General features: G+C 43.2%; 1 pseudogene; it reads left to right on the top strand.

The window, feature by feature from the left end:
- The first annotated feature begins 35,403 nt into the window (after positions 1–35,403).
- Positions 35,404–137,861, top strand: LOC134564980 (rapamycin-insensitive companion of mTOR-like; annotated as a pseudogene).
- Positions 137,862–144,179: the final 6,318 nt, after the last annotated feature.

The raw sequence follows: 144,179 nt of genomic DNA, 5'->3' as shown, positions 1-144,179 counted from the left end.
GGAATAACAACATGACTCTCGATATGATGGTGAAACTGAGAACAAATTTATTCTTCTAAATTCTACTTTTATAGAGTAGTTCGGTACAAAGAACATGATTGGTTATTCAGCGTCTACACCCTTTAGTAAACATTTCTTTCCAGTAAACATGTTGGAAAAACACCACCTGCGTATGGTTTCTCACTTCCCAAGGTTTGTCTGAATTCCTCCTTTAGATTTCTCAGGCTAACATGAGAAAGTTGCTCGCTTGCCTTTCACACAGACACTGGCAGAGCCTGAAGCCTAAATTCAGACCAATGTCAGGGCCACATCTTCCTTCTTTTGTTGTTCAGCAAATGCCTTATGGGCATTCTGAGTTCATGAAGCAGCTTCTCTAATCCCCTTGACAATTAATGTTCTATAATCTTCTATGTTTTGCTTTCCCCCAGGGTTATTATGACCTCAATTAGGGCATTACAAGGGCATTCTCTGATCCCCAGGGATCTGTGTGCACGTTCCCTCTCTTATAATCACATACCTGCTGCTCTGACCATTTGTTTTTCTTTGGGTGTAAACAAAATGCTTATTATAGATTGTATTTTGTCCCAAGTATAAACGTTGGGTCCTAAAAACTGATCTACTTGTTCTGCTAATCCAATAGTGTCTTCTAGTAGACCTTTTAATTCCTATTTAAATGTTCTCACTTAGGAGGGATTAAGTGGGACAGTTACAAACCCGATTCCCCTATGTGCCCCTCCCAATGGTACTTCTCAAAGGGGATATAGTCCCACTGCTTGATTTCCATTTTTCAATTCATCTCACACGACTGCTTTTCCCCTGGTATTCTGACTAGATCCATCAGGGGGTAAAGAGGGTACATTAGGTGGCAGCGGATATGGAGGGGGCAGATAATCTAAGGGATCCCAGTTTTTAGTTTCTTTTAATTTAAACATGTTCGCCTTAAACAGAGAAGCCTGCCCCAGAGAAGCCTCACCTTTCTAACAGGCAGCATAATTACTTTCTTCCTGGCTAAATGGTTCTTTAGCATTCACATGAATATTCAAAGCTTGGCACATCCACACCTTAAAGGGCTTGTACTTTGGTCAGTAGACATGATCAGATCTTATCTCTTTTATAGTCCATTCTATCATAGGATAATGTATCATTTTAATTTTATTTTTATTCTTTGTGTTAGGCTTATGTTCCCACTGTGCCAATTTTATCCCTAGGGGGCTATCTGGAGGTATATCTATTGATGTTTTCCTGCTCCCATTTCCATTTGGGGTTTTCTCCTAGCTTGCTTTGTGTTCCATTTTCCCAGCTTGATTCCTGCTAGATTAGTTTACCCCTGCACTGCCCGCACACCCCTTTTTCCCCCTTCTTTTTAACTTCCAAGCAAATGTGACTCCACCATTTACACGTATCTTCCCAGTCCTTCTCAGGTATAGTCTAGGCTCTGGGAACTAAATGCTGTTTCCCACACACTATTTTAATTATCCCTGCCTGTTGTGAATCAATTACTTCCTTTTGCCATGCACTTTCTATCCTTGGACTGTCTACTTCTTCGTGTCCTACAGAGATTAAGAAATTTAATGCTTGATTTCTGGCTCTTATTTCTTCTTTTTCACTCTCAGTACCAGGCACTCTTTTGCGTGGATGTGCAATACCACCTCTTATGACAGATTTTACATTCACACAATACCCAAGGCTGACATTCAAGTCCACAACTTAAACACAAAATTCCATTCATACAGACATGTCTTGGGTTGAAAAATGTAACCAAAAATGTGTATTCCATTTTCATCTGTTGAAGTCGGTTGGGAGATAGTTCTTTATCTCTTGTAACTCTAGGGGTGGAAAGAGGGCAGATGCCTTCTGTTAATGGGACATCTGATAACACCAGATAAGGCACTGCCTTCTAATTTTTTTCTCCACCCATCCTCCTCCGAAGGATATGACCTGTGAATGGGCCATTTAAGGCCTCTCACATGACTGATAACATTACTTCATTCCACTGTGAGATGCTCCACCCAGTGGGAGGAGCCAAAGCCTTTCCACCGGGATAAAACCAGCAATCCCAAACACCAAGGGAGCCTGTTTCCACTGGATTCCCAGAGGATGACTGGACCCTTTCTTGAAGATCATTTCTACTTCAACGGAGCCACATCTGTCACTCCGGGAGGACTTATTTTGGGCTGGTTCCAACACCCTGACCAACAGGGTGTCAGGTTTGCATTCTGACTCTGTCAATGGTCCTTTATACTATTGCATTTATCTTATTTTATTTTTACCCTTTTTTGTTGTTTGTTTCTTCTCTATTAAATTGTATTTCTGACTTGGAGTCTCACTGGTTTTGCTTTCAAACCAGTACAAGACAACATAAAGTCTTTATTAAAAATTGTATTCATATAGACAACAAATGCTTCGTATGGTAGTATGTCTCACAGCATTTACACTTATCAATCACACAAGATGAGGGACATACTCTCATACTTTATACTTTATTTCTCATTCACACATTCACACAATACTAAGGTACTTCTGTTATTTAATTAGGTGTTAATATCTTTCTGTGGGTACTATTCATCAAATAAAATTCTTTAAATTTCCTCAGAATCCCCTCTTTTTTTGTAATTCCCCTCCAAGTGGAATAACTTCTACTCAGTTCTCTATTTGAGTCTCCCTGGATAAAGGATCAGAATCTCTTCCCCCTTTGCAGTTCGCTGTTACAACTATTGTCTTACACACAAACATTCTTAATCAATCTGGTGACTCACTCGGCCGTGTACTTAAGGATGGATTTACAGTATCAGGCTTAAGCTCCAATGTACATCAGGTTTCGGGCCCAGTGCTGTACTAACTGCAGTCATTTTCCTAGATGCGGAATTGAGCTATAGTCATTCCCCACAATTATTCCGGGACTCCCTCAGTCTTCCCCTTTTGCTTCGTCCCTTCACCAGCCGATCCCCTAGTGGGGAGATGGAAACGTGGGTAGAAGGACTCCACTCTTGCTCTTGCAGATCCGGACTGTCTAGTCTGTCTCACACACACACCCCATTTATTCTCCCAGCATCCACATCTCCCCCCACACAATACTTACCCATGTAGGTTTTCGTGCACAATTTAGTTACCGCGGTTTCTTGGGGGAACCTTTTCTTTCCCTTTTCTTTCCCTTTTCTTTCCCTTTTCTTTCCCTTTTCTTTCCCTTTTCTTTCCCTTTTCTTTCTACTTTTTAAGTCCCCTGATAACACCAGGAAAAGATGGTCAAGCCACCGAACAGCGGGGTGCATCCCTCGCTCAGGATCTCCTGGAGTCACGGAGATGTTATCTCGGTGGAACCTCCAATTCTGAGAAACAAGGCTCACTCTTTAAATTTTTTAAAAGTTTAATAAGGGTCTAGAGGGACAGTAAACAGTGCTGGGTGCTTGGCAAACTGCCAGAGGCATACCAGAGAACTTAAAACAATTTTCTTATATACTTTTTCATTACATTGGTCACATGCATATTCATGAAGATTATAGATATTCAAACATTCTTTTGAGTTTACATATTCTGGGAATTCTTTTGCTTGGTTCAACCCTTGACTTGTCTTCTTAAAGTCTCTGCCATACTGCAGATGAAATTTATATATTTTGTTTCCTAACGAGGCCCCCTGTTCTGTGGTTTTACAGTTCTTGATAAATGAAGAGTCAGTGGTAAATTCCTCCTTGCATTCTTTCTTTTGATGTTTATTTACCTAGTTCTTTTTAATGTTATCATACAGATAAAATACTCTACAAGTACATTAAATAAACATTAGCTATTTCCTAACATTATTGGAGTTATTCTCACCTTTGTCAGTTAGTTGCACAAATAAAGGAATTAGCTACTTTTGCAAAAGTTAACATTACAATGCACAACACATAGTCTCTATTTTAATATTTTGTGAAAGCCTAAACTGTAATATGTTTATCACACTAATACATAAGCTACACAGGACAGGGCATTAGCCACCAAAACTGACAAATTATGCTGTATTAAAGCTGTATTAAAGTGATTACAAACCATACTATATCAAAATCGTTGTGATTAATAATAATTTGCTAATGTCAATACATAATAGTGAAAGCCAACAATTACATAGTTATTTATAACACCCAAATTTTCTAAAATTTTCATTTCTTACTGGTCTCTATATAACAACATTAGGACTATGCTGGGTTAAAAAGCCACAGAATAAAAAGTCCTTAATCCAAGTCTTGTAATGCCCTATTAATCCTAAAAATTGTTATAGCTCCCCTTCAGTGCTGGGCAACAGCATCTCCAAGACTGCCTGGACCCCCTCTGGGCAAACACACCCCAAGTGTTATGTCAAAATATGCCCCAAACATTCAACCTTTCTGTTATAAGTACATATTATGTTATTGGCTTTTTGCAAATATTAAAATGAATGCTATATGTATAATGCTGGAAAAATTTGCTGTATGAATATAACTTTTTATTTCAGCTATTAACAAAACTTAGAACTAGTAGTATGATAAATATATATATTTCTTGGGCTATAGCATGGTATTAAAATGGAGACTATGTGATGTAGAATGCTTTTGTTCATATAGCTAACTCAGAGAATGGTAAATATAATCAGGAATTTCCTCACATTCTTGGATTATTCTATCTGGATGAATATGGCTGTGACAGACATCAGAGCCCCAGGGGAGAAATTTATTGATCCTCTGTTATCAAGGGAGTGTGGGGACAGCAGGATGGAGCCACAAGGAGAAATAAAATGTTGATTTGATCTGCAGGATGGAATGGGAGAAAGTCAGGGGTTGAAACCAAGCAAAAGAACATCTAAACTCAAAGGAATGTTTGAATAATGCATGGCGGTCTATGAATATGCAACAGGCTGATACATTTTACTAGTGTGTCCTAGTTAGTAGGTGTGCTCTTGGCTGAATGGCAAGCACCCGGCCATAATTTTTATTTTTTACTTTTGTGTCTCTTATTGTTTTTTTATTAAACCTTTTAAATTTTACCAGAAAAATGAATCTCGTTTTTCTCACTTTCTATCACCTGTGCTTTCCCTTCAGGCACTCCAAGCCTCCCCTCCAGCCAGAAAACCAAGCAATTTCACAGTGTCTTCCCTTACCACCTCCTCCCATTCTCTCGATAGGAGCAAGTCTTTCACATGTTGCAATAATCTAATTCCTAGGGATGGAGTAAATTAACCTCTTCTCCCTCTTGTTCTCACTCAAAGGCAAAATACTGTAGGAGAGCATCCCCATAAAGCATTATTTAGCACTAGTGTGAGGAGGGAATCCGGCTCAAGACAGTACAAGGATCTAAGACCATGGGCTGCCTGGGTTTAATAGTTTCACCTACTATTCTCAGGTCCTGCACTATAACTGGCAAGATAGGAGTGTTATAGGGAGACACATGGTCCAAAAGCCCTGCCTTTAACGGAGACTCAACAACAGGCTGTAACCCCTTCCTTCCCTCCCTTGAAATAGGATATTGCTTTTTAGACACCAGTTGCCCAGGTCACCTCAGAGTAATGTGGAGAGGCTCCATATCCAGTTTTACGTATTTCCCTGGGACTGCCCACAACTCTGGGTTCAGTTCAGCATTCACAACAATGTTAGCCTCCCCATTATCCCCCATAACACCAACTCGCATTCCCAACTCCAGTTATCAAATCTCCTCCCAGCAAACTACAATGACAACTGGGAATAATCAGAAACTCATGCTTTTCAAACCCAGCTCACACATTCAGCAAACTCTCACAGGCGTCCCTGTGTTATTTTTATTTGCTGTCAAAACAGATTAACACACACATCTTTCTCACTTATGAAAAGAATATTTGAACAGTTGTTCCCCCTTTGGCAGAGATAGAGAAGTTCCCCTCTCTACTAGGAAACACATTTTTCAGTTGACCCCCTGGTACGATAGCAGATCCCGACACCCTGAACAACCCATTTCAAATGTTTCATTGCTTCTCAATCGCTGTCCTGGTGGCCGCCCCCTTCCCTTTGGTCCTTGGGGCTTCCTGCACTTTTTCCCGTTGTGGGTTGTAAAAACTCTGCCATCACCTTTGCCTTTGCTTTTGCCTTCTCTTCATCCCTTCCTACATATGCTTCCTAACCAGTTCATCTAGGGGCATATTTTGTCCTTCCTCTAGTCCCCCTGTGTTGGAATGCTGGAAACTTGGATTTTAGGATTTTATTATATAGTAATGTGTGTGAGTTAAGATGGATTTTGGGTGTTGCCTTTGTTCTTCTTCACCTTCTTGATGGGTCTGGGTGGTTTTCTGTAATTGGGTGAGAAATGTCTGCATTGCAGGCCTTGGATGGTCATTATTGGGTCAAAAAACCATAAATAATATAGGTGTCACCTTGGTATTGGGTACTTATCACTGAAATAACCTTGGAAAGAGTTAGAAGCGCGCCATTTTACCTCGTTTCTCTAACATGCAAGTTGAAGCTCATGCCTCGTGAGACTGTAAATACTGTAAATAGATAAGATATAATAAACAACCAAATCCAAACTCGAAATTGGGTTTCCCACTGAATCATGATTTTAAAGAGTTAAGATTTTAGCTTAGGGTTAGAAGCAATTTATATTGATCAAGATGTAAGTTAGATAAGCAAATGGTAGGTTAATGATTATTAGACGCTTAAGCCAGAGCTAATTGTTATATTGCTTGCTATTATGAGCTTGTTTATAGAAGAAAGTGGAGTAAGTGAACTGTTATAAGAACAGATTGAAACCAGTGAGAACAGTGGCCAGCACCCGGACTTTATATCAATCAATCACGAAGCAGGGGGCCTTGGATTGTGCTAGAGGGTCACAGAGACCTGATGAAGACTCTCCTGACTTCATCCTTTGAGACCACTGACCCAATTTGAGACCACCGACCCAATTCAAGAGAAGAATTGTGCATGTGTGAAGGACTAATAGCCTCATTTTAATACTGAATGGGGATGGGAGGTGCTGGGGTTATGCATATGTATTGTATGTAAGATCTTGGGAAATAAATAGATGGAAAAGAACCTTGTTCTGGGTGGTCATGCCTTTTGAAGATGACTCCTGTGCCGCCCACTGGTGAATAAACATCCCACTTTCTAATTTTAATTAGTTAGAAGGTCTTTGTCCATGATCATATAAGTTTTTAACAATTCGCAGTGTCTTTCATCCTGACCTTGGCAGAGGAAAAAACAAACCAGAACTGTTACACCCCTGGTACTGCCTGTGGGTACTCATTCTCCTACAGCTCAAAATCACTTGTTTCTCCAGTGACCCAAACAAAATCTCTCGGAGTATCAGGCCAGGCTTTGGTAACACATTGTCTCTTATACCGTATACCAAAGTCGACCCTGTATCTTACACTGCACAACAAAGCCGCTCCCCATCCAGCACCACAAGCTCTGTAAAGCACCAGGTCCCAACGGGTGGGCACAGCCAATGGTGCCACAGGTACAGACTGGTAGATGGAAAGTGCCTCAGCCTCATGGGGCTGAGGAGCAACTGCAGCCCCTCTTCGCAGGATGTCGGGGTCAGGCACCACCTGGCATCTACCCCACAGGTCCCCAGCATGTGCTGCCCATCCTACACTTTCTCACCTGGCCTCAGCACTTGTCTCCATAGAGGAACTCCCTTAGAAAACCCAAATCCTCCACCCTGATTCCATAATGACACAGGGAGGGGAGGGGATGTAGGAACAATACCTCCCCGCTTTTCCTTTCCTGGAAGCCAGGAATACTAAAGACTTGCAACTGGCCATGTATTACACTGCAGACTTTGAAGATAAGGCAGAGAACTTCCCAGTCCTTCTTTATCACATAGCCTCCTGCTGCTATTTCCTTTAACCATATTTCTCCACACTCCCCTTTGACCAGTCCTTTCCCAAACCAACACCATATTGCCCCCTCTAGGCTAGGATGACGAGACCCTTTCTCGGTGCCTCTTATTGCCACCTTTGAGTGTCCACATTCCCTATACTGCCCTCTCTGGGCATATACCATAATGCCTGCTCTGGGCCCCATGTCCTTTAACTACCTCTAGGAGAATGTGCAAACTATCTCAACATTTTCCTAAAGGACCCTTTGGAGGTATTGTGGGATCGTCACCCCTACAGTTGAGATCCTTTTTTCAACTTTCCCTTGTTGCCCACCCTGGGTGTCCTACCATGTTTTACTCCCCAAAGTTGTACTCACCAGTGAGATTTGCAGAGACCTTTCCCTTAGTGCCCCCTCTAGACATCCATGTCCAGTGGTCCTTTTCTATGGACCTTCACGGACCTTTTCTTCACTGAACCCCCTGGTCTGCCTGTCCCTGCAGACTCCTTCATGGACCCCCAGGTCTGCCTCTTGTCTGTCTCCTGGACAGTCTCAGGTACCCCATCAATTGCCTGGTGCAGGCCAGAGCAGAAGGGAGTTGGTCTCAGAAACAGGGTGAGGCACGCCTCCAGCTCCTCTTGTCGTGTGCTGTCCCTGGATGGTGGAAGGATTCTAGAGCAAGTTCCCAATTATCAGGAAAATCTTCAAATGCCAGAGGTTTATGTCCAAAAAGGAGACAGAGGAGTCCTTTAACTTTATTTGAATAAAGGGAGAGAGTCCACTGGGGCACACACCCATGGGGTTTTATCTCTCAAGGTTTCGGGGGGGAGAGGGAAGCAGTCTCCCTTTTATCCTAACTCCCAGCCACATGTTGCCCTCTTCTTTTCCCCATTGGCTGAGGTACTAGGAAGGTACAGCCTCCCTGAACCTCCTACCACATATCCGCCCTTGAACATGTCATTTTACCCCAAAGTTCAGAAGTTCAAGCTTGTGCAGATCCTTATCTGTTTCAGGAGTCAAGCTGTCTGGGCTCTGCAACTGAACCTGTTGCCCTAAGTCAGTAGAACCATTAAGACCCATTTCAAAGACGTTAACACCCACACCTTCACCCATCAAATTATTTGTAAAGGCATTAGCACATATCTTTCCTCTCACCTACCAAAAGGTTGCATGTTGCTATAAAAGTTAGCAGACTGCCACCATCAAACACTTCCCATTCGGTCTCCAGGTATATAAAAAAAGCAACCAAAACCAATATTCAATAGTAGCTCATTGGAGAATTTCTCAGACAGCAAGACAAGCAAGATCTCCCTCCAGCTGTTTTTCAAGTTGCACCTCTATGTCTCAGAGGAACTGAAAAAAAGTTGCTAAATACTGCCTTGTTCCTATTAGGGCTTCTATTACGGATTCACAAACAAGGAAGCAAAAAAAAGTGTCATTTGCTCTAATGTAAGCATCCTGCCATAGTTACCCACCACAATGATGGCACACCAGAAAGCAAAGGTTAAAGGTGCCCACACATTTTGTTCATTTAGGTATTTTTTAAATAGTGTTTTTAAGGTGCAGTGGAGCCCTACTTCTCCATATGCATGGTCACCAAATCTCAAGTGGAATTTGGAAACAAAATTCATCCAGTCTTCTTTAACTATCTCACAAGAAACCTTTAAAAACATATGCTGTTTTTGAGGGCTATAAACTGCAAATAGCATTCAGACATTTGCCCTGCATGCAATACGTGATCACTTGCAAGTGGGCCCATGGAATCAAATAAAACATAGTTTAAAGTGCACAGTAAGAAAAGGAACACAATTAAGATCTTGTGAAGTTAAATGGAATTCTTGTATTTATTTTTACATATATGATATGAGGAAATGATGGAGAAGAGAGAAAAAAAGGCAAAAGGTGTTTTTTTCAGATTACATTAAGCCAATTTTGTGAAACTCTTGGGGAGAAAAAAAGCCAGTTCTCAGCCACCTTATTCAGATGTCTCATGTTACAGCTAGAAGATTCAAAATTTACAACATTAGTCATACAAGAAAAGCTGCTAAATCAAAGTTGCATCTCATAATGCATATTTATTTATAATAAAGTTAGCAGTGTTGAAGATAATTTAAAAGTATAATATTCAAGAGTGAATACTGAAATGTACCTATTACCCCAAAAATGGAGGAAATTAAGACATATAGATATGAACAACACTTGACCATCAGCCGTTGGTACCCTTGTCTCTCTCCAAAGCTTCAGTAAATGAACAAACTGATAAGTTTCTAACAGTCATTGCAGATTCAGAGCTATAAGAATCCAAGCAAACAGGGAAGTACATTTGAAAGGAGCCTGACTACAGATAAGCACTGTAAGACACTGCTTTCAACTAGGGAAGTTGCCAGCTATTTAGGTCTTCAGAGACCAAAGACAACAGTTGAAAGTCCAACAAGGAAGGGGTTTTGGTGGTCACCCAAAAGGATCAGGCAATAGTGAAATAAATTTTCAAAATCAGGTTGTAAATAGATCCAGTTACAGACATGATCAGAGAACTTAACGGCTAATGAAGCATGGATTGCACAAGCCTTTAAAGTGTCCAGAGCTTTGGGAGGTATATAAGCTTCTGTAATTAATTTTGGAAACCAAATAAAACAATCAGGTGATGATGAGTTATGCTAAAAGAATATGATACTTGTAGCAGGGTGTCACCATGAGATTTCCTATTTTCTGAGCATTCATATTAAAGTAGAAGTCTTTCACCTTCTCACACTCTGTCAAGTAAACAGGAGATCGTGTTCTGTAAATATTACCATTGTTTTCACATTCTTCTCCAAGGAGAGGAGAGGTTGTGTGACAGTCCCTTTGACCAATGTGGTTGAGAGGTGGGAATACCACCCTCCAGTCCATGGTCACCTTTCAAATAGTATTTAAGAGCATGTAATAAACAAAGGTCGGACTGGCTCTGCCCTGCTTTCTCACATAACTTCCAAGTCTGCGTGTGGTCATTTGAGCGTGGCTAACAGCGACATCTGGTGCCCACATGGTATATTGCAAGCTGTGGGATGAGAAAAAAAGAAGAAAAAAAGCTTTTCCACTGATGCAATCATGAAACCCAAGATCTCTTCAGAGGACAGACTTCTGGTGGAACTCCTCTGATCATTTTTGATGTCCCGTGAAGCCAAGCTACCCAGTGGACACTTGAGAGAACTGTATTCCTGGGCGAAAACACGGGGAATTTTTTACAGTGCTGAAAAAGCACTGTCACTTGCCCTGTGAGAGACTGTGGGAAAAAGCCTCTTTGCATCCATCCTTGATGGAGATCCCAATGCGGGCATGCTCTTGGGGTCTTGGGGGACAGTCTTTCTACTTAGAGAGATTGGCCAAGATTCCGATTCTGGAGTTGGGATCGAGACAGACAGCAAAGTGGGATCCCTTGCCAGCTCCATCCTGCTGGACAATGACCTGCCTGAAGTGGGGTTCAAGCCATTGTGGAAATATTACCATTGTTTTCACATTCTTCTCCAAGGAGAGGAGAGGTTGTGTGACAGTCCCTTTGACCAATGTGGTTGAGAGGTGGGAATACTACCCTCCAATCCATGGTCACCCTTCAAAAAGTGTATAATAGGAAGTAATAAACAAAGGGCAGAGATTTTTCTCTGCTGCTGCTGCTCTCCCAAATTCCGACTCGGTGTGTTATTTGAGCATGGCGAACAGCGACAGCAGGGTTATATACACAACCATGACAAGACTTGACACAAAATTTCCTACCAAATTCAATAACCAGGTCAATAATGTTAATTGTCCTTTATGACCTTAAGACATTACAAATTTGATTTCAGTAGGCTAATTAAACCCATCTGCCTTGTCCCACTGCCAATTCCTTCCAGATTACTGCAATGGAAATAGCACTGGTGGATAGTCTGTCCTCTTCTTCCTTTTCTGTCCTTGATGCTAATGCCAGAGTCTTCTAGCTAGCTCAGCCACCGCGGCACAGCACCCTGAGTGGGACACGTTTCCCAAGTGGGTGACGGGACATGCAGCTTAGAGTACTTGCTCTACAGCATGGAGGTCTTTATATCAGCACAGGTTGGGGGCAGAGAATGAGAAGGAGGTCCTCTGTTTGTGATCCAGAAGGGTTTATTCTCCTGAATGGCCAGTGACAGACTGGACACCAAGCATAGTGCGCAGCAGTTTATAAACAGGGGAGGTCCAAGGGGCAGGTAACAAATTTTGACCAATAGGGAGAGAATGTGGGAGGAGAACAAGGAGGAGTTTCATAATTTAGGAACCAATAATAAAACAGTGGGAAGGAAACAAATCACATGGACCAATGGGGCGTCATGAATTAGGGGAATCCCCAGGACAGGTTTCCACAGGCACTGGTCCAGGGAAAAATTGACTTAGAACATTCAGGAAAAAGGAGTTGGGTTAGGTACAACTGACAACTTGGGGGGTGGAAACAACTTCCGGGACAAAATCATTAACTCAGAGAAACAGGGGGATATAGAACAGTCCATTAACAATAAAACTCAAACAAACTACAATATGTTCTATCCTGAGGAGGTAATAAAGCACAAGGTCAAAATCTAAGTACTCTGAATCCTAATTATTAATTGCAATTTCATAATCAACAGAAAATACCATACACATGACCTTAAGTAGACAAAAACAACCAGTCTAACCTGTATCGACACAGGGGTTTTTTTCTTGCTATACCTACATTATGCCAAACCATAGTGATGCAAAGGACAATTTTTCCAGAGTTAATCAGCCTTTCATCAAACTGAATTTCTAGGAAAAAACTAGGAAAGTCATCATCCCAAAATGAAATTTATCAGAATAAGACATGGGATACAGCTGGGTATGTGGCCCAGAAGTTAAAAAAAACCCCAACAACAAAGAACAGAAACAGCCAGCCACAGATTTTATATTAGCATCTTTTACCATACTAATCTCTAACAAAGAACATTCATGCACACATAACTCACCATCATACAAAATGTCTTTCATAAACACTATTATATATAATGTTTAAAAATGCAGATCTCCAAAAAACTCCAGAGTAAAACCTACTATACCAGCCATGGTAAAGATACATAAGAGAACAACGTAATGTGTTCTGAGAAAAGATGGGCACCCCTTGAACTACATCAGCAGAGAAAAGAGCAAACAAACCACATAGAGAAAGTTAGATCAGCTCTACATGCAGCAAAGCATTCCCTGAGCCTTACTGCACAAAAAGCCAGGAAGAAGTAAAGCCCAAAGCAGCACAAACAAGGCTAAAACCCTCCCTGCGTCTATTATTAGTTCTGAAATACTTAACATCATTGGCTTCTTGCATGGAAAGAATGGTATTAGTATATAGTCCACAACTATGGATTAGCAAAGGTCTGACTTGTATGCTAACTCATGTTCAGCAAGCCATCACTAAATAGGAACCACTCTATCATTTAATTTTTGTGTATTCTTTCACATCCAAACAATTCAGTATGTTACATAACATAAAAGTTACAAAACCCGTTCATTAAAATCTCAGTTCTGTGAACTTCATAAGCAAATAACATTGCGTACAGTAGTAGTTGTGTCATGTTTAAACTATTAAGGCCTTTGTATGGCATTTTGTTGACACAAGTTCACCTCGTTTAAATTCTAAAGATGGTATCCCACTAAAGCAATCATGTCCATCTGGAAATAGGGTGGGAGAAGACATATGAGCATGTTGCTTTAAACCAACAAAAACCTCACAGCTTTTCCTAGGACAGATAACTATATACAAGAAGGGATTGAGAGAGGACCAGCCACTATTGCCAAGGTGCTCCCCAGAGGTTCACAGTCCTGACTCACTGGGTGGAGCCACAGCGACCCCTGTAGGTGAGGTTGACAGTCACAGTGCAGGTGTCCCCACTGCTGGCTAGACAGTGTTGGAAACCCCTCCTACAAACAACGACCCCCTTAGAAAACAACCCTAGAAGCAGCCAAGGAGCCTCTACCTACACATAGGGTCTCCCCTCACTTATGGGATGCCAACTCCGTGGCCCCAGCACTGTCATGCCATGCCCAATGGGCGTCTGTGCTGCCCCACAGGCAATGGGGGCTGGGGAGAAGTTTCCACCTACGGGCAGCTCTGCTCACTACAGAACACTGGAGCAGGCATCAGCACCTGACGACTCCTACTTGTGAGAAACAACAGTTCATTTTAAAATTTTAAGGGTTTATTAATTCTCAAAAAACACAACAAAGTACTGAATAAGGAAAAAGGGCAGTGCTGAGAGCATGGCCGACTGCCACAAGCTCATCCACAAAATGGCTGCTGCACCTTTTATACCCCTGGTGTTGCATCAGCCAACCCTGACCCCTCCCAAAGTGAAGGAGTATCTCCGTGACGGTAGAGTCGGCGACAGAGTATCTCTATAAGCAAAGTAGCAAGGGTAGCAGGTGGTTTATTGCGAGGGCCTTGCTTGTAGCTGCTAGGCACAGCTAAAGCAGGCCAGGAGAGCAGGAACAGAGAGAGAGGTCCCGAATACAGTACATTAAATATCTTTCCAAGTTGAATAGTCTGTGTTGGACCAACCAATCTAATACAAGATAACATTTACATACAGCCAATAGAACTGTCCCATCACCTAAGGCAAGCAGAAAGGTATTGTTTAATCAAGGGAGTTGGCCCTCAGCTTAGCACATCGTTGTTCACAAGCTGATGGCTCTGTACCCTACACCCTAAATTTCAAAGCATGCTTTCATTTCTATCTCGCTTGTTGAACTCAAGACTCCCAGAATCTAAACCACCATATTTGCAAGGTCTTTCTACTTCGTCTTTCCCAACATCTCCCCCGTTCTGATGAACAATTAAAATACTAGAAACTGCTTTACTCATAATTTTCTGCACACACTGAAGTATGCAGGGAACTGCTACTAAAACTACAACTATTACTATTAAAATGAACAGGCCTGTTTTACAAAGTTCCTTTAGCCAAGGTGCAAAGCTCCAACCGTCAAACAAACTGTCTAGCCAAGATGGATTATCTACTGTAATTTGGTCAGCTAAATCTCTTAAATTTTGTAACTGTTTATGAATAGAAATAGAATGATCAGATAAGTTCATACAACATAATCCTTCAAAATCTTCACAACCGTGTCCATGTGCTAATAAAAGAAATTCCAGGGCAGCTCTGTTTTGCAAAGTGGCATGTCTGACTGCTTCTCCATCTGTCAGCAAATCACTGATCATAGCAGAGGTGGCATTTACTTCTTTACTGAGCCAACACCCTAGCTTGTTTAACTGTTCTAGAGCTATTGAAGAACCTAACTGAGGTAGAAAAATACTTGCAACAATTGATGTTCCAGAGTTCTACAGGTGAAAATCACTATCACAGTTGTCTTCATAGTGATGTCCCCAGGTGGATCTTATTTTTCTGTTTTTCTTTTTGATTACTTTTTTGACACTGGGAGCAATTATTGTAAGTTGTCCCAGGGCACAAGGACCTCCATCTATATTTGAAGGTATACCTTGCCAGGCCCTGTCTCTGCAGATAAGCCAAATTCCTTTTGGAAGTTGGATGGGCAGTTTGTTAAAACAGTCTGTGTGAGGTTCATCATATACAATAAGCTTAGTTTGATTACACCAAGAGGTCATATTGCTAAAAACTGGGTGATATGGGGTAACATTTAAAAGAGGGCCATTTTCTCTTAGGAAATGAAAGAAGTAACAGGTATCCATATTCAATGAACCTAGGATTTCTAACTCTTGAAGGTCAGATTTATCAACTTTAGAATTATCAATGTAAGTTTGGTGACTCTCGCTGGGAGTCGGAGCTATGTAATGATCATCATATGGTCAATATTTTTCAAAGGTAGCATTATCAAAACCTTTTGGAAGAGGTACTCCAACTAAACAGGTTGAAAAAGGTTTGTCAGGGCTTGTATTGGATAAACAGATGGTATCGGAGCCTGCAGACTTAGCTAAAGCAACCCAGACATTCATCTTTGGTTGACTTACAGGTAAAGCTTCACTACAAAAACTAAAACAAAAAGGTAAAAACAACATGCACTCAAGCAAAAAATAAAAAACTCCATTCTTTTCTTCAGTTGTTTCTGGCAGATCAATTTTCTCTCGATGATTCTGCACAGATCAGGTCTGGGTGCTTGCTTCCTGCCTTCCACTCGCAGGGTCACGGGCTGATGCAGGGGCGTTGATGGGCTTCGATGCGTGGTACGGCTTCACGTTTTTTGCTGGAACCCACTTGAGTCCTTCGCCTGTGGAAACACACGCAAACCCCTTGCCCCATGTTACAAGATTGTATGGTCCTTCTATTTGTCCTGATTCTAAATTCTTGACTAAAACTGGAGGGTGTTGTTTCAGTTTTGCTTTTTTGTTGTTCAAGAAGTGTCTGTAAATTGGGGGATCAGGCTCTTCTTTTGAGCTATTTAAGAAATTATATACATACAGAGCTTTGTTCAATCTGCTCTGAGGTGTGGCCTGGGCTTCTCCCCCTTTTTGTTGATCTAGAATGCATTTTAGAGTTTGGTGTGTTCTTTCTATTATGCCTTGACCTGTAGGAGAATAGGGAATGTCAAATGTGTGGTGAACACCCCAGTTATTTAAAAATGCAGCTAATTCTTGTGAAACATATGAGGGACCATTATCGGTTTTAATTTCTTGGGGGATGCCTAAATAGGAAAATGCTTGTGAGAAGTGTTGGCAGACATGCTTAGCTGTTTCTCCTGTATGTACAGAAGCAAACACTGCATTTGAAAATGTATAGATAGAGACATGGATATTTTTAAGTTTCCCAAATGAAGGGTACTTAGTGACATCTGTTTGCCATTTCTGCAAGCTTTCCAGACCTCATGGGTTGGTGGCTCCTGAATAAGGGAGGGGTTGGCTGATCTGGCAATCTGGGCAAGCTCGTACAATATTTTGTGCTTGCTCCAAGGTAATGTGAAAATCTCATTTGATTGCTTGGGCATTTTGGTGGAAAAATGCATGACTCAATTTGGCTTGTTCAATAGTGTTAGGTAAGGTAGTTGCAGCAAGCACTGAAATAGAATTTTCAATGCCTGATGCAACTTTATCATCAGATGCTGCTGATGCCAATGCATCAGCTCGTGCGTTTCCTTCTGCCATGAATCCTGGGAGACCAGAGTGAGCTCTAATGTGAGAAACAAAATAAGGATTAGTCCCGTGTGATAGAATTTGGTAAAGACAGGCAAGCCAAAGACACAATTTGTCATTGTTCACATCCTTTAGAACAGATCCTTCAATTCTTTTCATAATATTAGCGACGTATGCCAAATCAGTGATTAGGTTGAAAGGTTCTTGAAAGAGCTGAAAAGCTCTTACAACTGCTGCCAATTCAACAATCTGAGGAGAACCTTCAACTTTTTGGACATCTTGTTCCCAAAATTTAGTATCTTTATCTTGCCATGTGACTACTGAGTTGTGCGTCAGCCCTGACCCATCAGTGAAGATAGTGACTGCATTTAAAGGCTCTTCACTGATCAGTGGTTTTTCTTTGTAGCATAAATTAGCTTTGATTATTTTGTGGGCTGGATAAGGAATAGAGCAGATGCCTGGAAAATCGAGCAAGGCATACAGCAAGTCTTCTGATTTTTGCATTGCCCAATCACAATAGGTTTTAATCATGGGCAAGTAGATAATTGCGAATTCACGGCCTGCTATTGAAAGAAGCCTTGCTCTGCCTTTGATGATAATTTGAGACATCATTTCTAAAGGTGTGAGGATTGTCTTTGGTGACCTGTAGGAAAGAAAAACCCATTCAATTATTAACAATGGATCTTTCTGAGAGGAATCCCATTGAAAAATGAGGCTGCACAGTCTCAGCTTCTCCCCTAAGACTGCAAGGAAAAAGGGTTTATCGGTATTACAACGGTGAGCTTGTCTGCTCTGCAGGGCCTCAGTAAGTTTTTCTAAGGCCTTGTGAGCTTCAGGGGCGAGGGATCTAGGAGATTTAATGTCATTGTCTCCTCTCAACAAATCAAAAAGTGGAGCAAGTTCATCAGCAGTGATTCCCAGCACAGGCCTAACCCAATTAATTTCTCCTTAAAAGCTGCTGTAGGTCATGCAGAGTACGAACATCAGTTCGGATTTGTATCTTCTGAGGCACAATAGACTGTTCTGTTAGTTTCCAACCTAAATATTTCCAGGGGGCAGTTTCTTGTATTTTTGATTCAGAGATTACTAGTCCGGCTTTTTTTATTTCAGTAATAACACTGTTGCGAGTCTTTTCTATTTGTTCCTGTGTTGGTGCCGCAATGAGCAAATCATCCATGTAATGAAGAATAACTGATTGTGGGAATTGCTCACGGATTGGAGACAAAGCCCAGGCTACAAAATATTGGCAAATAGTTGGTGAGTTTTTCATGCCTTGCGGCAAAACGAGCCAATGATACCTTTGAAGTGGTTCTTGTAAGTTTGTACTTGGAACGGAGAAGGCAAAACGAGGTGCATCATCTGGATGCAGTGGAATGTTGAAAAAACAGTCTTTTAGATCGATGATTACAAGCGGCCAACTTCTTGGGATCATGGAGAGGTTAGGCAGGCCAGGTTGGAGAGGGCCCATGTCTTCAATTACTACATTGATCTCTCTGAGATCATGTAGCAATCGCCAGGTGTCAGAAGTTCTCTTATGAATTACAAACACAGGTGAGTTCCACGGACTGTTAGTGGGTTTGATGTGGCCTTTTTGTAGTTGTTCAGCTACTAGTTCTTTGAGGGCACTCAGCTTATTGTTTGGCAGGGGCCACTGGTCGACCCAGACAGGGGTGTCAGTTTTCCAGGTCAGTTTTAAGGTGCTGAGTGCTTCAGTGGCCCCTACGAAAAACCCAGTTCGATTTTGGCTCCCCATTCTGAGAGCACATCTCTTCCCCACACTGTGATGGGTTTCTGCACTACATAGGGGCGGATCAATGCTTTTTTTCCTTGTGGTCCTGTAATGCTGATCATCGGTTCGCTTCGCAAGCATGGAGTGACACCTCCAATGCCTGTGAGAGTGCCTGTGGGAGTTACCAACTTCCACTCTGTTGGCCAGCTATAATAAGAGACAACAGAAACATCTGAGCCGGTATTGATCATTCCTTTGATATGAACTCTAATTCCACCATATGATAATTCACAAGTTATCATAGGTCGTTGTTTGCTTATATGTTGGATCCATAGGACTTCAGGATTCTCAGAAGTAACTGAGAAGCAGCTTGGCGGCATGTGATCTTTAGTCCCTGTTGGCAGTGCTATAGCAATAGCTATAGGTGTTCTGGGTGGAATATGCAGTGGGGGATAACAAGCATTGGCTAGTACTAGCAATTCTTCACTGCAGTTAACAGACATTACACAGGGCAAAACAAGCAGCCCTAGGATGCTATTCCTTTCTTTACCAACAACTAAAAAGTCTTGTCTCTTTTGTGAAGTCCCAGTAATGCCTGTTGAAATATGCTCATAGCCATTGTCCTTCAAAAATGTTGTTGGCTTGGAGGCTGCCAATGTGCGCCAGGATCCTGGGGGTAGTAGTTCTGGGTCATTACCTGGGATCCGACTGGTAACGTAGCAGAGGGTTGTGGAGTTGAGGCATTCATAAATTTTGCCTCGGGTGCTTGGGATGCCACTATTTGTTTCGTCACGTGACGGCATTGCGCACTCGCTTTGGAGTTTTTTGGAAAGTGGGTTTGCCTTGTGTCATGCTTAGCTCGACATTGCCAGGCATGATGTTTCCCTTTCTTGCAGGCATGGCAGCGATGTGGTGCTTGTGCACCCCTTTTAATTTCTGGGCAATTTCTCACAATATGACCAGGTTTTTTACAAAAGTAGCAAGGTGCTGAGGTTACAGCAGTTTGCATAACAGCCATGGTGTTGTTTTGTTGCTGGGAGTTCAGGTGCAAAGCAGCTAGGATTTCAGTCAGTTTTTGGTCTCGTGCCTCTGCCTGTGTTGCTTGAGCTGTAAGAGCTCGCTCAATTTTTTCTCTTAAAGTCTTTCCAAGTTCATTTGCTTGGATAGCTGCCACTTGCTGTGGACTTCCAAATTTGTTACAGGCTTCAATCATTTCAGGTACTGTGGGTCTTTGTTTTCCTAGGGCTTTGATTACTCTATTACATTCAGCATTGGCGTTATTTTCAATAATGTCCCTTATCATAATTGGGCGAGCTATATCATCGCTGCATTGCCTTTCCGCTGCTTGTATCACTCGGTCTGCAAATGCAGTAAATGGTTCAGACAGCTCTTGACTGATCAGATTGTAGGCTTTTTCAAAACTTCCTGCAGGCTGAATCTGCAAAAAGGCTCTACGAGCCATTTTTTTAATGTCATCAAACACTGTTCTGGGTAGGTTCACTTGATCTTCATTCTGATCATCAGGATATTCACCAGTCAACTTAGATATGGTAAGGGTGTGAAGGGTTGCATCAGTACTTTGCTTGTAAGTAGTCAAAACCCCTGTAAGCATTCTTTTCCATATGTGTTCCCACAGCATATATTGTGAATCTGTGAGAATTATGCTGGCAAGATTTTTACAGTCGTTTGGTGTCAGCATGTGTCCTTCTAGGGTACTTTTCAGCAGTTGTTTAAAGTATGGCGAGCAAATGCCACTGTCTTTCACTGCTTTTCGCAGTTCTTTTATCTCATGAGGTGGGATAACTCTCCATGTTCTTGGACCCTCGGCTTCCTGGCTGAATAGCACAGGCATAGCTAGAGGATTTAGACTTTCTTCTTTGCAAATCTGGCATCTGACTTCATGCCAGTCGGTGAACTGGGAATTGTTGAAGCACTTCTGGGGATTTTGTACTTTTGAGATTGATGTTAATGCATACTCAGGGTTTAATGTCTCATTTTGGGTTGAGAAGTCTGTCCCAAACACAGGGGGGCCTGTAGAGCTGTTTGGGAACAGACTTATTTGTTTTTCAGGGTTCTCTTGTATTTGAATCAAAGGGTTGTTATTTGCAGGGACAAAATGGTTCTCTGTCTGTCCTGTATTCATTGAAGCAGCTGTCGTATTCCACTCTCTCCCTCCTCTTTGCACGGTTTGTGTGTTTGGCTGGGATTGTATGGACCACTTGTGATACAATGAAGTCTCATTCGGTACTAGAGGTGCGGAGGGCGGGAACGCAGCTGGGTGACCGAGGAGATTCGATAGCTGGGGTAGAGCAGCAGGCATCGGAGGCAAAGGAGCTGACAGCGAAGACACATCAGCTGTTAGCTGGGCAGGGTTGTGCGCTGGTGATGGGTGTCTGAAAGATGTGGTTGTGCCCGAGACAGCGGCATATGGCAGAGAGGGTGGCGCAGAAGGATGCATCCAAGGTGGTGCAGGAATCGGCTGTAGCGGTGTTGTGTGTAGACTCGGCGGGGGCAGGGGTGGGATGTCGGGGGGCTGCAGATGCATGAGAACTGTGGGCTGGTGCCGTGGTGGTGGCGTGGTGGGATTATTTGCGGAGAGGCTGCAGCTGGGGCTGTAGGAGCAGGAACTGGCCGGGCTAGCGGCACGGATGAATACACTTCTGGAATTGTGAATATTGGTTCTGGCGGCGGCGGCGGCCTCATCGGCGGTCGTGCAATGTGACATGGGGGCGGCGGGAGCAGCGCAGCAAGGCACAGGGATGCCGGCTGGGGCTGCACCGTGGCAGGCGGCGGGTCAGGATCGGGAGGCTGTGTCAGAGCTGCGGCCAAGGCTGTGGGGGGCGGAGGCGGAGCTTGCTGGTTTAGGGGAAGCAGCAACTGCTCATGCGCGGGCCACCCCAGCGGTTCTGCGTGGTGCGGCATCATGGCGCATGTGCTAGGCACGGGTTGCCTGTCTGTGTTCATCAGCGCCGCAGCAGGGACTGGGGGCGCGGGGGGCAGTGCGGCCGCGGCTGTGGGCTGGAACGGGGCATTCGTGGTGGCAAGAAGCGGCGGGCCACCCCACGCAGCAGTTCGGACGCGGGGGCCTGCGGTGGAGCCGGCAAGGCCCTGCCCAGGGCGGCGAGTGGCGGCAGCGCTGCAAACAACAGAGGAGCTCCGGGGGGGCTGGGGGCGGGAGGCTGGGCTGTTGCTGCGGGCGCGGAGGGAAGCACGACTCTGGGCTTGGCGGCCGCAAACATGGGGGGCTGTGTGGGCATGAGCGGAGCCGCCGGGGCGGCGGGACCGGGGGGTCTGGCCGGAGCAGCAGCGGCAAGCGAAGAGGGCACCGTTTCTAACACGGGGACAACCGCGGCCAGCACCGGGGCGGGCGGAGGGCGGAGCACGGCGGCACTGGCCGGGGCTGCGGCTGCAGCATCTATGAGGTCCCGTGCCATGGCGCCGGGACCAGGGAACGTTGTCAGAATGCTGGGGCTGGGGAATCTCTGCGAAACGCTGGGACAGGGGAACCGTGCAGGAATGCCTGGACTGGGGAATAGTGCTGGAGCCCCAGGGGGCACAAAGGGAACCCTGGGCACGTGCACACCGGAGGAGAAACTGGGGGTGGGGAGCCGCGGTGCCACAGCCGCCAGCTCGGGGACTGGCGCAGGCGGGCAGGGCAGCTGGGCTCCTGTCACAGCGCGCATGGGGGGGGTCGGAGGAGGGGAAGCGGCGTGGCGCTGAGGGGGACCCGCGGTGGCGCTGGTGGAACTGGGAGCAGATACCGCGGAAGCCGGGACAGCAGGGAGAAGCGGGATGGCGTGGATCAGGGTGGAGGGGGGGTATTGGGGGCAGGTGGAGTGCCAGGGGCAGCGGGGAAAGGGGACGGGGCAGCAGGGGCTAGCGGGACGGTGGGTACCAGAGCCACGAGGTTCGGCTGGAAGATGGTAGGCGTGTCCTGCTGCAAATTCGCGGCGGGAACAGCGTTCTTCAAAGCAGCTGCCACGGGTTGCTCTTTCGCAGCAAGCACCTCTACAAGCGCCCTGCAGGCTGGGACGAGCTCCCCCGCCACGAAATCACGGCGGGAAATGTTATTAAAGAGCTTAATCCCAATTGTGTCCCAAAATTCTTTGGTGAATACAGCTGACTGGTCAACATTTGGGAAATTATTCAAAGTCCATTCTAAGAGGTTTTTTAGCTCTTCTTTTGGTAACTTACTTTGACTGGAGTTCAATAAATGCTTTAGTTGCTTATAAAGATATTTATCGCTGGTAGAGTGTGCTTGCCCCATTATTGGACTGATTTTTTTTTCTCACCTGTGTGTCGCCAAAGCAGGGTCTTTAGCTCGAACGGCGTGGAGTGCTGGCCAGGCACTCCCGTAGGCGTGGACGCTGCTTCACGTCCCTCCTCGGAGCACAGGCTTCGGCTTGCCATGCTCGGGATGTCCCACTCAGAGCTGTAGTGCGGGCGGTGCTTTCAGCAACACTCGCGTGTGCTCTGACACGCTGCAGATTTCCTCAGGAGAGCTCCAGGCATGCCACTGCCAGCAGCAGCTAGCCCGTGCTCGAGAGTTCCTACACCAGTCCTCAGGAGAGCTCCAAGGAGCTGCTGCTCAGCGGAGACCCCATGCTCGAGAATACCAGGTAGTGACCTCTCAGAGCTTGAGGAGACTGCTACTGCAGTAACAGCTTCCTGTGCTCCAGGTGTACCTCAGCAGATTTTAAGAGCTCCAGCCATGGCACTGCGCTGCAGCGGTAAGCTGTGCTCGCGACACTTTTCAGGTGGCTAAAACTGGTTATTTAGTTACCGTCCATGGAGAAGTCTCCCACGGGTGGAAAAGCTGGATCCGTCTTTCAGCCACGTCTGGGCGCCAACTGAAGGAGTATCTCCGAGACCGTAGAGTCGGCGACAAAGTATCTCTATAAGCAAAGTAGCAAGGGTAGCAGGTGGTTTATTGTGAGGGCCTTGCTTGTAGCTGCTAGGCACAGCTAAAGCAGGCCAGGAGAGCAGGAACAGAGAGAGAGGTCCCGAATACCGTACATTAAATATCTTTCCAAGTTGAATAGTCTGTGTTGGACCAACCAATCTAATACAAGATAACATTTACATACAGCCAATAGAACTGTCCTATCACCTAAGGCAAGCAGAAGGGTATTGTTTAATCAAGGGAGCTGGCCCTCAGCTTAGCAGGAGTATATTGTTTAATCAAGGGAGCTGGCCCTCAGCTTAGCACATCGTTGTTCACATGCTGATGGCCCTGTACTCTACACCCTAAATCTCAAAGCATGCTTTCATTTCTATCTCGCTTGCTGAACTCAGACTCCCAGAATCTAAACCACCATATTTGCAAGGTCTTTCTACTTCATCCTTCCCAACAACAGATATTTTTAGGGTAACATCATCCTCTTCCAACAACATAGATTGGTATTTAAGCATTCTGCTACAGGATAGCCAGTGTCCCCCCTTCTATTCCAGTTCAGTTATCACTGTTTGGGGCACATACACCACGATGTGCTACCCAAGGGTGAATTTACAGGCCTCTTGTATCAGGATGACAGTAGCTGCCACAGCTTTCAAGCACCCAGGCCACCCTTGGCTAACATTTTCTAGTTGTTTTGAAAAGTAGGCCATAGCCGTTTGCTGGTCTCCAAGGTGCTGTGCCAGTACTCCCAGAGCAACACTCAATTGCTCATATGTAATGAGTTCAAAAGGCCCCAGAGCTGGGGCTGACATCAGGGAATGTTTCAGCACTTGAAGTGCAGCTCTTGTGCTCTCTGTCCAAATGATAGTTCCCTTTTTGGCTGCTTTAAGGGCTTCATACAGAGGTTTTACCAGTAGTCCATAATTTGGTAACCATAAGTTAAACCAACCTATCATTCCCAGGAAGGCTTGCATCTCTCTCATGGTGTGGGGCTCTGGAAGGCAACAGAAAGCTTCTTCCCATTCTCTGCTGAGTTGTTTATGTCCACAGAAGATTTCTAGCCCCAAGTAAACTACTGTTTCCCTGGCAACCTGTGCCTTTTCTTTCAAGACTATACCCACTTAGTCCCAAAAAGTTCAACAGACTTACAGTGAGTTGGATGCAATCATCTCACGTTTTAGCTGCAATTAAGCTATCATCAACATATTGAAGAATAATCTCTCCTGGTTCTTGTCTTCTCCAGTCTTCCAGTTCCTTTGCTAGCTGGTTTCCGAATATTGTTGGGCTGTTTTTCAATTTCTGGAGTAGAACTGTCCAAGTGAGCTGGGTTTTCCTCCCTGTCTCAGGATTATCCCACTCAAAAGCAAAGAATTCTTGGCTATTCTTATGCACAGGAATACAAAAAAAAGGTATCCTTGAGATTTAAAACAGTGAACCACCCTAATTCATCTGTCAGTATGGTCAAAAGAGTGTAGGGGGTTGCTACAACTGGTGTCGTGGTTGAGGGGGAGGTGAATTTTCCAGGAAGTTGTGGGCAAACCAATCAGTGGTCATGTTTTATGCTGGCACTTGGAGTAGCCACTGGGAGGTTTGGACACGCCTCTGAGAACACAAGGGGTTAAAAGCAAGGACTCCCAGAAGGTCTGCCTCTTTTGGGTTCCGGTTTCAGCAGAGAAACATCTTCGCCTCCTCCCCTGCTCAGATTTAGGCTGAGCGGGGGAGGAGAACCATGCGGTCGGGCTGAGGGGAACCATGTGGCCGGGCTGAAGTAAGCTGGGGCTCCGCAGGGGGGAGAAGAGAGAGAACGGGACTGGAGCTGAGCCAGCCCCATCCAGGATGGAGCGGTGGAAAACTTTGGAGGTGCCTTCCGTCCCTGTCCCCCGTCCCTCCCCCCCGTCCTGTCCCCCCTCCCCCCCCAAAGGAGAGAGACTGCTGCTTCAGAGTTTTGAACATTGGCAGCAGCCAGCAGTAAAGAAAGAGCGGGGGGAGGGGAGAGGAGAAGTTCCCGGATGTGTAAAGAAGTGCAGAGTTTGGGACCCTGCCGGGAGGCAGGAACTTTTAACCCTTTCTTGGCAGAAGGAAACTTTTTTCCAGACATTGATTCTCATGGCTAGTAGTTTCAGAAGAGAAAGATAAAACAGCTTGGGACCGAGATGATAAAGCACGATTGAAAAGAACCCTAGATAGGCAGAGATTGAAGAGGAGCGGCTTTTAAGCTGGACTTTTCTTGCATAATGTTAGCCATAGACTGAACTCGAGTCTCTTTTGAACATAAACTGCATTTGGGTGGATACAGCTGCCTCTGCTTTTGCTACGGTGACTGGCACTTTAAGAGTAAAGCGAACAGAGAAGAGAGGGGGAGGGTGTGGTAGCGCCCTCTGCCCTCAGGGAAGACTTGGTCTTGGAACCCTCGGCCCCAGGGGAAAGATGGGGAGAGCTCAGCATGCAAGCATCCTTAAAAGAGCCCTATATGCAGCTTTAGCCCATGGACAGTGGTGAGAGCACTGGACATAGAAAAGAGAGTGTCACCATGGCAGACTTCTCCAGGCAGTGCCACGGGTGACATGGAAACACATAAAGGGTGGACCTGTGTTTTCTGAGGAGCAGTCTGTGGTGCGAGAGAGGCTCCTCTCTCCCTTGCTGAGTTGAAGATTAGTTTTTTTGAGTGGTGATTGTTTGATTTAAAACCCAAGGTTTTGGTCTATGGAGGGTAACATGTAGGGGGTGGAAATTGGGGGAGGAAAAGAAATGTTCTGAGAAGGTTTCATTTCTGTTTTTGTGTGTGTTTAGAGTTTTCCTTTCTATTTCTGTTCTTATGTAATGTAATAAAGTTTTGTTTTCTGTTTTCAAGTTTTGGGCCTGCTCTGCTCTGTTCTTGACCACATCTCACAGTAGCTCATTAAGAAAAACATACACTCATGGGTGCATTAACATCTGGCCAGTGCTAACCCATGACAACTGGGTATATATTCTCTGTTATTTTGTTAATTTCCCTTAAATCCTGCACTAATCAGTAACTTTTACCATCAGCCTTCTTTACTGGCAGGATGGGTGTGTTGCATCTAGATTCACATTCCACTAATAACCCAAATTTAGGGAACTTTTCAATTATAGGTGTCAATCCCCTACAGCCTTCTAACTTCAAAGGATATTCTTTCTGCCATAGCAGTGTCGCCCCTAATTTGAGTGTAATACTCACAGCCTCAGCTCTTTTAGATCTCCCAGGAAAATCATTGGCCCACACTATTGGAATGACAGCATCTTCAACTTCTTTGGGAATTTCTCCACAATTCTCCTGTATAAAAATGGCAGCTGCTTCAACAAATTTAATTTCAGGAATTATAACTTTCCCTCCCCCTTCTTTGGAAAATTTGATTTCTGCTTCTAATTTCCCCAGTTGTGGATACTGGCAATGGTCTGAATTGTAGGCATCAGGCAGCCGCAGTGTCTGTGTGAAATCATTTACATAATACCTTCACACAGGCCTGAGAAAGTGGCCTGGGAAAAATAAAGGAGGAACTATAACAATCCTTGGGAAGTGAAAAACCATCAGCAGGTGTTGTTTTTCCAACGTGTTTACTGGCAAGGATGTTTACAAACGGGTGTAGACTCTAACGACCAATCATAGGAACTGTACCCAAGTACTGTATAAAAGGAGAACTTGGAAAATAAAAATTGCTCTCATTTTTGCTCTACACTGCAAGTCATGTCATTACTCCCATGCTGTCTATACTCAGTAGCAACATCCAATAAATCCCTACCCAATAATGACTAAGGGGAGTTTGGCATTTAAGCAATTGGTGAGTCACCCAGTATTTTCCCAACTTAAATTTTAAAGGTTGGAAGAAAGGTCTTGTTTCACTTACCCCTGTGGTACTGATCCCATTTACAGTATCTTGACTCAGTTTCCCTTTTAAAGTATTTAACACAAAATATGTTGCCCCCATATCCATCAGAAATTCAATATCATCTTTCCCCAGCTTAGCTACAACTGAAGATTCTGCTGGGGGTTTTGCCTTTGGTCCCTCTCAGTTCCTATTCACAGCTAATTCAGGAGCTGGAGGTGTCCCTTTTGCCCCAGTCAGACACTCAGTCTTCCAGTGTCTCTTTTTCTTGCAAAAGGTACACTGATCTTTGTCTAGAGGAGTACTCCTTTTTGACGTGTTAGATTACATTCCCTGATCACCCTTTCTATTCTGCTGGCATCTATCCCTATCTGTTGAATCTCTATTTTGATATACTTTCCAGGCTGTATTCAACAATGTACTTATGTCTTGCGTCTTATTCATATTTTGCAGCTTTTTCTTTGTCATCTGCAGTTTGGCCTATAAACAAATAAGCCACATGAGTCTCCTCTGCAGGTGCCTCAAGGTCCAGATTTGTGTATTTTAATCCAACCTCTTTAAGCCTTTTCAAGAAGTCTTTAGGGGTTTAATTTCTGTCTTCTCTGACTTCATATAATTTGAACCAATTCACTGCTTTAGGGATGGCACATTTTGGCTAAGTACTACCCAATTCTGATAACCTTTTAACTTTGCCATTTGTTCTGCCACATTAGGGTCCCGTCCTGGGTCAGTTAAAGGGAAAACCTCTTTAACTGGCCCTTGAATATTTCCAGCTGTAATTAGAGTCCCTATAGAAGATATAGCAACCTTATTAACCACCTTGTGGGAACTGACAGTGGTCAGTTTTTAGGCTTCAAGCACTAGCTAGAGCCTGTGGGAAAGACAAGTGAGCTACTCTCTCATTCTGGCCTGGGAAAATCCTAAGGAGGGATCCAAACAATCCTTGGGAAATGAAAAATTGTTAGCAGGTAGTGTTTTTCTAACTTGTTTACTGGCAAAGATGTTTACAAAGAGGTGTAGGGTCTAAATGACCAATCATATTCATTGTACTGAAGTAGAGTATAAAAAGAGTGTGTTTCTAATAAACCTTTGCTGTAATGCCCTCCGATGAAGACTCAGAGTCTTGTATCGTTATTTCGCCATCCCAAATCATAATGATACCATCTCTCTGTTTCATCTAATAATGTGTCTAGCACTATATTCAGATCACCCCAGTCTTGGTTTTGTTTCTTAATAGCCCTATCTACAAGATTAGCTACCTTGTCCGGATTGTCTCTATACCTTCCAGCTGAGGCTTTCCACTGCTGCAGTTCTACAAGGTAAAATGGTGTTTGTATGTAAATCACACCTTGATTCTCAAGAGGTTGCCTTAAAGGGTCTTGTATGGCAGGTTCCTCCCTTTCTTATTCCTCTTTTTTAGATTTGATATGCTTTGCTACTGGACTGAGGGCTTCTATGGCCTTTTAGGCTGCTTTTCCCTTTTTCCTATTGAATACAGTGGCTGCAGCAGCTTTGTCCGCAGTTTCATCTTCTAAAGCAGCTATCTGTATCGGAACCACCCTGATTGATTTTAATCAGGGCTGTTCTGCTGGTACTGGGTGTTATATCAGCTAAGTGCCAGTCTGGGGCTGCTCCCTTAGCTCTCATGCTAACTGTGCCTCAGGGTGGCGGCAGCAACTGGGCCCTGTGGCAAGCTCGTCTCTGTCTCTGCCCCCGTCACTGCTGCCGAGAAGGGCAGAGATGGTGGTGGTGGGTCCCACCCTCACCCCCACCAGTGGGGGGGTCAGTGGGGGCTGCAAGGGAGGTGGTACCCCCCTACAAAAGAGACGCCACCATATCTACATCAGCTATGTCTGACTTATCAAGACAGACAGGGCTAGCAAAAGGGTCCTCCTTATCCTTTCTCTTCCTTCTTAAAACCATGGCAAAACCGTCTTTCTCAGGTTCATATGCCTCTGATCTGTTTAAAAATATTGCAAATAACTCTGCATATCTTAATTCTTGCCATCGTCTCTGAGACCAAAGTTCTAATAATAATTCTGGTTTTAATTCACTTTCTAGACTGCCAAAGTGAGGCCAAGTGTGGCAGTGTGCAAATTAAGTTTATTAAGTTTATTGTAATAGTTAGTTTTATATACCCTGTTCAGCCTCATGGGCATTCCTTTGTCTCCCTCAGTTGTGTTAATGCATGCACCTGCTGCTGTTATGTAGCAGTCCATTATTTGTCCATCATTTTTCCCGCCGTTGTGAAACTCATCCCAGTTGTCCCTAGTTGGTCCAATTTGATTTTCCCACCTGTGTAACTGCCCCGAATACACTTTCCATTGGTTGCTGTACTTCACCACTCCCTTTCTCCTGTCCGGATAAAATCCCGGGTCGCTGAGTTCTCCCACCGGATTTGGGAGTCAGTGAACAGGTGCAATAAACCCTGTCACTACCTCAACGGTCTCCTTCCTCCCTGCCTCTACCTGCGTCACGTTATCCATCGCTGCTGAGAAGATTCTCTCGGAAACCAAGAACCCCCTACAAGAATCAGCCCAGCCTGTGCTGCTTGCTGGCTGATCTTCCGTCATTGTACACTGTGTCTGGGCTAGCCTGAGGTGCAGAGACGCAGAGGTCTCGAGCGGCATAGTGACAGTTGTGGCGCCCATCGGTGGGGTGCTGACGAGTGTCTTCGTAAGTCCTGAACAGGGCTTCAGAGGTCTCCAAGGACCCCAGGGAAAGGACTGACAGACTGCCGCAATTAGAAGCGGAGTCTGGGAAACAAAGTTCTGTGGACGCTACGCAGCCTCTGGTCCGAGCAGCCTCGTCCATTCGAGGGGCACTCCCGGGGCACGGGAAGGCAGCGTCTCTCTCAGCACTCAGAGGGGCGTCTTCCCCAGACAGGGGCTTCCCTGAGATCGGTTCCTGCACCCATCGCCAGGGTTGGTAAGTATCCCCGCTCTTCTGTGGAGCGGGTCGAGTTTTGGGATCAGGCTTTCCCTTTTCCCATTGGTGAGCTTTCCGCATGGACGCAGTCCCCGGAGAGTGGGTTACGCGGCCCCGGGGATTGAGTTTTCTGGCTCCTTGCCCCGGTTTCGGTTTCTCTGGTGTTTTTCAGTTTTCCTCGGTTTGTTTTCGTGATTTTAAGTTGTGCACGAGTGTGAGTGGTGCCTCGACTTGTGTGGCTGTCGGTCAGGGGATTTGAGCTCAGGCAAGCAAGTTGCTGGCAGTCAGTTTGTTTTCAGCGCTGCGCCCCAGGTGCGATCCGCAGACTGTAGAGAGTGCCTGTCTTACCGGAGTTGAAAGCTTGCGGCACTTTTTTTTTCTGTTAAGGATTTTTAGTTTTCCGATCTTGGCACGTGAAAGTGCTGAATTAATATCTAAAAGGAGAATGGGTGCTTCTCTGTCGTCAGCACAGGAGGAAGTGTTTTATATTATAGTTGAACTGTTGGAGTTTAAGAAAGTTACGTTTTCAAAAGGTTGTTTAAAAAGGCTGGTCCGGTGGGTTTTTCTAAACTTCCCGCACGTGTCCCAAGCAGGGGTCCACAGCACCCAGTTTTGGAGTGCCGCGCAAAGAAAATTACTGGAATTAGTGAAAGCTAGGGACAAAGACACGCAAAAATTCTCCTTTCTGATTATGCAGCTTAAAGCTGCCACAGCACAAATAAGGGAAGTAGAGAAAGATTCACAGTTAGGACAGTCTGTCCCGGTTTCCCCTCTCCCCAGTCCCAAACCCTCTTCCCAGAAAAAAGGGATTTTGAAGGGAGCGACAGAAAAAAGATCTGTCAGCCCAGGCTCTCTACAAAATTCCTGATCCCCCCACCTGAGCAGTCGAGGCCAGACTGCCTGGGATTCCTCTGAAAGCCCTGGCCAGGTAGTCAGAGGACTTTACCTCCCCCCACATTCTCCCGGTTCTAAGCCCGAAGTTAGTTTTAAATTAAGTGCATCGCAGGAGCCTCAAAATGGTGCCTGTGGCACTCAAAATGGAGGGGACCGCATGGTCTGGTCACCATCCCCTTCTTCTTCTTCCCACAATCCCTTTCGTCCCTCCAGCCCCTCCTCCTCCTCACCCAACCCCTTCCGGTCCCCAACCCCTCCCACCTCCCCAAAGTTCCCACCCACCTGCCCTGCCCACGGACCCACCTACCAGGCGGAGTCACAGGCATCTCCCCACCCCAGAAGTCGGCCATCTTGGATGTCTGGTTCCCACGCTCCCACTTCCAGTTCTCACTGTTGGAACCCAGAAGTAGACAGCCGGGAACCAGGAAGTCACCATGCCTGTTTCACTGCTGCTCCAGTGACTTACAGAAAATCCCGGAGAGACAACAATAATAATCCTAATTGGCATCCTTTCTCCCAATCAATCATTTGGGATTTATGTAAAGCACATAAAGACTATGGCAAGGAAAGTCCATACTTCCGTGGCCTCTTCACAGCCGATCTCTTTGGTGTGGTGGCTGTTCCTGCTGATCTTAAACAGCTGTTCTCATGCTTGATGAATGTCACAGAGTTCAGACTCTGGGAGGCAGCATGGAAGCAGCTGCTGCGAGAAGCACTACCACACCTTTTGCAAAAAGCAGAGACGGCTGTTGATGAGCAAGGGAATGCTTTTTCCCTTGAACTCCTTTGTGGTGATGGCCAGTGGAATTCCCCATCCACTCAAGCCTCCCTAATTCCTTCTGCAGCCCTCACAGTAACTAAAGATCTTGAATGCAAAGCGGTTTTCAGCCTCCAAACTCATGCTCCCATGCCACCTTATACCATGCTTAAACAAGGTCCAGCGGAACCTTTTGTTGAATTCGTAGAGAAATTAACCGGCGCTATAGAAGTGCAGGTTAAAAATGAGAGTGCCAAGGATCAAATATTAGAAGAAATAGCATTCATTAATGCTAATGATTTATGTTGCTCAGCTATTTTGAGTCTTCCCTTAGATCCTCCTCGCACCCTCCATTCTATGCTTCAAGTGTGTCAGGTCAAAGTTCCCTTCCTCAGTCATGGAACTCAGCCTCGACCACCTCAAACATCCTCCCTTCCGCGACCTCCACGTGTGGCTCGAGCAACCCATACAGGCCCGACACAGCACAAGCCTCTGCAACGCTGCACACCCTTCCATGGCAATTGACAGCAGCAATGCTTCTTCTGCAGAGAAGAAGGACACTGGGCTGCCACCTGTCCTCATAAACATCAAGGACAGAAGACAACACACCAAACACCCGGGACTCCTCAACCTTCTCATCAAACTCCAAAAAACTAAAGGGGGAGCACGAGTCCACCCAGCTCGATGACCCCAATCAGGTGGACCAAATAGGGGGAGTTAAAGGGGGTCAACCATTTTATGACAATACATTGGAGGGGACATTTTTCTCACCTGAATTTGATATTGCAAAACCCATTTTAACAACCACTTCTCTGTATGAACCTTACAGATTGCGGCTCACGGAATCACTGATTCTGAGTGACCACGACTGGCATTTTGCTACCATTGATCGGTGCAGCGTCAACGATTGGCCATTGGTAGAGGAAGGTAAGTACATCATTGTCAGGGATTGCAAACACTCCGCAGGAAGTTGAGGTTCTTCCTGGGACACTAGTCAACAATCCCAGGCGCCTCATCCTCTGGCTGCGTTGTATTCACCCACCCACATTCTTGCCGAAAGGGCAGATAATTGCACAGGCCATCCCATACGGGGGCCCTGGCTTCCAGAACAGCACAATCACAGTCAACACAGTACACAAGGTATCAACACAAAAGCCCAGGGTGAAGTGTACATTTACGGTGGGCAGAGAATACTTTGATAAGGATCTTCTTTTCGACACGGGGGCTGATGTGACATTAATCCCAACCAAGGATTGGCTGTCACATTGGGCCTTGGAGGATGTGGCAGGTCACATCCAGGGTGTAGGAGGGCTTCAAGTGGCATGACAATCCAAGAGCGTGGTGAAAATTATGGGACCACAAGGACAATTGGCATCCCTTCGTCCTTTTGTTTTGGATTACGAGGAGCCACTGCTTGGCAGAGACCTCATGGCCCAGTGGGGAGTCACAATTGACATCCCTGAACCCCCACAAAATTTTTGGGCTGTGGCTGCTGAAAAGCGCCCCATCCAAAGACTGAATTGGAAGACCGATGATCCAGTCTGGGTGGAACAGTGGCCACTTTCTAAAGAGAAATTACAGGCGCTTCAGGAACTCGTGGAGGAGCAATTAAAAAAGGGTCACATAGAGGAGACTAACTCTCCTTGGAATTCACCAGTCTTTGTCATCCGCAAGGCTGACAAAACTCGGTGGCGGCTCCTTCAAGACCTCTGCCAAATTAATAATGTCATTGAAGATATGGGGTCTCTCCAACCAGGAATGCCCTCCCCAACCATGCTCCCCCGAAATTGGAATCTGGCAGTCATTGATATAAAGGACTGTTTCTTCCAAATTCCCTTACACCCTGACGATGCCTCACGTTTTGCCTTCTCAGTTCCTTCCATCAACCGAGCGGCCCCAAGGAAGCGATATCACTGGAAGGTGCTTCCCCAATGAATGAAGAACTCCCCAGTGCTGTGTCAGCAATTTGTCGCTTTCTTGCTGTCCCCCGTGAGAGCAGCCGCAGAGGAAGTAATCATCCACCACTATATGGATGATATACTTGTTTGTGCCCCGACAGATGATTTACTGTCCCACATGCTTAACCTTGTAACAGATTTGTTAGTTGGTGCAGGTTTCGAGCTGCAGGCAGGAAAGATTCAGCAGATGCCACCCTGGAAGTACCTGGGCTTGGAGATAGGTAAGCGGACCATTGTTCCACAGAAATTGGAGATCAGGATGAAAGTCCAGACCCTTGCTGATGCCCATCAACTCTGTGGTGCTTTGAATTGGGTAAGGCCTTGGCTGGGTCTGACCACCGAAGACCTAGCCCCTCTTTTCAATCTTTTGAAAGGGGGAGAGGAGTTGAGTTCTCCTAGGTCACTTACCCCAGAGGCAAGAACAGCGCTTGAGAAAGTTCAAAAAGCAATGTCTTCCAGACAGGCACATAGATGGGACCCAAACCTGCCTTTCCGTTTCATCATCCTAGGAAAGCTGCCACATCTGCATGGCATCATTTTTCAGTGGGACCAGGCTGCAAGAACACCCAGACAAGGTAATAAGGGCCAAGGCAGGGGAGATCCTCTTCTGATTACAGAGTGGGTCTTTCTCAGCCACCATCAGCCCAAGAGAATGACACAGCCACAGGAGCTCATGGCTGAGCTCATCCGCAAGGCGAGAGCACAGATGAAAGATCTGGCCGGTTGTGATTTTGAGTGCATTCACATGCCAATTGGCTTGAAGACAGGCCAAATGACAAAATTAATGTTGGAACACCTGCTTCAAGAGAATGAAGCATTGCAATTCGCCCTAGATTCCTTCACGGGCCAAATTTCAATCCATCGGCCGGCCCACAAATTGTTTAATTCAGAAACAGCATTCACATTGTCAATGCAGAGTGTCCGGAGCAGGAAGCCCCTCAAAGCTCTGACAGTTTTTACGGACACGTCCGGGGCTTCTCACAAGTCAGTTCTGACTTGGGAGAATCCTGAAACTCAGCAGTGGGAGGAAGACGTTGAAGAGGTGATGGGATCACCTCAGATCGCTGAGTTGGCCTCAGTCGTTAGGGCATTTGAGAGGTTCACCGGACCATTCAATTTAGTAACCGACTCCGCATACGTTGCGGGTGTGGTGTTTAGGGCAGATCAGGCCATCTTACAAGAGGTGTCCAACACCGCTCTGTATGAGCTGCTCTCAAAGCTTGTAAAGCTTGTCTCCCACCGAGAGCATCCATTTTATGTGATGCACACAAGATCACACACTGATTTGCCAGGGTTTATTGCTGAAGGTAACAGGAGAGCTGACGCCCTTGCCGCTCCTGCAGCGATAGCCCCATTGCCTAACATATTCGAACAGGTGAAACTCAGTCATCAGTTTTTCCACCAGAACGCGCCAAGCCTGGTTAGACGTTTCCACCTCACACGTCAACAGGCCAAGGCGATTGTCGGCTCATGTCCATAGTGTCAGTCCCATGCAGTGCCCACACTACATGCCGGAGTCATGGGTCGCCATTGCAAAGTCCATGGGAGAATTGGCTCACCTCGAGTGCTGGGTTGCTAAACAAGCCAACCTAACTTCAAGTGCCCTGAGTGACCTCCTGAAAGAAGAGGGAATCACAAGACAGGTGACCCTCAAAAATCAGGCATCAATTGATTACCTTTTACTCCTCCATGGACATACATGTGAGGAGTTTGAGGGCCTTCGCTGTTTTAATTTGTCATCTAATGCTGAGGACATTAAGAAGACCATTGGCAAGATGAGGGACAGGGTGAGCGAAATCAAAGATGAGACGTCGGACTGGTTTAACGACCTCTTTAAGAACTGGGGGGTCTCGAGTTGGGTTGGATCCATTTTAAAAACCTGTTTGTTAATATTATTTATCATTAAAACTGCCTTAATTGTGATATGTTTGATCAGAAGGATGATTCATAAGTTAATTCCTAGTACCACATCATCCCCAATACCAGCTGTGAACCAAGTTTCCATGGCAACTGTTCTTGAGGAGATAGAAATAGAGGACTTAGAAGAGCCTTGGGAGGACGAATGCCTTCCTGAGGAGCAGTGGCCGACAACCCAGCCATGGTTAGGAGACAGCTGTTCTGAACCTGAACATCTGCCTCCTCCTTCCCAGTTTTGTTCATCTTAATAAACAGAAAAGGGGGAGATGTGGCAGTGTGCAAATTAAGTTTATTAAGTTTATTGTAATAGTTAGTTTTATATACCCTGTTCAGCCTCATGGGCATTCCTTTGTCTCCCTCAGTTGTGTTAATGCATGCACCTGCTGCTGTTATGTAGCAGTCCATTATTTGTCCATCATTTTTCCCGCCGTTGTGAAACTCATCCCAGTTGTCCCTAGTTGGTCCAATTTGATTTTCCCACCTGTGTAACTGCCCCGAATACACTTTCCATTGGTTGCTGTACTTCACCACTCCCTTTCTCCTGTCCGGATAAAATCCCGGGTCGCTGAGTTCTCCCACCGGATTTGGGAGTCAGTGAACAGGTGCAATAAACCCTGTCACTACCTCAACGGTCTCCTTCCTCCCTGCCTCTACCTGCGTCACGTTATCCATCGCTGCTGAGAAGATTCTCTCGGAAACCAAGAACCCCCTACAAGAATCAGCCCAGCCTGTGCTGCTCTCTGGCTGATCTTCCGTCATTGTACACTGTGTCTGGGCTAGCCTGAGGTGCAGAGACGCAGAGGTCTCGAGCGGCACAGTGACAGCCACGCTCATCCTCCCTCTTACTTTTGCACCAGCCAGATCTCTGTACAGAGCTGAATGAATTTTTCCATAATAAGAGACATCTTTTTGCCTGTTAGGGAATGCCAATGTTTGAATATTAAATCTAATAGGGAGTCATGGAGTATCTGTATGCCTTTGTTGGAATATACTCACCCCATATTTTTATTTATAAACAGAAAAAAAAAAACCAGCTGAGAAAAGAGCTACAAGTCACAGAGTCTGACCCAGTATTCTAACACTTCCCACTCCCAAAGCAAACTAAACTACGTGCTATGTGTCCCTGTAACCTTGCGTTAGAAATGGACAAGACACACTCTTTTTCAAGCAGCAAAGAAAGGTACCTTTGTTATTCACAGCCTGATTTTATATAGTTTTCTAAAAGCAACGTGCCTAACTCTGGTAACTAGTTGTTACCCCATTTGATTGGTTAGTTCGTTAGTGGTGTTACATGCTTGCTACTGTTTCTTTCTTTAGAAATGTTTGCATTTCTCTTCCAACAATCCAGGATAGTTTTCACAGGTGCAAAGTAACTGTCACGGTCTTAGAATTCCTTCCCATGAGAATAAGCAGATTTCCAGCTTTACAAGATTCCATTCTCATGAAAGCTTGGCAAGTTCTTACAGATACGGTTGATCAAGTCAGAGTCCAGTCTGTGAGGCCTGTTGTTGGCCATCACAGCTCCCCCTTTTTGTTTTTTGAGTACAAAGGCAGTTTTTATTATCCTCTGCCAGGCCCTTTGGAAACAGGATAACAAACATGGCACAATGAGCAAAACAATTACTGTGGAGGCCCTTGAGCCTATCAGGGGAACTTCCAGGGCAATGTCCTGGAGGAATCTACCATAGGCTTTGAGAATGCCTTATCACTCAGGCTGAGAGAAAAAGGCCTTCTCCATGGTGCTCTGCAGCACTATGTTAATCTACCTCAGTTTTGCTTTTCCCATTGTCCCAATGGCCTTGCCCACCTCTATTGTTCATATGTCCCAGTTCTAGAGGGATTTACTTTCCCTGTTTCCCCAATGGTTTTTGCATCACTGATTGTCTGCCCTCATATTCCCTATTGATTGTTGCCTTTTGCCCTGCCCTTGCACTGCCCTTGTGCCCTCAGACCATTGGCCCCTGACCCCATACTGTGGTGGTTTAGCAGAGGCATGAGTTATTTTTTCCTCAAGAAGTTATAGCATATGTTGACAGCTTGGTTGACCAATTAAAGAGTTAGATACGCCTCTGGTAAAAAACCCCAGGCTTAAAAATCAAAGGGTACCAGGTGACTTACTCTCCCTTCCTTCCAGCTGGCCACTAGGTAATATTGTGGGCAGCAAGGGGCCCCAGTCCAGGCCCCGTGGCCCCCGAGGTTTCTGGGCCTGGACTGGGCTGGGCCTCCCGGAGCTGCTGCCTGCAGGGAGAGGGCAGGCTGTAGCTTGGCAGTGCTGGCAACATTCATGGGGCAGCTGCAGCAGGGGGAAGGGGCCAGCCCTGGCTGGGCTGTGCCCTGGCCCTGGCTGCCAGGGCTGTTAGCCTGGGGGAGGATGGGATCTTTCCCCCTGGGCCCAAGGGAGCAGTTTTGAGTTTAGCTCCACTTCGGATAGGACCAGCGGGTGGGGGAAGGCATTCTATCAGCCATTCCTAAGCATGCTCACCCCCCACCCCTGATCATCAGCACGGCTTTGAAATTCGACACCGTGAGTGCAGCCCAAAGGACACCTAAATAAAGTCATTAACCCCTTTCCCTCCTGGATGGAAGACAGAGTGATTTAAAACATAGAGACAGCATGAGACAGAGTCAGCAAAAGAACTGATAAAGGCTATTGAAGAAGGGATTTGAGGAAGTGGACATTTTTGACTGGACTTCTCTAGTGTAAACCATGGAGAAACTGACTATTTCTTGTAATATATTAATGCTGTTTGGGGGAATACTGGTTCTAGACAAAGCTGTGGATTGATATGATTGAGATTCAATTGGGAATTTTGAACAGAGTAAGCCCTTCGCTTCTGGCGTAAAAGGAGGTCTCAGCCTTTGAGATAGAGGTGATTTTAGAAGGAAAGTGATTTCAGACCCTTCGTTCCTAGAGTTAAAAGGAGGTCTCTATTTCTTTTGAGATAGAAATGATTTTATAGATAGAAAAAGAGAATCTTTGTTTTATACTTGAGGAAGCATTTTTAAATGGTACCCTAAATACGCTGAGAGCCCCATGAGTAGCCAGAAGAAAGGCTACTAATGGGTGGGACTGCACAATCTGCAGAAATTCGGGGCGGTTGCAGATTTGTGACATTGGGAGCCACCAGACTGTTTTTTCTTGTGGCGAATGTCTCTATGGGACTCTAGAGAGACTCCTGTCCCAAACTGATGACAGATTACATTTAAATGGTAAAACTGACTGAAAATCATAGGTTGTATCTATCCATGTTGTTTGTGAGAAGGTAAACAGTTTGTGGGGGAAAGTGTTTTGAAAGCTGTAGCGGTTTGGATTTGGGGGGATCCCTGGGGAGGGTTCCCTGGGGAGGGTTCACTGGGAGGCCCCCCAAGCTCTATGGTAGCTGGTATTTGCATGCAGACAGGCAAGGAGACTAGACGGCTGGTGAGATGCTGATGAGATGAGGTTTTATTTGGAATTTGACCCTGGGAAGGCAACATGGTTACTGAGGGAGAGGGGAAAGGAGGGGAAGAGAGGGAAGGGGAGAGGAGCAGAGCCTCCAGAGGCCTCCAGAGCAAAGAGAGAGAGCCCTTTCCGTTTGCACCCTTATCAGGGAGATTCGAAATTGGCGCGGATAGATTCTCCAGCCAATGGGGTTACAGAGACACGATACTGCAGGGGAGGTTACAGACTTGGGATAAACCATACACCATACACTTTCCAGGGGTGAGCCAGAGCATACCATTTCAATAAAATGCAATTCCACAGAAAGCTTCATTCCCCCCCCTTTTTTTTTCCGTTTTAGTGTGTGTTAGTAAAATCTGTTTACTTCAAGTTAAGCCTGTTTTGCCTTTTCTCCAAATCCTACCTCACAGCAGAGTAAACACTAAAACCATCACACATTCTTAACCCTGGACACTCCACTGAACCCTTGTCTTTTGTCCCTGGATCCCTTCGGCATGTGACTGCAATAAATGCTGCTGGAACTCTATACAGAAGACCCTTCTTGCCTTTCATTCACTGAACTAGCCGTGGGGGGTGTGTGTGTGGATTAAGTGACTGTGTGTCCACCCGAGCGGCTTCCTGAATAGATACTTTTGGGAGGGTTGTGGCATCTCACCATCCACTCCATGCCACTACAAATTATGATGATACAAAATTGACAAGCTCAGTTTGAACGAGTCTCTTTACCCAACTTGATAAACCTAACCCTTCTAGACAGTGATCTACCCCAAACATCTTCCATCACTCTCTCTTCACAACCTTATCCATGAGTAAACTAAAGAAAATCAATAGCAGCACAATTTTGCAGGGCAACATATTGCACACTATCTACATCTATAGCTAAAGCACTCAAAATTAAGGAAGTTTCATTCATCCATTTTGTTGCAAAGCAAGCTAATGTATTTAATTCAGCAAAGACTTTTGTTGCTGCCAAACCGGGTAATAAAAGGGCAGCAAAAATCCGTTCTATGGGATTCCAGAGAACATGGCATTGAGTGGGTGTACCATATCCCCCACAATGCACCAGCTGCAGGCAAAGTGGAGAGGTACAATGAATTGTTAAAAACTACCTTGAAAGCACCGAGTGGGGGGTCTTTCAAAAATTGGGATCAGCATCTAGCAAAGGCCACCTGGTTAGTTAACACCCGAGGCTCTACCAACCGAGCAGGCCTTGCCTGGTCTGAGCCCCTGCATACAGTAGATGGAGACAAAGTCCCAGTGGTGCATGTCAGAGGTTTGTTAGGAAAGATAGTTTGGATCAATTCTGCCTCGAGTACAGAAAAACTCATCTGTGGGGTTGTCCTTGCTCAGGGACCAGGTTTCACATGGTGGATAATGCAGAAAGATGAAACAACATGATGTGTACCTCAAGGAGATCTGATTGCTGGGTGAGAACTATGTGTAAATTACACTGTTTGCTGAATGTCCATGCCATTGTCTGTATATAGCCGTACACTGTGTGTGTGTATATATATATATACACACGTATAATGTATTTTTTTTCCAGTTAGAATTTATATTAATTTTGGTAGTAAGTTGACAATATGGGGATAAGGGGTGGAATGTCCTGAGATGACTTTGTGATGCTTGTATCCCCAATTGTCTGTTCTGTTTATGGTGTATGTTAAGTTCTGTACCTTTAAGACTAAGTTACAGCTGTGTTAATTAACCAGTACAGCCTTGCCCCTGATAAGTAACAGCTATATCCAATAAGGATGAGTGAGATAAAAAAGAGGGTTAGCTGGTAAGCAGAGGATCATCATGGAGGAGCAACCTTGAGGAGCCTGAAGCAGGGACTCATGAAGCAGGATCCTGGAGAGAGAGAATCACTGCTGTGAGATTAGTTCTGAGAGTGAAGGGGGAGAAAGAAGATGCAGGGAGTTTGTTTTTAAAACAGCATTCACTCCTCTGCATTCCTGCTCCTGGACTGTGCTTGTCTAAGGCACGGACAAGCAGAGACCTGTTCTAGACTCAAAAACCCAGAGAGAAAAGCAGATCTTGCACCTGTGCCCTCCAGGGCCCAGGATGGCATTTTTCCAGCTCTGGAGGAAATGATAAGAGACTGAGCGAGCTGAGCTACCCACAGCATGGACTTTCCGAATTTACCATCTCACTTCAGAACAACAAAAGGTTTTATTGTTTCATATTATTCATTTTTATGCTTGTGGGCACTTTGTCTGTTAAGTAAATAATTTTTCCACTTTTCTCCAAGGAAGATCTTTTCCCGGACCAGTTGAAGGGGGGAGGGCATTTGGGTTTGCTTCCCAGAGGGACCCCATTCAGAGGTTCTCTCACAAATTTGCCCTAAACCAGGACACTGTCTTGCCTTCCAACAATTGAAGCAGCCGTTGTGCCAGAGCAGCAGTAGATTTTCCATCCCATCTCCTCATGTCTTCCCCAGAATCACACAGGTGGGGCCACAGCTCAGCTCATAGGGTGCCCCTTCTCTCCCTATCTGGGGGACATCTGCATTGCATTTGGTACCAGAACCTCTGATCTGTAATGTGTTGCCATGAGATTCTCCTAGCTAGCTGAGCGTTTCATATTAAGTAGAAGTTTGTACCTTCTCACGCTCTTTTCATGTAAACACCAGCGATGTTCCATAAACATAACCATTGTTTTCACATTCCATGCTGGGACAAACAAGACTGTGTGACAGTCCCCTTGACCAATGTGGTAGGGAGGTGGGACTGTTAACAGTCCAATCCATGGTCATCTTGCTAGAAGTATATAATAGGAAGAATAAACAAAGGGCAGGTTCTTCTGCCCTGCTGCTCTCATGAACTCAGAACTCTGTCTCCAAGTGTCCTTCTGGCTAGGCTCGCGGCGATAGTAATGCAAAGACCTGGAGAAAGCCCTCCTTCATCTCTCTAATCTCCTCTCTGATTGTATTGTGATTCTCCTCTGTCTTGTCTTCTGATTTCTGCAGATATGTTTCCAAAGCTGCAATTCTTGCATGTGTTGGGCTGTGCACGGCATCTGCATATGCTCGGAGTTTCTGCGCTGTATCAACCAGTCTCCTTCCTGTCATCCTGCTTCATTATTGCTAAAGCAGAAGAGTATTCCTGTGGCCCAAGTCGTACAAGTTTTCGCCCCATCACAGATGTACATGGTACTAAGTCTGGGTTCGTAGTGTTTAGGTCATCTGAGAAGACAATCTCTGCTACTGCCATTTCTCTCAAGCGTTACATCCCTTGTTCTATAGTCTTCCACTAGGTTTGCTACATATAGAGATTGTCTGCTCACAGATATCTTTGTGCCACACTTCCCAGGACCTGTACCTAGAGACTGTGAGGATTAGCCCCTCTCATCATTCCTTGGTTGATAACTGGATCATGTGACAGAGATCCCAAATGCCTTGCTTCAGTTCCATCCAGAATTGTAGCCTCGCCTGCAGCATCCCAAAGATGGACTAACCAACTAATTATAGATTCATCAGGTCATCGAGTGTAATCCTTTCTTAGGCCACCAAGGTCCTTCAGGAAAAGGACTCAGTAGTGGTTCCTGATCTTTTACCAGTTGCTTTGGCTTCTGATTTTATGTCAGGAGACATTGAGGCTCCTTCTCCTGCATCATCATCTGCTGCTGCTTGATCAGTCTTGTCTGAGCACTTTACACTTCTCATGCTAGTAGCAACAGCCATTGGTTGAGACTCACTGTCTGGTTTAGCTGCAGTCTTAGGCTCACTGTCTAATTTAGCTACTGGCTTAGCTAAAACCTTAGTAGCTGAGGTGTTGGCTGCAGCCTGAGTGACTGGGGTAGCTGCTGATTTATCTCCCTGCCCCCCTGCCTCTTATCTGCTGCCCTACAGTATCTAGCAGGGTGCAATAAGCATGTGCCAGGGCCCAGCTTATTGCAGTGAGCTTTTTCTCCTTAGAGTCATCATGGCATTTCTCTTTCAGGTATTTCCTCACCTCAGCTGGGTTATGTATTTGTTCATGTGGAAGGTCCCACACTATAGGGACAGAAAATTCCTTCAGGGTTCGGCCCATATCCTCCCATTCTGCACATCACTCAGGATTCTCCATGCCTGGGTCTACCTCTGGGTCAGGGGGTCTCATCCGCTCCTCTGGAAATCTCAGTTCTCATTCTAGAGAAGCTGCAGACTGTATAGAGGAGACTTACTAGATGAAATACCAGGAAGGTGGTCTCTTTAACATTCAGGGGAAGCTGAACATTCTCCAAAAGTGATGTAACAGATTAAAAGAGAAGGAAAGGAAAGGCTGAAAAGCCTCACCCCCTACTCCTCCTCTAACAAACTGGATGCAATTACCAATAAATCCCCAAAACATGCTGAGGAACTAGGACACAGGGTAGGACGAAGAAACCATAAACCAAACATACCTGGCTTAAACTCCAGTACCTTTATAAACTTTCTGTAATTCATTATTACTGAGCCCAGCACAATAGCTATTTTAATCTGTGCCCCTCTACTATAAAAACTATGTGTTAGGGACAATACTGGACCTATTTCTGGATAAGAAAATATACCTAGAGACCAGAAAGGTATTAAAACCTCAAAAAAGCCTAGGGAACAGAAACACAGGAAGGCCTCCACCCCAAGAGACATTATGAATTCAAGCAGCAACATGACTACTGACTGCTTTATCCCAGTACAGAGGAAGTACAACCAAAATGCAAACAGTACAAGTTTTTTCCACTTTCTCAAGCCACGTTTTGGACACCAATACATGTATATGTCCTGGTTTAGGGCAAATTTGGGAGAAAACCTCCAAATGGGGTCCCTCCAGAATAGCAAATTCAAGTGGCCCCTCCCCCAACTAGTTCAGGAAAAGATTTCCTTGGAGAAAAGTGGAGAAAACTATTTATTTAACAATGAAAGTATCCACAAGCACAAAAAAAAAAAAAACAAACCAAAAAAACAAAAAACAGTTAAACCTCTCACTGTTCGAAGAAATGGCAAACCCAGAAAGCCCTTGTCGTAGAGTGTAGCTCGGCTCGCTCAGTCTCTTATCAGTCTTTCCGGTGCTAGAAAATGCTGTCCTGGGCCCCGGTGGGCCAGAGGTGTGAGCTCCCGGTGCTCTTCTGGGTTTTCAGTCCAGAGCAGGTTCGAACAGTACCAAGAAAAAGAAAAAAAACCCAGTCCACAGAAGTTCTCTCCCTCAGATAGCTAAAAACTAACTAAAAACAAAGGAGATCTCTGTCCCGCTGTCTGTTGTGGCAGTGTGGATTTAAGTTTACTTAAAGTTTATAGAATTCTGTTTGTAGAATGGTTTGTTCTCTGTACCCCATTGTTCTTCCCAGTTGGTATGCTCCTGAAATCTCCCTAGTTATGTAACCGTCAGTTATCTGTCAATTCTATGTGAATCCTCTCCCCAAGTTCACCGATTGGTTTCTGTAGTGTCACCCCATGTTCTTACCACCTCTTTGGTTGAAGCCCATTGGTTGTAACCTCCTTATCACGCCCCACGTCACTGCTGTATAAAACATCATGTCGCAAGAGTCTAGGGGGCGCGGTATGAGGATTCAGCAGGTGGTAAGGAGGTCCCCTGTGACCCCCAAATAAACTTTCTGTTAGTTTACTCGACTGGCTCCTCCCATCCTTTCTCTCCGTCGTTGTCAGCGCTTCTCCACCACCTCACACAGCCTCTCAGGAGACAAGAACTCACAGGGATCAGCCGGCTTGCATGACTTGCCTGGCTGTACCTTTTAGCTTGCCGCGGAGCTTGAGCTAGCCTGGGCAGGCAGAGAGACTGAGTTCTCTAAAGGCACCGCGACAGTCTGTCTGTGCTTCAGACAACACAGTCCACGAGCAGAATGTGGAGGAGAGAGTGCAGTTTTTGAAAACAAACTCGGCGCTTCTCTTGCTCCTTGCTTCACTCTCAGAACTAGTCCTAAAGGTACAGAACACAATATACAACACAAACAGAACAAAAGACTGGGGATACAAGCATCATAAAGTCACTCCAGGACAGTAATTTTGTAAAGTGCTTTGCAATGGTGTGCTATTTTCAAAACACTAGTCAAAGTATTCTTGTTGTACAGGAATAATAATATTAGAAGGATCTTTGGCATTCAGCTTCAAGCACCTTTGACTGCACTTAATAAGTAATTGTGCCATCACTTAAAAAATAGTGGATACTGTCTTGTTAGGTTGATGGGGCAAAAAGACCCATTCCAAAATGTGTACTGGGTCAGACCACTGAGCATTCTATTGACCAATAATACCTGTAGGATGTAAATTAACAATAATAACAAATATTGTAATAGAAATTTCAGGGCACAGTCGATGAACTTGTCTGTTTGTCATAGCCTACTCTACTGTCTCAAGTGCGGCTTTCGCTTCTGGAGTTAATTTTCTTGCAGAAGTTAACTCAGGGTCACTTTTAAGAATGTTAAACGAGGGTGATAATTGTGGAGTGGTTAAACCTAAATAGGGTTGTATCCAGCTGATGATCCCGAGAAGTTTTTGTGCATCATTTAATGTCTGGATTTTAGTTGAGAACTGAATTTCTTGCAGCTGTATTGTTTGGTCTAGGATTTTTACTCCTAGGTATTTCCATGAAGCTTGCGGCTTCACCATTTCTGGTGCGATTTGTAGTCCAAATTCTTGCAATGCCTGTATTAATTTTGGCTGAATTTGTATAATGCCATCTTTGGTTCGTGTTGCTATCAAGATATCATCCATATAATGATAGCAATAAGCTCCAGGAATTTTTTTCTTATAGCTGACAATGCCTGTGCAACATACCATTGACAGATTGTTGGACTGTTTTCCATACCTTGCAGCACCACCTTCTAGTGGTATTGTTCGGCTGGTGCTGCATGATTGACAGAAGACACTGTAAATGCAAACTTTGGAGTATCATAAGGATGTAAAGGAATGGTAAAGAAACAATCTTTTAAATCAACAACCAAAATATCCCAAATGGCTGGTATCATAGTTGGGGATGGCATTCCAATCTGTAAAGCACCAATACTTTCCATAACTGTCATGATCCAATAGACAGTCGTGATGGTTTGTTTTGATTTCAAAGTGCAAAAAGAGGCAAAGAGAACTTAGTTCAAGTAAAATCAATGTATCTTTATTGATACCCACGATATGCGACAGAGGAACAGGGAAAGAAAGAGAGAGAAAGAGAGAGAGAAAAAAGGAGGGGTATAGCTACCAACGGCCAATGTGAGTCCTCGGTATGTGGAGCCAATAGACCATCTTCACAGTCCTCGTGGCGCGCCAATAGATCTGTCTTCTCCATCGGGGAGGCCTCAGAGTCTCTCTTTCTCGGGGTGCTTATTATAGTCCTTTTTCGAGGTGAAAGGCAACAGGCCAGGAAGGGGGGGAGACCTCGTGAGTGTTGCAGGTTTTCTCTCACAATGAAGGAGCAGGGCAGGCTGGACTCGGTGGTTCAGCACAGTCAGTCCAGAGCAAACACAGCTCCACAAACATGGCTCAGATACCGTGACAGTCCCATTGTTTCTGCACAGATTTCTGAGGGGACGTCTTGGTCCAGTGAATGCACCTGCCGGGAGAAACCTGGGTCCCACCTTGGTCAGGCCAGAACTCCTGTGTTGTGGTTTAGGGTCCTTGGGGTCTCAGCCTCTGTCAGTCGTGAGGCACATGAGGGATCTTCAGACTGACTCTTACAATAACTGCATTAATTTTTCTTACGTCATGGAGTAACCTCCATTTACCTGATTTCTTTTTAGTTACAAACACAGGAGTGTTCCCCAGACTTGTTGATGCCTCAATATGTCCTTGATCTAATTGTTCCTGAGCCAAGAATTTAAGGGAGTTAATTTTTTTTTTCAAGAGGCCACTGGTCTACCCACATGGGCCATTCAGTTAGCCACTTTAAGGCAAGTGTAGGATGATTTACGCCCTTCAGCATAGTGACCCCCATTAAAAATCGGTTCCCAGCCAGACTCCCCATTCTGACAAGACATCCCTTCCCCATAGGTTGAGGGGTGCAACAGTGACATAGGGATAGATTGTGGCTGTCTGTCCTCCTGGATTTTTTAACTAACACAAGTTTACTGCTTAAATAGCTTTGTGTGGAACCTCTGAGGCTGGCAATGATAGGTCCTACAGCTGTGATGGCCTACGAGTGAAGCCACGTGTCAGCAGATATGATAGTCATGTACTCTAGTATCTATCATCCCACTTACCTTGATTTGGGACGGATTTGCTTGAGGCATGATAAGAGTACAAACCATGTTTGGCCTTCCATCAGACACGACCTGAGTCCAGTATACTTGAGGTTCTCCTGTTGATCCTAAGCCTCAGTTTCCTCCAGGCTCTGAATCTGTTTTGGGGACACAAGACTTAAAAGGTACAAGTTGAGCAATGCGGGTTTTAGCTGGAATGGTTAAAGGAGGAGTAGGTGTTGATACCATAGCACTTATCTGTCCAATATAGTGTGCATCTATAAGTCCAGGGTGAACAAAAATGCCTTGTAATGTGGTACTTGATTGTCCTAATAGTAATGCACTTAATCCTTTCCCTATAGGCCCATAAGCCTCAAGAGAACTTTATGTACCTTCAGTGAATTTATAGTGACTGAGTCATGGGTGGAAACATCCATTTCAGCTGCCCCTCTTGTACTCCCTATGAGTCAATTGCATAGGCCTGCATTGGGGGACGTGAAAGTACTCAGTGTTTGAGCGCTTCCCTTTTGCACTTTTGTTTCAGTTTCCCTGTTCACTAAGAAATTGCCCGTTAGCATGGAATTTAGATTTACGTTGCTTGGCAGAATGACCAGGTCTTCCACATCGGTTGCAGTTTTCCACCATAGACACAGATCTCTGTTACTGGTATGTCCCCAATGAATTTGGCTTAGAGGGACAATTTGCTCTTATATGATCTGGCTGTCCAAAACTATGGCATCGGTGAGTTAATTTTAGTGCAGCTGCAAAGAAATTAGCTAACAAAGCCATTTTATAAGAATCAGTCCCCACTTTAGCACATGCATCAATCATTTCATCTAAAGAAGAGTTTTCTTTGGGCATCATGTCAATAATTTTTCTGCAATCTTCATTGGCATTATCTCTTGCTAGTTGAAGTATTAGTTTTGCTTTTGCATCATTATTTACTATTTGTCTTTCCATTACATCTTGCAGTCGCTCTATGAATTGCATATAGGGTTCTTTAGGACCCTGTTTGACAATAGCATACCTCTGAGATGGTGTGGACATGTGACCAACTCTCATTATTGCTTGTATTCCTAATTCTCTTACTTGTGCCAATATTAAAGGATGTAATAATGCTTGTAGCTGTGGCTTTTCCATGGGAGGCAAATCCAGTGCCACATCGTGGATCATCTTGTGACAGACTAAAATTGACTAAGGATCTTTCCTCTGATGTCCTTTGCCAGATAGATTCAAACATCATATACTGAACTGTAGTACAAAGTAGTTTTGCTACTTGCTTTATATCAAAAGGTGTCATCTCCTCCGCAGCTAAGAATCTTAGAGTATTCTTTACAGCGGGGATGCAAGCCCATATTTTGCAGCTAATTGGTGCAGCTCAGAAAGCACTTGCCACTTAAGAGACATGCGTGTCAGGCGCAATCCCATTATTCCATATTACTGGAAACGCTCCAGTTGTATTATTCATTGACTCTATGCCACCTGCAGACATGGGCACAGAGATTTGCTCTGCGCATTCAAAGTCTCCACTAGCTACAGCCATTAGTTTCATGTGGTTCCAAAAGCTCATTGGATCATATGCAGAAATAGTGACTGATATTGGTTGTATAGTAAAGACATCTTTCTGAGAATCAGCAGGAGGGTGGCAGCTAGAACCTCCTTTGTTCAGGTCTTTTAAATTGATTACAAGATGAGGTTCTCTCTGTCTGTTTAGTCCTGAATGGGGAACAGGCATATCAAATAACTGCAGAGCTGGTACCATAAGCTTATCCTTATCATTCCAGTTATCCATAGGCAAAGGGGGATAAACCCAGCTTGTGGAAAAAGGATGTGCAGGAGGAAATGCAGGCGGTTCTGCTCATCCTGTGTGCTGCACGTGTGCAGGCAGCACAGCTGATTCTGCACCATGTGTGCATGGCTGGCACACCTGGCTTGGAACAGTGTACATGCACAGCTGGCTCAGTGCATGGTGCATGCACAGGCAACTCTACACAGGGCAGTTACAGGTTTGCCTCTTTGCCCCCTCTCTTTTTTGAGCTTGGAGCCGTGTCTCCCCCCCTAATTTATTCTCTGGCATTTGGTACGTGGGGAGTTTCTGTCGCTGCATCCTTTTCTGCCACTGCATCCCTTTCTGCCTTTTGCATTTTTAAAGTGTCCAAGACCAATCTCCATGTACTTATGATATTTTTTGCCATTTCATCACTCCGGAACGCAGACTCAATAATCAACTTTCCCGCCCACTCCCAGTTAGCTATATTACACTCGTCTGTCGAATCGGGGGCCAGCCCTCAATTTTTACACCATAATAACAAAGTTTTTAGCATATACTTATAAATTTTTTTCCCTCTTTTTCCCAGCATACTGATCCACATGTTTACTGTAGCCTTCTCTTCAGTGGAGATCGGTGTTCCCATTTCTCCTCGTGTCTCACCTCTTTAAAATTATAGTTCAGACTTTCTTCCCACAACCGTGCCTTTCTTTGTGTGCGGCCTCCAGGTGTGTCTTTCCTTTTTGCGTATCTTTCATGGCATGTGCTCTTCTGCCCATGTGCCATTCAAGCATGTGCCTTTCTGCTTCACGTTTGTGTGTGGTTTGAAACTGCTTGCTCACTGGGTGCACGCGGTCCTGGGAGTCTGTCTTCACTGCTGTGTGTCCCATAAAAAGCCAGCTTGGTCTGTCTCGTGTTGATCATGTCAGTCATCACCAGATGTCGCTGTAACCTCACATTAGAAATGGACAAGACACTCTTTTTCAAGCAGCAAAGAAAGGTACCTTTGTTATTCACAGCCTGATTTTATATAGTTTTCTAAAAGCAACGTGCCTAACTCTGGTAACTAGTTGTTACCCCCATTTGATTGGTTAGTTCGTTAGTGGTGTTACATGCTTGCTACTGTTTCTTTCTTTAGAAATGTTTACATTTCTCTTCCAACAATCCAGGATAGTTTTCACAGGTGCAAAGTAACTGTCACGGTCTTAGAATTCCTTCCCATGAGAATAAGCAGATTTCCAGCTTTACAAGATTCCATTCTCATGAAAGCTTGGCAAGTTCTTACAGATACGGTTGATCAAGTCAGAGTCCAGTCTGTGAGGCCTGTTGTCAGCCAACACACTATATCTCCAGCACGCAGAATTGCAAGCAATAGACTATAAAGAAAGTGAAATAGTGTGCTCGCAAAAGCCTCCTGCTCTAGGATTCAAACCACTGTCCCCCAACTTGTTAACTGTGAAAAATGTAGAATTTTAATTCATGTTCTTATAGTTAAGTGATATATCGATAAAACTGTATATATATGTGTGTTGTATGAAAGTATAAGTTTCAGGATACCTTGTAACATTTTGTTAAACCAAATTATGAAAAGGCAGGCACCACCCCAGAAGCTCACATTCAGAAATAGACAAAAGGTTTACAGGAAAACCGGCAGTCTCCTCAATCACCGGGAGGAGACCCATCAAGATAAGGCGGCAGGGCCATCAACACCACCAGCCAACACCCTCACCGAGCATCAAGCATCATCATCCATATCTCGGACCATTAATCAGCCAGGAAATCTGCTGAAACCAGAAATTAACACCTTACTGGAGACAGGGGACTCTTTTCAGCTGAGCCGGAGACACCCATGAATTTGAATAGCTAGCTTGGACACAAAGGGAGAAAATGAGGAAATACTGCCAAGGGCAGAATAAAGTGTATAAAAACCAAGCCCCGAACCGGGCAAATTTGTGAACCTAGGGGGAGACAGCAGACGGCCAGGTTCTGTGTCTCAGGGTTCACCCTTGGCATTTTCCCGGGTAAAAATTGTCAAGTATCTCTGCTGTTGGTAGGTTTACCGAAATTCTGTAATTCGATCTTTTGTTAATAAACCAAATTATTATTTTAATTGGAATATTGTATTGGCATTTATAACATTAACCACCAGCACCTACCCTCTAGGTCACAGGCTATGCTACACAGCTGAAGCCTTCAGGCAGTGTTAACAGTAAAGCATCCTCCTCCCCCCCAGCCCCCGTATGGGAATGGAAATCGAACAAATGACTAACAGTTCCTACCCTGCTATGGGCTCCCTTGGCCAATTCCCACCCCACCAGAACCACTAGAGATATCTAGATAAAGAACCCACAAATGCTAGCAATAAAATATCATCTTTTTATCATACCTTCCTTCCATGCCAGATCTTTTTGGAACTTCTGCAATTTTGCAGTTCTCAGACCACCTCAAAGCCCTCATTGTAAAATGCTGGCAGAGTGGGGGATGGGGCGGGGTGGATCCTGATCTGAGAAACTGTGTCGAGAAGTCCCTTCAGTCCCGGCAGTATTTGCCAGAAACTGATGACTTTTTCTCTGGTCCTAGAATTATGAGCCATAAACAGGGTGATAAAAAGGGGTTACCTGTCACCATGAGATTTCCTAGTTTTCTGAGTGTTCATATTACAGTAGAAGTTCTCACTTTCTCATGCTCTTTCATGTAAACAGGAGATTGTGTTTTGTAAATATTACCATTGTTTTCACATTCTTCTCCAAAGAGAAGAGAGGTTGTCTCAGTCCTTTTGACCAATGTGGTTGAGAGGTGGGGATTCCACTCTCCAATCCACGGTCACCTTTCTTAAAGTATATAAGAGGATGTAATAAACAAAGGGCAGATTTTCTCTGCCCTGCTCTCTCTCTCTAAAGTTCCAAGCATCCGTGTGGTCATTTCAGCGTGGCAAACAGCGACAGATACCTTTATATAAGGATCCTTAGGTGCACAATTCATCTGGTGGAAAATGCCAAAGATGCACACCCCGCATAACACTTATACAAGTTTTATAGATTATGCAAATTAGCATATCTGACATGAGTCCCCAATTAGAAGCACACTCAGTGAAGTCACCCCCAGTTCTTGTACCTTATAGATATTCCCCCTCAGATGAGGATTGAACTTTGCTTATAAAAATTATGTCTTAAAGAGCTGGGCTCAACTTTGATTTCCAAGGAGAACCAAGACAGGATAGCGGTTTTGGAATGTTTTGTCTTTCTGCCTAAGAAAATACTGAAGCTGAGCTACAGTAATGGACTACAGAGCTAAAATATATGTGTAAAGAATACAGAGAATATATAAAAGAAAAAGGCAAAAATCAACCCGGTGAACAGTGGCGAACAGTACTTCTGTAGTTGTCGTTTGCCACCTGTCCTTGCTTCTAGTGCCTTCACATCTCCCTTTCCTGCCTGAGTTATAGAAGATTCCTGCTCAGCCAAGCTAGCCTTCTGCCCTGCTTGTTTGACTTCCAACACTTTGGAACTGCCTGCTCCTGTGCTTTTAAGAGGTGGCTCTTAAAAAGTGACCAGCATTCATGGACCCCAATACCTTCAGAAGCAGATTCCCAGGGGACCTTTCTAACAGCACAAAGTCTGCTTTCCCCATCTATAGGGTTGAAGCTTTGCTGGCAGTTTTTCTTCTATTGCTAATGATTTGAAACTCAACTACTTTGTGGTCACTGTGACCAAGACAGTGACCAATCACCACTTTGCTCATGAGTTCCTTTCTGTTTGGAAGCAAGGTGTCCACTGTATGATATTCCCAGTTGATGTCTGACAAGTTAAAGTTACCCGTAACAATAAGCACAGCTGATCTTGAGATATTCCTGGATTCCTTGTAGAATAATTCATCAGTGTCACTGTCCTGGCTGGGTGGTTTATAATACACTCCCACAACAACATACACTTTATTTGTTTTCAACCATTTCATCACCAACTGTAAGAACCATACAATCCAATCCCTCCCTGACACAATGACAGCTCCTCCTCCCCTTCCTTCCCTGCCCTGCATAGTCTTCCTGGAAAACTTGTAACCATCCATCATGGCACTACTGTGTTTGTCTTGCTCAGGTTGCTTTAGCTTACTCCATGCCAAAGTCAACCAACCAAAACCAATCTGCTTCAAGAGCAGAACTTCAATTATTTTGGTATAGAGATGATACTACTTTCATATACTGAAGGAGTATCTCCGAGACGGTAGAGTCAGCGACAAAGTATCTCTATAAGCAAAGTAGCAGGGGTAGCACGTGGTTTATTGTGAGGGCCTTGCTTGTAGCTGCTGGGCACAGCTAGAGCAGGCCAGGAGAGCAGGAACAGAGGAACCGAGGGGGAAAGAGGGGGGAAAGAGAAGAGGGAAAAGAGAGGGGGAAAGGGCAGGGGAAAAGAGGGGATAAGAGGAAAGAGAGGAAGGCAAAAGAGAGGACGGGATGAGAGGGAGGTTCTGAATACCATACATTAAATATCTTTCCAGGTTGAATAGTCTGTGCTGGATCAACCAATCTAATACAAGATAACAACATTTACATACAGCCAATAGAAATGTCCCATTACCTAAGGCAAGCAGAAGGGTATTGTTTAATCAAGGGAGCTGGCCCTCAGCTTAGCACATCGTTGTTCACAAGCTGATGGCCCTGTACTCTACACCCTAAATCTCAAAGCATGCTTTCATTTCTATCTCGCTTGCTGAACTCAGACTCCCAGAATCTAAACCACCATATTTGCAAGGTCTTTCTACTTCATCCTTCCCAACAATATACACTGCAGTACTACCTTGCAGCCTGCTGAGAAACTGTTAGGCACATGAAATGATAGGATTTACCTTTCTTGCAAAACAGTTCTACATTTTCATGGCCTTTCTTGATGACAAGAAGCATATGCAGCAGAAAACTTTTTAATCAGTTTTCTTGTGGTTTGATTGTTTTAAAATCATTTTTTCCCCAAATGAACTACTTTATAAGAGACCGTAATATTGTGAAATACAACTTTTTCTTACAAAAAAGTGAATATGATTTATGAGATATTGTCTACACCTTCAGACTATAGACTCATATGAGTGGTGCAAGATTGGCCTGTCCTTGATGCTCAAAAAAACAAGACCACAATCTTGAGGTATAGGATTGCTTATCACTACATTCACTTAAAACAGCTCAGCTCAGCTGCATGGTTCACAACCACAACAATTCTGTTCTTTAGTGTCTTCAGTGATTTTATTTGTTCTTTAATAAACTGGTGGGATTTTTTGAGTGTTCAGTCAACTGTACAGTTTAAATAAACTATTGTGCATTAACGTCTATTTTTCGTGGCTTCTGGAATATATTTGAATGGAAGTGATTAGATACACTAAAGTTTGAGTATGCTGCCAAGCATAGACATATTTTAGTTTTGTAAAGAGATGATTCACTAGTCTGAGATGACTGTTTATCAAAATATTGAACAAATATTTGTGCTCTTATTCAATTTTACAGAATTGAAGTAATTTCTTTATCTTCATTATTCTTTAGTTTTCAAAAGTATTTGCACAACTACTCAAATTGTTTCCCAAAGCCCAAATGTTTCCCAAAATAAAAACAATTAAATGTCCCATAACTTATGGAGTTGTGTTTATTTATCAGATAATTTTTTTAACAAAATCATTGGTAGCTCAAAGTACTGAACTAACATCATTAGCTTAGTGTTTCTTATTTTAAGGTTTTTAGTACTTTTATACATGTGACATAAGAATATCTGATGCTTTATGTGCTTTTGCATTTTACAGCTTTAAAACCTATCAATGCAAAAAATAAAAATGAGAAGGCCTTGAAAGAAGACTGAGTTGTAATACTATCTTAAGTTTTTTTCAATTCTATTTCAGATGGATTAATTAGATCAGATATTCACCATGGTATGTGTAATTTTTGCAACACTGATGTTATGCCAAAGGTAGTTTTGCTACCATGCATTTGTGAGTCCTGTGAAAAGTGATAGATTCGTCAAATGTTGATCCTAAAGAGATGGCTGAAAATGTTGTAATAAGTTATTCTAACTGGTCTTCTGTTATTTCTTAGGCAAACACAATCTTTCTGCATTCTCACAGCCATCATCTGCACTGCTTACCAACACTAATGAATATGGCAGCATCTTTTGACATCATGAAAGAGAAAAGACTAAGAATTCTGAGTTATACTTGAAAATGAAAGTATGTGCATGTCCTTTTCCCCCTGCAGTAGAACAAAAACCTATGAGTTTTTGTGATGACTGAAACCACTGCTGTCTTTAAAAGAAAAATAGAATATAGAAATGCTCTGTGACACTTCTTGGTGAAAAGTTTTTAGTGTATGATTCCAAAAGTGTGATCCATTTACAGTAACAATTTAGAAATAAGGAAATTTGAAAACAAAGTTTTGATAGTAGATTTTGGAACACTTTTGCATAGATTGCAAGATTTTTCTTGTACAGAATTTTTATTAAATGAACTCTAAGGCACTGTCCGATGTGCTCTGTGTGTTTGGCCTCTCCATTGTTTCACAATTCTTTTTTGGCATTTAGATACAATTAAGCTTTCCAAACTAAAAAAAACTGCACCATTTTTTGTCTTTTGATGTTTATCTGTAGCTAATGAAATATTTATGCACCAAATCAGTGTGAAAAAGAGCAAAAACTGTAATATTGGCATGTGGCTGTTTTTTTAAACCCTTTTTTCTTCAGAAGAAAATTATCATTGTAACAATAGTAATTACATTAAAACTTGAATATGAGCAGATATTTTAAACAATACCGTGCAGTATTCTGCAGTGGCATGTTGAGTAGCATTAGGAATTATTTAGCACTCGTAATCAAATAAAGTATATTTAGACATCTGACTCGAAGCAAATTTTTATAAAAACTTTCTATTCCTCTTTGAATGAGAAATAAATGAATTTTGAAATTTTGAAAATCTGTGGGCATTTTTATTTTGTTTTCCTTATATTTTAGAATTTTTCTGCACCTCTACAATACCTGCAATTTAACCTCAGAAGTCCTCTGTCATAAAACACCATCTCCTGGGTACTTCACACAATTTAAAACTCCTGAGGAAATAAGTCAAATAACTTGACAGATTACAGTGTCTTTAAATGTGTTTCTGTAACACAGTGGTCTTACTCGCATTTCTTTGTAGAAGACCATTTAAGCTGAGCTTGTTGTGGGGTTTTTTAATAGTAAATGAGAGGAAATGTTTTTGTTAATTATTCTTGCCATTCCTGATCTGGTTTGTTGGGTCAGTATTATGATAAATGCAACATTACTTTGTATTTTGTCTTTCATTGTGATGCCAATGATAAAGAATCTTTTCGAACTGTTACTGTGAAGTGATAAATATTGCTTGTAGACTGCTTCCCAAAAACTTAAAGCTCTTTTGCTTTTTAGTTTTGAAGGTTTTTTATATGTCACTAAAAGATTTTGATATGTGAAAACACAGTTAATCTTTGAAAAAAACAATATCCAAAACTCTTTCACAGGGTATTTCACTTGATCAAAGCGCTGGGAGAAGAGAAAGGATGAAGAGCAGGAAGAGATGTTTGTGGATTACTTGGAGTTTTTGTGCTTTTTTGCATTTGTGGACATACCTGATAGAGTAGTAAGAAGTCCTGGTTTGTTGTCAGGTAGTAATTTTGTAGGTGTTGTATTTGTTATATTTGGGGATCCTGGTTTTGGTAAATGCTCTGCATAGTTTCATACTCTAAAAAACTGTAAACCCTGTAACAGATTAAATATATGCAATTTAAGTAGGTGATCAAATTCACTGATATTTCTTTGAAGAGAATACAAAAAAAATCACTCTCCTACCCTATGAGAATTTTTGTTGATGGGGAAGAAAGGGACACATACCTCCTTGTTATTAGACTTCCTTATTTCATTTGCTCAGCAAAACTTTTTTTCTCCTACCATTATTTTACAATTAATTGTTTCTGCACATGTCAAAAGTAATTTTTATTACTTCCTATCATTTCCTGGAAAGTTTCTTACATACAGTTGCTGAGCTGCTTGGATATAAAAAGCAGGAAATATATTACTGATACTCCTGCCACAATATTTTATCAAACTTTCATAGAATCATAAAATGGCCTAGGTTGGCAGGGGCACCTTCCACTAGACCAGGTTGCTCCAAGCCCTGTCCAATCTGGCCTTGGACACTTTCAGGGATGAGGCAGCCACAGCTTCTCTGGGCAGCCTGTTCCAGTGCCTCACCACCCTCACAGGGAAGAATTTTTTCCTACTATCTAATCTAAACCTTCTCTCTTTCAGTTTGAAGCCATTCCCCCTAGTCCTGTCACTACATTCTGTCATAAATAGTCCCTCTCCAGCTTTCCTGTGGGCTCCATTCAGGTACTGGAAGGCCACAATTAGGTCACCCTGAAGGCTTCTCTTCTCCATGCTGAACAATCCCGATTCTCTCAGCCTTTATTTGTAGAAGAGGTGCTCCATCCCTCTGATCAACTTAGTAGCTTCCTTTGGATTTGCTCCAACAGGTCGATGTCCTTCCTGTGATGGAGACCCAGAGTTGAACACAGCACTGCAGGGGGGGTCTCACCTAAGCAGGGCAGAGGGCCAGATTCCCATGATGCCTTAAGTTTTAGCTTTCATGTTTTTCAGATCCTGTGCTGCCTAGGGGTGTAGTTCTGAGCCTCATATTAAGGGTTAGTAAGCTCTCTTCACAGGGTAGGTAGACAAAACAAATCCTTTTCCAGATGGAGACCAAGGACAACTGTTACAAGTTTTCAGGCCCAAAAGCATATACAATGGTGGACTGAAGAGAGAAAACAAGAAGGATAGGACTTCATAATCTGAAGCTGTGATTGGACAATTAAACCCCAATATGCAAATGGACCAGAACTTATAAAAGTGTGAAACCTTGTGAACCAGTCGTCCATTTTGTGACCATTTTGGGTCCATCTGGGGTGCAGCCCTGGCAAGACTCTTGTACTGCCCAAGGTGTATTCTTTAAGGCCTTTTAATAAATACCTACTTTATTCTCTTAGCTCTGTCTAGTCTCTGTTCCAGGTCAGCCTTCCCAAGACATCACCCTCCTCCCCCCTCCCCCATGCTGCCCATGCTGCTTTGGATGCAGCCCAGCACACAACTGGCTTTCTGGGTGCCAGTGCACATAGCTAGCTTATGTCCAGCCTCTCACCCCCCAGCATCCTCAAGGTCCTTCTCAGCAGGGCTGCTCTTCATCTGCTCATCCCCAGCCTGGATTGATCTCGGGGATTGCCTTAACCCAGGTGCAGCACCTGCACTTGGTCTTGTTAAACCTCATGAGATTCCCATGGGCCCACTTCTCAAGCTTGTCCAGGTCCCTCTGGATGGCCTCATCCTTCAGGTGTGTCACCTGCATCACTGAGCTTGGTGTTGTCTGCAAACTTGCTGAGCATGCACTCTATCCCACTATGTCATTGTTGAAGATATTAAATTCCACTGGTCCCAGTATGGACCTCTGAGGGACACCACTGGTCACTGATATCCATTGGAACTCTAAGCCATTGACCACTACCTTTTGGATGAGACCATCCAACCACTTTCTTATCCATCTAAGAGTCTACCCATTGAATCCATCTCTTTCCAATTTAGAGACAAGGATGTTGTGGGGCTCCGTGTCAAAGGCTTTACAGATGCCCCAAAAATTACATCTACTGCCCTTCCCTTGTCCACTGATGAAGCCACTCCATCAGAGAAGACCACTGGGTTGGTCAGGCAGGACTTGCCCTTGGTGAAGCCATGCTGGGTGTCCCAAATCATCTCCCTGTCCTCCATGTGCCTTAGCAGAGCTTCCTGGAGGATCTGTTCCATGATCTTCCCAGGCACAGAGGTGAGGCTCACAGGGTGGGATTTCCCAAGGCCCTCCTTTCTACCCTTTGTTAAGAAGGGTACTATGTTTTCCAGTCACCTAGGACTTCACCTGACTGCCACGACTTTTCAAATGTCATGGAGAGTGGCCTGGAAACTACATCAGCCAATTCCCTCAGGACTCTGGGATGCATCTCATCGGGTCCCATACACTTATGTAGGTTCAGGTTCCTCAGGTGGTCATGAGCCTAATCTTCACTTAGACTGGGAGGGCCTTTGCTCTCCCAGTCCCCATTCTGTTGTCTAGTCACTTGAGAGGTGTGGGAAGAGAGGTAGGCATTGAAGACTGAGGCAAAATAGTTGAGTACCTCATCCATCTCCTCATCTGTTGTTACCAGTTTTCTAGCACTGTTTATCAGGGGGGTAACACCTTTGACCTTTCTTTTCTGGCTGACATACCTGTAGAAGGCTTTCTTGTTATTCTTTGCATCCCTTGTCAAGTTCTGCTCCAGCTTCCCCCTTGGCCTTCCTGACCCCATCCCAACACAACCAGCCTATGTTCCTATACTCTTCTCAGGATACCTGTCAGTGCTTCCACTGCCTGTGCATTTCCTTCTTGCCTTTTCGTTTGACCAACAAGTCCCTACTCAGCCATGCCAGTCTTGCCTTCCTTGCCTGATTTCTTGCTCCTGGGGATCACTGGCTCTTGCACTCTATGGAAGACTTCCCTAAAGATCTGCCAGCTCTACTCCTCTCCCTTGTCCCTGAGGGCAGTCTCCCAGGGGATCCTACTGACAATCTCCCTGAAGAGTTGGAAGTTTGCTTTCCCAGCTGTTTGGGGTCCTGACTTTACTCCTTACCTGACCCATATCCCTCAGGACTGCAAACTCCACCAGTGCATGATCACTGCAGCCCAGGCTACCTGCAATCTTGATGTCTCCAATTAGCTCACTGGTGTTTGTGACTATCAGATCCAGTATTGCATCCCCTCTGGTAGGGCTGTCTATTACCTGGTTCAAGAAGTCCCTCTCCATGCATTCCAGGAGTCTCCCATGATGCCTTGAGAAGGCTGACCTGGAACAGAGACTAGACAGAGCTAAGAGAATAAAGTAGGTATTTATTAAAAGGCCTTAAAGAATACACCTTGGGCAGTACAAGAGTCTGGCCGGGGCTACACCCCAAATGGACCCAAAATGGTCACAAAATGGACGACTGATTCACAAGGTTTCACACTTTTATAAGTTCTGGTCCATTTGCATATTGGGGTTTAATTGTCCAGTTATAGCTTCAGGCTATGAAGTTCCATCCTCCTTGTTCTCTCCCCTCAGTCCACCGTTGTTTATGCTTTTGGGCCTGAAAACTTGTAACAGTTGTCCTTGGTCTCCATCTGAAAAGGATTGTTTTGTCTACCTACCCTGTGAAGAGAACTTACACTTAATATGTGTCTCAGAGCTACACACCTAGGTAGCACAGAATCTGAAAAACATGAAAGCTAAAACTTAAGGCATCACCTGGATTGCCTACAGCTCACTGTGCTGCTTTCCCAGCAGATGTCGGGATGGTTGAAGTCCTCCAGCAGGACAAGGGCCTGTGAGTGCAATGCCTCCTGTAGATGGAACAAGAAGGTTTGGTCAATAGGCTCCCCTTGGTTGGGCAGCCTGTAGTAGACACCAACCACGAGGTTCCCTTTGTTTCCTTGGTCTCTGATTCTTACCCACAGGCTTTCCACTTGCTCGTGGCTGTTCTCCAGACATCTGTTCACACTCAATCCACCTCTTGATGTAGAGGGCAACCCCTCCATCTCTCCTTCCTCCTGTCCCTTCAGAACAGCCTGTAGCCATTGATAGCTGCACTCCAGGCATGGGATTCATCCCATCAAGTCTCAGTAATAGCAACAAGCTTGTAGCTTTCCATCATCTTTGCAATATTATTCTTTGGTGCTAGAAATCGTGAAACATAATTTTCTGTATAATTTCAGTACAAGACTGGGAGATATGTAAGTATAAAAAGTTATAAAGAAAATTATTTTCTTTTTATTTGATTTGTAACTATTTTTGAATTCTTTATTGAGCTATGTTTATTTAAATCAAGATATAGCAGTAACACTCTTTAGTTGAATAACAATTGTTAAATACTGATTATAGTTTTTTTCTATTAGATGAGCAAGTGCCCCACTCAGCTACTTGAAATGTTCACATGAGATAAAGAAAAGAGGACCTAAACCTTACAGCCTCCATTTAGGTCATATTATTCAGAATGCTATCTTAACTCACAAATAAAAGGATCAGTACCCTGTGCCGAAAGACATCTTTATTTTAAGGGTATTACCATTATTGATTTTTCAGAACTGAATTTGATTTTGTGTTTTGGAGACATAAATCCTATACCACCCCCTACCCCAAACTCTACTCTCATTTATTTCAGAGCCATTGTGTGACTTCTTTGTAGTTTTTCATTTCATTTGTCTTATAGCTACTTGTGGATACTATATTGTATTTCTAGAAATTGAGGAGTGAAATTAAAATAAGTTTTAATGCTTTTTAGTCCCAAGTATTATCCCTTACTGTTAGTTTTTTAATGGAGTATTATAACCATACAGTTTACTTTCAAATGCAAAATACTGTGGAGCATATACCTTTTAATGATTATTACATGAACAGTAAGTATATTGTGTGACAAAACACAATGCAAGGCAATGTAATGTAGCGGTTTTTTATGTCTATATTCCAGGATACAGAAGCACGTGTAATGAATCTGAGACAGCCAGGTTCTCAGTCATAAAGAGAACCCCAAGTGGAATTGGAATCTGATAAGAACCATACTAAAGGTGGCCTTAAAAAAGTGTGATACTGTTTTTATGAAATAGAACAGGAGGAGTCATCTCCATTTTGCATATGAGCTTTGACTTTCTCATATCAATTCCAAACTATATTCCATAACCTCTTTTACTTCAGAAAATTATCTGGAGGTGAGTTATAGATCAAGCTTCAGATGCTTAGACTAAGCCACACATTAAAGCATCAGTAATATGCAGTCTTATTGTATGTTTTGAACTAATAGAAATAGTCCCATAACATCAAGTTCATTACAAAATTAATTTATTTTCACAAAAAGTGCAGGAAATATCTCTGACAGAGAGGGCATTATCTTAATATATTTAATATACAGCTTTTAAGGGAATAGGCTGCCTCTTGTTTCTTTGAGTAAGAAAACTTTCTAAGTACTCAGTATAGTCTTAGAGCCAAAATTGCTTCTGTCATTTTGTGCATCAAAATCATCCATCTGTTGTTACCTCAACTAACATTTTCTAAGATTTTCTTACTGCTGTCTTTACTTTGTTGCTATAAAGATGACAAAAGTACTAACACGATTAATGGTGACAGACATTATCAAGATTATATTGAAAAAAACCCAACACCCACCCACTCTCTGCCCCGCCAAAAAATCCCTAAATATTTCTGTGAATTTTTTCAGGGACTGATAAACTTGCTTTACTCAGTAGCTTTACTCCACCAAATTCCACTGTTAACAGACTTATTACTGTATTACTACTACATAGCTGTGATTATTCATAATAGATACTTTTACCTTTGAATCAGTATTAGAATCTTTATCAAAAAACTGTTCTTCAGAATTTCACATTTTAATTAGTCTGTGTAGTACTTTGACAATGGTAATTTTATGTAGTTGACAATTAAGGTTTTTTAATTTTAGTGTTTGAAAAACAAATGGATGTAAAAACAGAGGAAAATATAATATGAAGAAAGGATAGATCCAAGAGAGGGTATTATGGCTTTGTGTGATTCTTTTTAAAACACCTTACAAAGTATCAACAGAGGTGTTTTTAAATCATTTTAATAAGCAGAATTTAAGTGAGCTATAACAGAAAAATTATTATTTATAAAACAAGTTGGATTAATAGTGAAAAACAACAACAAAACCCAGTTTCCCTGTTATTGTGTCTCAAAATCTGTTTGCTATTTGCAGAGAAGATACTGAGCAAAATTGTTTATTTTTCATCAGCATGTCATAGTTTGCTATATTTGTTAGAATTATGGACTTGTACACACAGCATGTGCCTGAAATTCCCTGTCCTTCTCTAGAAAATAAAACAACAGTTCTTAGAGCAAGAATGTGGGCTTCTCAATAAATAAAAGGAGGTATTTTATAGGTAACATTAGATGCAAGAAAACTTCTAATTATTAGGTGAATGGAATCATAGTAGTGTAGCAATGTGGAATTTAGATGGTGGTTGCTGCTACCTATCCCCAATAAGCATCTCTTTTGGAAAGGCCGCTTGGATAGGCACTCAGGCAAAGCAGTCAAGTCCACACACCACACACACTGCAGCTAGCTCAGCGAAGAGAGGCAAGAAGGGCCTTTTGTATTATAAATTCCAGTGAAGGTTTATTCCAACACGCCGAAGGGAATCAGGGACAAAGTGTTAGCATAGGAAAACATATAACCACACGAAGGCGATCGTATGCGGTTCTTTATTTGCGCGCGGGGACACAGGGGCATACAGTGCCCAAATCTTGTGCCCCAAAAATACAGAGTCGATTTGTGATTTTTATAGTTTAAATTATACACATGTTAACTAACCTCCACCCCTAGATACTGATTATCCTATTCCTTAGTTACTATCTTAAATCATACCTACGCTTCTACCCTGATCCACACTTGATTTGGTTAAAACAATGCTTCTCAATTATCCCCTGAGTTGCAGTCACACTTGATTCGGTCATTAGAATGGCATGGAGCTGGTTGTAGAAGCTGACGCTTGTTCCAAAGCCAAGCTGCGTCAAGTTCCAGTTGTAAGTTCTCTACATTCCTCCCCCCATACATACCTCAACTTAACCCCGTGGTTAACTTATACAGAAATTATATTTTTTAACCCTCCACCAACAAAAGGACTGGGACCATGTGGTGCTCAGTGGTTTGGTAAGGGGTCAGGAACCAATGGTCTGAGAGCACAGGGGCGGTACAAAGGGCAGGGCAAAGGGCAATGCCCTATAGGGGACACGGGGCAGGCCACCAGGGATGCAACAACCAATGGAGAAACAGGGAAAGGAGAAACCATGAGAATTAGGGTCATATGGGGAAAGCAAAACGGGTAGATCACATAGTGTTGCAAGGCACCATGGGAGAAGTCTTTTCTTTCAGCCTAGGTGGAGACTCTATGGTATATTCTTCCAGGGCAAGGCCCTGGGGATTCCCCTGAGGGGTTCAAAGGTTTCCACATACTAGAAATGAGTAAATTTTAGTGACTAATCAAAAACTGTTGCATAAGTTTGATAAAATGCTATATTTGTTGTTTTTTCTAGTGGCCAAATGTAAATCTAAGGAACTATAAAGATGAACAACTGCACAGGTACCTAAAAGTTACACAGACTTCCTTTGAAGAAAGAAATTTGGAAAAACTGTGGTTTAATAATGTAATAAACTATTCCTTGTGTCACAATTCTGAAACTTTATAGATAAGTAGCTAACATGAAAATTTATATAATTAGATTCCGATATGTACTTTAAATAAGCAGGTCTTTTATTGGTTTCGCTTCTGTGCACAGATACTTTTTATATTTAGTCCCTAAACAAAAATCATATCAGCTTTGCAAATGCCCTTTTAATTTTAAACCTTAACATAATGCTACTTTCATATTTCATATATTAGTGTTTGATGTCCGCACTTGACAAATTCTGACACAATGTCTTAGGCAGAGGGCATTAAGAAATTGGACACCTTGCCTGGACTGTCAGAGAACCCATCTGCAGTAAGACTCCTGAAAGTAGAAGAGCAAAGAGTACCTGTTGCCACCTCGATAGTACATCACTGGCAGTATCGGACGAATCGAGATGCAGTAATCCCCATCCACAAGATAATCCAAGAGCTAGAGAGCCAAGAGGTAGTCGGCAAAACCCACTCACCCTTCAACAGCCACATTTAGCCTGTGCGCAAGTCTGACAGAGAATAGAGACTGACTGAGGACTATCGTGGCTTCAATGAAGTGACTCCACTGCTCAGCGCTGCTGTGCCAGACATGCTAGAACTCCAGTACCAGCTGGAGTCCAAGGCAGCAAAGTAGTATGCCACAATCGACATCGCTAATGCATTTTTCTCCATTCCTCTGGCTGCAGAACGCAGGCCTCAGTTTGCTTTCACCTGGAGGGGCGTGCAGTACACCTGGAACTGACTGCCCCAGGGGTAGAAGCACAGCCCCACCATCTGCCATGGACTGATCCAGGCTGTACTAGAAAAGGGTGAGGCTCCAGAACATCTACAGTACATTGATGACATCATTGTGTAGAGAAACACGGCAAGAGAAGTGCTTGAGCAAAGAGAGAAAATCATTCATATTCTCCTGGAAGCTAGTTTTGCCACCAAGAAGAGCAAAGTCAAGATACCTGCCAAGGAGATCCAGTTCCTGAGAGTAAAGTGGCAAGATGGATGGCTTCAGATTCCCACTGAGGTCATCAACAAGATCACTGCAATGTCTCCACCAACCAACAAGAAGGAAACACAAGCTATCCTAGGCACCATAGGCATTTGGAGAATGCACATTCCTGAGTACAGCCAGATTGTGAGCCCTCTCTACCTGGTTACCCACAAGAAGAACAATTTCCACTGGGGCCCTGAACAGCAACAAGCCTTTGCCCAGGTCAAGCAAAGGATCGCTCATGCGGTAGCCCTTGGCCCAGTCAAGATGAGACCAGAAGTGAAGAATGTGCTCTACTCTGCAGCCGGGAACCGTGGTCTGTCCTTGAGCCTTTGGCAGAAGGTGCCTGGTGAGCCTCGAGGCCGACCACTGGGATTCTGGAGCCAAAGTTACAAAAGATCTGAAGCCAACTACTCTCCCACAGAGAAAGAAATCTTGGCTGCCTATGAAGGAGTTCAAGCCACCTCAGAAGTGATTTGCACAGAAGCACAACTCCTCCTGGCACCCTGACTGCCAGTGCTGGGGTAGATGTTCAAAAGAAAAGTTCCCTCTACCCACCACGCCACCGATGCCACATGGAGCAAATAGATTGCCCTCATCACTCAGCGCACCTGTATTAGAAACCCGAATCACCCTGGGATTTTGGAAGTAATTACCAGCTGGCTGGAAGGTAAAAACTTTGATCTCACCAATGAAGAGGAACAAAAGCAAGTGATACATGCCGAAGAAGCTCCACCATATAATCAGCTATTTTCACTGATAGCTCCTGTCGCATTGTAAAGATGAACCAGAAGTAGAAAGCAGCTGTATGGCGCCACTGAAAGAGAAGGTGGATCAAGTCAACTTGCAGAACTCAAAGCTATTCAACTGGCCCTGGACACTGCGCAGAGAGAGAAGTGGCCAAAGCTCTACCTCTACAATCATTCATGGATAGTAGCCAATGCTCTGTAGGGTTGGCTGGAAAGGTAGAAAAAGGCCAACTGGCAACGTAGGAAAAAACCAATCTAGGCTGCTGATGAGTAGAAAGACATTGCCGCTCGAGTAGAAAAGCTACCTGTAAAAGTCCGCCATGTAGATGCCCATGTCCCCAAGAGTTGAGCTAATGAAAAGCACTGAAACAACAAGCAAGTAGATCAAGCTGCCAAGATAGAAGTGTCAAAGATAGACCTAGATTAACAACATAAGAGAGAGTTGTTCCTAGCTCGATGGGCCCATGATGCCTCAAGTCATCAGGGCAGAAATGCCACCCATAAGTGAGCAGAAGACCGAGGGGTGGACCTAACCATAGACAGTATTTCTCAAGTTATCCATGACTGTGAGATGTGTACAGCAATCAAGCAGGCCAAGTGAGTGAAGCCCCTATGGTATGGCGAGTGGTAGTCCAAATATAAGTATAAAGAAGCCTGACAAATTGACTATATCACCCTTCCCCAAACCCGTCAAGGCAAGCGCTACGTGCTGACCATGGTGGAAGCCACCACTAAATGGTTTGAAACCTACCCTGTGCCTCACACTTCTGCCCAGAACACCATCCTGGGCCTGGAAAAGCAAGTCCTGTGGAAGCATGGCACCCCTGAGAGAATCGAGTTGGACAATGAGACCCATTTCAAGAAAAGCTTTATAAACACCTGGGCCAGAAAACATGGTATTTAATAGATATATCACATCCCTTATCATGCACCATCTGCCAGGAAAGTTGAACAGTGCAATGGACTACTTACGACTACCCTGAAAGCACTTGGCAGAGAGACCTTCAAGAATTGAGAAATGAACTTAGCAAAAGCCACCTGGATGGTTGTCCTGGTTTGAGGGGAAGTGAGTTTTTCAGGAAGCTGAGGTCAAACCAATCAGTGGTCAGGTTTGAATGTTGGCACCTTCGGTGGCCACTGAGAGGTTGGACACGCCTCTGAGGACACAAGGGGTTAAAAGCAAGGACTCCCAGAGGGACTTTCTCTTTCTGGCTCCACTTTCAGGAGAGGAGCATCTTTTTCCTCCCCCCCTGCCCAGCTTACCAGGCTGGGTGGGGGAGGGGGGCCAGGTGGCCAGGCTGAGGTAGGCCCGTATGGGGGGGAAGAGAGAGAATGGGACTGGACCTAAGCCAGCCCCATCCAGGATGGAGGGGTGGAGAACTTTGGAGGTGCCTTCTGTCCCCCCATCCCAGTCCCCCCCCTCCTCATCCCGTCTCCCCCCCTGCCCAGGGAGAAGGTGCCAAGCTGCTGCATGTGGGAGTTGCCGAAGCCTGCAAGTGCCTGGGCCTGTGGCCTTGCCGGGAGCCAGAAGCTTTTAACTCTTCCTGAGGCAGAAGAAAACTATTCCCAGACATTGATTCTCATGGCTGGTGGTTTCAGAAGAGAGAGACCCTGGGACAGAGATGATAAAGGACGATGAAAAGGACCCCCTCGATGGCAGAGATGAAGAGGAGTGGCTTTTGGGCTGGACTTTTCTTGCGTAATGTTAGCCATAGATGGACCCTGAATTCTCCTGAACATAAATAAGACTGTATTTGGGTGGATGCATTTGGCTCAAAACCAAAGACTTTGAGGTCTGTTCTTGGAACCCTTGGCCCCAGGGGTAAATGTGGGGGGGAGTGCTTGTCCCAGTATGAGAAGAGGGCTGGTTTTTGGTACTTGGCCGAACATCCTTAAAAGAGCCCTATATGCGGTTTTGGTCCACGGATGGTGGTGAGAGCACTGGACACGGAAAGGAGGGTGTCACCCAGGCAGACTTCTCCAGGTGGTGCCATGGGTGAAATGGGAACATGGGAGGGTAGACCTGTGTTTCCTGTGGGGGGTCTGTGGTGCGAGACTCCTCTCTCCCTGGATGGATTGAAGACTGGTTTTTTTGAGTGATGATGACTTTGATTGGGAACCCAGGGTTTTGGTTTAAGTAAGTCAGATGAGGGTAATGTGCAAGTGTTAACTGTTTGAGCATGTAAGGGATAGAAATTGGGGGAGGAGAAGAAATGTTCTGGGAGGTTTTCATTTCTGTTTCTGGGTGTTTAGGTTTTCTTTTCTTTTCTGTTCTCTGTTGTTATGTAGTTTAATAAAGTTTTCTTTTCTATTTCAAGTTTTAGGCCTGCTCTGCTCTGTTCTTGACCACATCTCACAGTAGTTCATTAGGGAAAATATACACTCATGGGTGCATTGGCATTTGGCCAGCGCCAACCCATGACAATGGTCAACACCCGAGGCTTCATCAGTTGAGCTGGTCCTGCCCAGTCTGAACCCTTGCACATGGTGGATGGACATAAAGTCCCTGTGATACACATGAAAGGTATTTTAAGAAAGACTGTTTAGATTAATCTCGTCTCAGGCAAAGGCAAACCCATCCGTGGGATTGTTTTTGCTCAAAGACCTGGTTATACTTGGTGAGTAATGCAGAAAGATAGAGAAACCTGTTGTGTGCCACAGGGAAACCTAATCTTAAGTGAGAATTGTGTATAAGGTTTCATTGTGTTTGTATATATATAAAAATTGAGTTTATTGATTTAGATATGATACAGATGATAATAGAATAAGAGGTGGATAATGTCTTAGGTTAGAAAATGTAACCAAAAATGTGTATTCTCTTTTCATCTGTTAAAACCTGTTGGGAGGTATTGTTCTTCTCTCCTCCTGCACTCATCCTCCTCAGAGAGACATCACCTGTGAATGGGCCATTCAAGGCCTCTCACATGACTGATAACATTACTTCATCCCATTGTGAGATGCTCCACTCAGTGGGAGGAGCCAAAGCCTTTCCACCAGCATAAAACCTGCAGTCCCAAACACTAATTTATATTTCTTGGGGCTTCAGGATCAGTCCGATCCCGACTGCCCTAGGTATTCCTGGATAGAGGGTACCTCTAAGTACGTCCTGTCCAAGCACCTCGGGTTAAACTCCCAGGCACAGGAAATACTTAGTAAGCTCAGCTATAAGTGATTTCAGCTCTTAGCAGGTTTAGCTCTATAGTGATTTCAGCTCATTAGCTTGCTAAGTGCCTCCGGCAGACTCAGGGAGAGAGAGGAGAAGCGCTGTATGAGGTTCCACAGATGAGTCTTTATTGGCATCCTCTGCGAAGGGTTTCAGGAACAGCTCTTCCACTGAGCTGGGCAACAGTGGGGTTTATATAGGGTACCGAGGTTTTGAGAAATGGTCCAATGGTGTGAGTCGAGGTAAAAGTGACCTATTGTCTTACAGGGAGATAAGAAAGGGTCCAAGGGCAGGAGAGGGGTTACTTGGTCCAGTCACCATGACTAGGCATTTCTTTATTTTAGGCAACTGATCGCCAGAGAGGCCTCTCAGGCCTCATGGTTGCAACACACTAATGCAGCCGGTTTTCTACTGAATTCTCGGAAGAAGACCGGACCCATCTCACCAGCACTGGACCCTTTGTTCTACAGAATCATCTGTACTCCACAGAACAACATCTGTTACTCCAGGAAGACTTACTTGGACTGCTTCCAACACCCTGACAACAGGGTGTCAGGTCGTATCTCTAACTCTGTCAGGGTTTTCATGGACTTTTGTTTGTTTGCTTGTTTGTTTTTTTGTACTACTGTATTTGTATTTTTCTTTTTTTTTTTTAATATTCCTAGTAAAGAACTGTTATTCCTATTCCCATATTTTGGCCTGAAAGCTCCTAATTGCAAAATTGTAATAATTTAGAGGGAACAAAATTTTTGCATTCTCCATTCCAAGGGAAACTTCAGTTTTCCGTGACAGATACCTGTCTTTCCAAACAGACACACAATAGGTCTACTGTTGTACAGTTTTTTAGTTATAGCTTTCATCAAAACCAAGAGGAAGTTATTTGTAATTGCTATGAATGGCAAGGGAAGCATGTGTAATTTGAGAAGACAATTAGTACAGCTCTAATTCCTTTCATGTTTATTAGCATTAAGGCATTTTTATTACTTTTGTGCATGTGTGGTAATAGTGTTACTAATTATTTCTTGGACAATGGTTTTAACATGCATTTCAGAAATTCATTTGATTAAGCAAAATACTTTGAAGTGTAGTTCTGTATTTGTAGGTGTGGAAAGCTAATTCTACATGAGTTTGAGGAAAATTCTAAAGCTAAACCATGTCCTGAAAGGCTCATGCTTCATTATGTTAAATGGTTACTAAAAAGTGATCAGACAACTTTTATAGTGTTCCCAGCATAAGTGGTAGTCCTATTGTAATCATAGCCATAATTTAATTTGTGGGTTTTTCCTATTTTTTTTTCTAAACATTAATTGCTAATCTATAGTTTGTCCAAACCTCCGAGTGACCAATCCAGGTGCCAGCAGAAAAGCCAATCACTGATTGGCCTGCCCACGTCCCCCTGGAAAAATTCACCTCCCCCCGCAACCACGACATGTACATATACATATTCTCTCTGGAACTCCCTGACAGGCTGTAGGAAAGTGAGGGTTGGCCTCTTCTCCCTGGAAACTACTGATAGGACAAGGGGAAATATCCTCAAGCTGTGCTGGAGACATTCAGGTTGGATATTAGGAAACTTTTTGCACAGAAAGAGTGTTTAAGCATCGGCACAGGGGTGGACTCACCATTCCTGGAAGTGTTCGAAAAACAAGTAGACGTGGCACTTCGCAATATTGTTTGGTAGGCATTTGGGTATTCAGTCAAAAGTTGGACTTGATGATCTTGGAGGCCTTTCCTAACCTTAATGATACTATAATTCTATATAAATGTGTTTGCTAATATAAAAAATATATTTATTGTTAATAACCCAGAATGAAATATACCTAATTTGCCAAAATTTAACAAATCTCTCATATTTCCTTTATAAACTGGTCTGTGTTTAGAGTCGAGATAGCGGCTTACTCTTTAAACTAATGGTAGTGGTTTAGTTGTGCTTTCTTAATGCATTACATATCTGCTTTCAGACAGAATATTCTGTGTTCTTTTAAAGCCCAAGTGTGGTTTTTCTAAACTAAGAGTCGATAGGGGAAGCTTTTTGCTGTAGATTTATTCCTGCAGTGCAAAATTCAAGCTGTATTGTTCACCATGATATCAAGAATTCTGGACGAGAATCTGCATTTGCAATCACTGTGTTGTGCTTCAGAAATGCTCAAGTGAGGTGAATGAATACTGTCTATGAATAAATATAGCCTTTTTCTGGAAAAACAAATTTTTTCTTCACAGTAGCATTAAGTATTATAGCTAAAGAAAAGCCATCTCATATCAACATTTATATAGACTTTTTTAGCTCTTTGTAAGTCTAGATAGTATAGTCTTTGAAACTCATCACAGGATAAATTACAGCAGAGTAAATTATAAGCAAGAAAATCAGAAGGAAGATAGAGCTTCTAACAGCATAGAGATTTTGTGTTCCTTTGTTTAAGTATTATAATATTCTTATGCTCTGGCATAGGAAATCCTTTATAACAAACAGTACAGCTTCATCTCTGAAATTGTGTCTAGATGCTCATTACTGACACCTGCTACTCCCTTAGTAACTTGAAAATTTATTGCCAGTAAGCTAATTTAGTGACAAAATATTTTATACCAGCATCATTTTGAAATGCGACTGTCCTTGTCTTACTGAAACATAACAAGTTCTTTCTGCTTTCCATAGGTTTGTAAGGAGATTGCTATATTTTTACAAGCCTAGTAGTAAACTATATGCCAACCTGTATCTGGACTATGCCAAGGCTAAGCAGCTCACCGTGGTGGGTTGTCAATTGACTGGATTTCTTCTTGAATCAGAAGAGGTAAGAAATTTCTATCTATAAGACTGAAGGTAGAATGAGTACTGCTGCTATATGCCACTTAGAGGAAAAAACCCTTAATTTTAGTAGAGACTTCTGTAGACTTTGAGTGTCAAACCTAAAATGATGAGCGTAATGATAAGACACTGGAGAGATGACTGTTTAAGTAGGAGTTTTATTGAATACAACTTTGTTATAATAGAGACGGACAAAGACACCTGTTCTTTGTGCAGAATAGCCAAATCTTTATTCACATAGCTCATATTTATATGATTATCAGAAGGCACCGTGTTTAACTCTCCTTGGTCAGCAGTTCATTGAAACTCAGTTCATTGGTTGGTAATGGCTACTGTACATGTCCATCAAACTTTTCTCTTTCTAGATATGTTTACATTCATGTCTCCTGGGAAGTGAATGTTTCACATGGGTAGAATCTTCCTCCCCACAAATGTGAACTGTCTTCTCACAAGAATAGACTGTTATGCAAAATTATTCGAACTGTTAGAATTCTTTTCTCATGAGAGCTTAGCAGGCTAGCTTAGCCGAAGTAATAAGGCCTGAACCATGTTTTACAAGGCGTTTCTTTTGTAAGGTTTTACCTATATGTATCACAACTTAAGGTTTGGTTGTGGGATTTTTGTTTGTGTTGGGGTGGGTTTCATTTAGGATTTTTGGGGGGGATTGTTCTCTGTATATCCTTTGTTTCTCTGCCTCTTTTCTTCTTGTGTGCTAGACTTTTATACCTTGGGACAGAGGAAAATGTCATTGAACAATCCTTTTCTTGGAAAGAATGGAATTGGTCCTAAGATGTCACCAAAATAAACTGCTTTTATTTGTCTTGAACTTTTTTGTTGTCTTGGGTTATGTAACCAAAACTGTATATTCTATTTCATCTGTTGAAAACAGTTGAGGAGATTTTTTTTCCTTTATCTCTTGTAACTCCAGGGGGGAGGGGGGTAGATGCCTTCTGTTAATGGGCCAGCTGTTAAAACCAGGGGACCATTGTTCCTTATCTCTTCCACGACCCATCCTCCCTCCAGGGTAATATCTGCTGTTAATGAGCCATTAAGGCTCACTGCATGACTGATAAAATTAAATCATTCCATTGTGAGATGCTCCACCCAGTGGGAGGAGTAAAGCCTTCCTACCTGGATAAAACTTGAGATTCAGAACAGCGAAGCATCCTCTTTTCCACTGGATTCTCAGAGGAAGACCAGGCTCATCTCACCGCCACTTCAGGATCATCTCTACTCCAGCAGAACCACATCTGTCACTCCAGGAGGACTTATTTGGACTGCTTCCAACACCCTGGCTGACAGGGTGTCAGGTTGTACTCCTGACTCTGTCAGGGTTTTCTAGGACTTTTATTTGCTTGCTTGCTTGGTTTTTTTTCTTATTCCTTGTAAAGAACTGTTACTCCTATTCCCATATTTTTTTGCCTGAAAGCTCCTAATTGCAAAATTGTACTAATTTGGAGGGAGGGGGTTTTACATTCGCCATTCCAAGGCAAACTCCAGGTTTCCCTGACAGATACCTGTCTTTCCAAACCAAGACATTTGTTTAGTCTTGTGTTTGCCAAACTGCATTTCTATTTTTTATCTGTATTGTGTTTGTACATTTTAAGAAATTTTAAATCATGGATTTCAGTAGAGAGAACCAATTCTCTTACTAGTAAATGCTATTACTCTTTGTTTTGTTTGGATGGACAAGGTTACCTGGAGGAACTGGCTAAATAAATTGTAAATTGGCTCAATTCTTCATTGGGAATGAAACCTGAATGTAGTCTTCAAAATAACTGGTTACTAAATACCGTTAGCCAGCACTACCTTCTGTTTTTTGGTACTCTTTCTTGTCACTCTCTTGGAGTGAAAATGTTTGAAAAATGTAATCTGTTTCAATGGTGAGGGTTTTTCTGTGTTTAAATTGTGCTTACAGGTATAATTGTTATGAAACTTGTAAACTGTGCATTGGGATCACTTTTAAATTGTTTTAATTTATTTTCAAGTAAAGCTCCTCAGTTGTGGGAGTTTGGGATGCTTTTTTAAGAGGTCTTTTAGTCCATCTTACTGAACAGATATGGGTGATCATGTTACAAAATCGCTTACTTATGCCTGTCTGCGCCTGACAGAAATCAGTATCAGAAAGGGTGGTACTGTACTGAAATGTTTTTTTAAAAAAACAAACAAGCATGACCAACAAACTGGTTGGTATAACTGTGTGTGAAATATGATGATGCATGCTGTACCTAAGTTTCAGTCTAAAATATTTGAGTGAAGCTTTGGAAATAAAAAATTTGTTTGGGTACAAATAAACTTATCTTCTTTTGTGAGTAATTTGACCAATGGCCAGTTTATTTGAGATATAGGTTTTTTAAGAGAAAATTCAGGTCTTTTGCTATACTCTGGGGTTTTTTTAATTTTTTTTTTTCATTGCTTATCAGAATGCAAGGTTTTTACTGACTACAGAAAGCTTCATTTACAATAAATAAAATCTAGACAGTTAATAGGACTAACCTTATGGCAAGCTGTATACATAGAACGTTTTAGAATGTGGAATTGTTCAGAGTTTCATGAACATTTATTTTTGTACTCAATCATCAATCCAAGTACACCAACAAAACTTACACTACAATTATAAAAAATACTGAAGTTTTTTTTCTCTTGTGGTTTAGTGCGTTATTTTGTCTCCCTTTGACTCTAAAAGCTATAACAGTTTAAAGACATTCCATTTCATGAAACCCTACTTTGTACTCTTCTGCATCTATAGAACTGAAAATCTAATTCAGAGTACTTAAGTTTAAATTATCGATTGAATAAATAAGTGGGGTTGAGCGGGTTCAAGTGCTAATTTTTATTCCCCCTCCCCCAGTCTTCTTAGTCTTTGTTCTTTGAAGAACCAGGATCACTTGTTAAAATTGACTGTTTCTAGTTTGGATTACAGCAGATATGGGTTAGTAAGTGACTCTAAAATCCTGACATCAGTTACTGATGTAAGTTCAATTCAACTTATGTTATTTACCACTAGATATTTGTTTTGTTATTCATTTATAAGGTAGCATATATGCAAAAAGGTTTCTATTTTTCTGTTTAGATAAATGAAACTCCTACTCAGATAGCTTTTGAATTTGCTGTGAAATTCATACCTTGTATTTGTGCTCAAGAAATTGTCATTCAAATCTGTTTCTCTTGTATGAAGGGTGTTAGTCTTTAAATGTATAAACCAAATATAACATTATTGTCTAGGTCAATGGACATCCTAAATCAGTGGTAAAGGCAATGGTTTCACAAACAGAAATGTGTCTTTCTAGCATGCCATGGGTTGACACAGTTTGGTTTTTGGTTGGAGAGGAATGTGGAATGGTGTCCTGTCAGGACCTATGATTTCCTGGGGAAAGGACAGGGACCTATCAGAAGCCAATTCTTGAATGCTGCATATTGTTTGACCACTGAGGAAGGAGAATGCAACTTTGGGACTACCCACCCATATAAAAGCTGAGACTGTGTCCTAGCCAGTCCTTTTTCCTTCCAGCCAGTGGAGTAGGTAACACCTGCCACGTGGCAGCTGGGCAGGCTGGACCAGGCCCCACTGCCCCACCAGGCTTGCAGGGCCAGGCCATGGCCAGGCCCCAGTAGCAGGTGCCAGCGGGGAAGGGTAAAGCCACAGCTACTAACATCTAGCCAATTTTAAAGCTTGCTCCTGCAGTTGCTCACGCCGCTGGCCAGGGCTGGGGGAGATGTTCCCCCTGGACCCCCCCCTTCCCCCTGGGAGCAGCCCCAAGCCTGAGCTGGGCCCACCCCATGAGACCAGAGGTGGTGTCATCCCCGATCTTGGCTGCTTTCATTCCTGACTGCTGGGTTGCTCCAAGTTCTGACCTCTGGGCTCTTTCCCCAGCAGCAGCCTTGAAATCTGACACCATGAGCCACAGCCAAGAGAGAGAAGACCTGGGCAAATTATTAACTCTTTCCTGACACAGATGAAGCTTTCAGAACTCTAACCCTTCTCAGAGAGAGAGAGAGAAAAGGCCAAATTGAAGATATGTTAAGGGACAATATAAAGATATCAGAGTCAGTGAAGGAAGAGTGAGCCCTTAGGTGGAAAAGATGAAAAATTGCCTTAGTCCTAGGCTGAAAATCTCCTATGAGCTGTGGTAACAGACTGTAATATGAATATGCTAGAGTATTCCTTTAAATTGTGGACATTGTGAATTGGGGAGATTATTATTTGGATTTGTGGATTTGAGCAAAGGCATCTGTGACTGAGTGAATATTGAATAAGAAACTGTGATCCAGTGATCCCATGAGATGTTTGAACAGAGAGAGATAAGAAGCTCTCTGCACCAGTGAAGAAGGGAGAAAGACATCTCTGTTCCCTGAGATGAAGAATCCTTTGCCTTTAGAGTTGTTTATCTTTAAAAATGATACCCTAGTATGCATGAGTCCATGGCCCATATGTAGTCACGGGAAAGGCTATGTGATATGGGAGGTCCACAACTGTAGAAGCTCCCAGGTGAACTGCTGTTGTGAGAGTTAAAGGCCACAAGTAGACTGGTTGTTTTTTCTTGTGGAAAGTTGTGGAATTGCATTTTATTGAAATGGTATGCTCTGGCTCACCCCTTGAATTGTATGGTTTATCCCAAGTCTGTAACCTTCCTGCAGTATCATGTCTCTGTAACCCAATTGGCCTAAAGATCTCTCCGCGCCCATTTCGAAGCTCCCTGTTAAGGGTGCAAGCAGAGACAGCTCGCTCTCTCTTTGCCCTGGAGACCTCCGGAGGCTCCGCTCCTCTCCCCTTCCCTCTTCCCCTCCTTCCCCCTCTCCCTTAGTAACCATGTTGCTTTCCTGGAGTCGAACTCCAAATAAATCCTCATCTCATCAGCCCCTCACCAGCCGTCTAAAGTCTCCTTGCCTGCCTGCATGCAAATACCAACGAACCTAGAGCCTGGGGGGCTCCTGGGCAACCCTCCCCGAGGACCCCCCCTAAATCTAAATTACAACAGAAAGTTACTAGAACAAATCAGAAGAGAATTCTCTCTCTAAAAGGACTGCATGAAAGACTATTTTATAAGTGCTACTGACCTAGAGTTCTGAGTTTTGTCTCTTTATGTTGTTTGTGCGAAAGTGAACACTTGTGGCAGGGAGGAGGAGTGTTTTGAAAGTTAAATTTTGATTTTCATTTTCTTCTTTTTAGTGTGTGTTAATAAATTTATCATTGTACTCTAAGTTTGGGTTTGTTTTTGCTTCTCTCGTGATCCTATCTCACAGTAGAATTCTGGTAGATACCTAAACCATCACACAAATGGTGCATTGGCCGGGAAAGGTCAAAATTGGTAAACGTGAAACCACTACATAATTGGTGTTTCTGCCTGGTTATTGAATTTAACCTTGCACACAGTAATAAGCAGTCTAATCTTCCAGTGATAGGTACCATTTTGATAATGATTTAGGTTACGGTGGTGGAATCGAGTAGAAGCTATAGCTCCTGGAACAAGAGGGTAGTTCAGAAATAGACATTAGGATTTGTACTGAATCAAAAAAAAAAAAAAAAAAAAGAGTGCAAATAAGAAAATAAGACAGACTTAGGAAAGGAAGCTTTTGAACCTTTAAAAAAAGATAAACCAATCAGGTGTAACATAGCAGACAAACATTAATGTCAGGGAAATGACTGATTAAGTTGAAATCTAACTAGAAAAGAAATTTCAGTACTTCAGGGAGAGCTATTCCTCTCATCTGGGCAAGGCAGAGTATGCTCCAGAGTAAATAGAAGAGAAAAGAAGGTAAATGCTAGCTTTAAATAACTTGTATTTAGGGAGAAGAAAACAAAGAAATCAAGAATAATTCCTTGAGTTTACCCAAGATATGATGATTCTTATGGGTAAAGAGGAGTCTGAAAGTAATATAGTTAGGGTTGAAGTAGTGATTCATTGAAAGAAGAGGGTAAGACTTACTACTGAATGATTTTTAAGTAATCTTTCATACAAGTGAAAACTGATATCCTTTCTCCAATGGTGTTTTATGCCTAGTCTGAGCAAGGAAATAGAAGTTCATGTTATGAGGACACATGCCTGTGTTATTAGACTTCTAAGGTCCTGTTAGATGACTGCCACTTAAAAGCAGTTTAGACAGTGGAACTTCATTTGGTTGTTTCTACTGATATTTTGTGTCAATGGGTACTGGCTCTCTCCAGCACCTCCAAGCTATTTTTCCTTCATAAAAAGAGGCTGTACAAGGGGGAAGACCACTCCAGCATTTCAGTTTCTTCTAAATGCAGCTAGTTAATTAGAAAAAAGATCTGGCATGCTGTGACAGTCTCCTCAATGAAGTATACAGTTCTACAGATAATTTCAAGCATTTTATTATTAATTAGTCATTGTGTTTTAGATTTTGGGATAGATTTATTGATCTTGATATCTAAGGTATGAGATCTTAAATTCTCTTTTGAGATAGATAAGTCCAAACATTTTCAAGCGTTCGGTAATTGCACCAGAAGCTTTATGTAAGTAGGAATGGATTGATCTTTGTCTAAATGTTCTATAAAGACTTACTTTTAACTGTTTTTGGTGGGGAAGAGAGTAGGAAACAAAATGGAATACATTCAACTCTGATACAGGTATCACTAGCTATAAGCAGACTGGCTTGAAGTGTAATGCAGATACTGCTTGAACATACTGTCCCAAGCATATACAGAGCCAGAAACCAGTTGAGAGCTACTGCTGCTGTTAGTGACTATAACTAAAAGTGAAATTTTCACCTATTTGTAATTCAGCTTAATGAACAATGGCTTGTCCTGGTTTAACCCCAGCCAGCAACTAAGTACCATGTAGCCCCTCACTCCATCCCTTCCACCCCCAATGTTGAGGAGAACTGAAGAAAAAAAGTAAACCTCATTAGTTAAGAACAGCTTAATTAGAGAAACAAAATACAATAATGTGGATGCTGACAGCCTGGTCAGAGAGAAATTTTCAAGCAGCAGACAATGGCAAGGCCTGTGAGAGTGAAAGTCAACTTTCCCATATACTGGTCTGAGGAGCTGTGAGAAAGCTCAGTGAAAGAATTCAAAACAATCCTTGCACCTGTGTTGCACTTGTTGTTGATTTGCAAGATGTTTACAAAGGGGAGTGTCTTGGTTTGAAAGACAGGTATTTGCTAGGAAGGGGGCAGGACTTCCCTAGAGATGGAGAATTCGAATCCCCTCTCTCCAAATTATTCTAATTTAGAAAATTAAAGGGGCTTTCAGGCAGAGGTATGGGGATAGGAATAACAGTTCTTTACTAGTATATATGACAAAACAACAAACAAACAACAACTACAGCATTCGTAATAAACAGAACTAAGAACTTTGAGGGCTTTCTTTCACAAAAAGCCTGGGACAGTTTGATCTCCGTGCCCTTGCAGGACTCCGAGAGGCTGAGCTGGAACAGTCGAAAGATTTCTTAGGACGAGGCAGAGTGATGGCCGTGAACTCTTCCTGCAGCGAGGGGCAGCTTGACTGTCTTATTCGATGCTGAGAGCAAGAGTGAGTTCCCCTCCCCTAGCTCTGTCTTTTTACTTTTCTTAAAGCTCGCGTTATCCCTCCCTTCTGAGGGACACTCCTAGAGACTTAAAAACAATAGGTGTAGCCTTGTGCTGCTATGTCCTTCAACTACTCTCTTTGTTCTGGCTAAGTATTGTCATTAAGGTTTCTTAGAAACTTATGGGAAAAAATTCTGTAAGTGAAAAAGAGGCAAATCTAACCCTCAACATTATCCACCCTGAATTTTTTTCCATACCAACTTATTACATTGAATTTAAACCTTTAAAAATATGTACACACATGCACTACCTAAATTATATACATATATACATACAGATATGGGTACAGACACGTGATGTGGGTAGTTCATCTTAAAACAAGGTCTGCTTGAGGTATGCATCGGGTCTCTCTATCTTTTTGCATCACTCACTAGGTGCATCCTGGTCCCTGAGTGAAGACAACCCCACGGATGGGATTGTCTTTGCTGGAGGCAGAATTAATCCAGTTTTTTTCCAGCATACCTCTCATGTGTACTACTGGAACCTTATCTCCATCTGTTGTTCTCAGGGGCTCAGATTGGGCAGGGCTTGCTCGGTTGGTGGAACCTCGAGTGTTCACTAACCATGTGGCTTTTGCTAAATTAATCTCCCAGTTCTTGAAAGTCTTCTTACTCAGTACTTTCAAGGTGGTTTTAAGCAGGCCATTGCACTGTTCAACTTTCTCAGCTGCTGGTGCGTGATAAGGAATATGTTACACTTACTCAATGCTATGTTCTTTAGCTTAGGTTGCTATAAGGCTGTTCTTGAAATGGGTTTCATTGTCTGACTCGATTCTCTCAGGGGTGCTATGTCTTTACAGAACTTGCTTTTCTAGGCCTAGGATGGTGTTCTGGGTAGTAGCGTGAGGCACAGGGTAGGTTTTTAGCTATCTAGTGGTGGCTTCTACTATGGTCAGTACGTAGCGCTTGCTTTGGTGGGTTTGGGGAAGGGTGATGTAGTCAATTTGCTAGGCTTTTCTATACCTGTATTTGGACTACTGCCTGTCATACTATAGGGGCTTCACTCGCTTGGCTTGCTTGATTGCAGCACACGTCTCACAGTCACGGATAACTTGAGAAATGCTGTCTATGGTTAGATCTACCTCTTGGTGTCGTGCTTACTTATAGGTGGCATCTCTGCTCTGATGACTTGAGGCATCATGGGTTTATTGAGTTAGGAACAACTCTCCCTTGTGTTGTCAATCTAAGTCTATTTTGGACACTTCTATCTTAGCAGCTTGATCTACTTGCTCATTGTTTCGGCGTTCCTCATTAGCCCGACCCTTGGGGACATGGGCATCTACATGGCGGACTTTTACAGGTAGCTTCTCTACCCGAGCAGCAATGTCTTTCTACTCATCAGCAGCCTAGATTGGTTTTCTCTTACGCTGCCAGTTGGCTTTTTTCTACTTTTTTAGCCAACTCCACAGAGCACTGGTTACTATCTATGAATCAGTGTAGAGGTAGAGCTTTGGCCACTTCTCTCTCTCAGCAATGTCTAGGGCTAATTGAATAGCTTTGAGTTCTGCAAGTTGACTTGATCTACCTTCTCTTTCAGTGGCTTGTGCAACCTGTCGTGTGGGGCTTTATACGGCTGCTTTCTACTTCTGTTTTATCCCTACGATGTGACAGGAACTGTCAGTGAAAAGAGCATAGTGTGTTTCTTCTGCTGGCAGCTGATTATACGGTGGAGCTTCTTCGGCACGTGTCACTCTTGTTTTTCTTCTTCAGTGAGACTAAAGTTTTCACTTTCTGGCTAGTTTGTGATTATTTCTAAAATCCCAGGGCGATTTGGGTTTCTGATACGGGCGCACTAAATGATGAGGGCAGTCTATTTGCTCTATGTGGTGTCTGTGGCGTGGTGGGTAGAGGGAACTTTTCTTTTGAACATCTATCCCAACATTGGTAGTCGGGGTGCCAGGAGGAGTTGTGCTTCTGTGCAAATCACTTCTGAGGTGGCTTGAACTCCTTCATAGGCAGCCAAGATTTCTTTCTCTGTGGGAGTGTAGTTGGCTTCAGACTCTCTGTAGCTCTGACTCTAGAATCTTAGTGGTCGACCCTGAGTCCTACTAGGAACTTTCTGCCAAAGGTTCTAGGACAGGCTATGGTTCTCGGCTGCAGAGTAGAGCATGTTTTTTACTTCTGGTCTTGTCTTGACTGGACTAAGGGCTACTGCATGACCAATCTCTTGCTTGATCTGGGCAAAGGCTTGTTGCTGTTCAGGGCTCCAGTGGAAATCATTCTTCTTGCAGGTAACCAGGTAGAGAGGGCTCACAATCTGGCTGTACTCAGGAATGTGCATTCTCTAAAAGCCTATGGCGCCTAGGAAAGCTTGCGTTTCTTTCTTGCTGGTCGGTGGAGACATCGCAGTGATCTTATTGTTGACCTCAGTGGGAATCTGACGCTGCCTATCTTCTCACTTTACTCTCAGGAACTGGATCTCCTTGGCAGGTCTTTTGACTTTGCTCTTTTTGATGGCAAAACTAGCTTCTAGGAAAATCTGGATGATCTTTTCTCCTTTCTGAAACACTTCCCTTGTTGTGTTCTCTCACACAATGATGTCATCAATGTACTGTAGATGTTCTGGATCTTTACTTTTTTCTAGTGCAGCCTGGATCAGTCTATGGCAGATGGTGGGACTGTGCTTCTACTTTTGGGGCAGTCGGTTCTAGGTGTACTGCACGCCCCTCCAGGTGAAAGCAAACTGAGGCCTACATTCTGCAGCCAGAGGAATGGAGAAAAATGCATTAGCGATGTCGATTGTGGCATACCACTTCGCTGCTTTGGACTTTAGTTTGTACTGGAGTTCTAGCATGTCTGGCACAGCAGCGCTCAGCAGTGGAGTTACTTCATTCAAGGCACTATAGTCTACAGTCAGTCTCTATCAGACTTGCGCACAGGCTAAATAGGGTTGTTGAAGGGTGAGTGGGTTTTGCTGACTACCTCTTGGCTCTCCAGCTCTTGGATTATCTTGTGGATGGGGATCACAGCATCTCAATTCGTCTGATAGTGCCGGTGATGCACCGTCGAGGTGGCAACAGGTACTCGTTGTTCTTCTACTTTTAGGAGTCTTACTGCAGATGGGTTCTTTGATAATCTAGGCAAGGTGTTCAATTTCTTAATGCCCTCTGCTTCTACAGCAGCTATTCTAAAAGCCCACCTGAGTCTTTTAGGGTCTTTGTAAAAGCTATTCCTGAGAAAGTCTATGCCTAGAATACTCGGAGCCTTTGGGCTAGTCACAATTGGATGTTTCTGCCACTCTTTCCTAGTCAGGCTCACCTTGGCTTCTAACAGAAGTCAATTCTTGTGATCTCCCTGTCACACCAGCAATGGAAATAGGTTCTGTTCTCACATGTCCTGATGGCGTTAGGGTACACTGCGAACCAGTATCGACTAACGCTTCATATTTCTGTGGCTCTGATGTGCCAGGCCATCGAATCTACACATTCTAACAGACTCCGTTTTCTCGTGCCTCTTCCTGGCTAGAGGCAGGGCCCCTCTAGCACCGGTTGCTACTCTCTTCCTGTGCATACACAGTAGAGGTTCTTTCAAGGGGATCTGACGGAGCATCCTCATTTCTGTAATACCTGACAGCCTGGTCCTGGGAGGCTGAGGCTACTTTCATTCTAGTGGAACTCCCTCGGTTAGTGTTTCTCTCCTTGAGCTCACGCACCCGTGCTGCTAGAACAGAAGTGGGTTTCCCATCCTACCTTCCCATGTCTTCCCCATGGACACGCAGGAAGGACCACAGGTCAGCTCGTGAGGTGTACCCTCTCTCTCTAGCTGAGGGACGTTGGGTCCTGACTCTGGGGCCTGTGACTCGCACCGGTGCCACATGGGAACTGTTCCTCCTCATCTCTTAACTCCCTTATCTCCTCTTGGAGTTCCTTAACCACAGCAGAGATCTCAGTCTGCATTGGGCCACTGATCATACTGTCAGAATTTCTAAGCTTGCTTGCTACAGAACTTACAGTCTCTTGGTTGGTATCAGCATTAATCATTGAGATGAATGTGGTGTATTCAGATGGCCCTTTAGTTGCTAGATTCCACAACATTTGCCCTGTGCACTTGACTTTGTCGGGGTCATTGTCATGCTGTCTATCCCTCCCAAAAAGTACCTCTAGTATTGCCACTTCTCTCAGCTGTTGGATCCTTTCCTCAAGGGTCTTCCAGCACATTGTATGGTGGTGCTCTTGCATTCTGTCTCGGTGGACAAACCTCTCTCTTACACTCATTAAAAGCCGTTCCCAAAGGTGAAGGGGTCCTTGCTCTTTTACAAATACCTGATTCACACCTGAGTCTTCGGTGAAGGGTCCCATATTCCTTGCCTCACCACTATCTAGTTGTACACCTCTACCTATAAGGTCCCAGACCTTAAGTAACCAGGCTGTATAAGGCTTATGTCCCCGTCGTGCAACATCTTTTTGCAGACTACGGAGATTTTCATATGACAGGGACTCAGTGATGATCTCAACTTCTGGCCCTCCTGGGGGTTGTGAGGGCCTTCCTTTTTTATTCTTATCACCTGGGTGCTCTGATTTCATCTTATATTTCTTCTTTTCCACAGGGGCAACTGCTGCTGGCTGTGACTGCCCCTGTGGTTCAGCTGGAACTTGGACGGTTGTAACGTCTGTGGGTTCCACTGCTGCACCTTCAGACTCTCCCTCTTCAGGGCAGGGGGAGGGTTTGCCACCAGCTGGGGCTAATGAGGCCAATGAGGCCACCACTAGGGAAGTGTGCTCCTTTAGCATCTGACTGATCTCCTTCACCAGAACTCCCACCCAGTCTGGGTGGTTCATTTCGGAGGTGGGCTTCATGGCAGGGTCAGGTAGTGGGGCAGCATCTTTAGTCTGTGGGGCAGTGTCAGGCTCTATGGCAGCATCCCCAGTCTCTAGGGCAGTATCTTTATTCTCTGGGGTAGGTATCAGGGTAGTTATCCAGGTCAATCTCCCCTTATCTTGGAATACTAAATAGAATAGGCCTGTGAGCAATACTAGCCATTGTATGACATCATTAGCATTCAGAGAAGATTTAAACCCTTCAAAAACTGGTGGAATAGACCCAAACAGCTGAGTGAAGGGTTGGGAAAAAAATTCCCCTGGTGTCATTTCCTCACAGTAGGTACCATTGTTAAAGTAACCCCACAAACAAACACTTAGAGTGTGATAGCCATGTATCCATATGCCTGCCTTCCAGAGGAAGTTAAAAATCCATGAATTCCTCACCGTATTAACCCATAGTGCAAACTGGATAACAGCCACAGTAGCCTTAGTTATAGGGCCCATGTTTAAATAAGGGCCTGCAAATGGGAGAAACACAGCCACAACCACATGCCACCCAAACCAAGGTAAGCTAGACCACGTGATGCTATTTAGGGAGGTTTCTATACCCAGTGCACAAGGTCACTTAAGGACTGTTATTCCTTTTCCTCTCAATGCCCTCAAGTCCCACAGTGAGCGCCAAAAAATCTGTCTTGGTTTGAAAGACAGGTATCTGCTAGGAAGGGGGCAGAACTTCCCTAGAGATGGAGAATTCGAATCCCCTCTCTCCAAATTATTCTAATCTAGAAAATTAAAGGGGCTTTCAGGCAGAGGTATGGGGATAGGAATAACAGTTAACTAGTATATATGAAAAAACAACAAACAAACAAACAACTACAGCATTAGTAATAAACAGAACCAAGAACCTTGAGGATTTTCTTTCACAAAAAAGCCTGGGGAAGTTTGATCTTGGTGCCCCTGCAGGACTCCGAGAGGCTGAGATGGAAAGGTGGAAAGTCCCAGGCTGGTGGATGAGATTGTTGGGTGTAACCGAGTTTCTCAGAAGTCGTGGGCATGATATGCTGGGGGATGGGATTTGAGCTATTCCAAACCAGGCCGAACTAGGCCTCAGGCCTGGGCCTAGTAGGCCTCAAACATCCAACATACGTAGTACCAGATAAACTTATCTGGTACTAGGAATGTGTTAAGGTATGGACATTTACAGAATAGAAGTAATTACACTGAAACTCCGTAGCTGCCTTAACTCTAGATTGTTTGCATACTTCTCTATTCTCACTGCCTATCAGAATGCACCTGTTCTTGTCAACCAGTCTGTCTGTATTTAACCCGCCATCTCAAAGAATAAAGGGAAGAAGGTGTGATATACCCACATTGGGTCAGACCCTGTTCTTTAGTCCCCGATCTTTAACTGTTCTCAGCAACATACTGGCGCCCGAACAGGGACAGTGTTTTTTCTTAAATGAGGTTTTTGTTTTCTCTTAAATGAGGTTTTTGTTTTCTCTTAAATGAGGTTTTTTGTTGCTTGAATGCGGAGTTTTTGCTTAGATGCAGAAAAGTCCTTGTGCTTGGAAAGTGATTCGTGTGCTTGCATACACCTGTTGTGAGCTTGCAAGGCAGATCGGGGAGCGATTGCTGACTGGATTTGCTTGAAAGGTCTGCGGTGTCTCTCACCGGTGACAGAAAGGAGGTAAGCAGCGATCGCGGAAGGAAACAAAGCACTGCAAGAAAAATGGAGCGTGACTTTCAGGCTGCTGTGCAGCTGCTAGCCTCCATTTTCTTGAAACGGGGCGAAAAAATTAAGGATTCTGATATAAATCTGCTGACCCAACGGGCTCAGAAGAAAGGGAAATTACATCAGCCCTCACTTTTGTTTAGTGAGACGGAGTGGAAGGAGATCGGTGATTTGCTATGGGACTCTGTAGTTTCTCAAGGGAAAGAAGCAAAAATCTGCTCGGAATTAGGTGCAGTTTGGAAGAAAATCATAAATACCTTGCAAACTTTTGCTGCAGAATGCAGAGCTGCCCAAGCCGCGATTTTTGCATTGGAGAGAACGACTCTTTGTCCTTCAGACCCAGGAGTCGTTACTCCCTAAGAAAAAGAACAAAAAAAAGTATCCAAAGTAGCGAGATTCTTTGGAATCAATTCCACGCATCCTGTTAAGGGGAATGCATCCCCCCTTTGTTCGTCCCTCCACGATGTGGTGGATGTGGCAGACCACTGGAAACGCTTTCTTCGCGGTCCCGGGAGAGTGACAAAGGGGAGGGGGCAGCCCTGCCGCCAGATCCCAGAGGCGTGGTGAAAGATGAGGAGGCAGGCGGGGCCGACAGCGACGTGGGGCGGGCACAGGTGACGCAGCAAGGGGGCGGACTTCGAGGCGGTGCCACCAGCGGAGCAGTGTCAACCCCGCCCCCACCGGAACGGGAGCTGACGTCAGCAGCTCACCTGACCAAAACAAAAACAGCAGACATGGCGGCGCCCATGCCCGGATCTGACAACGCGAATTCAACTCAATCCGAGACCCCTGCGCCCCCGAAACCTGCATCGGTGGGACCCGCCACCCATCCACAAGCATCCCACTGTCCCTTGCCGGAATCTGACTCCGACGAGGAAGTTTTAGAGCCTGACGACCGCTGCACGGCTCGATCACCGGAAAAGCCGGAGAGATCAGAGGAATTACAGCAAATAATAGCTGAACTTGCTAAGCTGTCAAATCGTCAGAGTCAATTAGAACAAAGAACACTCGAAATGTCTAAAACATTTCCACAAAAAACGCACGACTTGCAAACTTTGTCCTCTTTGCATAACAAGCAGACACTGCCGTCCGCTGGCCAGCAGATGGCGCTGCCTGTCAACCAAACAGATCCAATTCTAAACTGTTGGTCTGAAGCTAAGAAAAATGCTATTCTGGATCAGGACTTTGCAGCAGCAAATCTCATGGCTTACCCTGTAATAACTGAACAAAACACAGCGAAATGGCAACCGCATGAGTGGAAGGTATTACAATCTGCAAAACAAACGGTCAGCCAGCACGGAATTCGTTCGGAGGCAGCCAAGAACATCATACAATATATTTTTACAGCCGACCTCCTTTGTCTGGCCGATTCGTTGAATATTGCTGCTCTTCTGCTCACACCGTCTCAGTTTCTTATCTTTGAAAGAGAGTGGAGGCCTCTTGCGACCAAGGAAGCCAACAAGCACCAAACTGTGGGAGATCCATTTTATGGAATCCAGCCAGACATGCTGACGGGCCAAGGGGCCTACGCCACAACAAATGTACAGTTAACCTTTCCAATTGAGATTCATCAGCTATCCCAGGCACTGGCCCACAGGGCTTTGCTGTAGGTGCCAGATAAGAAAAAGCCTCCATCATATGCTAACATCAAACAGGGAGCCACAGAATCATATGGCAAATTCATCGATCGCCTCTCCACAGCTTTAAAAGATGCTCCAGACCTACCTACAGATGTGCAAGATCATCTCTTTCGTTCTCTCGCATTTGAAAATGCCAATGCACATACCAAAACCATATTAGCCTCCCTCCCTCAGGGTTGCGGAGTTGATGAAATGCTAGTGAGAGCAGCCAGAGCAGAACAAAATAATCAAACAGCAGCTTTTACAGCAGCGATGCAGGATGCAATGCAGCAACAGGGACATATTATTGCAGCTGCATTGACAGGGAAAGGCTTCAGCCATTCCAACAGCAGCAAGAAGGCCCCAGCAGACATCCTTTGCTTCCGCTGCGGTGAGACAGGTCATTTTAGGCGAACCTGCCAAAAGACTGTGTGGTGTCACAAATGTAATGTAGACACCCATGCCACTGAAATTTGCAGAAAACAGGGAAACTTCAAAGCCAGCGCGCTAAGGCAGGGCGCCAAGACAAATCAATGCCTTGACCCACAAGATTCCAAAAATGGCTTCTTAAATAAGAACAGACCTGCCACATGGGGGAGTCTTGGTGTAGATATAACAACCACAGAAGTCACCCTGCAAGACAAGGAAGTGACCCTGATTCCCACAGATGTTTATGGACCAATGTACAGTAAAATTTCCTTAGTTGGAGGCTTGCTGTTGGGAAGATCCTCCACAGGTAAACAAGGTATCATTGTAATTCCAGGAGTCATTGATGCAGACTATACAGGACAAGTAAAAAAAATGGCTTATGCTTTACAACCACCAGTGACTATTCCGAAAGGGAGCAGAATTGCTCAAATTATTCCATTTGAGAACATTCTGCCAAATCATCGATTCCCGAGACAGCCAACTGAGCCAGAAAGAGGAAATAAGAACTTTGGATCAACTGGCCACAATGTTTTTCTTACAGAGAGCCTGAAGGAGCGCCCACGGATTACAGTAAAACTCCAGCGAGGTGATGAGATCATCGAGCGATCGCCACTTCTCGACACTGGAGCAGATATTTCTATAATAAATCAGCTACATTGGCCAACTAATTGGCCGTTGCAGTCACCCTACACCCACGTAGTGGGGGTAGGCGGCACAAGTGTCCCTTCAATGAGTGCAGACCCTATTCGTATTATCTTTAATGATAATCGAGTCATTGTGGCTCATCCTTACGTCATGCCAATGCCAGAGAAAATTCCAGGACTTTTGGGCAGAGATGTGCTTTCCCAGATGGGGATGGTCCTAACCACTGATCAGCATTTTCCTTAATGGCCACTGCAGAGCAGCCACCCATTTTAAAAATCACTTGGTTGACTGAAACTCCTGTATGGGTCGAGCAGTGGCCAATGACAGAAAAGAAGCTGCAAATTACTAAACAGCTGGTGCAAGAGCAACTAGAAGCAGGTCACATTCAGCCCTCAGTGAGTCCATGGAACATGCCAATTTTTGTAATCCCCAAAAAATCAGGGAAATGGAGATTGCTGCATGATCTTCGCAAGGTCAATGAGCAAATGCAAGCAATGGGTGCCTTGCAGTCAGGCTTGCCAGCACCAACTATGATCCCTCAAGGGTGGAACATTGTGATCATCGATTTAAAGGACTGCTTTTTCACCATTCCGTTTCATCCACAGGACACTCAGCGCTTTGCCTTCACTGTGCCATCTATCAACAGAGCAGCCCCAGCACAACGATATGAATGGGTTACCCTCCCCCAGGGGGGTCGTAACTCACCTACCATGTGTCAGTTGTTTGTTAGTTGGGCCTTGCAACCTATTTGTCAGCACTTTTCTAGCGCAAAAATTTACCATTACGTTGATGACATTCTTGTTGCCACCAAAGCGCCATTGACAGAGACAGAATTAAACTGGTTGATAGCACAATTGAAACATCGTGGACTGACTGTAGCCCCAGAGAAAATACAGCGATCAGCTCCTTGGAAATATTTAGGTTGGGTGATCACAAGTTCACAAGTTCGCCCACAAAAAATTACTTTACATGCTGATATTTCTACTTTACATGATGCTCAGAGACTCTTTGGAGACTTACAGTGGGTTGGTACCATTGTAGGAATCACCAATGATGATTTGCAACCATTCCTACCGTGGCTTCATGGTAGTGATGCCAGCAGCCCTCGAACGTGCACCCCTGAACAACAACAGGCTTTAGATCAAGTGTCCAAAAAGTTGCAACGTGGTTGGAGTGCTCGTCGAATAGAGCACCTTCCACTGTCACTTTTCCTTTCCAACGCTGATGCTTGTCCATTTGCCATTGTTTTTCAATGGCAAAAGAAAAAGGGGGAACGCCTGTCCAAGTTTAAGTCAACAGCAGGTGTGATCGAATGGGTGTTTCTACCTATGCAGCCAAAGAGTCGTGTCCTGACCAGAACAGACGCTCTTGCTGCGCTCATAAAAAAGGGCAGAGACAGAATTATAGAAATGGACGGGAAAGAACCAGCAGATATCAGTGTTCCTGTTAGAAGTGAAGATTTAGAGTGGAAGCTGAGACATTCTGTTGCTTTGCAAGCAGCGTTGCTAGGTTTTACAGGTGTGGTTCACAACCAGCAGCCAAAAGGCCCAATGTGGACTCTAATTACACGTTATCAATGGCTGGAAAGACCTTTGTGTTCCTTGACACCAGTAAAAGGCAGAACAGTGTTTACAGATGCTGGTCGAAAAACAAAAGGAGCTGTGTGTGTATGGCAACAGCAAGAAGAATGGATGCGACATTTACTTCAGAGTGAAGCAGGAAATAGCCTGCAAACCCTTGAACTGAGAGCAGTGTGTTGGGCTTTGCAAACTTGGAACAGAGAACCTCTCAGTGTTGTTTCAGACTCGTTATATGTAGTTGGAGTTGTACAAAGAATCGAGGATGCGCTCATCAGAGCCACTCAAAACCAGCGCCTTGGAGAATTGTTTCTGCAGCTGAGAAGTATACTGAGACAGCGTCAACATGCCTTTTGTGTTATGCACATTCGTAGTCATCAGTGCAACAGTGGCTTGGGAGAAGGCAACGCACAAGCAGATGCTGCACTCAGTTGCATTGCTCATGTCCCTCCTGAAAATAGTTTTGTGCGAGCTCGTGAGAGCCATGACAATTTTCATCAGAATGCTAAGGCCTTGCGTCGTCAATTTCAAATATCTATGAATGATGCGCAAGGGATCGTGCGTGCTTGCCCTCAATGTAGTCATCATGGGCCAGGCCTTGGTCTAGGCGCGAACCCAAGGGGAATGAAAGCTTTAGAATTGTGGCAAATGGATGTAACTCACGTTCCAGAATTTGGAAGGCTGAAATATGTCCATGTCACCGTTGATACGTATTCTAAATTTATCTGGGCCACAGCACAACTGGGAGAAAGAGCTTTGCATGTTGAAAGACACTTAACTGTTTGTTTTGCAGTAATGGGAGTGCCTGCAGAAATTAAGACCGACAATGGTCCAGCCTATGCTGGTCAGCGAGTTGCTAGATTTCTGCAGAAGTGGGGAGTCAAGCATACCACCGGAATTCCTCACTCTCCTACTGGTCAAGCCATTGTAGAAAGGGCTAATCAGATGCTGAAAGAATATTTAGCAAGGCAGAAACAGAATGACGAAACAGACATAACTAGCCGACTATCAAAAGTGTTGTTTACACTAAACTATTTGTGTTTGGCAGAAGGAAGAGAAGAGCCTGCAGTTGTTATCCACCACCATGCAGTGAAAGAAGGAAGACCACAAGCAATTCCAGGGCTTTATGTATATCATAAAAATATGCGAACGGGTGAATGGCAGGGACCAAGTCCTGTGCTGTTTAATGGTCGCGGATATATGTGTGTTTCCGCAGGAGAAGCAGGACCGGTTTGGGTACGGAGCCGATTTACCCGTGTGTGTCCGCAGTCAGAGATACCAACTAACAGTGGTAACCATGGTGACAGCAGTGAATTGCCTGAAGCACCCCAAGAAGACTCAGAGACTGTTGAAAATTATTCGCTATAGCAAAAATAAATAGTTGTACTATTACAGTTTTATGATTAGAGTTGTGATAGGCTATTAAGATTTAATTTTAAGCAATAGACGAGTGTTATTTATCTAGTTTTATAAGAGACAACTAAAACAATGAGCAGAATGTTAGGTGTCAGAATGTCTGTTTTGATTGGTATTTTAATAGAAATGTGTAGTCGTGCATTTCTGTACCCGAGCAGGTGTTTCCATATAAGGAAGTGAAGCTAGAATTTTCTATAGCCTGCTCGCTGTAATTGGCTTGGTCCCAGCACAGACACAGTGATAGGACTTTAGAAGTGCACCTCAAAGTCTAGTGTCCATCTCATTGGGCCAAGAGCCAAAAAAGCCCACCTAGACCATCGAGTACTAAAGGGCCTGCATAAGGGTACACGAGGCTTTTTGGGAGTGCCTTAGCCTGTGTAGCTGTGCTTGGTACACTGTGCTCGGCTTATCTCTTTTCATTTTGTAACGTTTATTATTTTTCCTGTTATTAAAACTTTATTTTACAAAGCATATCCTGGGAAGCCGTCTCGCTATTTTATTAAGCCATTACTCCGCTGGCTGGACCCTCGGAGTTATCGGGAGAAATCTCGATAAATGGCGCCTTCGAACACGGACCCTACATTAGGGTAACTGAGTCGAAGTTTGCTGACAGAGAGCCCTCACGTTCAGCTAGGCCATTTTGCTCTTGGTTTCGTTTTTTTAAAAGCGAGCTCGTGGTGGTTTTTTGGTCGTGAAAATAAAAACACATTTTTGGGTCAAAAAGGCTGAGAGGGAGCCTTTTGACTGAACCCCTATACCGGTGAGAGGGGGTCTTTGCCGGACACCGATTCTGGTACAAGGTGGATTACTCTTTAGAAGAGAGAAGCTGCAGTCTAGCAGAGCTGGAGACAGAGAACAGCTAATCACCGAGTGACCTGAGAGAGTCGGAGACAACCAAGAGCTGCCGGGAGATCACAAGAGCCATTCTGGTGAGTGACAATGGGGACCCGGCAATCCGTAGAACAGCGAGACACCTTTTGTTATTTTAATTATAAACTGACTATTCAAGACTATAAGTTTGAGAGGAAAGAACTTAAAAAACTTGTGAAATGGGTCTATAAGAAGTATCCGGACACTAATACAGCTGAAACAGTAACAGTGGAATTTTGGGACAAAATAGGATTGAAGTTGTATAATTCAAAGAAAAAATCTGTGTTAAAATTAAGACCCATCTTTAAAACTGTGTTAGACTTTGTAACAGAAGAAGGCGAAAGGCTCAGCAGTGAAAAAACACTTGAAACTGCAGAAAGAGAAACCTTGGGAAAAGCCTCTAAAAGCAACCATAAAAAAGGAGCCCAGAAAGTAAAATGCAAAAAGGCTCCTGCTCACCTTAGACATGAAGATAAAAATCCAAGTTCTGATGCCCCAAGTCCCAGAAAAAACCGGTTTGATTTACTCCCGAGAAGCAGGCAGGGAAGGGCTCAAAGCCCTCCCCCGAGCCGTCCTCAGAGCCCCGGAGTGGGACCTGTGCCAGCCGTGGCCAAGCAGGCAAGGGTTCCATTCCAACCGCCCTCCCCACCCCCTCAGTCACCCAGTACGAGATACGGGCGATCCCGGTCCGTTAATTTTGAGCGCGCGAGTTTTGAACAAAGCCCTGAAAGCGCGGGCTCACAGAACAATGAAAAACGTGGAATTCTCCCCATCTCTGAGGCAGAAACTGTAGCTCCACGTGGGCGGGCTCAGTACAGCCCGACGCTGCGGCACGCCCCATCTGATGTGTCGCTCAGCTCCTCCCACTCCAGCACAGGAGGCTCCCCCTCCATGGGCGGTCCCAAGCCTCGGGCACCGCCCCGGGTTGCCACCCACAGCCTGGACAGACACGCCCTGGCTGTGACGAGCGTGGGAACCGGATGTGACATCCCGGAACTTGCCCTCCCCAAGATGGCGGCGCCCATGCCGGAGAAATGTAAACAAACTCCGATGAAAAATCAGAAGGTTTCCCACACGTCCTGCAGTTTCTCTGATGATTCAGAGGATTCATCAGCCAGCATAGATCCCTGGCACAACATAAGGAAAGAAACCAGCACCCCAGAGCCAGCCCGGCTCTGGCGACAGGAGACCAAAACAAAACAAAAACAAGGACAGAGCAAGACTAAAGCAGTGAAAGTTTATCATCGTCTAAAACCCTCCAAGAAAACAGAACAGAAACAGCTAACAGTTCAATTCCAGCAGCCAAGATACAAAGTAGACTTCGTCCAAAAGAAGACTGTCATGAAAACCACCACAAGAATCCACCAAAGCAGCAGGCTCAAAATACCTTAAAACCCTGACCTATTCTTTTATTTTGCAGTTTTAACAAGAAACCCAGAACTTTATAAGTTAATTTTTTCATTAAGATCTGAAAAAGACTACCAAGTAATTCCAAAACAAAAGGTTTTTCTTTTCTGTTTTGTCAATTAAGCAAGAAGATTGTAATAACTTGCCCAAAAAATTTATATTCCAAACTAATTATAAAAACGAATTCCTAAATAATTTTTCCTTTACAGGAAAAGATTCTGCAAAAATATTTTGCTTGCTCATATCTTTAATTGAAATAGTTAATTCAAAATTCAAAAGTTTTTAAAAATAGCCCGTATAAATATTACAAAAAAAAATTATTAAATTCATCTCTATAATTAAATTGAAAACCTTTCAAAATTCATACTCCTCTAAAAAAAATTCGTTTTATAAATAAGTCAAGAAAATCTAAAATCTCATAACCATGTAGTAAAATCCTAACACCAAAAAATAAAAATCAGATTTTAAGAAAGTCTAAAAACTATATCTCAAAACTAAAAAAGAACAACTGTCTACATGTTTTTCAAAGTTCATATTTTATGTTTACAAATTTTTATGTTGCAAGTTTAGTAGAGGGAGCAGAGACCTCTCAAGAAAAAGTTCTAATCAATTGTAAATTCACATTAAAATACTAATCTTTTTCCTTTTTTCTCAACAGCAACTGTATTGTGTCACATGTTAAAGCAAACACTAAACTCCTAAGTTTTATAGCAAATAGCAAGGTAACAGCAAACTTTTAACCATACATCAAAATACATCAGCTCTTGTAAAAAGTGTCGCATATATCTCAAAGTCAAATTAAGACAATTGTGCAACCATGCCCAAACTACCAAACACTAACTGCACCATCAATAGCAGCAAAAGTTAACCCTCAAAATTAAAAACAAGTATCATGCAATATCAACCATTTAAACAATTCAAACAAATTCACTTGTCTAACCACACACTTTTTAAAGTATGTTCTACCTCAACACATAAAGGAGAAAAAGACCAAAAAAGACAATTAAAACATCTCTTGTAAACATTTCTCATTCCTAAATGTACAGTTCTTAAAATTACAGAAGTTTTTCAACATATCAAATTTACCACATATTATAACTAATTCATTCAAAAGCCAATCTATTGTTAAAAAACACACAAACAGCTAAAAATGCTCTTTAAAAGATAAAAATGGGAAAGGGCGTAGTGCTTTCTATTATAGAAAGGTTGAACAAAGTTATATATATGTTTTTTAATCTCTCATATTCATAAAAATTCTGAAAACAAGACAAATTTTAGAGCCTGTCCTTTATGGCAGGGAGAGAGGTTTTGTTTGTCTCCACAGGTACAGACTCTAAGAAAGTTCCTGCAAAAGAAGTTGAGTCACAACTACAAAAGAAGAAAGGAGAGCAGAACACACCTCAAGAAGAGCATGCAAAAGGACCCAGAGTGACCACAGACTGTGTCTTCAAAAAGACTTCTGCATTCTGACACAGCCCAGCACTATAGACACTGAAATACGTTTGAAGCAGAGACTTAAGTTTTATAAAAGTTGCACTGTTAAAATTTTTGAAGTTATTATTGTCATGTCAAAATTGTTCGTTGTTGTATGTTAAAAGTTATTATCAAATCTTTATGTAGAAGAAAAAGAAAATATAGTTCACTTGAAAAAATCTCTCCAAACAAAAAGTAAAATAAGATTCATATGTAATTTGAGACTAAATATTAAATTTAAAAGATTGGCTAATAAAAAGAAAGTACCAAATTTAAAATTTTGTAATCCATAAAACTACAGCTTAACTATAAACCAAATTGTTAAATAACAATAAGTCATTGACACAATCACAATTATGAACAAAAGTGAGAATTTTTTCAAAGTAACTATTTCTCTTTTTTTTTCTTTTTTTAATATGATTTTACAGGGTGAGATGTAGTCGTGCATTTCTGTACCCGAGCAGGTGTTTCCATATAAGGAAGTGAAGCTAGAATTTTCTATAGCCTGCTCGCTGTAATTGGCTTGGTCCCAGCACAGACACAGTGATAGGACTTTAGAAGTGCACCTCAAAGTCTAGTGTCCATCTCATTGGGCCAAGAGCCAAAAAAGCCCACCTAGACCATCGAGTACTAAAGGGCCTGCATAAGGGTACACGAGGCTTTTTGGGAGTGCCTTAGCCTGTGTAGCTGTGCTTGGTACACTGTGCTCGGCTTATCTCTTTTCATTTTGTAACGTTTATTATTTTTCCTGTTATTAAAACTTTATTTTACAAAGCATATCCTGGGAAGCCGTCTCGCTATTTTATTAAGCCATTACTCCGCTGGCTGGACCCTCGGAGTTATCGGGAGAAATCTCGATAGAAATGGGATCAGGAATGCTTGACATCGACCCAAGGCAAAATATGTGGGTCACGTGGGCCAACCAAAACAAGCAAGATACCTTTTGTTTGTCTTTGGCCACACCATCTAATCCTTTTCGAACTTGTTTGATTGGAGTTCCAGTGAGCTCCATGACAGAGTTCAGAGCCTGGTCTCGAATTCAAATTAATTCAAAAAGTGTTTTAGGAGCACAAGCTGCTGTCATTGCACAAAATCTTAAAGTTACTAGTGCAGAGCCTCAGGAACTTGATCTTCTGGGCTCTGTGCCACGAAATTACTGTTTAATTTTTGGACATTTTATCATAAATTCCACTTTGTTAATCATAAACAAGCAACAGCTGAAATATGACAGCACTTGGTTATCTCCCCATTCCTCATTGTACTACAATTACACTGAATATTGCAGCAACTGGACCAAGTCTGTGGCACCATTAACAGGTGTTGCTAAGAAATTGCCACCAGGAATCTTTCTCATCTGTGGAGATAGAGCCTGGTCTGCAATGCCCCAAAAAGGTATAGGAGGACCGTGTTATTTCAGTAAATTGACATTGTTTGCTCCTACCATTCATCAGGTTTTAGGATTGTCTCAACCAACCCAACGAGTCAAATGAAGTATGTCTCAACTAAGTCCTGATTGTAAAGATCAAGTTACCCTATGGCAGCCTGCAGCTGTAATCTCAGCATCCGTTTTTGCCCCAGGAGTTGCTTCAGCGCAAGCTCTCACACAATTGAAACATTTAGCCTGCTGGACGGGAAAACAAATTAATATAACATCCAGTTTGCTGAGTGAGCTTGCCAAAGATGTTAATGACATTCGTCATGCCATGCTCCAAAACAGAGCCGCGATTGACTTCCTTCTTTTATCTCAGGGGCATGGATGTGAAGAATTTGAAGGCATGTGCTGCATGAATTTGTCAGATCATTCGCGATCAATTTATCAGCAGTTATCGCAGTTGAGAGACAACATGAAAAATCTTGTAGTTGTAGACACACCGTTTGACAAATGGCTTGGATCATGGGGTTTCACTGGGTGGATTAAGGATTTGATTTGCTTTAGCATAATAGTACTTATTGTTATCATAGTTATCTTAATTATAGTGCCTTGCTTAATACGATGCATGAAAAAATTAGCCAGCCGTGCCTTAGCATCAGTTTGGATAGCTCAAAAAGAAAAAGAGGGAACTGTAACCGAGTTTCTCAGAAGTCGTGGGCATGATATGCTGGGGGATGGGATTTGAGCTATTCCAAACCAGGCCGAACTAGGCCTCAGGCCTGGGCCTAGTAGGCCTCAAACATCCAACATACGTAGTACCAGATAAACTTATCTGGTACTAGGAATGTGTTAAGGTATGGACATTTACAGAATAGAAGTAATTACACTGAAACTCCGTAGCTGCCTTAACTCTAGATTGTTTGCATACTTCTCTATTCTCACTGCCTATCAGAATGCACCTGTTCTTGTCAACCAGTCTGTCTGTATTTAACCCGCCATCTCAAAGAATAAAGGGAAGAAGGTGTGATATACCCACATTGGGTCAGACCCTGTTCTTTAGTCCCCGATCTTTAACTGTTCTCAGCAACAGTTGGGAAGGATGAAGTAGAAAGACCTTGCAAATATGGTGGTTTATATTCTGGGAGTATGAGACCAACAAGTGAGATGGAAATGAGGGCAGGCTTTAGGGTGTGGGGTGCCAAGCCATCAGCTAGTGAACAATAGTTTGCCTAGCTGAGGGCCAGCTCCCTTGATTAAACAATACCCTTCTGCTTGCCGAAGGTTATGGGACAGTTCTATTGGCTGTATGTAAATGTTGTGAGATTGGTATCTTGTATTAGATTGGTTGGTCCAACACAGACTATTCAACTTAGAAAGACATTTATTGTATGGTATTCAGAACCTCCTCCTCTTTTTCCTCTCCCTTTTCCCCTCTCTTTTCCTCTCTTTCCCTCTTCTCTTTTTCCTCGCTCTTTTCCCCACTCTCTTTTCCAGCTCTCCTGGCCTGCTTTAGCTGTGCCTAGCAGCTACAAGCAAGGCCCTCACAATAAACCACGTGCCACTACAGTTGCTTTGCTTATAGAGATACTTTGTTGCCTACTCTGCCGTCGCGGAGAAGCTCTTACATGAGATGAGGAGCTCTGCGCTGGTAGCTGGAATGGCAGGGGGTGTCCCGGCAGGGCTGGGCAGTGCAGGGCTACAGAGTAGCAGGAGAGCCTCAAAGCTCTGAAGAAACAGCAGCAGTGGGGGGAGGGCTGGAGAAAACGAGCTCAGGATTCTTGAGTACACAAGCAGATTATGGTAGATTTCTTAGGACGAGGCAGAGTGATGGCCATGAACTCTTCCTGCAGCGAGGGGCAGCTTGACTGTCTTCTTAGATGCTGAGAGCAAGAGTGAGCCCCCCTCCCCCAGCTCTGTCTTTTTACCTTTCCCAAAGCTCGCGTTATCTCTCCCCTCTGAGGGACACTCCCAGAGACTTAAAAACAATAGGTGTAGCCTTGTGCTGCCATGTCCTTCAACTACTCTCTTTGTTCTGGCTAAGTATTGTCATTAAGGTTTCTTAGAAACTTATGGGAAAAAATTCTGTAAGTGAAAAAGAGGCAAATCTAACCCTCAACAGGGTGTCATTTCTAATTAGCCAATGATAGTGAGGGGTGTTAATTAAAGGACCAATCATGTCCAGCTGTATCAGAACAGTCTATAAAAATATGTGATTTCTAATAAACGGTGGTATATGCCCTCCAAGAAGATTGGAGTCTGTGTCGCTTATTCAGCCACCCCTAATGCAACAGCGACATAATGATACAACTAATACTAATGATAACAACAATAATACTCATGATAACAATAACAATTATAATTAAAATGAGGGAAAAAAGAGAGAAAACACCCAGGAGAAACAAGCAATGCAGAATACAGTTGCTCACAACCCACTGACTGATGCCCACCCCATCCCTGAGCAGCAATAAGCCCCTCCTGGCCACCTTCCCCAGATTATATACTGGCCATGGAGTTCTGTGGTGTGGAATATCCCTTTAGCCAGTTCAAGTCAGCTGTTCTGGCCATGCTCCCTCACAGCTTCTTGTGTAGCTCCTCCCTGGCAGAGCCTGAGACAATGAAAAGTCCTTGATTCAGGGTAAGGACTGCTCAGCAACAGCCAAAACATCAGTGTGTTATCACCATTATTCTGTACTGAATCCAAACCACAGCACTGTGCCAGCTACTGAGAAGAAATTAACTCTATCCCAGCCAAAGCAGGACAGGGTAGTAAAAGATTCTTGTGCTTTGTCATGGTTTAGGAATGGTATTCTCCAATTTAATGGTCCCAATAAAACCATGCCAGCACTTGCTCCCCCAACAATTGGAAGCACAAAAGGCAAAGATCACATGTTGAGAGAACAATTTACCGAAAACAGCAATGAAATAAGAAAACAGTCATAGCAACAATATTAATAACAGAAGGTATAAAAGAAACAATCTACACAGAAATCCTGCAACAATACCAAGTGGCTCTTTCCCACCATGTTTTCTCCCACATGGAACACCTTTCTCCTCATAAGCGAGAGTTCCTTACTACTGCCTCCAGCAATGATGTGAGGTTGTATAGAATAACCTCCTAGCCACAATCCTTCAGCCACTCCCCCTCCTGGCTACTACAGAAAATTAAGTCTATCCTGGCCAGAATCAAGACAGCTTCAAATGTGAATAGGATAGATATCACTCTCCATCATCTTATAAATTAAGAAAGCTTGTACAGCTCTGCACTGGTTTTGGCTGGAATATTTATTTTTCTTCCTAGTACCTAGTATGGGGATGTGTTTTGGATTTGTGCTGAAACAGTGTTGATAACAGAGATGTTTTAGCTATTGCTGAGCAGTGCTTATGCAGAGTCAAGGCATTTTCTGCTTCTCACCCCATCTCACCAGAGAGGAGGCTGGGGACGCACAAGAAATTGGGAGTGGACACAGCCAGGACAGGTGACTCCAACTGACCAAAGAGATAGTCCAGATCATATGGTGTCATGCTCAGAGATAAAACTGTAAGGGAGATTTGTGGGAGTGATGCTTCTTTGGGCACTGGCTGGGCATTGGTTGTTTGGTGATGAGCAAATGTTTGCTTTCACATCACTGTTGTTGTTTTGGGGTTTTTTTACCTCTTTGTTAGGTTTTTTCTTTTTTCTTTTCCTATTTTTTTTAATTTCTTTTAAATTATTCATCTCTTACCTCAACCCACACGTTTTCTCACTTTTACCCTTCTGCTTCTCCCTCCACCCATCCCACTGGGAGGAGAAGCTTGCCCATTTCAGTTCTGGTCTACTCAGGATTGTGAAAAGGATTAGAGATCATGATCTGAATTATAATAGGCCTCAGTGCTATTACCATTAGTATTTAATTCCAAACCTTGAGAGATGTTGAGATAGAACACCTTGGAGAAAGCTAAGGGATATTATGCAGATTCAGAAACTTAAGTACTCAAAACTTTCTTGCTGGAAACACTGATACTTTCTCATATCTATGATGTTTTACAGTCTCAGACTATGTTAGTATCTCATGGCTACTTGAGTTCTAATGTCTTTATTTCCCAGTCTTACAATGATGCATGGATCTAACAACATTGCCTGGGGAAACAACAAAGATTAAGTAGCTGTCTATTTTTGGAAGTCCCTTAAAATGGAAAAAGAATAGAAATTATTAGGATATGTCTTCTCAAGTGCCTAGTACTGACTCAAGAGAAAGGTTATAGTTTTACTTATAAAACATATGCACTAATATGGGACAGTAGTCCTCAATATCAGAGTGAAGTGTGTAGTCAGGTATAGCAAGTCTTTAACCTTAGTGATCTTTAGGAAAGTTCACAGCTGAGATCCCTTCAATGTTAAAAAAAGAAAAGATTATTTATGATAACACATTTAAGAAATATAAAAACTTAAATCTTATTTGTTCATCACTATCACCGCGGAGGCCTAGCCAGAAAACAGTCTGGGGACACAGATCTGGGTGCAACAGAGCAGCAGGGCAGAACCCCTGCCTCTTAGTTTATTTTGCCATTATATATCTGTGGCAAGGTGACCATGGATTTGAGAAGGGTATCGCCACCTCTCCTGCCACATTGGTCCAGGAGGCTGTCATTCAACCTCCCCTTCTCTTGGAGAAGGAATTCATAACATTGCCAATATTTACAAAACATGGTCTTGTGTTTACAATTCACCAGCGTGAGAAACTGCACATTTCTCCTTTAATATGAACGCTCAGCAAACCAGGAAAATTCATGGCAACACATCACAAATGTAAATGAATCTTTAACTATCAGGATGTAGCAGCATGGCAGGATGGTTAAATGTCGCTACCTTACTTGAAGCATCTCCTTCAGAAGCTGCTCAGAGTAGGCCACGGGAACAATCATTTGAAGTCCATACACACACACACACCCCACAGATAGCTCAGCAAAGGAAAGACAGGAAGGGCCTTCTGTATGATGAATTCCAGTGAAGGTTTATTACGTTCACCACATCAAAGGGATCAGAGACAAAAGAGAGATCAAAGGAGTGCCCAGGGTTAAGTATGGGGTCAGGCACCAATGGTCTGATGGCAAGGGGTAGTACAAGGGCAGGGCAAAGAGCAGCAACCTATAGGAGGTATGGGGGATGAACAATTGGGGTGGGCAGGGTCAACTGGCCAGTAGGGGAAGCAATCTGAGGTAGATTGGCAATAGTGCTGCAGGGCTCCTTGGGGGAAAATCTTTTCTTTCAGCCTAGGTGGGGAAACTCTGTGGTAGATTCTTCCAGGGCCAAGCCCTGGAGGTTTCCCTGAGGGGTTCAAGGGTTTGCACATCAGGATACTAGAAAGAAGGAAAATTTACTGTTTGAACCTCTAAAAGAGAGCCTGGCTTCCCTTGTGATATGTATTTTTGGTCTAAATGAAGAAAAGCACAAATACATTGGACTGTCTCAGCCAGCAGTAGTGGATCTACATTTGCATCAACTACTGATGACTTCATACTTCATATTTATTTCCTTCCTTAAGAAATTATTTTTCTGCTTTACATGTGCCCATCGGCATATATTCTTATGATGCAAACTGAACTGATGAGATTTTTGAGGAGAAAAAGTCGACTACTTCTTGACAAAAAGGCAAAGTGCTGACCTTTTGAAGAACCCTTTGGTTCATGCAGTTCAATTCAAATAAGGCACTTGAAAGCTCTTCCAACTTACCCCCAGTAGGATGAGTGGAGCCTGTATAGTACACAAATGCCTATGGAACAGTTTGTATTCATTTTGTTAGAAGGGGAGAGTAGCTTTTTTTGAGTAACTACATACAACAAAAACATTTGGAGAGCAGTATCTCTGCAGACCAGTGAAGGAGAAGCACATCTTAAACTACTTCCAGATGTACTTAAGACATTCATGCTGTGAAAAATATGGGATGTTAATTCATGTTCTTATGGGTTATGACATATTAAAATTATGAAAATCACTGTATATATGTCATATGAGAATATAAGTTTCAGTCTGCCTTTAAAATTTGCTAAGACAAAAAGCAGGCACCACCCTGGAATTTAACAAGGAGACAAAGGATTTAATGGAAAACCAGCCGGTCTCCTTGGCATCAGGAGAAGACACATTAAGATAAGCTATCAGTCTTCTCCTCCCTGGATGACAGAATCGTCAGATCATTATCTTCAGCCAACACCCTCATCCGAGCATCAAGCATCGGAACACCACCATTAGAGGACCATCATCATCCACACCTCCGGAGATGAACTTTTACCATTCATAAAAACTTGGTGTCTATTCACTCCCGGGAAACCATAGATTGACACCTCACAGCAGAGAAGAAACTCTTTTCAGCTAAGCCGGAGACAACTATGAATTTGAATAACTAGCTTGGAAACAAAAGGACTATGAGGAAATTTTTGCCAGAGGTGGGATAAAGTGTATAAAAACTAAGCCTCGAACAAGGCCAATTCGTGAACTCAGGGGGGACGGCAGTTGGCCAGATACTGCGTCCCAGTTCACGCTTGACATTTCCTGGGTAAAATCGTCAAGTATCTCTGCTGTGGGTGGTTTTGCCGAAATTCTGTAATTCGATCCTTTTTAATAAACCAAAAATTATAATTCTATTTGGACTACTGTATTGGCATTTATAACAATGCTAAAGCAAATTCATACTGCCTCAGCTGCCTTTCTGCCAGCTCATGGTAGAAACAGCAGCGTAGCTAGTGTGTCCTCAAGTGATGCAGTTCATGACCTTTTATCTTCATGGGTGGCTAAGAGGTAGATTTATCTAATAACTACTGGTATCTATACTGAGCTGTATGTAATCAGTTGAGCATAATGACCTCTGACTTGCATCATCACTTCTATGGGTCACAATTACCTTCACTATTATAAGTAAGAATCATCTGACAGATATAATACAGGGCTTTATCTATGCTTTTCATGTAGTTCATACTTGGGGGAAAGGGGGGATGCCTGTTTCCTGAATATCCTCTATACTGGTTTTCCTTTCAGTTTCCATCAAAAGTAAAAACATTCCAGGATTTTGCTTCATCTTTTCCTTCTCTAGACAGAAAATAAAAATTGTGCTATTTCTGCACTAACTAGCTGGATAGATTATTAATGTTCAGGAAATATTTCAGGAAGTGAAGATTATTATATTTTTTTCTCTGTATCCCATTCAATATATTTATAGCAGTATCCATGATTCTTTACAGACACATTTTAATGCTTGAACTACGTGACACTGAATTCTGGTTTCATGTCACTGTGTTATTCTGTAGGCTTAACATCTAGATGGAGTGATCATTTTGTCATAATAGCTCTTCTTCTCATCTTTAATAAGTATGCTGCTAGTCACCTATTCCACATACAAGGCATACCACTAATGGAATGCAAGCAATTTCAAAATGATTGTGCAGCCTAGAACAGAGTTGTGAATGGCTATTGCCATGGTCATTCCTGGTACTTATGCCATTCCCACCTCCCTTACAAAAAATAACCCTCTGTTGTTACATGAGGTCATTGGTCGGAGACAGACAAACAACACAGCTCACCCAGGGTTATTGACAAATGGTGTGTTTTGTTGTCTGGAACGTCTTTTTATAGGGAGTTTGAATTTCCTGGGCTTAGACAGCCGATTGGTTGAGATCTCTGCACCGCCCAGATCTCTGGCCAGTGATGTGTCTGCATCCAGGGTTGAACAGGGTTGGCTGAGGTCCCTGTTTGAGTTCAAATCTATCCTATCATCTTATCTGGGGACTTATGTACTTCTGAACTAGGTGAGCCAAATTGGATTTATGTTATGGCCAGATTTATCTTGTCCACCTACAGACCGGCTGTACTGTGACACTGTATATTGAATAAATAGAAATGTGCACATGATACTTGCAGTAATGAGACAAGATATTTAAAATTACTTGTGCATGTTCACATTTTCTTTCAAGTCCTAATTGCCAATTATTTCTGGAGGGAAAAAAATACACAAGATATTGTTAACTTCAGTAATACTGTCCAACCTCGACCAGTTCACATATGTCTTAGAGACATTCACATACATCCCAACACAGATGATTTATATTTTAACATATAGAAAATTTTCTTGGTTATAGCTATCATAGCCTTAAAGGTATAAGGACTGAAGACCTGAAGAAAGATTTGGGTGCCTGATGTCGTCTTTTAGAAAAGCATAGTTAAAAGTAAAGATAACACCTTTTTCAGGAAGCATATATTGTCAGGGTTTTTCTGTGCTTAATCCAGAACAAATTCTCATAGATAGTCTGTTTACTTTTATTTTGCATGTAACTTTTCGAATAGAAGTTATGTAATCAGGTTATGCTCTTTATTCAGCACATTTTGAACAGCAGTAAAAGAACTGACAAGGTACTTCACTCTGTTGTCACAAAAATTCATAGCAGTAAACTAAGTGTTGGGAAATTGTCTTATTACTGAAAACATTTTTATATTTAGGTTTTTTGAGAAGCTTTAAAGATCAGATATTTTTGGCAAACAATTTAAAATGTTTTAAAATTAATTCCCCAGATGTGAATAACTAATTGATAAGGATTTTCCAAGGATACTTGCAATGACCAGATTACTTTGGTCTCAGACTCAATTTTCCCATTTGATAAGACAGAAATAGCTCTCATGTACACTGTAGTTTTAATGCATTAAGATGTGCAATGCAGGTACTTACTATAAAATATAGTAGTTTAAATGTATTTTTTAAAGTGATAAATTATTAACTACATTAAGTAGTTTCCTTCCATTCAAAAAATTATTTTCCTTACTTTTGCAGAGCTGCAGATTGTATGCAACAAAACACGAGTATTACTGAGAGCAAATGTAGAGTTCTTCAGCAACTGGAGGATTGAGTTACTGGTGACCCAGTTTCATGATAAAAATAAAACTATTTCTTCTGAGGCATTTGATATTCTGGATGAGGCATGTGAAGACAAGGCGAGCATCTTTTCCCTTTTCAGCCTCTTTTTGGTATGCTACTCTGTAAGCTGTTCCCCACCCTTTTCCCAGTAGCAAAGTATCCAAGAAGCTACTGACAATTTTCTTTCTTGATTGCCATTGATGGACTTCATAATAGTTTATAGACCACTTATGCTGAAAATACTGCAGTATTAGTGACAAGAAAATCTAGTCTTCTAGATAATGCTTATTTTAAAATATGAGTGCAGACTCATTCAACTATTTTGATCACTATATGTTTTGTAAAGGGGATATAAATTAATGACAGAAGGTACTGAAAGTGGATAATAATAGGATAAGGTTAGTGCTGTTTGATACTTTCTTTTGCAAAAAACTTGCCTCATTGCTGACAGACTTGTAATTGTTAAAGTTTTCTAAATTATATAGTGCTTGGATGTTCTTTATGCATTTTAAATTATTTTAAGCCAGTCTTCATGCCCTTATCCAAATGAAATCAGCTCTTTCTCACCTGGGAGACAAAGGTTTACTTCTACTACTAAGGTAACTGTCGAACATGCTATTTAATTTTACAATGTGGAAACAAGTGTTTGTTTTTATTTGAATCATGTGATTTAAGTGGAGTACTGACTGTCTGATGTTACTTTACAGATTTCTATCCATTCCAGAGGGGTTTTCACATCTAAATGAAAGAGGTTATGTAACAACAAATGGAAAAGTGGCAAAAGGTAATACTGTCTTGGTTTAGGAATGGTACTCCCCAATTCAGTGCCCTCACTGAGATGTTCCCAAACCAGATGTCGCTCTCTCGCTCCTCCCTTCCCCTCCTCGTCCCACTGTGGTGGGAATGAGAGGAAAATTGGAGGCACAAAAGGTGAAGATCATGGGTTGGGAGAAGAACAATTTACTGGAAATAGCAATGAGATAAGAAAACTAACAGTAGCAGCAACAATGTTAATTACAAAAGTAAACGAAAGAGTGATTGACAAGCAAAATGCTCACTGAGCCCAACTCGACTTGACTTGCAGCTGCTGCCACCCCACTATTCTCTCCAGCTTAGGACCAGCTCCGTGCTACCCTGACCTCTCCATCCTCCACCTTTTTTTTCCTGACTGGAAAGCCAGAGAGCATCCCTTTCCCCTGCCCCTGGCAATGACGTGAAGTGGTATCAAATATGATTAAGGTCCTGGTTGGAACTAGGACAAAGACTAAGAATAAAGTGTGTGCGTATTTACTTGAAATTAGGAAGAGGAAGGGCATGAATATCTGTACTGCTAAGGCAAATCCATTTTTTGCCCCATGACTTATGTTTTTGCTGAAAAAGGTCAATAGGGACTTAGAGTTGGATAGCTCCTCTGTACATGCATGCTTTTGATTTACCCAGGCCTTTTACACAATGTTGATATTCCAGTATATATTTCAGGAGTATAGTGACATACTAACTTTTCAATACAGATTATTGTGTAAGGTCCTATCTACAGAACTGTGGAAATGAATACTACTTTTCAAGATGCCTGTCATCTCTGCTTATAGAATCATAGAATTATCCAGGTTGGAAAAGAGCCTTAAGATCATCGAGTCCAACCATTAGCCTAACACTGCCAAGTCTGCCACCAGACCATATCCTTAAGCACCACATCCACACATCTTTTAGAAACCTCCAGGGATGGTGACTCTACCACTTGCCTGGGCAGCCTCTTCTAATTCTTGATAACCCTTTTGGTGAAGAAATTTTTCCTAATAACCAAGTTAGACCTCTGCTGATGCTACTTGAGGCCATTTCCTCCTGCCCTATCACTTGTGACCTGGGAGAAGAGCCCAATCCCCATCTGGCTCCACCCTCCTGTCAGGTAGCTGAAGAGAGTGATATGGTCCCCCTGAGCCTCCTTTTCTCCAGGCTAAACACCTCCAGTTCCCTCAGTCACTCCTCATCAGACTTGTGCTCCAGACCCTTCCCCATCTCCATTGCCCTTCTCTGGACTCACTCCAGCACCTCAATGTCCTTCTTGCAGTGAGGGGCCCAAAACTGGACACAGCGCTCAAGGTGTGGCCTCACTAGTGCTGAATACAGAGGGACGAACACTTCCCTGGTCCCACTGGACACACTATTTCTGATAAAAGCCAGGATGTTATTGGCCTTCTTGCCTACCTGGGTACACAGTGACTCATGTTCAGTTGCTGTCATTCAGCACCCCCAGGTGCTTTTCCACTGGGCAGCTTTCCAACCACTCTGCCCCAGCCTGGAGTGCTGCAGGGACTTGTTGTGACCCAAGTGCAGGACCTGGCACTTGGCCTTGTTGAACCTCATATTGCTGATCTTGGCCCATGGATCCAGCCTGTCCAGATCCCTCTGCAGAGCCTTCCAACCCTCCAGCAGATAAACACTCTTGCTCAACTTCATGTCGTCTGTGAACTTGCTGAGGGTGCACTCGATCCCCTCATCCAGGTCATTGATGAAGATGTTAAACAGGACTGGCCCCAGTACTGAACCCTGGGGAACCCTACTGGTGACTGGTTGCCAGCTGGATGTGACTCCATTCTCCACCACAGTCTGGGCCTGGCCATCCAGACAGTTTTTTACCCAACAAAGAGACCACCTGTCCAAGCCATGAGCAGCCAGTTTCTCCAGGAGAATGCTGTGGGAAACTGACAGGAGCCGGTAGAACCCCAGCTAGCTCTGATTCCTGGCTGTGCCAGGGGCTGTTCCTGAATCTGCCAGCAGTCTCAGGTAACAGTGCAGAACAAGGCTGTTCTACGGCAACAGGTGTTGCAGTGTCCAGGCTTCAGAACAAGGACTAGAGAAGGCTCTCTTCCATATTATTTCTCAGAGACCTTTATTCCCCAAGGGGGGGGGGATGAAAAAGAGGACGAGACAAAGTCCACGAGTACTTTTAAACTGGGGGGTGAGAGGCATGAAGCAAACATATGATTGACCCCAGGACAGACTGACAGGTGTATTTCTATAACATAGAGCAGGGTCAGGGGAAAGATGGACAGCTGACCGAAGCTTCCAGAGACAGGGCAGGGGCAGGACAGGTGGACAAAGAAACAGGGAGGAGATACCTTTGGACAGTACCTGACTTATTGAGGGGGGAAACAGGGAGGAACCATTGGGATACATAACTCCAAAACAGCTTAACAAAACCCCACCACCACAGGAAACAGTGTCAAAAGCTTTGCTGAACTGTAGGTAAACACATCCACAGCCTTACCCTCATCCACTAAGTAGGTCACTTGGTCATAGAAGGAGATCATGTTGGTCAAGCACAACCTACCTTTCATAAACTTGTCCTGGCTGGGCCTAAACCCCTTGTGCTATGTGATGGCACTCAAGATGATCTGCTCCAGAACCTTCCCAGGCCTGGCTGCTAGGCCTGTAGTTCCCCAGAAGCTCCTTCTGACCTTTCTTGCAGATGGGTGTCACACTGGCTGACTTCCAGTCACCTGGGACCTCTTTGCTTAACCAGGACTGATATTAAATGATGGAAAGTGGCTTGGTGAGCTCTTCCACCAGATCCCTTAGTACCCTTGGGTGGTTCCCATCAGGGCCCATAGATTTCTCTGTGTCTAAGTGGTGCAGCAGGTCACTGACCATTCCCTACTAGATTATGGGAGCTTCATTCTGCTACCTGCCTCTGTCTTCCATTTCAGGGAGCAGGGTACCTGGAGAACAGTTGGTCTTGGTTGTAGCTAATTAAAGTTAAATCTAGATTTCATTATGATTGAATTAGCTTATGTTGTTAAGAAGTAAATAGGAACACAAGACCCATTAAGAAAAATGCATCATTGCCGTGGCTAGAATAAAACTCTTAATACATTATTCTTGTTATAAATGCCAGTAGAGTAGTCCAATTAAAATTATAATGTTTGGTTTATTAAAAAGGATCGAATTACAGAATTTCGGCAAAACCACCCACAGCAGAGATACTTGACGATTTTACCCAGGAAATGTCAAGCGTGAACTGGGACGCAGTATCTGGCCAACTGCCGTCCCCCCTGAGTTCACGAATTGGCCTTGTTCGAGGCTTAGTTTTTATACACTTTATCCCACCTCTGGCAAAAATTTCCTCATAGTCCTTTTGTTTCCAAGCTAGTTATTCAAATTCATAGTTGTCTCCAGCTTAGCTGAAAAGAGTTTCTTCTCTGCTGTGAGGTGTCAATCTCTGGTTTCCTGGGAGTGAATAGACACCAAGGTTTATGAATGGTAAAAGTTCATCTCCGGAGGTGTGGATGATGATGGTCCTCTAATGGTGGTGTTCCGATGCTTGATGCTCGGATGAGGGTGTTGGCTGAAGATAATGATCTGACGATTCTGTCATCCAGGGAGGGGAAGACTGATAGCTTATCTTAATGTGTCTTCTCCTGATGCCAAGGAGATGGCCGGGTTTTCCATTAAATCCTTTGTCTCCTTTCTAAATGTTAAATTCCAGGGTGGTGCCTGCTTCTTGTCTCAGTGCATTTTCATGGCAGACTGAAACTTAAGACTATATTCCCCTATACAATGGTTTTTATAATTTCTAACATGCCATAACCCATAAGAACATGAATTAACATCCCATATTTTTCACAATTCCCCCCTCTTTTTATATATTAACCATTTAATTCGTGTTTGCATTATCCCCCAACAATCTCTTATTCTAGACTTGCAATTATTTCTTTCCTGGATGCCCTCTTCCTCCGTATATCTTCCCCTTTGTATACCTTCCCTTGGAAAACTTTCCTTTGAGAGGGAACACATCTGACCAGCAGTTCCTGGATAGTGTCTGTTTTTACCTTTTTGATTTCTGATTTTTCTCAATTCCCATGGCCCTGAGTGCTCTTAAAGGGACAGTTTATTACCTTCTACATGTGTGGAGCTTGGGTATTTAGTTTGTTTCCGGTCGGGGTGGCGTTAGGCCGAGCCATGTTTTTATGGAGCTGGCCCCTCACCAGGCACACAGCTTGGTTCGGACTCACTAGAGCAAACCACAGATGTGCCCCTCTGTCTAGGCCATCGTCTGTTGGGTTGCTGCCAAACAACTTGGTAGTTCATCATCTTCGCAACAGCAGGGGTTCTCTGCTAGGATCCTCGGTGTGGTTCAAGCAGCATATCTCCTTTTAAAGGCCCCCCACCTAGATAACTTTACAGGCTCCGCCACACAAGGCACTTTGTTTGTCTGCTGGCACTCAGTAGCCAACACCTGGGCCTTCAAATCCAATTTGCCCTTCAACCCCCTTTTATATATTGAACCACCCAGGAGAATCTGGTTCTATCAACCCCAGACGAGTGGTACTGTCTAAGAACCGCATAGTCAAAATCTGTTCTTCCTCAGAATACCTTCGGCACAACCCCAATGGTCTCTGCCCCCATTTACAATGAACCACCCAAATATCATGACAGTAATTGCACTTGAAATGGATATAGGGATTGCAGGGACACCCAGGCTCTGGGCAGCGAACTGAAGCCTCCTCTGCCACCTGCTACAGAGGTGTAGTTCCGTCTTCCAGTCTCCTGGGGATGTGATTCTTCCTCCTTATCTTTGGGGCATGGGTTCACCTCTTCTTAGGTATCCTCACAATGGCACCTGTTGTAAAAAGGGGCACAACAAGGGAACCTTCCAACTGAGGGGTTAAAAAAACAACCGCACCTTTGTTCACATTTCTGTGGCTGTTGTGGACAGAAAAGAAATGAACAGCCAAAACCTGAGCCCACTTTCTATCATAAATAACAAAAACTAATATGGGGATAACAACATATTTTAACAAAATGTATTCAATCATATACAAACCGAAATTTTGCAATTTATCGTAATTAGCTTTAAATTAAAACTACCAATTAAGAATCTATGCACAATGTGAATTTAAATAGGTACAGTACTTTTTATTAAAAAAGTCTACAGAAATGCTTTACAGAAGGAAATGCCTGTTATGGCTATTATTCAGACAATCTGAATATTAAAATGAGTTTTCTAGTAGTACATTTATAAAATGCAATTCTACACATTTACACATTCATTTTTACACAAAAACAGTTTTGTCCCTAGATCAGTAAATTGACAAAAAACAATAGAAGGGAGGAGAGGGGAACTTCATCGCAATAACCTTCCAGTTACAATACCACAGCTAGAAACTTCATAGAGAAAGTACTCCCTTAAATGGAACCCATGATTGTTTTGAACAAGCTGTAGCTCATAACAGTTGTGTTCTCCACTCTGAGAACATGGTGGGAAAAAGTCTGTAGGACAGTGTTATAACTGATCTGAAGTGAGACAGAGAAAACTAATCCTTGATTTCTACAGCACTAGGTAAAAGTGTCCCCATAAGCAACTAGGATTTCCACTACCTTCAGGGCAACTGAAAATTGTTGGAATTACAGTAGTTGACCATATTTGTGTGCATTAGTAGAATCATTTCCAGATAGAAAAGTACCAAATTTCATCAGGTTTGATTAGAACACCCTCAGGATAGGGTATTTCTTAATAGTATTAGGCTATTACAGCTATCTGGTTAAAGCATGTGCAAAAACAGGTAATTTGGGGTTCAGCATCTGGTACCCTTGGAGGCAGAAGCTCCACATTACTCATAAATGCTTCAAATTCAACACACAATCCAAAACGTCTTTTTTATACTATCGCAGGGAAAAAGGAAAACAAAACCAAACCCTGGTCATGATTCTTGACCAGCCTTGAGGGTGCCAGAACAGGGACACACACAGGGTCCCACATCCCTGTGGATGCCTGACAAAAAGAAGGGATTCTATCTATTATTAAATAAGGTTTATGATAATACAGACCAACAACCCTTTTATATATATATACTATAGATACATCTGAAAGTGCCCACCTGTACATGGATTTTTGCACAAGTAAACAATAAACACTAAAACAACCTTAGATCCCACAGACTAGCTCCAGGTAATATGATTCTAATGAAGAAGAGCCACCTAAGTAAGATTAGTATTTAAACGAGATAAAATTTAAGACATCAACCATAATCCTGGGGGATATTTTAACAAGGCATAGAAAAGCGAAAGAAATGATACCACAAATGACAGAACTTACTCTTTTACAACATATGGAATATCTTGACCTCTCAAAATAAACCAAGCATACAAATGCGATAAGAACAAAAGGTGCACATAACACTAGCAGCAATATTATGTTTGGTTTTCCACAGTTACTATACATATATTACATGACTATTATAGAAATGGCACTGCCTCAGACACTTCCCACATTTATAGTTTAAGACTAACTTTTACCTCAATCACATATCCATCCTTTTGTTTCACTAATACTTAAATACATGGTTTAAAAGACTGTAAACAAATATTTACCATATCCAATACATCTAACACAGGAGCTGCTTAACAGAAATTAATTACCCCCCATCTTTTAAATACAGGTATCAAAACAATCTTAAGGTTTACATTCTCCAAGGTGAGGGGCAGGGAAAGAAGGCATAATATCAAAAGAATAGCCTTAACTATTTGCTCATGAGAAATCAGTAATCAGAAATAAAACCAGTGTTCCCATCAGACAGAATACATTAAGAAAAGACTAAGGACTGCAGAGAAAACAAAGCTTTTTGCTACTAACATAGTGAAATCACAGCAAATTATTCCTGTTAAGCAGATAAAAATTATCTGTGCATAGATGTGACTTTTGGTGCCTGACTTTTTGACAACAGTAAATAACAGAAAGAGGGGAGAGTGAGCCATCCCTGAAAAGCCAATCTGCACCCTTTTAAAAGTATAATACAAATTAATCCTATCTTTGGGCTGCAACCTGAAAAATTTGGTTGACAAAAAAGGAAAAATAACCAGGGTGTTGTGGATAATTTTATTTCTAATTCCATTATCCCTTCATGGGTGCTACAACAGCAATTTTGAAAAGGCTTTACCACTGTTACAAATGCTTTTCCATAAATGCCTGATGAACCAATTCTTCTTACCTTCTTATTTATTTATTCCTTATTTTTCATAAAATTTTCTCAAGGAGTGTGTACCACTTTAAACAGTCTGATACTTTTAATGCCTGTAAAACTGTGAGTGGCTTACAGTCCTGTTCTGACTCACCAACATCCCATTATCCTACTTCTTCAGATTACTGTTTTTCTTGCTGAACTATCTTCAAAAACATTCCTTGCTCGCTTTTTAGCTCTGCATCCTCTAAGCCTGGTCACCTCTTCAACCAATCAGTGTCACATCTCTTCCCTATTCCCCACAAAAACCAAATATATTTAGCAATTAAGCATCTGTGAGTCATCTACTAGCCTTGGCTTCCAAAACCCCATAATTTATTTATACTAGTTCCACTAATTTCCTGACCTCTTCTTAATTTTTATTTATCACTCCAGGTATTGAACACTAGCTACCACCCACAGATAACCCAAAGGCTAAAAACAGGGACTTAGATCAATATTCCCTTTTAATTTTTCCTACATTCTTGGGTTCTACCAATTCTATCCAATCCACGGCAGTATCCCTGTACACACAAAAACATCCTAGCCACAGCCTTTAAAAAAATCCTAATATCCTTTTTAGTAAATCACAGTTTTATTCTCGGTCCCTTTTCCCAATCTTTTATCCATTTTTGCCCTTCCATACTGCTTTTTTCGGACCCCTACACCGCTACGGACAGAGAGGGGGAGCGCCGCCTGCCCCCCTGCGCCCTGCCGCGCAGCTGCTGCTGCCTCTCACCATTGCCTGGCAACAAGGAACTAAACTCACTCGCCGTTGCTCCTGTCCCTTTTTCATGGGGGTTTGGTTCCCTTTTTCCTGTGCTAGCAAAAAAAAACCTGTCCCCAAGGCTGAAGTATTATATTAAAATTGTTGCCTTCAGGGATACCCAAAATCATCCCAATAAGCCAAAAAAAAAAAAAGTTCCACTGATCCCGTTCAGAAAAAAAATTTCTTTAAAATAAGGTAAACAATTCTAGGGATTTCAAATGTACTCAGTTCAAGAAAAAAGGTCTACCACCACCAGAGAGAGAGTGAGAGAAATTCCTTCTTTAATTCTCTTTCCTTTCTTTTTCTCCCTTAACTGACTTGCGTGAATTCTCCTCCCACTCTGGTTTGTGCGAGGACCAACTCCACCATTCATTTTCCAATGCATCCCAATTCTCCTCTTGTTCCAATAACATGTCCCATTTCCCTCCACTGTCTAACATAAATGGACATCCTTTCTTACCAGATCCCCTTTTCATTCCCTCTAATGGTTGTTGTTTTCCGTCCAATGTATAGGAAAAATACTCTTCTTTTTCATGGGAAGGTTTCTTTTTCCCCCTGTTTCCACCCGGACTATTTTTGCTAACGTACCATCTGTCCCACCCCGAATCTCTTTCGGGTTTCCTTGGACCTTTTTCAGGGGTCCACGTGTCAGCCAGAGCTCCAACCGGTGTATGACTATTGAATTTATTCTTCCCTCCCTCCTTTTTCTTACCCTTCTTTTCTTTTTCCCTAAAAGTTTGCATCAGTGGCCAGGAAGAGGGGACAGGGTTCCCTTTCGGAGTTCCCCTTTGGGCAAGAGGAGATTTGGGGCAGCCGCAGAGCTCGAGGCTTTGCATGATTCTTGGACGGCTGCCCTAACGCCGCCGCCGAGGTGGCCGAGGACGAGGTTGGATCCTGCGTGGATCCCGAGGAAGAAGTGGGGGTAGGGGCAGACAAAACGGTGACCACCGAGCAGGGAGAGGAGGGGCTCCGCCAGGAATCCTGCTTCCTTCTCCCATCCCTTTCCTCAAGATACATCATAATTTGTGCCCTATCCCACAACAGAACATATTCCAATTCATCTGGCTCGTTTATTTTCTCAGTTTTTTACTTATATGCACAGAGCCTCAAAATCCTATTCATCAAATGTACCAAACACAGGCCATATCAGATTCGATCTTACTTCCTTTCCTTCCCAAACGTTTGTGCATCCATAGACTCATCTAATTCCCTTCTCTCCTTGTTCTTGACATACCTACACAAAGCCTGGCAAGTCCATGATTCGAACGTGCCCAACACCGGTCAAATTACATGTTTCTCTATCTCCTTCCCTCCTCACTCTTCCACAAAGAAATAAATTATCCTTTCCTTTTATTTCCCTCTCCTCACCGGACACTCTTACCAACAACCAGCCCAAGGAGCTTCACCTCGGGATCTCGGGAGCCGCCTCCACAGAGGCTTCCCCTGAGATCTTTCTGATTTTTACTAAAATACGACCCCATCCTTAATGCAACAGAGAAATCATGGGTCACCACACAAATTAGACCTAAAATCCCAAGTTTAGCAATTCGGTGCCGTTAACCTACTGTTCCAGCGGGGGACCGTCCCGTGGAGGTTCCTTTAATGGCGGGCTTTCAAACTACAAATGCCACAGAAAAATTAAACAGACCTTCACTGGTAGCGGTCTAGAAGGCTTACCAGTCCCTGAACTCAAAAGGACGCCCCTTTCCTTCCAGCCCCCTTGTGACCAACACCGCCCCGTCGGGGAACATTCACACAAATATCACATGCTTCCCTCTCAGCTGGCCACGGCCCTCGTGGGACATTGGAACCGTGGCTTTAAGGTCGGCACTCGCCTTGTGATAATATCACATCTCATTCACACACACACACACACGTTTCATACACTTGGTCACCCCACCCAACCACACGATACTCACGGTCTCCTTTTCTCGTGTGGGTTCTTCGTGCACGTAGACTTTTTATGAGTGAAAAATAAAAAATACCACGGTTCCAGAGACCCCCCTCGGGTCCCTGCCGAGATCCCAGAGCCCTTCCCCAAGCTAGCTTGTCCTACCCTCCACTGTTGGGGTTTCTTTTGTTTATGGGTTCTTGTTGGCCAGTTGGTTCTGCTGGACTGACCCCGATCTGCCGAGCCGCTTGTAACAGCGGGACGCCCCTCGGTCAGAAATGGGGGATCCGCAGATCTCCCAAAACTGGCCCCACGCTTAGGGCGCCAAAATTGTTATAAATGCCAGTAGAGTAGTCCAATTAAAATTATAATGTTTGGTTTATTAAAAAGGATCGAATTACAGAATTTCGGCAAAACCACCCACAGCAGAGATACTTGACGATTTTACCCAGGAAATGTCAAGCGTGAACTGGGACGCAGTATCTGGCCAACTGCCGTCCCCCCTGAGTTCACGAATTGGCCTTGTTCGAGGCTTAGTTTTTATACACTTTATCCCACCTCTGGCAAAAATTTCCTCATAGTCCTTTTGTTTCCAAGCTAGTTATTCAAATTCATAGTTGTCTCCGGCTTAGCTGAAAAGAGTTTCTTCTCTGCTGTGAGGTGTCAATCTCTGGTTTCCTGGGAGTGAATAGACACCAAGGTTTATGAATGGTAAAAGTTCATCTCCGGAGATGATGATGATGGTCCTCTAATGGTGGTGTGTCACCCTGGTTTTGAAGACTTTTCTAAGCCTTCTGTCAGATGTCACAGTGGACACGGAAAGAATCACATGAGGACATGCTGGTGAGCGAAGCAGGAAAAAGGGGCGAGTTTATTTACAAAACTCAGTTTTATACATTTCCTGTGGTGCCCTTGGATTGGAGGATGGAATTCCACCTCTCAATCCGCATTGGTCAAGCTAGCTGTCAATCTCCTTTCTCCTCCCACCTAGAAATATGTAAACAATGAAAGACAGCAAAACATGGCAAGTGTTTATAGTAGAAAGTGTGATAAGGTGAAATTTCTGACTCCAATATGAAGAACATTACAGAAGGCTTAGAAAAGTCTTCAAAACCAGGGTGACAGTGGTGTTCCGATGCTGATGCTTGGATGAGGGTGTTGGCTGAAGATAATGATCTGACGATTCTGTCATCCAGGGAGGGGAAGACTGATAGCTTATCTTAATGTGTCTTCTGCTGATGCCAAGGAGATGGCCGGGTTTTCCCGTAAATCCTTTGTCTCCTTTCTAAATGTTAAATTCCAGGGTGGTGCCTGCTTCTTGTCTCAGTGCATTTCCATGGCAGACAAACTCAAGACTATATTCCCATATACAATGGTTTTTATAATTTCTAACATGCCATAACCCATAAGAACAAGAATTAACATCCCATATTTTTCACATTCTGATTTTATAATTGATTGGAAATGCTTGGTCTCATTCCTGTTGGCTTTTAGACAGTTGTTTTACTAATTTATAAGTTGTTATTTCTCTAGGGATACTGGAATGCATGTTGGTCTGTTGAAATTATTTGGGTTCGTCAGATGTTAAGTATTTCCTTCTTTCCTTACTTTTTCAACAAATTCACTGAAATAATTATGGAATTGGTTGTCAGCTCTCTGCAAAGTCATTGTATGCATGTAGTGCAGTAATTTTGGTGAGCCTCATCTTCAAATTAAAAAAAATCAGCCTTCCTTAAAGAGCACTTTAATTGTACCACTTAAAGGTATTTTGCCAACGTTTGTCATCTATGAGGAACATAACTTAAAGTATGTTGAATTGATTGAAGTGCAACTGAATGAAGCACTTACAACTTATTGCAAACCTGTTGATGGTGATAACTATGTTCGTCGGAGCAACCAAAGGTAAATGCTCCAAAATAATCCTCTTTGTCTGAAGGCAATTCAAGAGTAAATGATTGCACGATGCTGCATTGTAATTTATTGTCCTAGGGTGACTTTATGACGCTTGTATCCCCAATCGTCTGTTCTGTTTCTGCTGTATAAAACAGTCAGTAGCCATGTTGCTGCTTGAATTCATAATGTCTTGGCATTTGGATCCCCCAGCTTGTGAATTTTCACGTAAACAAATTCAAAACCCAGATGAAGTAGAGAAATATCTAGAGGAGTACTGCCATGATGACTCTAAAGAGAAAAAACTCATTGCAATAAGCTGGGCCCTGGCATGCTTATCGCATGCTGCTAGATACTGTAGGGCAGCAGATAAAAGCAGGGGGGCAGGGAGATAAATCAGCAGCTACCCCAGCCCCTCAGACTGCAGCCAACACCCCAACTACTCAGGCAGCAACTAAACCAGACAGTGAGCCTAAAACACTGGCAGTCACTGCAAGAAAGAAAAGACAGAAGCACACACGCAAAACTGATCGACCAGTGGACAGTGTTCCAAGTAAAAGACCCTCAACGCCTCCCGACACACAATCAAAAGCTGAACCAACTGGCACCCAATCAGAAGCCGAAGCAACTGACACACAGTCAGAAGCCAAAGCAACTGATACACAATCAGAAGCCGAACAAAGTGATACAAAATTAGAAGCTGAACCAACTGACACAAAACCAGAAGTCCAACCATCTGGCACAAGATCAGGAGCCCCACAGACTCACACAAGATCAGGAGCCACTATTGAGTCCTTTTCCCTGAAGGACCTTTGTGGCCTAAGAAAAGATTACACTCATCGACCTGATGAATCTATAATTGGTTGGTTAGTCTGTCTTTGAGATGCTGCAGGTGAGGCTACAATTCTGGACGGCACTGAAGCGAAGCATGTGAGATCCCTGTCACATAATCTGGTTATTGACCAAGAAATGATGAGAGAGGCTCACCCTTGCAGTCTCTGGGAACGAGTCCTGGGAAGTGTGGCACAAATATATCTGTGTGCCAACGATCTCTATATGCAGCAAACCCAGTGAAAAACCATGAAATAAAAGATTCAACGCTTGAGAGAAATGACAGCGGCAGAGATTGCCTTCTCAGATGACCTACACATTAAGAAACCAGACTTAGTACCATGTACACCCGTGATGTGGCGAAAACTTGTACTACGTGGGCCACAAGAATACTCTTCTGCTTTTGCAATAATGAAGCGAGATGACACATAGGAGACCATGCTAGCTATAGCAAAGAAGCTCCGAGCGTATGCAAATGCTGTGCATGGTCCAACACACTCTAGAATTGCAGCTGTGGAAACACATCTGCAGAAATTAGAAGACAAGATAGAAGAGAGCCACAGGAAGCTCAGGGAAGAGATGAAAGAGGGCTTTCTCCAAATCTTGGCAGTACAGATCAGAAGTTCTGGCACCAAACGCAGACATTCCCCAGATAAAGAAAGAAGAGACACTCTACGAGCTGAGCTGTGGTCGTTCCTGCATGATTGTGAAGAAAACATAAAGAGATGAGATAGAAAACCCACTGCTGCTCGGGAACTACGGGTATCACCGTGGAGGCCTAACCAGAAAACAGACTGGAGACACAGATCTGGGTGCATCAGAGCATGCAGGGCAGGAGGCCCGGTTTATTTACAAAAACCTACTTTTATACTTTTACTATGAGGCCTGTGGATTGGAGGAAGGAATTCCCACCTCCACATCACATTGGTGAAGGGGACTGTCACACAGTCTTGTTTGTCCTGGCAGGGAATGTAAAAACAATGGCTATGTTTATAGAACATAGCTGATGTTTACATTAAAAGAGCGTGAGAAGGTATGAACTTCTTTAATATGAACGCTCAGCAAAACGGGGAAAAACTCATGGCAACATCTCACCCTTTTAAGTATATTAAAAAGAAAACAAAAAAAGAAAAATGAACAATTCTATGACAGGAAAAAAGAAAGAAAAAAAAAACCTGTATAAAGTTCACCGACCTTCATTTAGGTAACGGTGTGAGGGCTACATGTTGGTCTGATTCTGCCTTTGCTACCCAGGGTTTCACCCTGAACCCCTTGCAATAACCTGCTCAAAATATCTCGAGCATAGTCTAACATAAACTAACCAACAACCCTCATATATTTAAATTTTTATAAGATACAAGGGAATATACAGTGCAAAAGGCAGGAGCATTCCAAGAAAATTTTTCTACGCAATTCAAAATTCTGAACCCCAAAAGTTCTGTCCCAAAACCACAACCCCCAAACAACGTGCACTTTTCCCACAGAGGTCACAATGGCTACCATACATAAAACTGAACCATAGCAAACAGTTCCTCTGAGTCCATGATCAACAGTCCGCTGGCTCTCAGCATCACACTGCTTCAATCAGTCCTTGTCCAGCAGCTCCACAGGATCCAAAGTCTCTATGGAGGCCATATAGGAAAAGAGAGGATGCCAGTCCGTGTCCATGTTAATCAGATCTCGGAGAGGCTTCTGTGATGGGTGGCACTAGGGTGGCACAGGGTGCAGGATCAAACAGGATCAGTCCAATGCACCTGAGGCAGCTCAGCAGACTTTCAGCGGCCGCCTTCTTAGCATGGATCGCAGAACCTGAGGATAGAGAACTCAGAAAACACAAATTGAGCAATTGACCTTTTCTCAAAGAATGCATGATATATAGGATGTGGACATAGAAACCCACTGCCAGGTCCAAAGAAAACTGACCATAGCTATGTGGCAACATCAACACTTCCTACACTTGAGATGATGGCTGTAAACCAGCCAGAGAATTTTGCTCTTGTTCTAGAGCTTGGGAAACTGTTTCGTCCCCCTGATGTCTTCGTCTTTTCTTCTTCGCCTCCGAGTTTTCAGGCTTGGCAAGGGCTCGGCATGACCCACTGCTTTGCATGTTTCTGCAGTATGGTCTGGACCCCCACGTTGTGCGCAGAAAAACAAGGGAGTCACTTTCTGTGCCTCCTTTTCCTGTTCTCCACTAGCCTGAATATTCTGCCTCTCTTCAGCCGGCTGTGAAGCAGCCGTTGGGGTAATCACCATAGACTCACAGGTGTTCAGAACTGCACCGGTCTGGATCATTTTCAGGACATTAGAAGTCTCTGGAATGGTTTCCAGGAGCCTCTGGTAAGCAGAATTAGCATGGCTCCGTGCTAATTGCTCCAGCAGTATCATTCTTAAGGTGCTATCCTCGACTCTCACCTCTATAAATTGCATCAGACGCGATATGAATTTATGAAAAGGTTCACCTGGCTTCTGTGCTATGTCTAAGAAGTCTTGCTTTGGGGAGAAGGATAACTTGGTTTTTATCAATGCAGATATCCCTATGTATCTGCACGAATCTAAGACAGTGCAAGAAAGACCAGCTTGCACATCAGGGCAAGCATATTGACTCGTCCCCATAAGTAGGTCAGCTCCGACCCCAAACAAGGGATCGTCTCAAGGCAGGTGGCTATTTTTGACAGCCATTTGTCCAGCTAGGAATTTCCAACTTCTCTCAAAGGTAAAAACCTGTTGAGGTTCAAACATCACTGATGCAAAACCTCTTATCTCATAAGGAAAGATCAAATTCTCAAATTCTGCACTGATCCATTGAATTGCCTCAGTGAAGCTTGTCTTATTTTTTGCCACGTCTCTTAATAAGGGAAACGGGACTGCCCATGATGGGTCATCATGGCTATGATGCTGTGGAACCAAACCCACAGGTCCCTGAACTGGCTCGGGCAAAGCTGCATCTGCAGGCAGCAGCTCCGTTAGCTCAGAAGCCTGATTTGGCTGGGATGCAGGACTAAAAACCTCATCCGATTTCATGACAGGAAAAGCGTGCACATGAGACAACGCTTTTGCCCCGTTATCATCTCCCACAGCCGAACCGGCCCCATAGGGAGGGGCGGGCGGGGGACAGTGACTCACTCAGACTCCTCTCTGAGCGGGGGGGTGATTGTCGGGCTGGGAAGGGGGGCGTGGCCGATCGGCCACAGCTTTCAGCTCCTGCTCGGCCAGCCGATGGGTCGGTGGGCGGGGCCAGAGCTGGCGGCAGCTCTGCGGTGTCAGCGCTCGGCCCCGTCCCCTCTGAACGGAGGGGGAGCGCGGCAGGGCCGTGCAGCTGCGCGGGGGGCTGTCCAGCGCGGGGGGGCTGCCCTGCGCGGGGCGGCTGCCCTGCGCGGGGCGCGGCAGGACAGGACCCACTCGTAGCAGCCGGCATGGGGCGGGAACCGGGCGGGTGGGACTCGGCTGAGCCGGCGGCCCGCCCTCCCTGGGTCGCGCGGCGGAGACCGCGGCGCTGGCGGGTGGCGGCGCGGGCATCGCTGGGGGCGGCGCGGCAGGCGCGCACGGCGTGGCGGGGGGAGGGGCCGGGCGAGGGCCCGGGTCAGCGCAGGCGATCCCCCGGGCTCAGCGTGGGACCCGATGCCAAGCGCTCCGCCCCCTCGGCACCCCAGCACGCCCAACCGCGGGGGAGCGAACCGAAAAAAGCTTCCCAGCCCTTCCAAAAACCCCTCTGGGCGCGCCCAACCCCCGACATGGGGGTGGGGGTCTCCTGCATCGGCTCTAACCCTGCATCAGAGCAATCCTCGTCAGAAGCGACGGAGCTCGCAGGGGAACCAGTCCTGGTTCCTGTCGAAAGCCCAGAATCAACTTCAAAGTCCTCCCCAGCCTCTTTTAAAAGCAGGAAAACTGTAGTCCATGCCCGTAAAAGAGTGCCTGCCTTAGAGTTTCCGTCAAGGATGGAATAGAAAAGGCTTTTTCCCAGGGTTCTCCATGGGGCAATATAAAGTGCCTTTTCAGCAGTATGAAAAATTCCAAGCTTTTTTCCCCAGCTAAACAGTTCTCTCACGTGTTTCCTGGTCAAGTCAGCGTCACGGGACAACAAAAAGGAGTGCAGCAGTTCCATCATCAATCGTTCCTCTGAGAACATAGTGGGTTTCTTCTTTTTGCAGCTGTAGAAGGCAGATTTTTTTCTTCTTTTTTCTTTTTCCTTTTTTTTCTTCTTTTTTCTTGCCTCACTAGCCTGCAACTTGACCACGTGGGTGCCAGTTATCACCGTGGAGGCCTAACCAGAAAACAGACTGGAGACACAGATCTGGGTGCATCAGAGCACGCAGGGCAGGAGGCCCGGTTTATTTACAAAAACCTACTTTTATACTTTTACTATGAGGCCTGTGGATTGGAGGAAGGAATTCCCACCTCCACATCACACTGGTGAAGGGGACTGTCACACAGTCTTGTTTGTCCCGGCAGGGAATGTAAAAACAATGTCTATGTTTATAGAATATAGCTGATGTTTACATTAAAAGAGCGTGAGAAGGTACGAACTTCTCCTTTAATATGAACGCTCAGCAAAACCGGGAAAAACTCATGGCAACAGACGGGTGTCTGAATTAGAGGACAGCAAGACTCAAAGAGGAAGTTCCACCAAAAAAGAAGCAGCTCCAGTTACCCAAGAAAAGAAAGATAACCAGGCTTGGAGGGGCCCTGCCTCTAGCCAGGCAGAGGCTAAAAAAATCCGTGTTTTTTAGACTGTGCAGATTTGTTGGCCTGGCACATCTGAACCACAAGAGTATAAGGCCTAGGTTGACACTGGTGCACAGTGCACGTTAATCCCATCAAAATATGTAGAGAAAAAATCTGTTTCTATTGCTGGCGTGACAGGGGAATCACAAAGTTTTACTTTAGTAGAAGCTGATGTGAGCCTGACTAGAAATGAGTAGAAGAAACACCCTATTGTGACTGGCCCAGAAGCCTCATGTATTTTAGGCATAGATTTCCTCCGAAACAGGTATTTCAAAGACCCAAAAAGACTCAAGTAAGCATTTAGAATAGTGGCTGTAGAAACAAAAAGTATTAAGCAATTGAACACCTTGCCTGGACTATCAGAGAACCCATCTGCAGTTAGACTTCTGAAGGCAGAAGACCAACAAGTGCTAATTGCCACTTCAACAGTGCATCGCCGACACTACAGAACAACTCAAAATGCTGTGATTCCCATTCACAAGATGATCCGTGAGCTGGAGAGGCAAGAAGTGGTCAGCAAAACCCACTCACCCTTCAACAGCCCCATTTGGCTTGTGCACAATTCTGACAGAGAATAGAGACTGACTGTAAACTATCGTGGCTTGAATGAAGTGACTCCACCACTGAGCGCTGCTGTGCCAGACATGTTAGAGCTCCAGTATGAGCTGGAGTCCAAGGCAGCGAAGTGGTATGCCACTATTCACATTGCCAATGTGTTTTTCTCCATTCCCCTGGCATCAGAATGCAAGCCTTAGTTTGCTTTCACATGGAGGGGAGTGTAGTATACCTGGAACCAACTGCCCCAGGGGTGGAAGCATAGTCCTACCATCTGCCATGAACTGATCCAGACTGCACTAGAAAAGAGTGAAGCTCCAGAACATCTACAGTACATCAATGACATCACTGTATAGAGGAATACTGCAGCTGAAGTGTTTAAAAAAAGAGCGAAGATCATCCAAATTCTCCTGAAAGCCAAATTTGCTATCAAGAAAAGCAAAGTTAGGAAACCTGCTTGTAAGATCCAGTTCCTGAAAGTAAAGTAAAAAAATACACGGTGTCAGATTCCCACTGATGTCATTACAAAATCACAGCAATGTCTCCACCAACCAACAAAAAAACCCCACAAGCTTTCCTAAGTGCCATAAGCTTTTAGAGAATGCACATTCCTGAGTACAGTCAGATTGTGAGTCCTCTCTGCCTGGCTAACTGCAAGAAGAATGATTTCCACTGGGGCCCTGAACAGCAGCAAGCCTTTGACCAGATCAAGCAGGACATCACTCATGCAGTAGCCCTTGGCCCAGTCAGGACAGGACCAGATGTGAAGAACATGCTCTACTCTGCAGCTGGGAACCATAGTCTGTCCTGGAGCCTTTGGCAGAAGGTGACTGGTAGGACTCGAGGTAGACCACTAGGATTCAGGAGCTGAAGTTACAGAAGGTCCGAAGCCAACTACACTCCCACAGAGAAAGAAATCTTGGCTGCCTATGAAACAGTTCAAGCTGCCTCGGGGGTCATTGGCACAGAAGACTGGCACAACTCCTCCTGGCACCCTGACTACCAGTGCTGAAGTGAATGTTCATAGCAAAAGTTCCCTCTAGCCACCATGCCACCAATGCCATATAGAGCAAATAGATTGCTCTCATCACACAGCACGCCCGTATTAAAAAACTGAATCGCCTTGGGATTTTGGAGATAATTACAAACTGGCCTGAAAGTGAAAACTTTAGTCTCAGTGATGAAGAAGAACAAGAGCAAGTGACACGTGCCGAAGAAGCTCCACCATACAACCAATTACCAGAAGAAGAAACACACTATGCTCTTTTTACAGATAGTTCCTGTCGTATCATAGAGAAGAAACGAAAGTAGAAAGCAGCTGTACAGAGCCCCACACAACAAGTTGCACAAACCACTGAAAGAGAAAGTAAATCAAGCCAATTCGCTGAACTCAAAGCTGTTCAATTGGTCCTAGAGATTGCTGAAACAGAGAAGTGGCCAAAGCTCTACCTCTACACTGATTCTTAGATAGTAACCAATGCTCTGTGGGGTTGGCTAAAAAAGTAGAAAAAAGCCAACTGGCAGAGTAAAAAAAAAAACAATCTGGGCTGCTGATGAGTAGAAGGATATAGCTACTAGAGTAGAGAAACTACCTGTGAAGGTCTGCCCATGTCCCCAAGGGTAGAGCTAATAAAGAGCACCGAAACAATGAGCAAGTAGATCAAACTGCCAAGATAGAAGTGTCAAAGATAGACCTAGATTGACAACATAAGAGAGAGTTGTTTCTAGCTCGATGGACCCATGATGCCTCAGGTCATCAGAGCAAAGATGCCACCTGTAAGTGAGCACAAGATTGAGGAGTAAATCTAACCATAGACTGTATTTCTCAAGTTATCCATGACTGTGAGACGTGTACAGCAATCAAGCAGGCCAAGCGGGTGAAGCCCCTATGGTATGGTAGGCGGTGGTCCAAGTATAAGTACGGGGAGGCCTGGCAGATTGATTATATTACACTACCCCAGACACGCCAAAGTAAACGCTATTTGCTCACAATAGTAGAAGCCACCATGGGATGGCTAGAGACCTACTCTGTGCATCACGCTACAGCCCGTAACACCATTCTAGTCCTTGAAAAGCAAGTTCTTTAGAGACATGTTACCCCTGAGAGAATTGAGTCAGACAATGAGACTCATTTCAAGAATAGCCTTATAAACACCTGGGCTAGAGAACATAGTATTGAGTGGGTGTACCATATCCCCTACCGTGCACCAGCTGCTGAAAAAGTAGAGAGATACAATAGACTGTTAAAGACTACCTAGAAAGCATTGAGTGAAAAATCTTTCAAAAATTGAGAGCAGCATTTAGCGAAAGCCACCTAGTTAGTGAACACCCGAGGTTCCACCAACAGAGCAGGCCCTGCCCAGTCTGAGCTCCTATCTGCAGTAGACAGAGATAAAGTCCCACTAGTACATTTAAGAAGTTTGTTAGAAAAGACAGTTTGGATCAGATCTGCCTCGAGTACAGACAAACCCATCCGTGGGATTGTCTTTGCTCAGGGACCAGGTTGCATATAGTAGATAATGCAGAAAGATGCAACAACACGATGTGTACCTCAGAGAGATATAATTGTTAGGTGAGAATCGTGTAAATATTGCTGAATGTCACTGCCATTGTCTGTATAGAGTTGTATACTGTGTATATATATATGCATGTATGAAGTGTGTGTGAGTAGAGTTAAAATTTATTTAGTTTTGGTATTAAGTTGATGATATGGGGATAAGGGGCGGAATGTTCTAGGGTGATTTTATGATGCTTGTATCCCCAATCATCTGTTCTGTTTGTGCGGTATATTGAGTTCTGTGCCTTTAAGACTGGCTCTGAGAGCAAAGCAAAAAATGAAGAAGTTCCAAGTTTGTTTTGAAAACAGCTCTCCTCCTACACATCCCTCTCTCTGGACTGTGTTCGTCTGAAGCACAGACCAGTGCCTGTGACAGAGATCTTTTTTTTTTTCTTTTTAGTTAGTTTTAGCTAGCTAGAGCAGAGAAGTTCCCTGGGCTGGTTTTTTTTTTTTTTTTCCTTGGGACTCGTTGAATCTGCTCCTGACTGAAAAACTCAGAGAAACACCGAGGGCTAGCACCTGCAGCCCACCTGGCCTGGACCTCCAAAAGGACTGGGACTGATAAAGAACTGAGTAAGCTGAGCCACCCACAGCAATGATTTTCTCAAGTTCACCATCTCTGTTCAGAGCAGCGAGAGGTTTTATTGTTTCATATTATTCATTCTTTATGCTTGTAGGCATTTTGTTATTAAATAAATAGGGTTTTTTCCACTTTTCTCTGTTGGAGTCCATGTTCCCATGGATCCTCCGCAGAGAATGAAAGGTGGAGGAATTGAATTAAAACCTTTGGAAAAATTAAAATATATAAAGCCACATACACATGAAGTAGAAATTTAAGCCTCAGTTTTAGGCTTTCTTAAGTGCCTAATTGTTAGTGTAGAGGTACAGAGCTTCGGGCCTTGTGATAGTCTAGACATAACAAAAATAGAGTACTGCCTATAATTTTGTATGAATTTTGCGTAAAAAAGATTAAGTTTTTCACGTATGTTAAGATAAAATTTTTCACATAACACGATAGAACTTTTACTCTAGGAAGATAGAGTTTTTGCGCTAATAGATATGCTATATACATAGGTTTTTTTGATACTGCTTTTTGTAGTTTTTCGTAATTTTACAAACTTTAAAAATTGTACTTAGATTTGCCAGTGTGTAAAGATATGAATATGCATTTGTAATTTTTGGATAAAAAGCCTCTGGGTTGAAGGTGGAGGTATCGATTGATCAATCTGATCAACCTCCATCTTCTGCAACCTGAGGAATGATCCTTGCCAGGGAGCCAAAACGGGATTTTTAAGGTACTATTTATTGTAGTTCTTGTTGCCTGGGATCTGGGCCTGGTGGTCCAGTCATCCCCCCCCCCGTTTTTCCTGTTTGCAGTGCTTGCCGCCGGAGTGCTGGTCAGGGCTGCCGGGGACTCTGCGTGGGGTGGGACCTCGGGACTCCCCACCTCCATTGTGGTCTCGCAGTCAGGATCTCTGCCGGGTTTGGGACACCCCCACTGCCATCGTGGCCCCGCGGCCAGGAACTCTGTCTGGTTTGGGATTCCCTCATTACCATCATGACCCTGCGGCCGGGGATTCTGTGTGGGTTCTGAATCTTGGGACCTTTTCTGTCATTGTGATTCCCATGGCCGGGGCCCCTGTCTGGGATTTGTGATCTCGTGATCCCTTTCTGTTATTGCGACCCCACGGCTGGAAACCCTGCTTGGGGTCAGGAGATTGGAGGTTGGTTTACCTGGAGGCTGTGAAGTTAACTTCTATGTTTTGATTATTGCTTTACTGGAATTTTGCTTGCTAAGACTTTATGTTTATAACCAATTGTGAGATTGTAAGACCGCTCGTTTAGAACGCTCGTACGTTCAGACTTATATTTTCATATAATAAACAACTCTGTTTAAGACCTTAAAATGTTCTTAGACGTTTAAGATCTATAACCTGTAGAAACAACCTTGGCAAGGAAGTTCTTTTCCCAGACAGGCTGGAGGGAAGGGCCTTTTAAGTTTTCTTTCCAGAGAGACCCTATTCAGAAGTTTCCTCCCAAATTTGCCATAAACCAAGACATTTATTTTATAAGAAAATTTCAGAATTTATGGGAAAACATATTTTCTCTTTCTACCAGGCTACAGCGACCATATGTCTACCTGCTGGTTCATCTTTATGGCCAATTGGTGCACCATAAAACAGGCTGCCATTTATTGGAGTCTCAGATGAGGATAATAACAATTTATAACTTGAAATATTTTGAAAGAGTATTGTAGCACTTTTAAAATGCGTTTTAAAAGGCATGACATTTAAACAGTCATTGCAAAATAAGTATATTATGAAAGTTTTAAGTTACATTGTAACACGTGGTCCGTGGGTTGGAGACAGGCACGACACAGACCTCTTCTGAGTCTTGAGCAACAGACAATAATCCACTTTATTGTTCCAAGCTTCCTTTTATAGCCAGTTTGAATTTCCCGGGCTTGGGAAGCCTATTGGTTTGGAATCTCTGCACCGCCCAGATCTCTGGCCAGTGGTGTGTCTGCATCCAGGGCTTAGGGGGGAAGCTAAGGACTTTGTTCCCCTAGGGACTTCTAAAACAAGCCAGGTCAGCCAAATTAGGTCTGTTATGATCAGACTCATTATATCCAGCTGTAAACCATCTGTATATTGCTACATTACATGGTTGCTAAAAAGGTGTGAAGAGTCTTTGCCATCTAGTCTCATGTAAAAATCTTTCCTGACAACTGAAATATCAGAGAAATACCTTACGAAATTTTTCTAAAAATGGTTAGCAAAAACTTAGAATGAAAAGCAACTCACCAATAGAACTATTTTTTCAGTCTGTGAATGAATTGTATATTGACAAGTAAAATGGTGCCTATCCTTTTATGTGTATAAAAATATAGTGTTAAGAATAGATGTGGGGGTTTAGCGAAGTCGTTGCCTTTTGCCCAGGCCTCCAGCAGCAGGCAGTAGCTTTACTGAGGTGGCCAGCAACTCAAAACCCAGTCTCATTCACAAGTTCTTTAATAATGGCTGATTCGGTCTATTACAGAATGAAATATTTATTTAATAGACATAAAAGTAACAAACATAAGACAAACTAATACTACACAGGTGTGCTAGTTCAGCATGGATAGCAAAAACCAATTAGTTACTGGCTTTGAAGTTGACAGCTTGACTGACTAATTAGAAAGATGATACGCCTCTGGGAACACACAGGCTTAAAAATCAAAAGAACCCCGGGAAAAACTCTCTTCTGGGATTTGAGAGAGATAACAGGAGTGGCAGGCTGGCTGCAGGGTCCTCCCCCCTCCTCCTGGGCCTGGCACGGCCCAGCAGGGCTCTGCCATTGCTGTAGCCCTGGCTGGGCTGGGGTGGGGCCACAGCTGCCAGCATGGAAGGGGGAAACCATGGCTGTTAACACCCAGCCAACCTTAAGGCTTGCCCCACACGATGGGCCTGGCCCCAGGGAGATGTTCCCCTGAGTCCCTGGGAGCAGTGCTAAGCCTGGGCTGGGCTGGGCTGGGCTGGGCTGGGCCCACCCCATAAGACTGAGGGGTGGGGGGGGAGGGGGGAAAGCCCAGCCACGAGAGATCCTGGCTGCTGTTCCTGAGCTTTCCTCCATTGTCACGGCTTTGAAATCCCACAGCTGAGCAGCCAGAGCGGCTGCCCAGCAGACATCATGTGACCACCGCAGGCCCTGGGCAAGATATTAACTCTTTCATTGCACAGATGAAACTTCCAAAATCCTAACCCTTCTCTAAGTGAGAGAAAGGCCAAAGTGGGCACATGTAAAAGGAAAATATGAAGATATTAGAGTCAATGAAGGAAGAGTTACCCCTTAGGTGGAAGAGATGAGAAGATGCCGTGGAAACTTGGGATGAAAGTCTTCTGTGAGCTGTAGTAACAGACTGTAATATGCTAGATTATTTCTTTAAACCGTGGAGTAAATATGCATTTTGGGGAAATGATTGTTCAGATTTGTGGATTTGAGCAAAGATATCTGTAATTGACTGAGTGAATATTGAATTAGTAGCTGTGATCCTGTGATCCCATGAGATGTTTGAACAGAGAGAGATGAGATAAGAAGCCCTCTGCACCAGTGAAGAAGTGAAAAGAGATCTCTGTTCCATGAGATGAAGGGTATCCTTTGTGTTTGAATTGTTCATTTTTAAAATGATACCCCAGTATGCATGAGTTCATGGCCCATATGCAGCCATGGGAAAGGCTACGTGATATGAGAGGTCCACAACTGCAGAAGTTCCCAGGTGACTGCTTTTGTGAGAGTTAAGAGCCACAAGTAGACTGTTCTTTCTTGTGGAAAGTTACTAGAACAAATCAGGAGAGACTTCTATCTCTAAAAGAACTGAATGAAAGACTATTTTATAAATGCTACTGACCTAGAGTTCCGAGTTTTGTCTTTATACATTGTCTGTGAGAAAGACAAGAAGCTAGTGGGGGAGGGGGAACTGTTTTGAGAAGTTTCATTTTGATTTTCATTCTCTTCTTTTAGTGTGTGTTAAAAAAACCTATCTTTATACCCTAAAGTTTGGGCCTGCTTTGCTTTTCTCCTAATCCTATCTTACAGTAGCAGGAAAGAGTGTGAATGATTCTGTTGGACACTCAAACCACTACACAAATTGGTGCGTTGGCTGGGAAAGGGGCAAAATTGGTGAACATGAAACCATTACAGCAGGAATAAGGACAAAAAGAGGAACTACTAGTAGGTATATACAGTGCAGGGTTAAAGGTACCTATTAATGTTACCGCTAGAGAAGAAATAACTTAGGATCCAATGTATCTTACCACCCAATTGTTGGTGGGGCACACATCAAGATCCTTTCCCTCAATTCCAAGGAAAGTAACCACAGAATATGCATCCAAACTCCAAGAAGTCCTTTACGCCTTCAGGGTATGCATGTAGAGGCTTCTGCCTCTGTGATAACTCACGTGTCTTTTATAGTTTGTAAAACAGTGACTCTTAGTCAAGAATATTTCTTTTATCTCTTCCCACATTTGGTCTCCTGACTAAGATGTTGATTCTTAGCTGAGGCCTAAGCCCTTTGGGCACTAGAGATGACTCCTTGCTGGGCCTTTCAGCCTGGATTCTCTCTTTGTGCACCATCTAAGGTAGAGGAGGGGGTAGACGTCCTGCCACACATAGAGATGAGGAAATAAAATTTTCCTTCTAATATCCTGAAGAGCTATGAAAACAAGCCCCAAGCCAATTCATACTGTTGCAGCATGCTTTTTAGGTAATATTTATCCATATTTTCATTTTATGGTTCAACCCAGCATTCCCCTGTTTTTCCTCAGTTTTTGGTCCAACCCAGGTGTTGCAACCCTTCTCTTGCCCAATTCGTTAGCATATACCCACGTTGTTTCCCTTAATTCCCTTCTCATGCTCTGCCCTCATTGGGTAATCACCCTGACCCCTACCCCTTCTGCTTTCTGTATGCATAAAAGCCCTCTCCATGTGGCAATAGTGTCTTGGATCCACCCTGTGCTGAATAAACCACCTCTGTTCAACCCCCAAGACCCGTGCTGCTGTTCCATCTGTCCCTGCGCCGAAAGCATCAATAACCAGGACCCGCAGAGCTCGTAAAGGGGTATGTCGCACCCCATTCAGGGCCGCATTGCTTGAAGCACCCCTGGGGTACAGAGGTACCCCAGGGAAATGCTTCATCATACTTTCTTAAATTGACTTTTAATGTGGATTTGCAAGATGATGTAATGAATTGTATACAACAGAGAAAAGTTCAAGGGAAAGCTTATATATTGTAATGTGTTAACCTGAGGAATGTTATCTATAAAATCTTAATTAACCTGATGCAGTCAGTGGCAACATTAAAATTTTCTACCTATATTGCCATTTCTGTTAATATATGGTTGTCATGCCAGAGCTACTACTATTTTATTTTAGGATGCATACTTTAAATTAGCACTTTGCCTTTATTAAAACTGCAAGAGAATCTGTTTTACTGAGATCTCCTCCTTTTCATTTTTAACTGAGTATTTTTTTTCTTTTGGTTTTCTCCCTCAGAATATTGTTACAGATGTAAGTTACACTGTTAATTCCCCAGCATTGGATATAAGGGAAAGAAATTAAGCAGCTGAAAGCAGCCCTTTGTGCTTTGGTTAGTAATAGATTTACAGTCTTTTTGCAGTTGCTTGAATTCTGTTATGACTCTTGATTCTGAAATAACTAAGAAAAATCCTTTAAAATCATTATTTAGGGGTTTTGTCATAAAATGTGTTTGACTTTCTAAATACCTTAATTGGACATTCAGATTAAAATTATTCACTGCACCTATTTTGTTCTGAGTCTTTTAATAGCTGTTTTGTCTTTATTGGGGGGAGGGGAATTTTTTTATTATTGTTTTAAACCAATTAAAAAGAACAGATTGCCACATGTAGCAACAGTATTAATATGGAACTGGTCATTGCCACTTGCTGTGGTGTATTTTTAATATATTTATTGTGGTGTTTCAAAATTCAGTTTTTCTGGAACAAAATTGACTGGCACTGTTGATGTGTGTGAAGATATATGATCATGACATTCCTGGTACTTGGGATAATATGGGGAAAACATAGTGTCTGTGGCTATCCATGCAATACTTCCTAAGTTGCTCTGCCATGTCAAGTGTTAGTCTGCCTCTTTCTTGTCTTCCCCAAAATTTAATTTGGAACATTTGTTTAAAGTGACTATTACTGGAAGATATTGTAGGTATGTAACAAAATGCCTGTTTAAGAAGAATGTAAAATGAGTAATTCGTAATCATATGACGGCGATTGACAAAGGAGACATGGACGCCATGGATTGCACACATGAAGCTGTTTATTGATACACCTAGCTGAGTTTATATGCCTTTTCATTATATAACAAGTAACATTGCCAAGTAGTATTGCCTAATCCATACCTCACACTAACCGTTACAGGTACTTTCCATCTTACACAAGTTCTGCTAGCTAAGCACGTATCGTACCAGGCACACCGTTATCTTCTGCATTCCTTTCCCAAAGTTCTGCTTTCTGCTGCCAAGGCTTGCAGCCTACTAATGCTAACATAGCCACTTCTGTCATGAGCTGAGCAGTGCTCCCAGCTCGGCTCTCTAGCTGTATTCCTACAATCATACTCTTGACTGTAGTAGAATTGGTAAAATGAGGAATATGTAGTAGTTAACTGTGAGCAGTTTTAGGTATTATATGTAGTGTCCTGAGTCCTTTTTTGGATTTGCATGAATAGGAAATACCAAAAAGGATGCTCAAATCTCTAATTGCTTTGAGCAGATATAGCTTGAAACTGTATCAACAAATAAAAATGTTGAAAGCTTTGCACTGATAGGGTTGCAGATCACATCAAAATCAAAACTTAATTGATTAACTGCTTTATTCCATGGCAATATTGGATCATCAAATTGGGGTCTTGCTTCAAGAAGAGAATGTAATTCCCAGTATAATGGCACTTGCATGACATTGTGAGGTTCTCTTCATTAGAGGGTACATGTATTTGATTTAGAAAAAATTTACAGATGGTGGTTCTAGCACATTTTCAAATATCCTTGCCTAATTTATGTGAATATAGTTCTGCCACCTACTCCAAAATCAGTTACTAAAGATCATTGATCAATCTCAGAATTGTATAGAAGATCAAAAGAACAGGCAGTAAGCAAATGAAACCTATGAAAGATACCTACTACTTTATTCCTTTTTTAAAAAGCAATTAAAATATTTGCTACTTATCTCTCTGTTGCTATCAATTTATTGTTGCCATTTTTATTCAGTATCTTTTGAACCTTAAAAAAACCCCATAAATAGATGGTCTTTTGCCTAATGCTTCTGCTTCATTAATGTTTGTCCTTTAAAAAAAGGTGCTTTTCTACTTTATGTATCAGGCTCTTGTGATAATTTTTTTCAACTGTGTATTTTTCTCAGGTATTTTAGTGCATTTCTTCAGCTTCCATTGATTTACAAATAAAAATTAGGAACAAAAAGCCATTTGATGATTTAACAAAGCTTTTGCTGAGTGTTTTTGAAACTATTCCTTCAAGAGAGAAATAAGTTTAGTTAAATTACGTGCTATGGTTGTTGCTCTTTTTTTCTATATATGCATTAAATACAGAACCTGTGTCCACACACTTGGTCTAATAGCCAAAACTAAACAAGGATGCGACATTTTGAAGCATCACAACAGGGATGCAGTGAGACAGTTGTAGACAGCCTTGGCCAGCGGTCCCTGATGACATGGAGCAGCTCTGTAATGAACTTTCTTCTACATCCAGTACTCTAAGTTTGAACTTCGAGTCCACCAGTTCTAGGCATAATGGTGAAAGTGAATTTACATCTTCAAGTAAGTAACGGTCAAAAAAACCAACCAACCAACCAACCAACCAAGGCCACCCCAAAGAAACAATCAACACCAACAAAAGTAACCTACCACACACCAGCATTTTGGTGCTTTTACTGGCATTTTGGCAGGACGAGATTCAGGGAAATATTTTACAGCTGTTATTGCAAGAAAGAAAAGTGCAAACCAGGGGACAGTTATATGCATTCAGTGAGATGTAAATCAAGTGAGAGGGAAGAGTGTCTTAAATTTACATTTGGTGTAAAAATAAGAAATTTTAACATTAGGATAAGTTACTTGTTTTTTAATATTAGGTTATGGCAGCTTGCATTAATACCCTGCAGAAATCTCCATGCTTTAGGTACAGATGTAGGATCTGATAGTGGTCAAATAAGAGATTTTCAGGCTTCAGGCACTAGCTTGAGCCTGTGAGAAAGTCAAGTACACGGCTTTCTCACTTTAGTCTGGGAAATCACAAGGAGGAATCCAAACAATCCTTGGAAGGTGAAAAACTGTTAGCAGGTGGTGTTTTTCTAACTTGTTTACTGGCAAAGATGTTTACAAAAGGGTATAGGCTTTAAATGACCAATCATATTCATTGTACCAAAGTGCTGTATAAAAAGAGTATGTTTCTAATAAACATTTGCTATATGCCCTCCGAAGAAGATCGGAGTTTTGTGTCATCATCTACCATCCTCCCTAATCAGACAACAGCATAAAGATATATTTAATTATTTGTCTTTACGGGAATATTTAGAATATATATTCTGTGTACACGCACACACACAAGCACACATATACACACACATATACAGTATTGCTGTATTTAAATTATTGTATATTTTGTATATCTAATAAATTTTAATTTTACTACTGATATTTGGAATTTGGGTCCAGAAATATACCATATTTAGATATCATTAAAGGAGTGCATCAGTTGTAATCCTAGTAACTAGATATTTGCACTGAAATAAAATAGTGTGACTTTTCTTCTGAAGCAGAGACCTTCACCACAGGTACTCCTGAAGATTATTAATTTGTAGTACTAAGCTCTGAAGAAAAAATGTGTAAAATTATGGTAAAACGCATAGTCTCCCATTTTAACGTCGATAGAATTGTTTACTTTTTTGTAACATAGTTCATACACTTTGAAAAAAAAGTTCATTTTTGGTGACAAAGTCTCATATAATTTCAGGTATGTTCATCATAGAGGATGATCATTTTGGTAGTACTTCCACTAGTACATTTTTCCTAGATATTACTAAAGATGCAGAACAATTATTTTATGACAGACCTGTATCACCGTGGGGCCTAACCAGAAATGAGACTCGGGGACAGATCTTGGTGGACAGAGCATGCAGGGCAGGAAGAACCCGTTTATTTACAAAAACCTACTTTTATACATTTCTTATGAGGCCTGTGGATTGGAGGACGGAATTCCCACCTCCCCACCACATTGGTCAAGGAGGCTGTCATTCAACCTCCCCTTCTCCTTGAGAAGGAATTCATAACAAGGGCAGTGTTTACAAAACATGGTCCTGTGTTTACATTCACGAGCGCGAGAAACTGCACATTTCTCCTTTAATATGAACGCTCGGCAAACCAGGAAAAAACCTCATAGCAACAGACCTGGACCTTCAGAGGACAAAGACTGTAGTCCCTTTCTGTTGTAGTTTAAATTTTGGGGGGGATCCCAGGGAGAGTTCCCGGGGAGGGTTCCCTGGGAGCCCCCCGGGCTCTAGGGTCATGGGTGTTAGTGAGCTGGCAGGCAAAGAGACTCCAGATGGCTGCTGAGGTGCTGATGAGATGAGGGTTTATTCAGAGTCTTACTCCAGGAAGGCAGCATGGTCACTGAGGGAGAGGGGGAAGGGAAGGGGGGAGAGGGAGAAGGGGAGAGGGATGGGGAGAGAGCAGTCTCCGGAGACCACCAGGGCAAAAAAGGAGGAGCCCTCTCCGTTTGCACCCTTAACACAGAGGTTCAAAATAGGCGCGGTAAGATTCTACAGCCAATAGAGTTACAGATACACAATACTGCAGGGGAGGTTACAGACTTAGGATAAACTACACACTTTTCAGGGGTGAGCCAGAGCATACCATTTCCATAAAATGCAATTCCACACCTTTCCTTTTTTTTTCTTCTAGCAGACTTGTGAAAAATCATATTCTGAACTCTGTTACTCTACCTAATAAAAAACATAGAAGTAGCAGTGATCCAAAAGGAGGAAAACTGACACCTGTCAGTAAATCAGGCCTCAGACAAAATCACACTGTAACAGAACTTTCCTGTGCAGTGACCGAGCACTGGAACAGATTGCCCAGAGAGGGCATGGATTCTCCTTCATTGGAGATATTCCAGAACCATCTGGACACAATCTTGTGCCATGTGGTATGGGATGACCCTGATGGAGCAGGGAGGTTGGATCAGATGATCCACTATGGTCCCTTCTAACCGGAACCATTCTGTGAAAGGGAAAAGATACTTTCTGTCTCTGTTTTTACCTAAATATCCTGTCTTACATGAGAGAACGGGGAGATGTTACTAGCACATTAGCCACTTTCTTACTGCACAGAAGAGCAAATGCCCAGTCCATGAATTTCAATCCATATACTTAGTTGAATGCTTCTTTTTTATTACTAGTTTCCTTCTTGATTAAGAGCAACATTAATGATTTTATATTTTCACATGATTCTACAAAGATGCCATACGATATGGTTTGTTCCCTTTGTTCAGTTAAGTTAGAACTTGACTGAATATGGTGATTAAATAAATGATGATTTAGTAGTTAAATTGCACCATCCTGGAAATCAGAAATGCTCTTCCTTGGTCTGTCACTGGCTTCCTGTGCTAATGCAGGAACAAATGGGTGCCATTTCAGTGCCAGTACAGGTTCTGTTGTGGCTATATTCATGTCTTTGATATACAAAGCAAACTTCCTGCAATGAACTTTCATTCTGAGACTCAGCATGCAATGTAATACTAACAGTATTCCTGGTGCTTAGCTGTTCATGATATCTTCTATCAGTGGTTAGGTGCAAGGATTTGAGCTGACCTGTTTAGCTTTTAACTGAAATGGCTGGATTGCTCGTATCTTTGAGAAGGCCAAAAAATTGCAGATGTACATATTACAAAAGATTGTCAGATTGTCTTGTTTGCTGATATAATTAATTGGAAAGACTATGATTTAACTGATATATGTATTTTTCTTATTGGTTACAGCTGAGTATCTCCACTGAATAATTGTGGTCTTTTTGTTTTCAGAGTATAATATTACTTCCAGCTAAATACTGCCTTTAACTACTGTTTAAATGAATTGAAAAGAAATATTCTGTCCTTTTTTGTCTTCTAAGGCAGTCTGTCTTCTGTCAGTCTTCAGAAAATTTTCTTTGATTCATGCTTCATTCACAAATTCAGGTGTTCATTGCAAAGTAGCAGCTGTAAATTTACTACAGTGATATTTCTAGTTGTTCCATCTGTTCAGAAGATTTAAAAGTGCTTTTTCCCCCACACATTATTTTGTGAGGCTAAATTTTTCACCTCTGTCTTTAAAGACCAACCAAAAATTTTAAGGTGCATGTCTCAAATCCTGATCATGTCTCTCACGCCATCATCTTCAGACATGATTTTATGAAAACTTTTTAGTGTTTATCACTATTAATGATATATCTGTTAGCTTTTCCAGGAGAAGCAGGACAAATGTTTAGGATTGCAGTGGTTTGATATTGGTTAAAATATCAGGTACTCATGAAAATCGTAACAAAGGGTTCATGAGTTGAGATAAAGATTAGGAGAAAACACACTAAGGTCAAAACAGGCTCAAACTTAAAGGTGTAAAGTAAATTTATTATTAACAGAGTCAGAGGAAGATAATTAGAAATAAAATAAGCCTTTAAAACACCGTTTTCCCCCCCAGCACCTCCCTTCTTCCCACCGACAGTGCAGGGAGACAGGACTCGAGGGTTTTGGTCAGTTCCTCACTCGAAATCTTTCTTCAGTTTGCTTAGGGGAAGCAGTCTCTTTTTTCTGCTATGCTGTGGGGTCCTTCCCATGGGAGACAGCTTTCCATTAATGTCTTAGTTTGAAAGACAGTTGTCTGCCAGGGAAAGCAGGATCCTCCCTTAGAATGGAGAATGTAAACCCTCTCTGTCCGAATAATTATAATTTTGAAATTAAGGGGCTCTCAGGCAAAGGTATGGGGATAGGAATAACAGTTCTTTACTAGTATGTATAACAAGGCAAACAAAAAAACTACAGCATTGTTATAAATGCATGTTATAAAGTTTGCTTTTCACAAATATTAAAATGAATGCTATATGTATAATGTGGGAAGGTTTTACTGTATTTTATTTTCTGATTTTAACAGGGCTAAGAAATGGTGATGTGATGAATGTATATATTTTTAGGTTGCAGTATAATATTAAATAGAAACTATGTGATATAACATGCTTTTAGTAATCAAACCTGAAGAATAAGGAAAGATAATCAAGAAATTCCCCACATTTTTGGAATATCTGGATGAAGATAACAAGGACAGACCCCCAAGGTTCCAATGGAAGAATTTATTGATCCTCTGTTATCAGAAGAATGGGACATGAAATGACCAAAAGGCGCCACCAAGAACTTTATCTACAAGGAATAATAAAATGTTAATTTGGTGAAATGGGGCGGGGGGGGGGGGGGGCACAACAAAACCAAGAGAATATCTAAACTTAAGAGGAATGTTTGAATAATGCATTAGGGTCTTTTTGAATATGTAACAAACTGGTACATTTAAAGGAGTGTTGTTCTGAGTTAAGGGGTGCTCTTGGCTGAATGCCAAGTCACCTGGCCATATTTTGCTTTTCTGTCTCCTAATTGTCTTTTTATTAAACTTTTAAAATTTTAGCAAGAAAGCGAACCTCGTTTTTCACAGCATTAACAACAAAACAGAACCAGGAACCTCGTGACAGCCTTTCGGCCGAGACGAGAAGGGATGGAGGAGAGGTTTTGCTTCACAAAACCCCAAGGCAGTCTGATCTAGGTGCCCATGCAGGACTCTGAGGAGCACCAAGCTGGAACGGCAGGAATGAGCAGCAATTACAGGCTGGTGGATGAGATATATCAGAAGCTCTGCGGTGGTAGCTGGAACTGCAGGATGTCCCAGCAGGGCAGGGTGTGCAGGGCTACAGAGTAGCAAAGACCCAGAGCAGTGCTGAAGAAGTGATGGGGTGGGACAGCAGCTCCCGCAGGGCAGGAAAAAGCAAGCACGTAATTCCTGGTCACACCAGCAGATGGTGGTTGATCCTTAGGACTGGGCTTCAGTGATAGTGAATTCTCCCCACAGTAAGCAACAGCTTGACTGTTCTTCTGATGTCGAGAGCGAGAAAGTGCAGCTGCCCCCAGTCCTGTCCTTTACCTGTCCCCAAAACTCATGGTATCTTCCCCCTCCAAGACAAAACTCCTAGAGACAAAAGAAGTGAAGCCAGGTGCTACACTCCTCTCCTCTGACCACTTCTTTTGTTTTTTGCTTAAGTACCAATAAGTATCCAGTGGTTAGTTTCCTAGCAACTTATGGGAAAAAATTCTACAAGTAAAAAAGAAACAAATCTAACCCCCAACAGTTAACTTCTCCATCATGGTTCTAATTTCAGTCTCGCCTGACTTGCTATAACGTGAGTCCCTCCTATGGGCAAAACAGTCTTCCCAAAACTGCATGGCGTGGGTCATTCAGTCCATGGGATATAGTCTTTTAAGGATAAGCTGTTCTAGTTTGGAAGCAAGAGCCCTCTTTATCTCTGGAAGCAAAGGCACTCTCTCTGTTCGGGTCTCCTACTGGATTACAGCTCTTTTTAGCATCCACCCACTCCAGCACAAGCACCTTTTTCCACAGGCTGGGAGTGGATCTCTGCATCCCCCCATGGACTTCATGAATTACAGGGAGGTAGTTTGTTTATTGTAGTCTTCACTACTGCTTTCAGAGAAATTTCCACTCTGACCTTTGGAGCACCTCCTCCCCCTCTTTCTTTCTACTGACCTTGGTGTTGCCATGTTGATTTTTCCACGTCCTCACTTCCTCCTCTGACTAGGAGGAAAAAACTGCTGCTCGTAAGTACCGTTGCCAACAAATTCCACCAGTTCAAAGATTTCTTTGGGATTTCGCTGTGCTGAGAAGCTGATCTTGTCTAGGTTCCGTGTGGGGAATAGCTCGTCATGTTTTCGCCCAGCCACCACTGCCTGAGTGGTTGGGACCATTCAACGCCTCTCTTCATATGGGATGCCAAAAAAGAGAAGCCGTTGCTGCCGCTCCTGCCCTTCTGCCCACAGCATGGCTGGCTAAAAGAGGCCAAGTAAAGTTCGCATGTGCAGCCATGGTAACAACGCTGGGAAGGAGAAGCTGCCACCTCCACTCCTGTCTTTTTGTCTGCAGCACAGCTGGTTAGAGGCAGTGCAGCAGGCAAAGTTCACAGCGGGCCACTCCAAGATGGCTGTGGTGGCCACATGCCCACACCTAGCACTGGAATGGTCCTGGCCCCGGCGACTCGCCACCTTTAGGAAGAATCAAGAGCGTTTTTGATTTCCTTCTTAAATATGTCATCACAGAGGCATTACCAACTTCTCCAATTGGGCCAGCAATGATGCCTTTGAAGGCTGACCTGAAACAGAGACGGGACAGAGCTAGAAAATAAAGTAGGTATTTATTGAAAGGCCTCCAGGATCCACCTTGGGCAGGACAGGAACCTGACCAAGGCTGCACCCTGGGTGGATTAAGAATGGCCACATGAAAAAAAAATGGCTGCATGGTCATGAGATATTACATTTTTATAAGTTTTGGTCCATTTGCATATTGGGGTTTAATTGTCCAATTACAGCTTCAGGTTGTGAGGTTCCACCCTTCTTGTTCCTCCTCTCAGTCTACCGTTGTTTATGTTGTTGGGCCGAAAGTCGTCCTTGGTCCCCAGTAGGAAAAAAATTTGTTTTATCTATCTACTCTGTGAAGAGAGCTTGCTGGCACTTAATATGAGGCTCAGGACTACATCTCTAAGTAGCACAAAATCTGAAAATATGAAAGCTAAAACCTAAGGCATCAGCAGCATGTCCATCTTTAGAGCCATCAGAGATTGGCTCTGTCAGACACAGTGGAAGTTTCTAGCAGCTTCTCACAGAAGCCACTTCTGTGACTTCCCACTGCCACCAAAAATCAAGCTATGTTAAACCAACGCAAGGATTAATACATATATATTTACATTGAAAGTAATTATAGAATTCTTTATTATGAAATTAATTCAGTTGGTAACTCTTGGTTTTGAAGTATGGCTTGAATTTTATTGCAAGTCCACTGCTACTGTAATTAGCATTGGTCAGAATTAGTAGCAAGAAAGCTGTTGATGTCCTATAATATGTGTTCTTGACCAACTGCCCTGGTTTCAGTTAGGGTAGAGTTAATTTCTTCTCAGAAGCTGTTATAGTGCTGGGTTTTGGACTAAGAATGAGAATGATGTTGATAACACACTTATGTTCTGGTTTTTGCTAAGTCATGTTTATCCTAAGTCAAGGAGTTTTTTTCCTTGTCTCACTTTGTGCCAGCGAGGAGATTTGCAAAGCAAGCTGGGAGAGAGAGTATAACTGGGACAGGTGACCCATACTGACCAAAGGGATATTCCACACCATAGAATGTCATGCCCAATATATAAACTGGGGAGAGTTACCTGGAAGGAGCTGATATCACAGGATGAATGGAAGCTTCAGACAAGCCCTGCTTTAGCCTCAGAATTTGGCAACAGTTTAAATTTAGGGAAACACTCTGGCCTGTGAGTTGTAATGATGGCAGATCAGGTCTATTTATAAAAATTAATTATTTATTAAACAGACAAGAGATAACAGGTGAAAGATCTTAATCAGAATTACTTACTTCACATTATAAAACTAAAGAACTACTAGTAGATTATAGCATAGAACAGTGCACTATATCAAGGTACTTATATTAAATCTAGAAAAGAAATAGTATTCATTAGGAGTCAAATGTAACTTACCACCAAAATGATGATAATGTACACAGATTCCTTTCACTTAACCCCTGGAGGAGTAACTGTGAAGCAGGCTTCCCTATTCAGGGAAGAAACTCCACACATTTCCAGGCTAACGAATAGAAGATTTCTGCTTTGTTAAAGTTTACTGTGGCTTCTATAGTTTGTAAAGTGAGGTGTCTGGCAGTCAAAAATCCAGCTTATCTTGCCAGATCTCACTTCAACTGTAAGATATTTATTGGCAGTTGGGAGATGTCAGACCAATGTTAACCCCATGGCACCAAAATAACTCACAAGACAGCCTGTCCTGTTTGTGTTATCTGACTGGTTAACAAACAACACCCGCATGGGGGGTGAGATGCCCTGCTACAGCTGATCTGGGTTTAGGAGCATCACTTTGTTTCCTTTTTATGATTATTACTTGTCACAATCCGCTAATACAAGTGGGAGTAGTGATGTTTCGTTTATTGATCTCAGAGTGCAAAAAGACAGGGGATTTCAGTTTCAATCAAAAAAAATGCACTTTTATTAAGTGCCCACAACACAAAATGAAACAGAGGAGAGAGAGAGCCACACAAAGAATAGAGAGAGAAGGGGGGGGGGAATAGCTACCAACAGAAGAGACTAAATCCTCGTGGTCGTCCGCCAATAGATCCGTCTTCTTCTGTGGGGAGATCTCAAAGTCTTGGTAAACTTATGGAGCTTCTTATAGTCTTTTCAGAAGGACAGGCAGCTGGCCAAAGGTGGGGAGATCCGAACAGGTACA

This window comes from Prinia subflava (assembly GCF_021018805.1).
Source record: "Prinia subflava isolate CZ2003 ecotype Zambia chromosome W unlocalized genomic scaffold, Cam_Psub_1.2 scaffold_31_NEW, whole genome shotgun sequence".
NCBI classification, from domain to species: Eukaryota; Metazoa; Chordata; class Aves; order Passeriformes; family Cisticolidae; genus Prinia; species Prinia subflava.
The sequence above is the reverse complement of the archived record's forward strand: the minus strand, read 5'-3'. Positions and strand labels throughout refer to the sequence as shown.